This window comes from Rhinoderma darwinii, chromosome 8, assembly GCF_050947455.1.
Source record: "Rhinoderma darwinii isolate aRhiDar2 chromosome 8, aRhiDar2.hap1, whole genome shotgun sequence".
NCBI classification, from domain to species: Eukaryota; Metazoa; Chordata; class Amphibia; order Anura; family Rhinodermatidae; genus Rhinoderma; species Rhinoderma darwinii.
The window spans coordinates 104829011-104973189 of NC_134694.1; the positions used below are offsets into that span (position 1 = coordinate 104829011).

The 144179-nt window shown below is 43.7% G+C and overlaps 4 protein-coding genes across 10 annotated transcripts in view; 2 read left to right on the plus strand and 2 right to left on the minus strand.

The window, feature by feature from the left end:
• Positions 1–3429: 3429 nt before the first annotated feature.
• Positions 3430–36481, minus strand: COQ8B (coenzyme Q8B). Its single transcript, XM_075836104.1, has 15 exons — positions 36258–36481; positions 31528–31711; positions 28634–28906; positions 25580–25646; positions 25408–25485; positions 21533–21652; positions 20050–20135; positions 19805–19945; positions 18729–18810; positions 18218–18311; positions 17348–17489; positions 16285–16392; positions 14105–14170; positions 13434–13520; positions 3430–3764 (listed from the first exon to the last, which is right to left on the minus strand). Exons 2-15 carry the CDS (start codon positions 31702–31704, stop codon positions 3459–3461), a joined length of 1827 nt encoding a protein of 608 aa, XP_075692219.1. The 5' UTR covers positions 31705–31711; positions 36258–36481; the 3' UTR covers positions 3430–3458.
• A 4386-nt stretch (positions 36482–40867) lies between these two features.
• On the plus strand, positions 40868–103867 carry LOC142659707 (inositol-trisphosphate 3-kinase C-like). Its single transcript, XM_075836105.1, has 8 exons — positions 40868–41762; positions 64615–66629; positions 94464–94563; positions 94974–95187; positions 96778–96982; positions 97729–97830; positions 97934–98005; positions 100583–103867. The coding sequence occupies exons 2-8, from the start codon at positions 64815–64817 to the stop codon at positions 100784–100786; spliced, it is 2712 nt and encodes a 903-aa protein (XP_075692220.1). The 5' UTR covers positions 40868–41762; positions 64615–64814; the 3' UTR covers positions 100787–103867.
• Positions 103868–111429: 7562 nt separating this feature from the next.
• The window catches only part of ACTMAP (actin maturation protease), a 52892-nt gene continuing 20142 nt past the window's right edge, over positions 111430–144179 (minus strand). The window contains exons 1-7 of one of the 7 annotated variants that reach the window (XM_075836112.1): positions 134267–134409; positions 131763–131970; positions 129876–129944; positions 128039–128163; positions 115199–115328; positions 112477–112547; positions 111430–111889 (exon numbers count right to left, since the gene is read on the minus strand). In XM_075836112.1, coding sequence (XP_075692227.1) covers positions 111582–111889; positions 112477–112547; positions 115199–115328; positions 128039–128163; positions 129876–129944; positions 131763–131965 — 906 coding nt within the window. In that variant the 5' untranslated portion in view covers positions 131966–131970; positions 134267–134409 and the 3' untranslated portion in view covers positions 111430–111581. Of the gene's footprint in view, positions 111890–112476; positions 112548–115198; positions 115329–128038; positions 128164–129875; positions 129945–131762; positions 131971–132762; positions 132848–132867; positions 133092–133117; positions 133416–133619; positions 133715–134266; positions 134410–144179 lie in introns of those variants that run through there. The other 6 variants (XM_075836108.1, XM_075836109.1, XM_075836107.1 and 3 more) reach the window with 6 other exon arrangements.
• SNRPA (small nuclear ribonucleoprotein polypeptide A) overlaps positions 133261–144179 on the plus strand; it is a 14794-nt gene continuing 3875 nt past the window's right edge. The window contains exons 1-2 of the mRNA XM_075836114.1: positions 133261–133446; position 144179. The exon at position 144179 is cut by the window's right edge and continues 84 nt beyond it. The gene's annotated coding sequence lies outside the window, so the exon portion shown is untranslated. The remainder of the gene's footprint in view (positions 133447–144178) is intronic.

Sequence of the window (144179 nt, forward strand, 5' to 3'; positions counted from 1 at the left end):
AAAAAAAATGTTCGGGAACAAAAATGCGACAACTAGGCATGAAGCCAGTGGACCAACGCGACAGGATATAAGAATGACTAAAACAAGGATATATGTCCCCTCTGGTCTAGAGATTGACCGCTTCTTGTGCCGCATGATGCTCAACATGTCTGGTAATGCGAAATGCAACACTCATGATATGTACATTGCAAATATTGTTTCCCTCCTCCATATGATTCGAGACATGGAGGGAGAAAAGTTGCGGACCAAAGTACAGCGCTGCTAACATCAATTTCAAGTCCAGACGAATAGGTGATAAATGGGTTTTATTGGGTTTAAAACAATAAAGGCAGTTTGAGGCTACGCGTTTCAACGCTGGACTAGCGTCTTCATCAGGCCAAGCCTAAGGCTATATTTCTCGCTTTCTTTTTAGGTTCCATATGATTCGATGCCAATTCGTGTGAAAATGGTCATGTGGAGTTAAGATTGACGTCTATGGGCATGGGCCTTAAGGGGTTAAGAAATTAAACAGCACCGACTAGCGTTCAAGGGTAGACGTTCACCTAAAGGACATTAAATCAGAAGAATTGATGCAGCACTTACGAGGTTTTAGTGGAGAGTTGGTACCGCTTTGAACATCTGTATTCACTGTCTCGGAATGAAAAAAAATAATTAAGATACAGAATAGGACTAGTCGCAGAATTTATTTATTAAATGTACATTCACTGTAAAGAACACGTGGCTTTCTTCTTTGGTGACATAATAAATCTAAGTGAAGCAGTTCGTATACGGTCTATCAACCACAAAGGGCAGTAAGCCCAGCCAAAATACTTAAAATACAAGTAAAATCAACCTGAAGAGACATCCCACCAATATTCATGTATTTGTATACTAATGATAAACATAGGCACCCGGCAGTCTAAAATAACTGGAGCGTAGTCACTTGAGACATCAACAAGACTCTCCCCTCTTAAAGGGGTTGTATGAGAGCAGAAAAAAAAAATCTCTGCTTGACAGAGTATCTGGTCTTTGAATGGACCCAAGCTGCAATACCAGACACAGACCAGGGTACAGAGTGGCGCTGTTTCTGGAAGAAAAAAAAAAGTCAGAACTTTTTTTTTTTTTTTCGTCTTCAAATATGACCTCCTTTAAGAGAAGAAATAGCACAATGCCATCTGAAACACTGTGTACGATCTTTGAGTAAATCATAGTAGACAGCACGGTCAATATTATATATTATATATATATATATATATATGCTACACATAAAAACAATAAGTAATTGTTACCTGTGCAATGATTCACTGATGCTTACCCGCTGGAGGCAGCAGAATAAAAAAAAAATAGTTGATTGCATCAACCTGTATACTGTAAACGGAGCCTGCTGATAGTCTGTTGCAAACTAGAGTCTGGATTGTCTGAAGATACCTATAATGAAGCAGCAGTGAACCTGCAGAGGGAAGTACCTCGCGCCTTGTCACTTAATGGGGTTGTCTGCCAAGCTTGCCCTCGGGGTGTAGTTATTGCAGCTCAGACCCACATTTTTTTCTAATCCTGGACAACTTTTAAAAAAAAGGGTTTTTCCCACAATTGGCATTAATCACCTATCCACAGGATAGGTGATAAACGTCTGATCGCTAGGATCTCCATCGATCACTAGAACAGGTGTCCTGAGCCCCCCGTTTCCACCAAACTGCAGAGGAGCTCGAATGGAGCAGTGGTTAAAAGGGTTTTATCATCAGACATTTATGACATATCCACAGGATGTAATAATTGTCAGATAGATGCGGGTCCCACCTCTATCGCTAGAACGAGGCCCCTAAACCCCGTTCTACCACACTGTGTTGTGGCTGAAGCGTGTGATTTCCGACCATGAGTTACGCGGTTTCCGTAACAACCATTCAGTTCTATGGGACTTATGGAAACCGCTTAGCTCAGCGAGCCTCGCTATTACAGTAATTCATTTTCAGAAATCACACGCGTCAGCAGCAACACAGTGCGGTAGAACGGGATTTAGAGGGCCCCATTCTAGAGACCGGTGCGCATCGCGAAGGTGGAACCCGCATCGGACATTTATGATCTATCCTGTGGATAGGTCATAAACGTCTCTGACGGGAAAACTCCTTTAAGTACAAACCCTGCTGATCCATTCAATGCCAAGCGCCTTCACTTGGCTATTTCTAGCAGTCCCATACATTGAATGGATTGGCTGGGCGCATCCTCGTCCACCGCTCCATTCAAAATTCGTATTACTTCGATCATGCAGTGAGTAACAGACATCTCGGGAACTTTATTAAAGTGATCGATAGGTCCCCCAGCGATCAGACATTTATTACCCATCCTGTGGATAGGCGAAAATCCTTCACACAGGAACAGCTCATGGAGCCCTCAGTGCAAGGAAATTGTGTATATGTATATATTTTGCATTTAGAATAGACGGTCCCTCCATGATCACAGCTAGATCATAAATAGATTTAGTTCCGATAAGTTTGTCCATTTTGTAATCTATTTTTGTGAATGTCATTAGTATCCCTCTTCTAGAAAAGCAGCTAGGGATATGTGGTCCCTTGAAAGCACTAGAAGAAGCCTGCACAACATCAGCGACAAGAAACGTGGGCGATGAGAGGTCTGCAATGCTCTAGTTTGGCATAAATCTTACTGGGAGGCGCACTCCGCAATCCATTTACTTATTTAATCAGCATTGTATATTCTGGCTAAAGAAATATAAGCTCTGATCTGGTTTTCTGGAGACATATCAGTGCCTGGAACCCGGGTGACCTATTTTACATTGTTCCAAGGTCCTCCTGTCAACGGGAAAAATTTCACAGGGAATCCTATCTTCCTGAACAACGAGGCAGCTTCAAAGGACGCTGAATAGCGGATTAAGTGATTAATTAAAACATCGCAATGACAAGTCACTGAAAGTCAATCCACAATTTTGGGACAAGTCCGAGTTTTCGGAGAGAGAGAGAGAGGCTGCCGACATACATTATATAGGAATAAACCAATACGAAGCAAAAACTAATAAAAATATATAAAAAAAATAGTTTAGACTGAACAACTAATGCCTTCCGGCACGGCTGAGATACACATCGGGAAAAGCGTTTGATTCCCAGATGAGACGCTTGTCATTGAGATCGCCACCCTAAGCAGGCTGGACCTTTTCGGATGAAAGCTGAAAAAGGATGGGACCTTTAATCTCACCCATTTATTAGAGAAATTCCACTTTAGACCAAGGGTAGCTGAAAAGCACACACTTGGCATAAGAGTCAATGTCTTGGAAGTTCTTTGCAATTCATAAGCCGGCAGGCGGGTGGGTAACAAAACCATATATACTCGACCAGTGGAAAGACCTGGACTCACAGTACTAGGACTGTATTGAATATTCTCTCGATAGTAAAAAGAAAAGAAAAAAAAAGATTAAAAAACAAAAACTGTAACATTGTGTCATTCATTTCAAGTAAAAATGATGGATTGCTTTAATCAGTGGTTGACTGGTGCCCCTCTTGCCCTCGTTGTGCCCAGTACTGACGATATGTACTGTCAAAGAGCTCTTTACATGGGATGGTTGCCTTAAGCTTGGCACAGATGAGAAAAGAGCCTGCCATTTTCCGGTGCAGGGAGTAGGTTTCCTCAGGTGGAGGTGCAAGTCTGTGTTTTAGCATGACCGGGATTAGGTCATGGATTCTTTTGGTTGTGTTTTGGGTGCCAAAATTGAATGGCTCTTCTGAGGCAAAAGCCTCTCCTAGAATCATCACAGCATCCACGTGAGCCTCTTCAAACACCTGGGGATGGCAAAAAAACCAAAAACACCCATTAATAAAAAGAACAGTCTGGTTTCAAAGCCTAATAAAGCAGTGCAATTGACTAATGCCACAACTAAACAATATGCCAAGCTAAACCCCAGTGGTCCCCGTATATTTACATTTTTTACAGCTGCCAACACATTTAACCAAAACACTTTAAAGGTGGCCATACACATTAGATATATGCTGGCCGAACACGCCGATTTCGGCTGACTATTTAATAGGTGTCCCAACTATCCCCAGACGTCAGATGGCGGGGGAGAAAAGGGTCGGCATGTTGGATTCCAATATGCCCAATCTTCGAAAGGAGATAAGCCGCGGCAAGTTGTAGATAATCATCTACCAGTACATCTAAGAGCTAGAACCAGTGGATCTTGATGTTAGGCCACCAGGCTGTTCTCTGAAGTGGGAGAACTGCCTCCTACTAGGTTTGCGTTTTAGTGTGCCGAAAACCACCCCTTTTTCTAGTGACCTGCTCATTGGTGAAATGATTAGGGGCTTGTAAATTTTCAACCACAGCCATCAGCTGGTGTGGATCTCACATACTCCGATGGTTAATATCGACTGTCACAGATGTGGAAATCGGTCAATATCACTTTAGAACTAGATAATTTTTTTAATTATTATTAAATTATTTTTTTATTCTATTTCTTAAAATTGCATTCTTGTACCCAACAACTACAAGTGCAGTGACGTGAAGTTTGCCATACAGATAACTATGGAGACTTCTATGCCATTATGTGGAAAGCTGGACGACAAAACTTGGGCACCGGCTGCCATTGTAGTTCGCCACTCTGCATTTGCTACCTGTGTAGGTTAAACACCCCTCCAAAACAGCAGAATACATTCACACAAAAGAACTACATTTCAGGGAAAAGCTTAACACTTTATTTTCTTTTTAATTCAAGGAATACGGACTTTTACTATGTAATTCATAAGAATATTTCATGCTGCATAAATGATACGATCAGCCAATGAACGAGCGTTTGCTTGTTCATCGGCTGATCGTTGGTCTGTTCACACGGAGCAATGATCAGGAATGGCCGGTGTAAAAGGACCTTAAGAAGCAGCATTAGATATTTAACCGATAAAAGGCTGTACAATAATTCCTAAAAATTCTCCTCTAAAAACCACGAGAATCAATCTCATCAGCCCTCACAGGAATTATATAGTCAGCGCATAAGGTGGCGGGTCTGTTTAGGAACAATACTCTTTTCCAAGCCAAAAAGGTGAGGCATTCCGAAGCTCAGACATTGCCAAAAAGAAAAGATGGAAAATGCTGTTTATCTGGAATAAAGGAAGCCATTAAGCTGTAAAAAACAAAAACATGCATTGATTTGACTGAATCATTCTTAAAGGCTTCCTGTAATATAGGCCATTCCATGTATACAGTCTACACGGCTTCAATGCGTCTCATCTTTCTTACTGGAAAACAAGATCTTTACCACTATAGAACATGATTGAAAAATAAATAAATAAAATCACACACTGAAAAACCATATAAGGCTTCATTCATATCTGCGTTGGGACTCCGTTCATGGGTTACGTCGGTGCCATGAACTAAATCCACACTGAAACAAACGGAAACAATAGCTTTCCGTTTGCATCACCTGATCCGGTGCAAATGGTCACCACGTGCCATTGATTTGAGGGGTGAAGGTCATCTATGAAGGGGCGCGAGAGCCAAACGACACGCTACATTGGTTGTGCTCATCGCGAAAATTAACCAGGGGCCACAAGACGGGTGTCTAAAATAACATTTCAGAGAACCCTACTGCGTATGGGGCTCTGAAGCAGACGGATGGTCACTGCTCCTATGATAACAAAGGTCCATCAGAAAAAAAGGCTTCAATTTGCACGGCAATATCGGAATTGGACCACCGATGCTTGGCAAAGGGTTGCCTTCTCCGCTTCATCAAATGGATGGATGTTGGGGTGTCAGGCGAGAAACAGAGAACAAACACCCGGCAACCATTGCTGGAGGAACACAAGCTGGAGGCGGCAGCGTTATGGTCTGGGGAATATTTTCATGGCATTCTCTGGGCCACTCATCCATGTGGTAGGCCCTCGGAACCGATTTGGGTATGAAGCCATCGTTGCAGATCACGTCCACCCATACATGCTGTTTATGTTCCCTGCTGCCGATAGAATCTTCCAGCAAGACAATGCGACATGTCACACGGCTAGAAATGTCCGACAGTGGCTGGAAGAGCACGACCAAGACTTCCAAGTACTTCCCTGGCCCCCTAATTCACCAGACCTGAACCCAATTGAGCATCTGTGGGACCTCGATCGTCTTGTTCGCTCTATGGATCCTCCCCCACATGTGGGATGCTCTGCAGTCAGCACGGCTCCAGATACCGGAGACCACCTACCAGCACCTTATTGAGTCACTCCCAGCCCGTCCAGCTGCTGTCCGTGCTGCCCACGGCGGTTACTCTGGATATTAGCTGCTGGTCATAATAATGTGACTCCACTGTGTAGTCTGCTCATTGCAGGAGAGTGGGCGTGCTGAACATATCCAATATTATTGAGGAAAAAAAATCTAAATAGATGTAAGGGCAACTTTGGGAGTGTCTTTAAAGTACAATAATGACCCAAATATCCCTTTCCAGCCACATTATTTATTTCAGTTACTGCTATTTTGTTCGTGCCCCCCTTCCTCCATGTCACAGAAAGAGAAGGCACAGCCAAAACAGCTTTACAGTCGGAAGACCCTAAACAGTTTCATGCATCGCAGCATCCTGAACACCTCAGGAATAAGATATTAAGGCTGCACCTGATTCTTTCGTTTCAGACTGGGTCAGGACAAGCTGATGGTTTCAAAAGGAGTTCCCCACCTTACCTTGGGGGGTCCCTAAAGTTCTGCATAATAGTTGTCAGAGGGACAATCATTAATTCAATTGTCCTGTGTTGAACCTTTCCCCACCAATCGCCAGTGTTCTTATTCATACAGAGAACACCAACGGGGAATATAAGAACGGCTTTACGACAGTCTTCTGGCATTAAAAATGAGCAAAAAAAAAATAAGGATGGTAAAACTTACCAGGAGGGGCAGGATCACCCTCAGCCCGACATTTACTATAATGGTCGCCAGAGACTGCTGTTAATTATAGCAGAAATCTAGATTTCACATGTGCAGCGTTAAGTTTTCATTTTATTAATGGAATACTCGTCTTCATTCCTTTCCCTTCTTTTCCTTTCTTCTCCTACTGATGCTTATATGTGTAATGTATTACATGTATCGCTGTTTCATGCTATGTGATATTAGATTTCTAATTTATGGGCGAGAGACTTCTAGATTGTTCCCGGTTTGACCGGATGCTGAATCTTCCATTTCTTCCGTATTGATGTACGCACTGTATACCTACTTATGCAGCCCCCTGTATATTCATATTTATTATTACTAGTACAAACTTTGCTGAGGCTAGAGCAGGGGGTAAGGGTTTTTTTTTTTTTTTTAGAAGGAGAGGTGGCAAGAAATTACCAGGAAAAGGGTTATCCAAGATACAGATCAATAAACAGAATTAAAAAATCGGAGAAAGCTGGTGGAAAATGTCCAATGGAGGCTTCGAGGAGATGAGATATGTGAAGAATGAGATTTCTACTGCTGAATAAACAAAATTAATTGGATCTGAATGATTTGCTGATGATCTGCACCATTTATCACGATGACAATGAATCCAGCAGTACGTCGGTGCTCAGCTCTGATCATCTGTTGTGCGATAATCTTCATTGTACCGGATCATCATTTTAAAGAGATGTTCCAGCCCTTTCTTCCTACCAAATCCCCAAAACTCACAATGGTCCTCGGGAACGACACTGCCTTGAATTTTTTTATAGCTCGGAACATATAACAATGAAAACATAACACAGCAATGTCCCGCACAGTGTCTGAACACTCTGCTGCGTGGACAGGCTGTACCCAACAGCGCAAACATGAACCATTGTGGTAGTAAAAGCTGGGACTGTACCCCCCTCACACAGTCCATGGACAATACGTCTGACCATTCAGCATGGACAAGTGGTCATCCCACAGCCAGAACATGTTCTTTATTATATAGCCGAGGACTAACAAGCAAACACAAATCTCAAATACACACGGGCCGGATTTCAAGGGTCACAATGAACACGATGACCAGTCATTTTTTAGATTGGGGTCCCTATAACTGAACTTCTCTATTTATAGTCGAATAAAAATCCACTGCTCCTTGTGATCAGTCATTTTGGGCTCGGTAGGGGCGGACTGTGGCGTTCTTCAATAGTCTCCCTTTAAAATTCAGCTTCACAAACTAAAATCATAAATCCCTAAAAGAGTAGAAAAACATTCAGTAAAACATCCTTAAGCCCCAAACACAATAAATCCCTTTCTGTTGATCTGCCCTATGAGGGGCTGCCAGACACACTTGTGCTTCCACTTCTGAAACCGAGGAATCAGACAGGCCCGTGGGCATGTAACTTTCTAATATCCTGTGTGTGTCTAACCCTCTCCATGATCTCTGTTTTCTGTCAGTGAATAAAAACGTTGTCCATGTTTCCATTCACTGGCAAACAGGGATCTTAAACATGGTGAAGAATCCAAATAAAACTAGATGAGAGCTGCATAACGTTCATCGGACCAATAATACGGTGTTTTATTTACGTAAAACTAGAAAAACCCTTTAAATGAGCTGGATCATCTTTTCTTATAAATCTGCATTATGCGGTTCCTCTATTATCCCTCCTGGAAATGTATGAATAAACTGACATCTGGGTGATGGCATCCACCTTATCAATAGGGGGTGTCCTAACACAGTCAGACTGTCATCAACACCGATTAGATAGTGTCACAACCCAGTGACATGTGGTCCACCATTATTTTATGGGTAATACAAGTAGAGGAGAGCTGACCAGACCTCCAGAGGGCATGTACAGTAAACCCTAACCCCTGAAACCCTGTCCAGTATGGCTCTCATCAATGGAAGATCAGGGAGCCCGGGGGGGGGAAATAAAAGACCCGTTGAATTGAATGGGTGCCATGTAATGCTTCGTTCCTGCCGAAGTACATGGGAGTTTACATTGCAGAACCCCAGTAGAAAATAAATGATCGCTGAAGCCTCCGGCAGCCGTACCCGGAATCTGACCAGACAAACCCATTCACGTTGATCACTGATCTGAGCGTTACCCATTAAATAGAAAAGTGCTTTTTTAATACAGCGCCATGTCGAAGTCCATCCGAAATCCGTGCTACTGTAATAGAACGGTCATATCAACAGGATATGCCGGCCTCATCTCATTAATATTCTGGACAGATAATTACAGCGTAGCACAATAGGTATAAAAGAAATCAGTGAGAAACCGAGACAATATGAGAGAGTTTCTGTCTGGCTGGACATTACTGCTGGAGGCCATCATTGTATATTACTGTCCGTTTCGCAGATCCTACAACGCTAAAAGTATTTTCACACAACCCAAATCACAGCGCTAGCCTACGTCTGTTTAAATGGGAAAACTACAGGCAGTATAGTGTTAAATAGGGCAGAGGTTTGCTTCATACATGTAGCAAGGTTATCTTACAACATAGTCTGGCATCTTCTTGGGTAGCCAGTGCCAGCAGACTGGTTCCGATGTGGGATCTTGGAGTCGTTGCTATTTGTGAATAAAGCAACGTGAAAACAATTTGTTCTGCTGAGTTCAGACATCTTTATGACACCAGAATTATATAAAGGGGACACGATTTTAGGGTCATTGAGAACAAAGGAACAAATAAAGAGTAGAATGCCAATTCACAACACAGGGGATATCTGCGTGGGAAGACAAAACATCTCCTAAATGATAAATGAAGGGCTGTATAAATGTCCTGCTGGGTGAGCGACTTCTGTGTCCAACCAGCAGTATCCCGTGGTCTGCCATGACAACATCCTACCCATGCCTACGACATGCTGGAGCATTGTGCTGACCAAGCCGCACCATATCTACTAGTATCTAAAGGAAAACAAATATGCAAAGTATCAAATATGTATGACTAAAACAAATCCAGATTATTGAAATATTTCCTAAGCATTACTGTACTGATAGGTCATTAGAATAACATGGATTCTTTGGCCAGAGTTCACCCAAACAAGGTATATTCAGGGGTGGGATTGGCACTCAATTGTATCCACGCGGATACAATAGAGTTGACTAGCGCTGCCCTGGCGAGGCACATGATGCCTCGCCATTCGGAACTTTAGTGATTATGCAGTCAGCGCGATGGCGTTCCCTGTAGATAGAGACCCATCCACAGGGAACGCCACAGGGGGCCCCATCCACAGGGGGCCCCATCCACAGGGAACGCCACAGGGGGCCCCATCCACAGGGAACGCCACAGGGGGCCCCATCCACAGGGAACGCCACAGGGGGCCCCATCCACAGGGAACGCCACAGGGGGCCCCATCCACAGGGAACGCCACAGGGGGCCCCATCCACAGGGAACGCCACAGGGGACACTATCTACAGGGAACGCTACAACCTACAGAGGTCTCTATGGGGAGAACTATCTATAGAGGGCTCTACTGGGAGCACTATCTACAGAGGGCTCTATGAGGGGCATCATCTACAAGGGGCACTGTGTGTGGTGCATTACTTTACAGTGTTTGACAATTTTATTCAGGGGCACAGTGTATGTTACTATTATATTCAGGGGCACAGTGTGTCGCGCTATTATATTCGGGGACACAGTGTATGATACTATTATATTTGGGGGCATAGAGTGTGGTACCATAAGAATTTGCTCTTCGTTTATAGGTGCAGAAATTTTGAAAAAGTGAGCTTCTGAAGACATCAGAGCAGCAAATTTACCCATTTCCGCAGAAATGGGTCATGGCCAGGAGGCACCATAGAGTTCTGGACCAGATGGAAAAGTAAAGGGAACGATAGAATCTGAGAAGTCGTCACCGGTGAGTCACTAAATGTAAATTCTCCCTGTGACTGCTCAGTAATGTAGTCACTGTATGATCTGCAGCGAGATGATATGTGTATCGTTCTTTTTTGTGAAACAGCAACCCCCAGCATATCCTTACCATCGTTCTGGCTATACTGGGAGCTGTAGTTTTATGGCGTACAAGCTTTGTTCTGGTGTTGTATATATGTACTGAGCTTTGTTCTGGTGCTGTGTATATATGTACTGAGCTTTGTTCTGGTGCTGTGTATATATGTACTGAGCTTTGTTCTGGTGCTGTGTATATATGTACCAAGCTTGGTTCTGGTGCTGTGTATATATGTACCGAGCTTGGTTCTGGTGCGGTGTATATATGTACTGAGCTTTGTTCTGGTGTTGTATATATGTACTGAGCTTTGTTCTGGTGCTGTGTATATATATATACTGAGCTTTGTTCTGGTGTTGTATATATGTACTGAGCTTTGTTCTGGTGTTGTATATATGTACTGAGCTTTGTTCTGGTGTTGTATATATGTACTGAGCTTGGTTCTGGTGTTGTATATATGTACTGAGCTTGGTTCTGGTGTTGTATATATGTACTGAGCTTGGTTCTGGTGCTTTGTATATATGTACTGAGCTTGGTTCTGGTGTCGTATATATGTACTGAGCTTGGTTCTGGTGCTGTGTATATATGTACTGAGCTTTGTTCTGGTGCTGTGTATATATGTACTGAGCTTTGTTCTGGTGTTGTGTATATATGTACTGAGCTTTGTTCTGGTGTTGTATATATGTACTGAGCTTTGTTCTGGTGCTGTGTATATATGTACCGAGCTTGGTTCTGGTGCTGTGTATATATGTACCGAGCTTGGTTCTGGTGCTGTGTATATATGTACCGAGCTTGGTTCTGGTGCGGTGTATATATGTACTGAGCTTTGTTCTGGTGCTGTGTATATATGTACTGAGCTTTGTTCTGGTGCGGTGTATATATGTACTGAGCTTTGTTCTGGTGCGGTGTATATATGTACCGAGCTTGGTTCTGGTGCTGTGTATATATGTACTGAGCTTGGTTCTGGTGCTGTGTATATATGTACCGAGCTTGGTTCTGGTGCTGTGTATATATGTACTGAGCTTGGTTCTGGTGCTGTGTATATATGTACTGAGCTTGGTTCTGGTGCTGTGTATATATGTACTGAGCTTTGTTCTGGTGATGCATATATGTACTGAGGTTGCTGTCGCGGCTTACTGCACACACCGCACTGTCCTCCACCCTGATCATGTGCACAGCCTAACTAAATGGGCCAGGTCTTCAATGCTGGGAGAGCATGGTGTGTTGCGGTCTGGCATAGCAAGCAGGGCAGCCCGCTCTATGTACTATCATGGCGTTACAAATAGGCTGCTACCAGTCTATATAGGCTGTGCCTCATGATTTACGCATTAGCCCTCCATGTTTTACACACTGCACCCACGCTTCATGCATCACTCACGTTCCTGACCCTTTTAGTACTGCCCACTATATTTTACACTTTATTCACCACTCACTATACTCAGTACTGCCCCCTATATTTCACACATATTATTACTACTTGCACATTATACACTATTCATTTACTTTTTACTACATATCCCATGCACCACACGCCACTCCCCTCAAGGCTAGTGGGAGTGGCTATTATTATTTAAACGCACCTGTGCACCTTCCTTCAGCAGCATTTTTGACCTGGCTGCGTCCTATTGGGATTATACCTGCCCAATTTGTGAGTATGGCCATTTTTTGTGTTTTTACAGCCTAACTAAATGGGCTGAGCACGCTTAGGATATTGAATGTGCGCATATAGGCCTATACGTAATGGGTGAGTAATATAATGTGTGGGTAGGTCTGTACGCTTATGTAATTATATACATCGTGTGGCAATCCACAGAAACATTCTGGACAGGCAATTTCTTTATTTAGAGTCCACTTTAATGTAGGGGGTATTTGGAAGATCATAATTGTTTTTTTTTATTATTAGAATAATTTTCAATGACGCGATACACCGCAAAACACCGTGAACCCATCCCCCCCCCCCCCCCTGCATGTCTTCGCCCAAAAAACAGGGAACCTGTTAAAAATTTCAATCCCACCCGAGTATATTCACCAGAGGAGAGCTTAAAGGGGTTCTCAACTTTGGAAGTTTCTCTGACATACGGATCAAAGGGTGTCATGCTGCATATACAGCACCAACAGTGGGAAAATAAGGAATTACACAGGTTGCACTGAAGTCAATGAGCTGTCCGTGTAATGCACGGACGTGTTGGGACCTTTAGAGCCACTCTGGCCAATAGACGAGGGTCCGGAGTAAAGGAACTCCTCCCTATTAACTCAGATTTACTGTGGTCTCTTTGGCTTACTCCATGCACAACATTGCTCCTGGCCTCCCACCTTGCAGTGAACTGCAGCAGAGCTCCATTCATTCGGGAGCCTCAATGTACCGGCAAAAGCTGCAAAGGAGCAGCTACATTGAACTAGCACCTCGACCCATTCATTCTGAGGATTGCGGGAGTCAGACCCGCTGATAAGTGATGGCATATCCTAGAGATATGCCGTCACTTACCATCATGTGACTACAACTTCCAGCAGACAAACCCTTTAAAAAGTTATCGGACTGTAAGAGCATTACATTTTATGTCCTGGGTTTATTACATTTTAATGAGGAAGAAAACACATTTATTCACTTCCAAAGTAGAGTTCCTTTATGTGTTACAATTTTTACCTTGGTTTCAAATCCAGTCAGGAATTTCAGGTCTCTGGACTTTTCAATAACTCTAGCTCTGTCCCCTTCTGCTGCTGCTTTTACAACCTGCATTGGGTAGAGAAGGAGCAAAGTCACCAATACACCGAGAACGAAGGCTATGTTCAAATTACCTATGGAGCCTAGGTTTTGTGTTTACGCTGGGAAAAGCTCATGGTTTATATGCCAAAGGAATCCATAGGGCTCCATTTACCCGACAAAGGAAGAAAAAAAAAAAAGGGGTCCTTTTGGCCAGTATAGAAGAGTCTAACAATCCTACCAAGGAATGTCCCAGCACAAGACTAGATCAGCCTTGTGGAGTCACAACTGGTCCACATTTATAAGGAGAGTTATCTTTCCGATATTTCCAGCCCTCCTAATACAGTCACAGTGTCGAGATAATACGGTGACATAATGCCCATATAATTACTCCATACAGTGCCCAAATAATAAGCAAATGCTCAACACCACCCACATAAGTCCACAACTTAAGTTCCAAATCCACTGCTAAATAACAATGGGTGGTTTAAGATTACTTTTGGGTTTCCCATCCTTGGGGCCTCCTAAGAAACAGGAGCAATTGTCCAGTTTGCAACCAGCAAAAGGGTCTGATGGAGATTTACATTGAAGTCTGTGCTGCCAAATCAATTCACCTCAATATAATCATCAGTGAACTTCTCATCAAACCATCGACTAGCTCCAAAGTCCAACAGCATCACCTAAGGAGAAGTAGAAATAATTTATATTATTTCTACATGGTGGACATCTAAATTAAAGGCTAGGTCCACCTTCACAACTATTTATTTTGTTATTGTACCACTACATCACAAATTAAAAATGTCAATTTATAACTTAGGAAAAAACGGGAATAAGTGTGGCGCTGCTTCTCAAAGAAAGTACAAATGATGTAGAATGATGAAGTTTATTGAACAATCCAGGCTACGCGTTTCAATGCCGCACCGGCATCTTCCTCAGGCCATATAGATTACAGTACAAGCAACAGTGCTTTAAATAAACCACGCGGTGAGAAAAAAACGCCAATGTGATCAGGGTCAAAGTGCATCAATGACGTAATCACTAGCAAAACTTGTAAGTTAAAAGAATATTATCAATACAAAAGATAAAAAGGCATGTGTATGTAAATAAATAAATAGCAACATTCCTTAGAAAGGGGAAGAAAAGCAAGAAAAACATAAAACATCAAAAAGACAAGTCGTAGCGTTTAAAACATCCATTTGTATGCTAACCGGAAGGTGAAGCGCAAGTACGATCTTAAACATCCATTAGGATGTGCAAATATAGTTCTAAACATCCATTTGGATGTTTAAGGTGCTAGACATCCATTTGGATGGTCAAAAAGGAAGGGTGACGCACAGGCGATGTCTGTAACATCCATTTGTATGTTATGCTATAAGACATTCAAAAGGACGCTCAGCAAAATGACGCTTCCCATCAATTTGGATGCTAAGAATGAAAACATCCATTTGGATGCCCAGCAGAGAGTTGAAGTGCAAAAGGGATCTTAGACATCCAAATGGATGCGAACAAGACAATAAGCCTTATGTGCCTCTTACTGTCTTGTTAGCATCCATTTGGATGTCTAAGATCCCTTTTGCGATTCAACTCTGCTGGGCATCCAAATGGATGTTTTCATTCATAGCATCCAAATGGATGGGAAGCGTCATTTTGCTGAGCGTCCTTTTGAATGTCTTATAGCATAACATACAAATGGATGTTACAGACATCGCCTGTGCTTCACCCTTCCTTTTTGACCATCCAAATGGATGTCTAGCACCTTAAACATCCGAATGGATGTTTAGAACTATATTTGCACATCCTAATGGATGTTTAACATCGTACTTGCGCTTCACCTTCCAGTTAGCATACAAATGGATGTTTTAAACGCTACAACTTGTCTTTTTGATGTTTTATGTTTTTCTTGTTCTTCCCCTTTCTAATTATTTATTTACATACACATGCCTTTTTATCTTTTGTATTGATAATGTTCTTTTAACTTACAAGTTTTGCTAGTGATTACGTCATTGATGCACTTTGACCCTGATCACATTGGCGTTTTTTTTTCTCACCGCATGGTTTATTTAAAGCACTGTTGCTTGTACTGTAATCTATATGGCCTGAGGAAGATGATGGTGCGGCATTGAAACGCGTAGCCTGGATTGTTCAATAAACGTCATCATTCTACATCATTTGTACTTTCTTTGAGAAGCAGCGCCGCACTTATTCCCGTTTTTTCCTAAGTTATAAATTGTCTATATTGCGGTGGCCAATATGGCCTGACCGGTTGGGATCTCGGCAGCAGCACTCACTTCTACTAATAATTTCAACGCGATTGTTCTACGGTCCTGTGGTGAGCATTCATTTTTAGTTCACTAACTGCTACTTCTGGGCTTACTCACACTATGTGGCGCCATGCTTTTTCCTTTTATTTCTCCAAATTAAAAATGTGGCAACCTTGCAAATGGTCTTAATCCCTATGGTTTTGTATTTACAGCCTCCATGCAGATCAATGTATCTCCATGGTAACAGACTACAAATAATCCCTGCGTAGTCTGAACCTGCAGTCATATTGCCATTCATTTGTACTCTACTTCTTACTAAATTACCCAATGTACATTAATAAGAAGTAGGGAACAGATGGAAGGAAGTATGACGGCAAGATCAGACTGCACAATGTTTGAAGTCTGCAATGGTGGACAGAGTCTTTTCTAAGGTTGATATTAGCTTGTCCATCATCTATACACAATTTTTTTTTCTTATAATGATAATCTACTGTCATTTTTGAAACGCCACCAGAATGTGTTGTCACTCTCACCTTGTCTATATCAGCATCATAGAAAAAGTTGGACCAGTTTGGGTCAGTCTGCATGAAGCGGTACTGAAAGATCTCCTGCAGACAGAGTCTTAGGATATTGAAGGATACCTGAAAAGCAGAGAATGCTATAAACGTTAACACTATCCCCTACGAGTCAACATCGAAGACAAAACTAAAACGGGTAATAAATATACAAAAAAAAATTTTTTTTTAAAAATTGGGAATTTCTCTTGCCGTTAATTACCGGGGATTTTCCAGTAACCTCTACAACGGCACTGACAAGAGGGTTTCCCCATCTTTCTAGGGACAGGAAACAATGAAGCAGAAAATAAAGGTTTCCCCCCTTTTACCTTTTCGGTTTCCTATCCCTAGAGAGACAGTGAAAAGCCTCCTGTCAGTATCGATATAGAGGTGTTTGGGAAAATGAATGGACCCCTTGTCCTGTTTACATAAACAGCATAGCAAATAAGAAAAGCTGAATCAAACCAACAGGTCTTCTAAAATAGCACGAGCTACAATGCTACTAAAAATAAAGTGTTCATACAAACACGGCAACAAGTGACATACAATATGATGAAAGTAACTTGGGGTCTTTGAGCCATGGACATGAATCTGGGAGGATTTTTAGACTGAGTAGTTAAAGGGGTATCCCCATCATAGACATTTATGGCATATCCCCAGGACCCGCAAACCTTGTGCGCGGCTCTCTCTTTTTATTTCTATGGGTGTTACCAAAACAGCCGTGCAAACTATGCCATAAATATCTAAGCTGGGAAAACCCCTTTAATTAGTTCTCCAGGACTTTACATAGGTATCCATCCTTCGCTCCACAAAAACAAAGGCCAGTTTTACTCCACATACCAATACCGCTGTTGATGCTACATTAAAGAGGAGTTCTTAACTTGGTGAGTGCCCCATTAGTGTTCTTTTGGATATACTAGTCTTAGCATAGGCCATCAATGTTTGATGAGTGGGGTTTTGAGTATATGAGGCTCGTCTATTTACTCCCATTAGATTCCGAACGATCAGTGTCTGATCTATCCTCCCTATACGATTATCTGACCTGGTTGCGTGTTTCCTGGTCCATATCTGCGCATTGGTCAAGAGGAACGCCAGACACCAGTTCCATAGTCAACACTCTCTTGGTAGTGAGATCATCAATCACTTGTGGGACCCTCAAGAAAGGATCATCTTTGAGGAGATTCCTGTAGGTTATGAAGGAAACATTTAGACAAATCTTCAGTAGACCAGCAGACAGTCTCCTGAATAGAAGTCACAATCCTAATTACTCACAGATCCCGTAGGGGGAGCAAAACTCAAAAAGAAGCTGTGACCTTATATTTTTTTTTATATTAAACACTTACAGTGGCCTAATATTGATTTCCAAAATTTTCTTTAAATATTGATGCCCATTACAAATATCCAATGGTTATGCATGAATGGATTCGGAACGGGCTCTGTAGAAGTAGCCCTCATCTGCTCAGCTTCTTCTCTAGTGAACTCCTAGTCAGTACATACTGGGGTAAAAGAGGTCCCTCCACTAACATTTATAACACATCCACAAGATAGCTGACAAATGTTAAAGGGGTTGCCCCATGGCATCTTTTATAACTTGTCAATCAGAAAGATTATAAAAAGTAGGAATGATAAGGGTCAGACCTTTTGGGATCCCTACCGTTGTCGATCTGAGCGTACATGGTGGGGGGGGGGGGGGGTGGCGGGAGGAATAGATGTCGGCCGACATCTTTTAAATTTATTACCAGCTTAAGTATAGAGAAGATTCCTTACAACAGATTAAAATCACTCAACACAGTCCTCCGAAAGATTTTCTATACAAAATTCAAGATTTAGGTTTACGCTGAAGGATCCTATCCTCCCACCTTTGACATTGAGTATTAAGTACTTGCTTAAACCACACTGACTGCTGTGTTACCTGAATATTTTGGCGCAGTTGGCTTCACGTAAATAGTCACATTCCCACGCCAGTTCTTTTTGTAGGACTTGCACGCTGTTTTCAGGAAACAAACCTGTTAAGAAAATTGAAGGCAAATTGTGACATAATAGATATATTCTCTTACATTTTTTGTAACATGGCTTAGGATAGGCCACCAATAGGTGATCTGTGGGGCTACAATCCCCAGGACTCCCACTGATGAGCGGACTGAAGGGGCCACTCTATTGCAGTACCTAATACACGACCGTCCATGTGCATGCAGTGGTGTCTGGTACTGCAGACACAGCCGTGTAGGAGGGAGTGGTGCTGTGTCGGGTACTGAAGTGAAGGAGCTGTTGCCTTTTTCTTCTGCTGTTTAGTCATGGGTTGCTTGTCACGGATCACACATTGATAGGCCATCAATGTTGTTTTCCAGAAAGCCCCTTTAATATGGCATCTTCAAAGTAAAACATACTTCTAAAAGTAGGAATAAATGGCGCAGACTCCTTACCGTCCGGTAGAACTACGCTCATTTTCAGAATTGACAGTAGATTTTCCACATCACTCTTAATACTTTGAGCAATTCCAGGATACTGGATAAAGAAAGAAAGATGTAACACAAGCTGTAAAGTATACACCCCATATCAAAAACGTACAATTAACTAAAGTGATATGTACAGTTATACAGAACATGTAGCATTGTCATAGGTCTGTTCCCATACATGATCAAGGCGCAATGATGCCAAAGTGACAAAAGGGTTACTGGGACCAAATCATTTTCATTCTATCGTTATTGTGGTCATCGATGTCTGATCGGTGGGGGCCCCTTAAATGTTTTTCAATGCACAGAAAATGGTCTGTACGTGCAGCTGTGCCAAGTATTGCAGCTCAGCCTCATCCAAGTAAAAGGTCAGCCCTTCCATTATTTTAGGGCATTTTTTTAATGTCTGTCTCGGAGTATTTTAACTGGCTCCTAAAGTCCATAGTAATTTGTCCAACTCTGCCTCTGTAGTAGAGATCCTTAACATATTAAGAGTATCGGGTCTGTCACCATTTTCCTTTAACAACTAATCAACAAGCCAATTTCAACTAAAGAATTAAAGGGGTTTTCCCATATTCAATATTCATCACTCATCCACAGGATACAAGATAATTATGTGATCAGTGGGAGCCCAATAATTATGAGAACGGGCTTACCTTGTGATCCCTGTGAGCCCCATTGAATCGTGCAGGAGTGCGCATGCTCGGCCACCGCTCCATTCATTTTTATGGGGCTGCGGAAGATAGCGCTCGGCAGACCCTTAAAAATAAATGGAGCGGGGGCTGAGCATGAGCAGTACTGCTCAATTCATGGCATGCCCACCGATCCGATATATATATATATTACCTATCCTGTGGATAGGGGGAAGGATGTTAAAGGGGTTTTCCCATAATCCATATTTATCATACTCTCTACCCTCTATTCCCTCATAGACCAGTGAGCCCCCCACCACACAGTACAGTATTAAGGGGGATCTGTTGCGTAGTCCAGAGGTTGGGAACAGAATATTCAATACAGGGGGAAAAGTCAAGCAACAGTAAACTCACCTGGATCTTCATAGCTACTTCACGACCATCCGGCACCCTAGCAAGATGTACCTGGCCAATAGAGGCGGCTGCAAAAGGTTTATCTTCAAAATATGACAACTTCTCCCTCCAATCAGGGCCCAGCTCCTCCTCAAGCACTTTCTGTGGACAAATAAATAGAGTGGGGAACTGACAATATCTGTATTTTAATTGGTCCATTGCCAGATAATGGTAGAGGCAGGTAAGAAATGCATAGCCATACTTACGGTCATCTGCCAGGAAGGCATAAAATCTGCGCTCTGTCTCACCCGCTCAAAGATCTTTTGTAGCTGTGGACTAAGGAAGCTATTATCTGAAAATGACAACACAAAACTTCATCAATAAGAAAACAAATACTTAGCATTTCCAAAAAACTGAATAAGGCCCCATGCACACGACCGTAGTTTTGTAATTTTCATCCTCAATTACAGATCTGATAAAAATGCTCTGTATGTTAAACATTAAAGAAATACTGCAGTCAATTAATATTTTCATAATCTATAAATAAAGACGTCTAGTCATAAAATAAAATATTCAGCAACTTGGTACCTAGAAATTAATGATAAAAGTAGGTAGTAGATAAACTTGCTCACTGCGTTTATCAGTCTGCAAGACTTTCTGCATGTTTCTGGAACAAACAGTCCTGTAAAAGTCCAGCAGAGTATACAGGGGTTAAATTCCTGCTGATTTGTTACATTTTTATCTGGTGGACAAGGAAGGGCTTAGCAAAGGGGGTAGGGATTTAATGATCTGTGTGTCATACTGCAGACAGGGAAGAGGGAGGAGGCTCCTGCTGCAGCCAGTTGCATCACAACCAGACACCGTATTTGAGATATTTTAGCGTTCCTTTAAAACGTTCCGTGATCTGGGATTTGAATGGTGGCACGTATGCATTACATGTGTGAAATTTACTAGACAAACAAGATTTTGTTATATTTATATAAAACATACTACAATACATAAACTAGCCACGCTAACCAGAGTTAATACATCCATTATTTTGTAATGCGGTCTCCATTAACCGAACTGCTAAAGGACACACAATACAAAGATGATCTATATTACAAAGTGTCTGGATGTCATCTATAAAATGTTTAAAGCACCTTTAACCCTCCAACTTCAAAAGTAATTTTAATAAACCCTCCAGGCGAAACTGGTGCACTGAAGGGGCAGTACATAAGGGGATTCCCTCTTTGAATTTCTGTGTCATGCCCCGCCCCCTCAAGCCCTGCACTAGGCATAACAGTGTATATCAGTTTTACCCAGATTGTGCTTTGAATTTGGAGCAATGTATAGCACTGCTACAGCCGAGTTAGGACACAAAGGTCAAAGTGAACGGCTACTGATTTAACTTGGTTTTCTTAAATGCTAACTAAACTTTCCAAAAACTTCTGACATGTCCGAAGTCTTGATCGGTGGGGGTCGGAGACCCACACCAATCACTATAACAAAGCGGCAGAAGCACTCGGTTGAGCACTGTGCTACTTAGTCTCTGAGAAAAGCCGCTCAGAAACTAAGCAGCTCAGCTCTCACCCGAGCACTTCTGCATTTTAGCGATCAATGGGGGTCTCAGTGTTTGTACCCCCACCGATCAAAACTTCTGACATGTCAAAAGTTTTTTGAAAGTTTCGGTACCCTTTAACAACTCATATTAGAACAGGTAGGATCTCAGCTTTGTGCACTGTATTACAGACATCCTCACATAATCACCTTGAATACTCAGCATCTGCCCGATCTTCAGTGCTGCCCCTCGGACTTTACACAATGTGTCCACAATTCTCTCGGCATTGGCTTCACTCATGAAAGAGTTTGCTTCCAGGACAGTGAGATCTGAAATGATTAAATGAAAAACAAAAATGTCAGATTAAAATCTCAACTTCCACAATACACTGTCTGCAATATAGATGTATTCGATAAAAGTTTAGAGACAAATCTAATAAATATAAAACTTACAAATATATCATATGAGTTTGCCAGCCCTGTGGTTTTCAGAATAATAATGTCTGCACTCCCAAATGAGACGTGATACTAAAAACAAATATGCAGCCGACCTCCCTCTGAGGACACTAGCAGTCTTTTAGAAGGTGGCCTTACACAACAGACCAAACAAACAAACTTTGGGTATAATTCAGCCATGAGTGATTAGGGTATGTTCACACAGGGAAAATTCTGCCTCAAAATTTCGTTTGGAATGTTGAGGCAGATTTTGATCTGCCTGCAAGCCGTTTGCCACGTTTTTAGTGGTGTCTTTCGCTCGCGGCCGTTGAGTGCTGCGGGCAAAAAACGCAGCGAAATACGCTTTCTCTGCCTCCCATTGATGTCAATGGGAGGTCAGAGACGTAAACGCCCAAAGATAGGGCATGTCGCTTCTTTTTCCCGCGAGACTGAAAAAAACGCCTCTGCCTCCCATTGAAATCAGTGGGAGGCATTTTCGGCCATTTTTTGGCGCGTTTTCCGACGTCATTCCCGCGTCAAAAAACTCTGTGTGAACTGACCCTTTAAGCTGATTGATGACAGACCGTCATCTTCAGAAATCGGCCATATTTGAAATTTTCTTCCGATTGTCATTAGCAGTTGAATTAATCGGTCGATACACGCACGATTGTCCGTGAAAGACCAACCCACAGGTGAGTAGAGTAGGTGTGTGTAGAGGTCAGGTCTGCTAACCTATGGGTGCGCATTGAATTCCACTTCATCACGTCACTTTCGGCAATAAGTCAGCCGTTACTCATCTGATTACTCGAACATGTATGTTCATTTTGCACAACGGCCAAGAACATCTAAAAAGGTGTATGTCTGTCGTCGTAACGATCATTTACCAAATAAACGTTCGTTCAACCATAAACTAACTCTAATGTGTATGGCCACCTGTAATGATGGGGGTAGGGAAACAGACAAGTGAGCCCTAATCTACCCGCCACTCAGTCCCTGCCTACTTGCAACGACCCGCCCTAGGCGACGGGGTACAACTGGGCGACGGTCCTTACGCTCAATAAGTGCACGAAGACAAACAGACAAGGGTACACAGAAGCTAAGGGAAATGGGGCAGTTGCCCACGGCAACACCGTGAGCAACAAGAGAGGTGAACGAGCAGAGTCAAACCAGGAGTGTACGAGGTACCAAACGCAGAGCAGGAGAGTAGTGAACAAGCCGAGTCAAACCAGGAGTGTACGAGGTACCAAACGAGAGCAGGAGAGTAGTCAGTAAGCCAGGGTCAATATGAAGCAGGGTCAAATGGTTCAAGAAGCTGCAGCATGGCCAGGAAACAAAACGAGAAGAATCACAAGCAAGGAGGAACAGGAAAGGCAGGTATAAATAGACAGAGGGCGGGAGCTAGCTCCGTCTGGCCAGGCTGTGATAGGCTCTCCCACTCCTAAGCCTGCCATCCTGAGTGGTGGAAGATGGAGTCAGTCTCACAGACATAGAAGCAGGTGCAGACTGATTACCTATGGGCGTTGACACAGAAGCTGTGCCTGGCAGATCCTTTACACCACCTTTATTTTGCACATATTAATGTCAGAAGAGTACCCTGCTCAGGGGCCAGACAGTCTACCTACTTAACCAAAACACACTCCAGTCTCTGCCCAGACAGAGCGGAGCTCAATGCTGGGCTGGCTTTAGAATGGCAGGCTCTCAGAATTCCCACTCATGACAATGCAAGGAGGAAAAGAGGGGGTAGTTTTAGGTAGATGAAAGAAAAAAAAAAAAGGCCTGTGACATTATCGGGCATGCTCGTTTCACCTATGTAAAGCTATACAAGCCCCATTGTGTGTGTCATATTAGGCCCAGACTCTCCAGGTTGGCTGAGCCCAGAAGGTGCCTTAATCGTGATGTCATCCAGATATGGAATGGCCACAGCTCCCCAAGAGTGAAAAAGCAATCACAGAGAAGAACACCTTCATAATATGGGACTGTGGGACAAGGGCCACAAATGTAGAACAGCAAGCCTGAATTGCAAAGTGTGAAGGTACCCATCTTTGATGTCCACTGACAGAAATTCGCTTTGTGCCATGTATGCGATCACGGAGCAAAGGAATCCATTCAGAAGCAGCGGACCTTGATGTACCATTTGAGGTACTTTAAATCTAGGATAGGGTGCACCTTTCTGTCATTCTTGGGAATGACAAACAGGTAAAATCTCTGAAAACACTACTGTGGAGGCACTGGAACAATCACTCCCTGGGAGAGGAGAAACTGAATAGCAAGAAAAAGGCGGAACCCTGGAAGGTAGGATTGGGAATATTGATGGAAAAAAGCGATCTGGGGCATAGAAAGAATTCTTATTATGTATTCTGTAGAAATTACCTCATGTAGCCGGGCGTCTGAAATGTGGATTGTCAGCCCCACCCGCCCTCTCGAGCAGACTCAAGCAAGGGCTGTCTTCATGTAAAATGGTTCTGCTGGGAGAGCGCTTGGCAGGCCGGATGCAGTGGAACCAGAAGGGACACTGATCGACGAAAGTAGTCTTTTTCTGGACCGGAGGGTTTGACTTCCTGGAGAAACTCCAAAAGTACTAAACCCGAGCAACACTCTTCCTGGATTAGCACGGATGAAGAGACTTTGGAGAAGATGGGAACTTTTACAACCCATGGCCTCAAATTATATTGTTTAGGCAGGTGCCAAAGAAAAAAATAAATTAAAAAAAAGAGCTGGAAATGCAGTTATGGATCTTTAGATTCCGTGTCGGTGCATCAGAATTTAAGACAGATGGCACTGTGAAGAGTACGGAGGTATAGGCCAGCAACCTAGCCGCATCAAGTGCGGCCTAACAGAGGTTTCCTGCATGAGAGCTTGTGGGCCAGTTCCCTGTTATTATGTGAGGCTAAGGGTATGTTCACACACATGGCTGAAAAAACGGAAGCTTAACGCCTCCAAACATCTTCCCATTGATTTCAATGGGAAAAAAAGGCGCTTCGGTCCGATGGGCCGTTTGTTTAAGCCTCCAAAAACATTTGTATTTTCAAAAATGGCTGAAAATCAGAGGCTGTTTTCCCTTGAAAACAGCTCCGTATTCTACAACCATTTTTACTTTAGTGCGTGAACATACCCAAAGAGTCGTAGGGACCGCTTACCTAAAAATTGTGGCCAAGAGCTGCAGAAGCGCTAGAGTGGAGACCGGGGACAGAGCCTACCCAGAGCTGGAAACAGGAGAGATACTGTACTCAGGATTCGCTCCTCCTCTTTTAGTAAGCCCTCATATTCGGCTCCCAAGAATCCAGCAGGGTCACCCAAGCGTGCGTCCCCTTGTAGAGGGAGAGACGATGGAAGGAAGCAAAGCAAAAATATGGGTGTCGGGTAGTTGGACCTGCCAAGCAGGCGGGTCTGCTTCCTACGGACACTAAACCAATGCTGGACAGCTCAGCATCTGCAGGAGGGATATAGCCTGGTAGAAGGAGGTAATTATTCAAGGTCACCTGTCACCCCCCTAATGGATGACATGGAAGTGAAAGATTTTATATTTGGGTGGAGAAATGAAATACTAATGTAATGGTTAGAATAATTTGTGGCTATAGCAAGTACAACACAGAAGAGAACTGCTGGCCTTGACACATCAGCAGCCATACAGTCGTCCGCTAGTCACTCACCTCCAGACTTCTTTTCTCTGCCCAGAGTCTGTTTCGCTACTTCTGTCAGTGCCCCAATTCCAAGACCAACAGCCAAGCCTGAAGGAGTGGTAGGGTTTAGGATGAAATGATTAGTCAACATTATGAAACCATAAAAAAAAAAAAGTAGGCAACATTTATTTTAAAACATTACCCCCAAAATTTGCCATGCGACTGATACGAGATGCGGGCACCTTCCTCTCTCTAGCCCGGTCACTGAGCTGTGAATAAACAAGAAGTATTAATGTAAGGATCCATATTCTTCCCATGTGCAGTACAATGCTCCACCCAGAGGAATCTTCAGGTCGGCTCCCAGATAATAGGAGAAGCAGCAGATAACAAAAAACGATACCCCCATCATATAGCAGTCGTATTGTAGCACCGGAATGCCCCACAGACGTGATGCCGTTTCACCACATAGCGATGTTGTCAGCAGGACCGCAGGTATTTATTATCTATAGCCTTAGAGCAAAGGAAAAATCCCCAGGGACAAAGTAGTCAATGTATCTAAAAATATTGCTTTTTTTGGAGTGATCCCTCCTCTGGCTCCTAAAGTGAAGTAATTTTCCCACCACTGCCTCTATTTTAGATATAGTCCTTTTAAAGTGAATCCTATATCAGAATTTGCAAATGTTTAAACCTATTTTTTCTTAGTAAATGTAATTTTTTTTTATTGCTCGCTCCCCCAAGTGATTATCTATTACTAAACCCTTAATAAAGCAGGACAGCAACATGATAATTATATTTTCCCTCGTGCGAGGCACAATACGTTTAAAGGGGTATTCAATCTTTGAGAGAAAGCCACCACCTAGGAGTCAGACCAGAGCTGTGACAAATGAATAGTTGTCATGTAATACTACAGCTCCCATGTACCAGCCGCTGCAGGGAAGATGCGTCACCAGCTGCAACTTCAAGAACCAGGATTCAAGAGCTGGCCAGACCCGTGAAGATCTGATCGGGGAGGGGGTGGAGGTTTAATTAAGGGAATGGGTTATCCCAATGAGAGAAAAGTAGCTTTAAAGCCGCTCTGTAACCGAATACAACAGTGACGCAAAGTTCACACATAGCATAAAATAAACACTGTGGAACTAGCCTGAAAATCTACACCAAAAAACACAACAAAATCTACTTATGATGTATGAAGATTTATTCACATATTTTACCCATCGCGGCAAAAATCCACAAAAGGGGTATGCAGCAGATGTTTTTTATGGTTTGTTGAAAGAGTTCACTTACATTGTACTGAATTTTATAGCAGAATTTCAATGCAGATTCAGCAAAAAATACAATATGATATGGAGTTCAACCTTAAAGTTGTCTACAGAAGCATCAACACGTAAGTAAATCTTCGTTGTTTGCTACCTGCACTGGTACATCCAACCCTTTATGGGAATATAGCCACGCTACATCATCGATGTACCTGCACAGGACACATCCACGGAAGACCAGCTGACCATGTAAAACCCTTGGACCTCATGCACACGACCGTGCTCAGTTTGATATACGGGACCGTATGTCGGTCATATTTCCAGGACTGACCACAGATCAGGGAGCCAGGCCACAGAGTTACGCATGATGCTAGGAGTCCCTGTCTCCCCGCGTAAATACTGCCATTACATTACGGGACAGTGTTTCCGCAGAGAGGCAGTAACGGTTAGCATCATATATAACTGACGCTAGGAGCACCGGCTTCCTGAACTGTGGTCGGTTCGGGAAATACGTCCGACATACGGTCTGTATATCAAGAAACAAACACAGTCGTGTGCATGAGGCCTTAAACGGTAAATCTATAATGATGTTGATAGTATATCAGATATTTCTTAGTGATAACCACTATAGCCATGTAGGTTGTTATATATTCATTACGAATGAGACTCAGACAGTTCATGTCACAATTATTTTATTTTTACTTTAGCCTGTCATTGGTAACAATAATGGCTCCTTCCTACAAGAATTTAATGAACTAAAATTCCAAAGGACAAAAAAAAACATGCACACACATTAAACACTCAACGCAAGTACAATTTGCTTAAATGTTATATTAAATGATCTGCATACAGGTTTTATCGTAGATAACACCACACTATTTTCCAAGCGCAACCTCCCTGCCCCGTTGAGCTTACACTCTAAACTTTTGATGGATTGTTTCTATGGATAAACGTCCGTTGTATACACAGTGGCAGTACATTGGTTTTGTGAAGGTGCCTCACAACACACGGGTCATTTTTTTTATTCAGACCAGGGCAACATCTCAGAAGGTAGCACTAACAGGTTTTTAGTAAATACATTTCAATGACGAGGATCAACGCATGGGTGCCCACTGCTCTGTTGAAAAGAGGGGCCAGGACCCCATTCATAACAACTGCAGGGGGTCCAAGTTCCCAGATCCTTCCCATTGTGACATATTAAAGTGACAGATCATAAATGGGATTATTCCAAAAACTCTTGTAAAACTGAATGGCCACCATTGAACACCATTTTGCATGTGTTTTTTTTTATTTTCCAAATTTTTGTGCTGAATAATATCTTAATATTTCTTTATAGCGGTCAGTAGAGCCCCAAATCACCTGCCAAGACGAAGTCTAATAATAGAATTCTGGCTGCCTGCAGTCACCACTAGGGGGAGCATAGGATAGAGTGTTTATATATTGAACTCAAGAGCATAATAGTATTTAGTAAGCTCCCCCTAGTAGTGGTTGCAGGCAGCCATATTTTTATCATTTAACCCTATGGGGGAGATTTCTTAAACCTGCGCCAGTCTTAAAAATAAAAAAAAGCTGGAGTAAGATGAGAAATTTATTAAGAGGTACACCTCTAAATTTGTCAATCTCCGGCTGAGCGTGGCCACTAAACGGAATCTTCGCCAAAGAGGAGCGGTCATAGATTTCTGCTGTCATTTCTGCCAGTTACGAGAGCCGTTAAAAAAAGTCCTAAAGTTAAAAATTTTTGCAACTTATGGACCGTTTGTCACATTTTTACACCAGAAAACTGGCATAGAAATAGTTAACCCCCCTATGACTATTGAAGAGATTTGGCGCTCTGAACTAGAAAGATAGAGGTCCGACCAATGTAAAGACATAAGAAGAAATAAATGAATACACTGTTGGACCTAAAAGATAAGAGAAAACGTTGTAAATGTGAAGCCCTTGACGACCAGTGTGTTAAGTGTACAGATTTTGGCAACTTGATATTAAAAGTGGTCCCCCACCTTCTGCCGCTTGGGTTTCCCATGATCCTCTGCTCCACTTTGTAGTTTAGCCTCCCTTGCTCTCTGAATCTCATCAGCCGTTAACCCTCTAATGGTGCTGTATGTTCTGACTTGCCCCATGCCAGTCATGCTTGGGCCCTTCTTTGGCCATTCTCCAGGTTTTGCCCTTGTGGATGCGACCTCTTCATCTGGGGGTAACTCTGACCTCACACTCCAAGAATCAGCATTGAAATCAGGAGATGGCGGGCGCTCTCTGGAATCGCTCTTATTGACCTAAACAGAAATGGCAACAGCAGGTGAATGCAGCAGATAAAATGTAACATTTCTGGCATCCTTACCAAACCCCTAAATGAAAAAAACCCGAATAGTTTAAGCATAACTAGGAGGTTCTGCTATCCAGACACCAGAAAAACTGGATGAAACTACTGAGTAAACTTTCCTAGAAACACTAAGGGTCAGTTCACAGAGTTTTTTTTGACACGGAAAACGCGCCAAAAAACGTCCGAAAATGCCTCCCATTGATCGTATTGAGACGCAGAATAAAGATTACGTTTTCTTTTTACCACACGGTGAAAACCTTAAAAACAATTCAAATTCCACCCCACAAATATTTTTTTTTGCCGTTACCCAGTACATTATATGGTACTTTACACGGTGCCAATAGAAGCTACAACTCCTCCCGCAAAATATAAGCCCTCACACCGCTCTACTGAAGGGAAAATAAAAACATTATGGCTCCTGGAAGGCGGGGAGTGAAAAACTAAAAATGGCTGGGTCGTTAAAGGGGTTTTCCAGACAGTAAACAGCGATGGCCTATCCTCGGAATAGGCTATCAATAGCTGATGGGTCGGGGTCTGACTCCTGGGACCCTGACTCCTGGGACCCTCACGATTCAGTGAGCAAAAAGAAATGAAGGGGAAGCAGAGCTCGTACCAGCGCTGAAGCCCCTTTAAAACAGCTGAAAAACGGGGTCCCGGGAGTTAGACCCCGACCCATCAACTATTGATGGCCTATCCGGAGGATAGGCCAAGAATTTTCATTGGCTGGGAAACCCCTTTAACTAGCGAGTCTGTTCTTTAAAAAAAAAAGTAATACTTCTTTTTGCATCGCCGCATTCCAAGAGCAGTAACTTTTTTTTCTTTTTCCGTCGGTGTAGCCATAAAAGGGACTTGTTTTTTTGCGGGACAAGGTGCAGTTTTCATTGGTACTATTTCGTGGTACAATGGCCTTCTTTATTAACTTCCATTTTATTTTTTTGTGGGGTGAAATGAAAAAAAGAAAAGACAAAAAAACAAACACATTCATTTTTCCGTTATTCTTGAGGGTTTTTTTGGACGCCATTCACCCAGCGTTTTAATGAACTAGTTAAAATTGTTAAAGTCGTCACGACCTCGGCAATACAATGTATGTGTTATTTTATTTTTTATAGGATATATTCACCTGGCTTATTTTCAGCCGTTTTTCGGGCCGCGGTTTCCACGTAAAAAAACTCGTCAAAAAACTCAGTGTGAACAGGGCCATATACTTTAAATAAATTCACTTAAAAAAAAAGTGGTTATATTATTTTTTTCTGTAATCTTTTTATTTGTTTTCATAAACGGTTTTACATTTTTTTTTGTCCCACTAGGAGACTCCACTTTGCGAGCTTTTGATCGCAGATATAATGCTTTGGTATACTTCGTATACCAAAGCGTTATTGCCTGTCGGTGTAAGGGTATGTTCACACGCTCAGCAAAAAACTTCTGAAAATACGGAGCTGTTTTCAAGGGAAAACAGCTCCTGATTTTCAGTCGTTTTTGTATTCAATCTCACATTTTTTACGCCCGTTTTTGGAGCGGTTTTTCTATAGTGTCTGTGAAAAAAAGACTCCAAAAAAAAGCTCCAAAAATGACATGCACTTTTTCGCAGGCGTTCTTTAATGTGGTCGTTTTTCAAAACGGCCGCTTAAAAAAAAATTCCCATCGGAACAGAACGCGGTTTTTCCCATTGAAATAAATGGGCAGATGTTTGGAGGCGTTCTGCTTCCGACTTTTTGGCCGTTTACGTTTAGCCGTGTGAACATACCCTAAATCTGACAGGCAACCTATTAGGCAGTTGCTAAATGGCAGACCTGGGGACCTTTGTTAGGCCCCCCCTCCCGCTGCCATGGAAACCCATCAGCACACCAAGATCGCGTCGTGGCGGAGCCAATGAGGTGACAAAGGGAGCGCGCCCCCTCTATCAAACACATTAGATTCCTGCGGTGAATAGCTATCGACCACAGCATCGAAGCGGTTAAACTGCTGCAATCGGAGTGCTCCCCAATTCGGTCAGTTGAGGCCGGAACAGTATACAACAGCTGTGCTCCTGCCACTGATCTCGTGGGCACAGTGGCAGTATCCATGAGATCAGAGTGACGGATAAATTAGTCACGCGGAGTTAAGGGGTTAATCAATTATAATGTTGTGCAGTTATTACAATACATGTCCGCGATTCATTCTAAGTTGTGGCCGGCACACAGGATTTGTTTTGCAGTTATCACCGGTTCAAAGGGGATTAACAAGCACTAAAAAGAAGGTTAAAAGCAAAAGACTCCAAAATACAGCTCAATAAACATGGCAGCCTCATGTGTACATGACAAATACACTTTAGAATTTATTGCACACCAGTAGTCCTTAAGTGGGCACCATGACACCCCTCAGACTGCTGACCTGCTTTGCTGTCCATAGCAACCAATCCCAGTGCAGCTTTCATTTTTCCAGAGCCATCTAAGAAGTGAAAGCTAAACTCTGATTGGTTGCTATGGACAACAAGGCCAGTTTTCCTGTTAGACAGTTTTGACTAATGGGGCCCATGTCTGCCACCTCTCGAAAGGGGAAAAATAAAGCATTTGGTTACACAATTAATTCCCTTACCTGTAGATTTGTGAACGCTGTGCTCACACACCGCTCAGCTGATGACTGCAATGACTTAATGCCACTTCCTAATGTGGAGGTAGTGGTTGCCATACGTAGCTCTTCACAGCCCATCTTCACCACCGCCTGCACCACGCGGGACGCTCCCTGACACACCAAGACCACCTCGCTCCACATCCTAGGTCTAAAACATAAAGTTACGTTTCAGGGCAAGGTCAAAGAAATTCACGGACTACGGCTGTCCATATCTGTGTCAGAGGCCTCATTAGGATCCTCCATTGCGGATTCTGTCATGCAAAATAGCGCTGCATGCTGTGCTACGTTTCCCACTGAAAACGACAGAGCCCTGTCTGACCTCGTTACAACCAATGAGGTCAGCCGGGTGCTACTGGTGACAGATCAATCTCAGTTGCGGCTTCCGTTTGTAAAGGAAGCCACAACGTAGGTGTAAACATTGCCTTACACACAGATATCTATAACGTAGCACCAGCCCAAAAAAAAAAACTGTTTGACTGTGTAAAGTGTGAGCAAATGTTTTTCATAAGTAACGTGTGAGATAACAGACCCTTCACCCAAATATATGGCCTATAAGGAGACCAGATAATCCTAGGGAGCGTAGTTTAATGAAGACATCAGTGAGGGAGGAAGTAGCTAGCTTCTCCTCCTACTTGGGTATTATTAGAAATTAACACAGCTGGCAGCCTTGAACAAGCATGAAAAGAACGGTACGACATAGGATTTCTAAAACACCAGGCGAGATGAATATTACGTTTGTTACTTTATCCTTTTGCTGCTCGAAAACCAAATTCATTTCATACAGAATAAGGTCCTGACGTTTGACTTACTTTGTATGTTTGTCAAATTTCCCACCCTTATTTCTTCAAAGTTTGCAACTTCCTTCTATTCAAAGTAACTCTGGTTTGAGGGGGGTATTAAAAAATATATATAATTACTACATCAGTTATATCACGTGCTATCTGCATGCCACTGTGTCCTTCTCATTTGGAATAAGGACAATAGAAGATGCCCTGCAGTTCTAGCGCAGCTTTTTATAAACCCCAAAAAAAAAATTAAGCTACTAAGTGAAGCGTAAAGGGGGGGGGGGGGGGGGCAGAGTACATAGGAAAGATTATTTTTTTAAATCCCCACCTGGTTGTGACTTCAAAAGCCGCACACAAAAAAACAAGAATAAAAAACAAGTGGGCGTTGTACAGAGGAGTGTATGACGCTGACCAATCAGCGTCATACACTTCTCTCCATTCATTTACACAGCAGATAGTGTTCTTACTAGTGTGCAGTCACATACTCACACACTAAAGTTACTGAAGAGTCTTGAGAGTTAATAGACATCACGTCCAACCAGGACTGGATGTCTATTCATCACTGCCGACACTTCTCTAACGTTTAGTGTGGGAGTTAATGACAGCAAGCGTGATTTACAGCGTGATCTCGCAAGATTACGATGTAAACTGTCATTTCAAACGAGATTACGCTTGCCTTGCTGTAAATATCAGATGCTACAGAAGTGACTGGATTCTGAATAGACATCACGTCCCGGCTGGAGGTAATGTATATTCATTGTCAGGACACTGCAGTAATGTTACAGTGTGTTTATGTGGCTGCACATAGCGATATAGCTATATCGCTATATGCTGCATAAATGAATGGGGAGAAGTGTATGACGCTGATTGGTCACTGATTGGTCAGCGTCATACACTCCTCTGTACAACGCCCACTTGGTCATTTAGTACAACACGCCCAGTTGTCCATTGAGAAACTCAGTAGCATAAAGCTAATATAGGTCATAACTCCGTCAAAAATGATTGTTTTTCTAAATAAAAAAATCACTGCTGTAATCTACATTACAGCGCCGATCACATCATGTACAATATAGGGCACTTATAATGTGGTGACAGAGACTCATTAACGCATGACTAGACATCAATGACGAACTTGCAAATATAAAGCGGATGTTAAAGAGTGGCCATAACTAAATGTGTTCAGATTGTACAATAGAAGCGGTCAAGTCCCATCATATCACCCCTCATTCCTAATATAAATGCAAGAAAATCTAAGAAAAAGTTCAAGCCGTAGAATACAAAGTAGATAATGAAAAGTATTTCTTTATTCATGTAGACCACGCGTTTCTGGATCGAATCTGTCCCTTTGTCAGGTCGGATACCAGACCGGATGAAGGAATTGGTTCGGTCCAGAAACGCGTGGTCTACATGAAGAAATACTTTCATTATCTACTTCTTACTAATACTTCGTGATACTGGTTGAACTTTTTCTTCCATTTTCTGGCCTTCATTCCCAGATTAATTCTTCTAGGGATCGCAGTGGGTGGCAGCCGGCAAACAGTAACAACGCACGGACGCACAAGTTTTCTCTTGGTTGTGTGCCCACTACTGAAGAAAAGCATTTAAGGGGTTTTCCCATGAAGGACATTTATGACATATCCACAAGATATGTCAAACGTCAGATAGCTGCGGGCTCCACCTCTATCTCTAGAACAGGGCCCCCTAATCACCGTTCTAGCTTTTTGTGCTCACGCTGCCTCCCGGCCACTTACTGATTACATGGTCGGGAGTTACGGAAACCGCGTAACTGCGTTGTTTACGTAAGTCCCATAGTAGTGAATGGAAGTTACGGAAGCAGCATAGCATGCGAGCGACTATTCAGATCCCCATATATCTGGTTGCAGGGTCCCTTCCTTAGGACCGGTTCATATCTGCATCGGAAGTTCTGTTTAGGGGCCTCAGTAACAGATTAACCCGAAAATACCCAGCATGCTGTGATTATTTCCAGTAAAAATCAGATACCCTGACATAAACACAACAAAACCCATGGGTTCCGTCAGGCGCCGACGGTGTCCGCCATACAATGGAACAGGTGCTGCCAGTATTTTCGTTGTAACCTTCTCATGGAGCAGAACAAAAGAAACACCAATGCAGGTGTGAACCCGGCCATAGCCACATTTGCTACTATTGTATCCAGTCTTACCTGATACAATATATCAGTGTTGGTAAAATGTAGCAAAATGTCTGAACAAGAGAGAAATTTGTGCTGCTTTGCTCAGAGGATTATCTACGCTGGACACAATTGTAACAAAGCTGTGATAGGTATCAGATCTGGGTGTAAATGGTCCCATTCACTGACAGTAATCAGAGATCTTAAAAACAGCAAGGAACTAGAAGTATATTAGAAAGTTTCAGAACTTGTTTTTATTATACAATGATTAGCTTTACTTACATAAAAACAGGAAGGTATATTAGAGTTATATATGTGGCTATGGAAAAATTTATATAATACAGGTTTATAATATTCTTTACATTACGCCTATAAGAATGGCAGGGAACGTCTTGTATACACCCCTCCCTCATTTGGGACATTAGGTAACACATCACACCTACAGTTTTATAACACAAGCGATCACATATGCCAAAGGAAACTAAACCCTACCAGAGCTGCATTATTTATACACACAGTCGAGTCCCATTATTATGACCATCCAGAGTAACCGCCATGTGCAGCACGGACAGCAGCTAGACGGGCTGGGAGTGACTCAATAAGGTGCTGGTAGGTGGTCTCGGGTATCTGGAGCCATGCTGACTGCAGAGCATCCCACATTTGCGGGAGGGTGCGTGGGGGAGGATCCATAGAGCGCACAAGACGATAGACATGGTCCCACAGATGCTCAATTGGGTTCAGGTCTGGTGAATTAGGGGGCCAGGGAAGTACTTGGAAGTCTTGGTCGTGCTCTTCCAACCACTGTCGGACATTTCTAGCCGTGTGACATGTCGCGTTGTCTTGCTGGAAGATTCCATCTGCCCCAGGGAAGACAATCAACATGTATGGGTGGACGTGATCGGCAACGACGGATTCATACCCAACTGGATTCAGAGGGTCGTCCACATGGATGAGCGGGCCCAGAGAATGCCATGAAAATATTCCCCATACCATAACGCTGCCGCCACCAGCTTGTGTTCTTCCAGCAATGGTTGCGGGGTGTTTGTCCTCTAAAGTTTCTCGCCTGACATGCCAACGTCCATCCGTTTGATGAAGCAGAAAACGGGACTCATCGGAGAAGGCAACCCTTTGCCAATCATTGGTGGTCCAATTCCGATACTGCCGTGCAAACTGAAGCCTTTTTTTCTGATGCACCTTGGTTAGCAAAGGAGAAGTGACCTCCGGTCTGCCGCGGAGCCCCATACGCAGTAGGGTTCGCTGAACCGTTGTCTTAGACACACGTCTGGTCGCCCCCTGGTTGATTTTCATGGTGAGCTGCTCCACTGTAGCGTGTCTTTCAGCTGTCGCAAACCTTAGTAGCCGACTTTCACCTCCCACATCAATGGCGCGTGGCGCTCCGCAGTTTCCACGTCGGTTATTCCCAATGGTGCCATTTCTCCACTCACGACACACTTTCACCACAGCAGCACGCGAACAGTTCACAAACTGCGCTGTTTGAGAAATACTGCCACCCTTGGCCCGAAAACTAATAATCGTCCCTTTTTGCAACTCTGATAAATCGCCCCTTTTACCCATGACAACGAGTGATATGTGAGCAGACAGCGTATCCCACACCTTATACACCCACCAAGCCAGCCCATGACACATCACTTCCTTCATGGGCTACGTGCTGCCCATGTCGAAAGTAGGAAGTGGTCATAATTATGTGACTCGACTGTGTATCTGCTGCTAAATACAATGGAAGAACATGAGTAACTAACCTCTGTCTGTTATGCACTCACTGAGAATCATTTGCCGCCATCTTTATTAAGGGCAACACCCGCGCTCCATAAACCTCCGCAGTACCGGAGACGCTTCTATGTTTGCACGTATTCGAGAACGTACGGTACACTCCACCTGAGCGCCGGCTGTGCTTCAGACTACTGGAAATTACAACGCAGGGCACTTTCCTCTCACAGCCAATCAGCGCCCTATGTAGAACTGAGCAATCACAGCGCGGGTCTAATCTGCTTACGACTTGGTGGCAAATGAGAAAAGAAATGTGATTGGCTGCCAGCCGGTGACAATTTGAAGGTTATGAACTCCGAGGTATGGGTGCGGGAGGAGTCTCACGTGATGCAGTTATGAAAAGTTGAATTTATTTATGGCAGAACGTTCGTTCTTAAAGGAGAAATTACACCAAATGTATGTTTTCTTCAGTCACGTGGCCAGGTGTGAAAGTAACATAGGTAGAAGAGAGGACCGTTACCTAAACCCCTTCTGCAATGATTTCCAGTACTCTTATTGGTCTAGCACTAGTCCTCCAAAATAAATCTATATTAACTTTCAGAAATAAAAAATAGTTCCAAATTCTCTTCCCCTGCCCCTAAAACAGTGTGTATATAGTTTCAACCACATTACTCATGTAAATTTGCCAGTAAGGCCGGGTTCACATGAGCATGTTTGGTCCGTGATATACGGACCGTATCTCGACCGTATTTTTTGGACCGAACGCACTGCAGGGAACCGGGCTCCTAGCTTCATAGTTATCTATGACGCTAGGACTCCCTTCCTCGCTGTGAGAAGACTGTCCTGCACTGAAAATACGATTAGATTACGGGACAGTTTTCCCGCAGCGAGGCAGGGACTCAGCGTCATAGATAACTATAACGCTAGGAGCTCGCTCCCTGCAGTGTGTTCGGTCCGGGAAATGCGGCCGACATACAGACCGTATATCACGGACCAAACATACTCGTGTCAACCCGGCCTTAGGCCCTGTTCACACGGAAACCGCTCTGCAAAACTCGGCAAAAACCGGCCGAAAATGCCTCCCATTGATTTCAATGGGTGGCGGGGGCGGTTTTCTCTCGCGAGCGGTAAAACCGCCCCGCGGGAGAAAGAAGGGACATGCCCTATCTTCGCGCGGTTATGCCTCTGACCTCCCATTGACATCAATGGGAGGCAGAGAAAGCGTATTTTGCAGAGTTTTTTGCCTGTAGCACTCAATGGGCACGAGCGAAAAACGCACCGAAAATCGCGGCAAACACAGTGCAGGAAGGATAAAATCTGCCTCAAAATCCCAAACGGAATTTTGAGCCAGAATTTTCCTCCTGCAAAAAACTCAGCCTTAAAGAGGTTTTCCCACAATCATAAATTGTCACCAATCCACAAAAATACGTGACAATTTTCTGATCGCTAGGGGTCCCACTGCTGGGCCTTAATGGGTTGTATGGTTTAGGCCTCATTTACACGAGCGTGTGCGTTTTGCGCAGGCAAAAAAACGCAGCGTTTGGCGTGCGCAAAAGGCACTTGACAGCTCCGTGTGTCATCAGTGTATGATGCGCGGCTGCGTGATTTTCGCGCAGCCGCCATCATAGAGATGAGGCTAGTCGACGTCAGTCACTGTCCAGGGTGTTGAAAGAGTTAACTGATCGGCAGTAACTCTTTCAGCACCCTCGACAGTGAATTCCGATCACCATATGGAGTAACCTGTTTAAAAAAAAAGAGGTTCGTACTTACCGAGAACTTCCCGGCCGTTGCCTTGGTGACGCGTCCTTGGTGACGCGTCCTTGGTGACGCGCCTCTCTTGACATCTGGCCCCACCTCCCTGGATGACGCGGCAGTCCATGTGACCGCTGCAGCCTGTACTTGGCTTGTGATTGGCTGCAGCTGTCACTTGGACTGAATTGTCATCCCGGGAGGTCAGACTGGAGGAAGAAGCCGGGAGTTATCGGTAAGTCAGAACCTTTTTTTTTTTTTTACACGTTCACGTATATTGGGATCGGAAGTCACTGTCCAGGGTGCTGAACCAGTTTAACTCTTTCAGCACCCTGGACAGTGACTGTCTCCTGCCATGTTCGGTCAAAACGAGTTCGGGCCGAACCCGGTGAAGTTCGGTTCGCTCATCTCTAAGACACTCCGTTCGGATGTTTGTAAACAGAAAAGCACGTGGTGCTTTTCTGTTTACATTCAGTTTGACAGCTCTTGCGCGAATCACGCAATTCGCACGGAAGTGCTTCCGTGCGGCATGCGTGGTTTTCACGCACCCATTGACTTCAATGGGTGCGTGATGCGCAAAATTCACGCATTGTCTGCACTGCCCCATAGAGTAATATAGGTGCGTACGACACGCGTGAAAAGCACGCGCGTCGCACGCGCGTATATTACGCTTGTGTAAATGAGGCCTTAAAGAAATATATATAATTTCCAAATACTCTTAGTACATTTGGAGTCAATCATTTGTCACCGCCATCAGATGGGCAGAGTGGAAAGTGGCAACAAACAGCATCAATCCCCCTAAGTATCTGCCTGGGGAGTAACTATGCCCCCTTGCACCCAGGACAGAAATGTTGCAGATATTCCCTACAGATTTGTGCACGGAAAATCTGTAGTGCGTTACAGTACCAGCCACATGCTGCTGAGCATTTTCCGCCCGGAAATCAGAGTGTGCTGCAGATTGTTCATTCTGTTGTGGATGTTCAGAGCTGATTTCACCCTTTTCAATGTAGAAGTGGTGAAATCCACTGCAAATCCACACCAAAATTTGCATGTAAAACATTTGGATTTTGCTGCAAAATTTGCTGTGGAAAATCTGCACCAAATCCGCTATGTGTGTGGGTAACCTAAGGCTGGTGCTTTTTTTGCCTGACACCATTACGAGGATGTGGCCTGTTCTTATGACACATACAGCACTGTTATTGATATAGTATTATTGATGAATATAGAAAATGTTGTAGTAGATCTTATTAGGGTTAAAGGGGTTGTCCACTACCGGACAACTGATGACCTATCCACCAGATAGGTCATCAGTATATGATCGGTGGGGGTCCGACACCCGGACCCCGCACCGATCAGCTGCTTCGGCTGCCTCCGGGCTCCGGATATTATTGCACAGTATGCAATGTACGTTGTCGGAAGCAGTTGGCTCTGTACATTGCATAGTGGCCGTGCTGCAGAACCCACTTGAATAGGAGCAGAGCTGTAGTACTGCAGCTCGGCCGATATTCCGTGACCGGAGCCATCTGTTTCCAGCATGGACATCCGGTGCCCGGAGGCCACCGGAGCAGCTGATCGGTGTGGGGTCCGGTTGTTGGACCCCCACCGATCATATACTGATGACCTATCCTGTGGATAGGTCATCAGTTGTCCGGTAGTGGACAACCCCTTTAAGTCACCTTCCAGCAGACCGTAGTTCTACTTTCAATGCCTGCAGCCTCTCCCTAAATGTTCAGGAACCTCTTTAGTCAAAATCTATCTAATATAAAACAGTAAATACTAGATAGGGGGAGGATAGGGATCATAGTTACATCATGGGTTTGGCTCATAACGGAAGGCGTGACGCTGTGCTGCTTTTGTCTTATGACAGATCCAAATGGAGTCTGACAGGCCCCATTGACTTATGACGAAGTCAGTCAGGGTTATGTCAAGGTTTCCAAAATATTGGCGGCAAGAACAGTGCGGCAGCGTCAGCCTGTGTGTGAGAGGGGAATGGGGAGCATAAGGGCCGAATTTTACGACTAAAGTTGCTGCATACCCTTGGTCAAAGCCTGACCCACAGCCATTATTATGGCCCCACAGAGGGTAATTCCCAATTAGGCCCAGCTACGCAACATCTGAATAAAGCGCCTGAGCTGAGACCTGATTTCCACAGTATTTCACGTTATGTAAAATTAACAGATTGCGTATTTTAACAATATACATTTTAAAATGGAAAAGAGGTAGCATGCCCCCCTCCCCATACCTGGAGAGAAAGGTGAAGCTATTATGGTGTGTAAGGTAAGAAAATAAGGATTCCCTGTGGCCAGATTCACACGAACATGGGGAAACTCAGACGTAAAAGATGTGACTTTCTCATGTCCGTGGTGCCCCAGTGCAGGTTCCGTTTTCACGGATCCCCATAGACTTGAGTCTAAGGAGGGATCTGTGAAAATGGAACAAAATAGGACATTATCTATTTTTCAACGGACCCTTCACACGGTCCATTGAAACAACGGCCGTGTAAACGGCCCTATTGAAATACATGCGTCCGTGTAACGGCAGTTGTTTGCCGCCACACAGACATACTCTACGATTGTCTAAATTCGGCCTTAGGGCTTATTCAGATGAACGCTGAATACGTTCGTGTGACGGCCGTCACACGGACGCATGTATTTCAATAGGGCCGGTCACACGGCCGTTGTTTCAATGGACCGTGTGAGTGGTCCCTTGAAAACTAGAACATGTCCTGTTTTCTTCCGTTTTCACGGATCCCTCCATAGACTCAAGTCCGAGCTTCCCCACATTTGTTTGAATAAGCTCTTACAGTGAGTCCCATAACAGGGACCCCCAGCAGTGCCTCAGCTTAAAATTTTACATCTGCCTCCTGCGTTGGATTTTTCTCTTCGGTCTCATGCACACGAGCATGCGCATTTTAACTTGTAATACAGCTCGCAAAAAAGCATAATGTGCACCATATCGCCGCCACTTGGTCCTGAGGGAGGTCTAGTTTCATGGATCAGGTTTTTCTGGGGAGAACTCTGACCGATATGCGGCTTCTGATGGAGCAGGCTGTGATTTTTTTTAATGCAGGCTCCACATACGTTTACCACTATGGCCCCATTGAAATGCAGTTGCTACAAATTTATGACCAGGGTGATCCCAATTACGCTTGTAGGCATGAGGCCGTAGTCTGAGGTGCAGAGCTGATGCCCATATGTTAAACGCAGTGTCTGACTTTTGCTCCAACATTAATTACAGTGAAGGAGCCATGACCAGTACGTTGCAGCTGGTTCCGTAAATTTTCTTTAATTTTGCCGTTTGAATTGGCTGAATTGAAGAAAATCATAAAAAGTAGTATTAGGGCTGATCAAGTCATAGCCATCTTACAGACACACCAAAGCTCTGGAGCCTGAGAGGGCCAAAAAAGGTCTCCCTCGGAGTGTAGTTATAGAGGGTGCAGAGGTAGAAGTCGCACCTAGGCCCTGGTGCCTGAGGGAGCCCTAGGCGTTTTGCAACATAAGAAGACCCCAGTATAATAAATGGCACATACTAGGTTGGGGCCCTATTACAACTTTTGCATTGGGGCCCAGGATCTTGATGTTACACCTCTGGTGTAGAGGATTGAGTATTATGATATGTCTGATTTATATAGTTGTTTCTATTGTATCCTGTAATTGGCTAACACTTCCCTTTTGCTGTCTCTTGTGTCACCCGTATTGTGAGCAAAAGGAAGTGTCAGCTGGCAGCTTGGCAGACCGTGTCAACGGTGAGCTGCAGATCTGAAGGAAGATGACTATTTACATGAACAGGTATGTACGACTCAGACGCCTCATTTGCCTCCACACTGATATGAATCATAGTGATCACGCTGCTACAAATATATATTTTTCCTGGTACAGAAAAGTGTGTTGTGACATCTCAGGGACAGGGAACTTCCTGCATCTGTGGACGAGAGGATCTAGAAGGAAAATAGAGACTCCGATGAAAATATCTGATGATAAAGACTTCTCCTTCTGGTTATTTGTGCTTATTTCTAAAAAAAAATAATTCCTGTTTCGAATAATGTAGGACAGAGTTAGGTCAGTAGTTAAAGGGCACAGTTTGTTTTTTACACAAATTGTAAAAATTTTTTATAGAGACATTGAGATTTACAGTGTTACAAAATATAAAGGATAAATCTTCCCACAAGTCTTTCAAATGGCAACATCTTGTGTTATTTCCTTATCTGCACTGACTGGGAAGGGCACTAGAGAAGAAGCTGGACATGACAGGTTTTGCTTCTACAGAGCCAGCTTAGTGTTAAATGGGTTCTCCCATCAGGACAACCCGTGTTTGTATGCCCTACTAGTGAATATGGGTGTCACCCCCTCTATGTGCTGGAGCAGAAAGCCACTGTAATACTACATTGCGGTCGCCGTCTAATCTCCCCCAGCAAAAGCACCTGTTTGCTGAGGGACTTGAATATTAAAGGGGTTGTCCAGGTTGGGTGCTGTTTTTTATACTGATGACCTATCCACAGGATAGGTCATCAGTATATGGTCCGTGGGCATCCGACACCCAGACCCTGCACCGATCAGCTGTTCCGGCTGCATCTGGGCGCCAGAAGATATGCAGGGATTGGTGCCGGAAGGTGATGGCTCCATACACTGTATAGCAGCCGTGATACAGTACTGCAGATCTGCTCCTTCTCAAGTGAATAGGAGCAGAGCTGCAATAACCCAGCACGGCCGCTATATAGTGGTCGTAGCCTTCTGCTTCCGGCACCAACCCCTGCAAGGCTCCCGGTGCCCGGTGGCAGCCGGAAAAGCTGATCGGTGCAGATCATATACTGATCACCTATCCTGTGGATAGGTCATCATTATAAAACACAGCCCCCAACCTGGACAACCCCTTTAAATGTAATACAGCCAGAAATGTGTAACCTGCATAGACTTTTAAATGTACAATTCTCTCACTGTGTGGGCAGGAATTTAATGGTGTTATGTAAGAGCTACTCTGTGTGCTCTGAGCCAATCAGATGACTGTGTGCATACTACTACCATACAAATTTTGGCTAGGGTGGATTACCATATCACGGGTGAAATAACTTAAACAAAGCTTTAGTTAAGTTTATAGCGTGGGTTGACACGAGGGTCGGCCACAGCTTTATTATATATATTTATTTAATTTTTTTTCTTGTTTTTCAATAATAAACAATTGCAAGATATAAACCCTATATACACATAACGATTTTGTTACCCGAATGGCAGCACGCCTATGGAAGGGCATGTAGGTCAGACCTTTCTCCAAACACCGCCTGCTGTGACATAGATATTGCAATACAGAAGAATGTAAAGCAGACAAGAAACAGTAAATAAATAGACCAATTCGTCCAAATACAAATATAATAAAACAGGATGTACAGATATACCATTTGTCTATATATTATATTTCTGATCTCTCTTTATTTTTTTGGTATTTCGTACATATATATATATATTGCTTTCTTAATGTTTCTTATATTTTGTTATTTTTTTTTATTATTCCTGTTTTTGTTGTTGTTTTTTTAAAATTAAAACATAGAGATAAACAGTAAATAGGGAGGGAGGGTGGGACAAGTGACGGCCAAAAAAGGGAGATGTCTTCCTGTCCTTGCCTTATAAATGAATGCAGGGAGGAGGGGGGTAAACCCGCACATGCCACCCTAAGAACGCCCTGTAGGAGGGGACCCTATGGTCCTATAGGCTACCCTGCTAAAGGGAAAAGGGGGAGGGTAAATAAGACATGCCCTAGCCCTACTGGAGCTAAATTAACCCCTTCCATGCCCCACAGTCATAGGCCCAGCGGCTAATACGCCTGAGGGTCTGAAAGTCTCCACTTCTGCTGCAACCCCTCCCCTCTCCTCCTCTCATATTGTGTCACTTAAACACTGAGTGAGAAATTGCAGCTGCATCCCCCTCCTCTCCAGCTTCTATTTAAGGTTTTACACTAGATTGATTTTTTTGGGTGATTGTGGAGGTTTTTGAACATTTACAGAATCTGCCATCAGGGAAAGGGGATCTGGAAGGTGAGGTAGATGCCACTTTCCTTTATTAAGATGTATTACAAATATTGATATAGTCACAGGTACTATTGATTTCTTCAAAAAAAAAAAATAAATAAAACAAATTGTTAGGACAGGTGCTGGCTAAGTAATTGGTTTATTATAAAGAAATAGAAGGTGATTTATTTTATGTTTAAATTTAGCATACCCTGGCCGAATCTATGTACATGCAGGTAACACCTTATCAAGATTTTGTCAGCTTTATAACAAATAAGGAAATTATTAGACAGTGGAAACTGAGGCAGTGACAGGAAGAGTAATCATCTAAGATTTGTTGGTTTGTCACGCACACGTTTTGGGGTTTGCTTCATATAAAGCCCAAATATAGCCAATAAATCAGACCACAGTTTCCTTTCCAGCTGGCTCGGGTCGGGAAATTAAAACTTAATTATAATTATGACAGAATTGGCAAATTCTTACAATTCTCAGGAAGAAAAAGTATTCACAACAGGAGGTTTGATTGTCAGGCAGACAAGACATTGGGCACAATTATGTGTGTAGTGTTTAGCCTAGGGGAAACAGGAATCGTCCAAGTGGCGATGTCATATATGGCAATGCACTTATTGACTGAACTAGATACTTCACAACATTTCAGATGGTCAGAAAGACACTTAAAGGGGCTGTCAAGTTTGGACAATCCTTTATTGTTAGAAGAGTCCCCAGACAATAGGCTGAACACATAGTATACTGCTGCTGTGACCCCCACTAATCTGCTGTGATCTGTGGGGTAACCTGGCAGCACGTGTTAAATTTCCCTGCAGCGCTACCACAGGTGAAATGATGTATTACATTGTTTGCATTTAAATCAATGAGCTATGTGTGTAATGCACGGACATGCCAGGTCCTCCAGAGGAAGAAACGCTCTTTGACACTGCTCTCTTCTCTGTCTAAAAGATGAGGGTCCAAAAAAAGAGAGCCCCCTCTTTTATCTAATTTATTAACTTATTTCATTGAATGTTCATCAATTTTCCCAGCATCAAAGCTATTAGGAAACCAGGTGCATAAGGCAATGGCGATCCATTTCTTTAGTACCAAATACTATTAGGGCTTATTCAGACGAACGGGATATACGTCCGTGCAACGCGCATGATTTTCGCGCGCGTCGCACGGACCTATATTAGTCTATGGGGCAGTGCAGACAGTTCCGGGATTTTTACGCAGCGTAAGTCCGCTGCGAAAAAGTCACGACATGTCCTTTCTTTGGGCGTATTTCGCACATCACGCACCCATTGAAGTCAATGGGTGTGTGAAAATCACGCATGCCACACGGAAGCACTTCCGTGGGACGCGCGTGATTTGCGCAACAGCTGTGAAAAGGATGAATGAAAACATCCAAACATCCAAACAGAGTGTCATAATGATGGCGGCTGCGCGAAAAGCACGCAGCCGCGCATCATACGGGGCTGACACACGGAGCTGTCAAGTGCCTTTTGCACGCGCAAAATGCCACCTTTTTTGCGCGCGCAAAATGCACACGCTTGTGTGAATCCGGCCTTACTCTGTTTCCCCTGAATACCTGCAGTGGTGATTCTAGCCATTTTGCTTCCTGAGGTAAAAAATTAGGTGGTGCCCTCTTCCCTAAATTGGAGATGGGGAAAGTGCAGTGAGGGACTGCATAACTACCAAAATGCTGCCGCTGCAGTCAGAGAAGAGTCAAGCAAAGATCTCGCTTTGCCTCATGTATGGTACACGCCTGCATAGCTGTAAAAATCTTGACTGCCTGTTGTCACCACTAGGGGACCATCTCAGATTGACTGATTTACAGAAATAAATATCCAGGACACTGGGAGCTCCCTTCTTCCAGCGTTCAGGTAGCTTCAATGACAGTAACATCGGGATATCCAGTGTGGGGGCATTTTATGGGGTCATCTCTGTAAATAGAAGGTGTGGAAATGTTGTACCTATTTTTTGTACTTATTTCAGATTTTTGAATGTTGGAGATCATGATTTTTTACCACACGATGGAATTGTGTTCCATGGTGACAAACTCTGTTGGCAGTGTATGGATCTGTGAGCGCTGGACCCGATCTCCTTCCCAGTAGACGCCAGCGCTCACTTCCGCTCCGGTCCGCTGTGTCCCGTAGGGTGCGCGCGCTCGTGCCCACTCTTAAAGGGCCAGCGCGCACATGTAGGAAATCATCATCATCAACACACATGATTTCTTAGACTATAAGAAGGCCCCAGCCCATCTGATCCTTGCCTGAGCATTGTTAGTATACCCCAAGTCTGTCTTGCAAATGGTCCCTTAGTGTTTCCCGTTCCAGTTGTTACCCGTGCCCTGTTACCCGTTCCTGTATCCTGTGCTGTGTTCTTGTTCCTGTGCCTACTAGTTGGAGTCGTGTCTACTGCACCTGAGTCATCCGCCACGTCCTGCATTATCACTGCCAATCCTTTGCAGGTTAGAGACATCCCTCCGGGGAGGACTTTTGTTCATTTAGAAGACAGGAGAAGAATTCTCCGATGGGGACACAGTTCTAAACTGGCTGGGCAACCTGGTGTTCGTAAAACCAGAGACCTGATTGCTCGTCACTTCTGGTGGCCCACGCTGCCCAAGGATGTCGTGGAATTTGTCTCTTCTTGCACGGTGTGTGCTTCTAACAAGGTTACTCACTCCAAGCCTGCCGGCCTCCTTCAACCTCTGCCTGTACCCAATGCCCCCTGGCAGCACATTGCGATGGACTTTGTCACTGACCTTCCTCCCTCAGCAGGATGCAACACTGTCTGGGTGGTGGTGGACCGGTTGTTGAAGATGGCACATTTTATCCCGCTGACCGGCCTACCTTCTGCTCCCCGACTGGCGAGTCTCTTCATTCAGCACATCTTCCACTTGCATGGCTTGCCCCTTCACGTTGTGTCCGATTGGGGGGTTCAGTTTACCACGAAGTTCTGGAGGGCTCTCTGTAAACTCCTGGATGTGAGATTGGACTTTTCCTCAGCCTATCACCCCCAGTCCAATGGGCAAGTCGAGAGGATCAACCAGATCTTGGAGAATTATCTCCGTCACTTCATCTCCTTACAGCATGATAACATAACAGCTTCTTCCATGGGCCGAGTTCTCGTACAACAACCACACAAGCGAGTCCACTACTTCCACTCCGTTTCACATTGTATACGGTCAACATCCTAGAGTCCCTCTTCCAGTGTCTACTACTTCTCAGGTACCCGCTGCTGACTCTGCATTTGGGGACTTCCTGCAAATCTGGCAACCGACCCGGTCCTCTATTTGGCTGGCTGTCAATCGCATGAAGCGATACAAGAAGAAGAGAGCCGCTGCAGTATCTTCCAGGTACCAAGGTCTGGCTGTCCTCACGGAACATTAGTTTGAAGGTGCCTTCATACAAGTTTGCTCCCAGGTTCCTTGGTCCTTTTGAGATTCTGCAACAGATTAACCCTATCTCCTATAAACTGCGGCTGCCTCCTACCCTCAGAATCCCCAACTCCTTTCATGTGTCCCTCCTGAAACCCGTGGTCCTGAACCGCTACAGCAAGACTTCCAGTTCCACAATTGCTCCCAGCGGTTCTTCTGATGTGTTCGAGGTAAGGGAGATCCTGGACTGCAAGACGGTAGGAGGAAGGACTTTCTATTTGGTTGAGTGGAGAGGGTTTAGTCCTGAGGAGAGGTCCTGGGAGCCGGAGGAGAACCTCGATGCCCCTGCTCTCGTTAAGTTCCTCTCTCGCTGTAGTCCCAAGAAGAGAGGGCGTAAGAAGGGGGATACAGTAGCGTCCATGGCCGCGGGCCGTCGGGTCCACTCACTTCCTGACGCCCGGAGGATTTTCCCAGGAGACGCCAGCGATCACTTCTGTTCCGGTCCGCTGTGTCCTGTAGGGTGTGCGCGCGCACGCTTGTGCCCGCTCTTAAAGGGCCAGCGCGCGCATATGTAGGAAATCATCACCATGAACACACATGATTTCCTTGACTATAAGAAGGCCCCAGGCCGTCTGATCCTTGCCTGAGCGTTGTTAGTATACCCCAAGTTTGTCTTGCAAATGGTCCCTTAGTGTTTCCCGTTCCAGTTGTTACCCGTGCCCTGTTACCCGTTCCTGTATCCCGTGCTGTGTTCTTGTTCCTGTGCCTACTAGTTGGAGTCGTGTCTACTGCACCTGAGTCATCCGCCACGTCCTGTGTCATATGCCACGTCCAGAGGGATTCGCCACGTCTGGCGCAACCTGCGGCATCTGTGTCATCCGCCACGTCTGGCACAACCTGCGGCACCTGCTGACATCCGCCACATCTGGCGTTAACTGCTGCACCCACCTCCATCTGTGCCAGAGCTGCGGCCACTGTCGCGACTATCCAGGTACCCTTGTGCGGGACTTTGTATTTCTGGGGTTCCGTGATGTTTGGCCAGATGCCTCCCTGCTACGGCGGTGCGGCCTTATGGGTCCACATACCCACAAACCGTGACAGGCAGCAATTACCGAGCCCATGCCCATATCTTTCAGTTTTCCATGGATTCAGAATCACATAGAAATCTTCATGGAAACATTCACCCGCTACTTGTTATTTCTTATTGTTCTAGCTGTCACAGTAGTTCTGTCATTTCTTCCATTGTATTTATGAACGAGGAGGCTCAGGATGAACGTGAGTGCTGTTTAAAACAGAAAACAATTGTAGCACACAATATTGTGTGAGAAAGTAAACCTTAGGCTTCGTTCACATTTGCGTCAGGGCTCTATTCTGACTTTCCGTCTGAGCTTTCCGTCAGAATGGAGCCCTGACTGACACAAACAGAAACCATAGGTTTCCGATTCCATCGCCATTGATTTCAATGGTGATGGATCCCGTGCCAATGGTTTCCGTTTGTCTCAGTTGTGCAGGGGTTCCGGCGTTTTGGTGGAATCAATACCGTAGTCGACAGTTCCCTTTAGTTATGAGAATCACAGACAGATATTTTAGAAGGCTCATTTACATGGAACAATTATTGTCACACAGAACATGATAATCAGTCGGGAGTCTGAGATAAAAATGAGATAATAGTGTCAATTTATTATACATGCAAAAAATTTATATAATCACTGGTTATGAGAACACTTTGGAATCACTTCGATATGTGAAAACGGGAAGTATTGCAATTGCAAGTTTGCATGCGTGGGTGGCAATTTCCACACGTTTTTGCCGCTGCAGCAATTTGCCGTTAGATGTTACAGTATTATGAATCGGATTTTAGGAAACTTTTATATTTTTTATACTTTATGGCCCTTTTAAAAATGTTGCTCTCTGCCATAGGAAACAGACAGGAGATGACCTCAAATCCATTGTCAGATGTGGCAGCTAACTGTGTAATGGCGTGTAATGACGAGTGTTGGTATGAACGCTCCTTCCCGATCATTGCCCTATGTAAATACGGCAGCGATCATCCAACAAATAAGCCAACGCTTGTTTGTCAACTGATCACATCTTTTATGCGGCCCAAATTTTTTTTCGATTGTCGGCAGCACATCTCCCCGTATAAACCAGGGTGTGAGGTCGATAAGCTCTATGGGGACGAACAATCGCATTAATGATCGTTGGTCCCCATACTCATGATCATATTTGATGCATATAAATGGAGCAAATAAATGCCGGCCGGCATGTTGTTATCGTCTATCGGCGCTCATTACCAGTCAGGAAATCTGTCCGTGTAATAGGGCCTTTACTGTAATCTCAAATCCCAATATGCAACGCTCATTTTGTATTCGAAAACAGAATTCCAAGAAATGGAGAAGAGAATATCATCAACACAAAATCAGTTCAAGATAAAGTAAGAAAAGTATTTACACAGTTGCTCATCACTAGATCTTAAAAGGGTTGTCCCATATGGCTGAAACCCCCTGTGATCAGCTGTTATAGTCGGGATGAAGCTCCAGGTGCCTGCATATAGTGGCCACTGCTGGAGAAATGGGGCATTACATGGTGCCTATTCAAATAAATGGGTGACCTTGTAATACATGGTTATGCTGAGTCCTCCAGGGTGGGAGAAACTCTTTGCGATGGCTCTCTACAATGGCTGATTGAGGGGTCCTGAGCAGGGGAACCCTCTCTATGACGTCCATATGCCCAATTAGAGCTTATGGAAAGGGGTGGTCCAAATGGGACAACCCAACTAACTTGAAGATGTTGCAAAAGATTGTTCAGAAGTGGAGTTTTCCTTTAAAGATGACTCTAAAATATATGGATAGCCTGGATTTGTAGAAATGCAACATAAGCCTGAGCCACCCTGCAGTCGGAAATATAATTTTAGGATTCTGAAGTTCTAAAATTTCCCATTTTCTGTCATTACTTTGGTATTTCTATATTACATTGCCCAGAGGGGTTAGTAGTTATTAGATTGTATTAATAGCTGTGGGCATGGCTTCTACCTTGGCTTCTTTCCTATTGGCTGTGCTAAATATTCGGGGTGGGTAAATTATACCAGACTTAGCCGCCTGATCACTGACAATGCCACCATGCCAGGACAACGATTTTGGGATTCACAGCTCCATCATCAGCGGCCACGTAGGTATCACTTCCAGCACAATATTATAATAGAACTTCATTATGTGATAAATTACACATGTAGCGATTTTCAATCCAGTGATTTAATTACCAGTAATCTCCACGGCTTGCAAATTTGTTGTAATTCAAGGGTTAATAGCACCCCTGAGTGAAAAGACTCAGCGAATTCATTAATTAAGGGTTAATTGGCATAATCGACAGTGGGGTGTCCCTATGGTATATACCGTATGAGGATTAAGGCGATTATGGGCGTGAGAATTTATATTTCCAGTCTGGGCATCGCTTTGGTAAAGTTTTGTGTTTATTTTTATATATGACTAACTATGAAAGCAATGCAAGTTATTTTGTTCTTTTTTATGTCCTGCCCTAAATTTCGGATAAACTTAATTACAATGGAGTTTATTCTTGGTTTAATTCTGTATAATCCACTCAGGCATTTGTGTAGCAAACTCCAGAAGGAATGAATGTTGTGCTGTAAATATTTAAAGGGATTGACCAGTTTCATCAAATTAATGTTATTTTTGTATAATTAAATGTTATACACTTTTCCAATATACTTTTTGTATTGATTCCTATAGTTTTTTTTTTTTTTTTTTAACAGCTCTGCTTGTTGTAATTCGGTAGAAACCTCTATTGTTTAATTCAAGTGGATAAAATTCTGTCCATGGTCATGTGATGGACACACAGGTGCACGGCTCGTTACAGGGTCATGTGATGGACACAGGTTCTGGGATCGTTAGAAGACACAACTTTGATACACATACTGTAACGAGCCGTGCACCTGTGTGTCCATCACATGACCATGGACAGAACTTTATCTACTGGAGGTAAATAACAAATTTTCCTACTGAATAATAACAAGCAGAGGACTTGAAAACCGAGAGGAAAGTATATTGGAAAATTGTATAACATTTAATTATACAAAAAATAACATAAATTTGCGGAAACTGGACAATCCCTTTAAGTCATTATTGTTATACAGAACAGTGTGATTATTATTAGTGATTGGTATAAATAGTTAGTGCCCCTCTACATATGTATGACATTCTCATGTATACTAATAGAGAGGGGAACAAAGGGTACAAAATCAACCCTCTCAGTGCTTATTGATACCATCAAATCCCCATCCTGGGACAGGAGGGTTCAGTACTTATTTACCCCACTTCCCTTTCATTGTAGATCAGTCACAACCAGGCCCCTACCCCTTAGGGCTCATTCAGACGAGCGTTAATCTCGTTGGTGTGTTGTGCGTTAAAACAATGCACAGCACACGCACCCATTGATTTCAATGGGGCTACTTACACATGCGTGAGTTCATACGCAACGTGTGTCCGTTGCGTGATACTCCCTGCATGTCCTATATTGGTGAGTTTTCACGCACCTAGTCGCCCATTGAAGTCAATGCGTGCGTGAAAACCACGGACAGCACACGGACGCACATCTGCGTGCTGTCTGTGTATTACGCATAAAATACATTGAAAAAAAAAAGTGCTTGCGAGTGCGTGAAAATCACAGACCACACGCAAAGCACACTGATGCAAAACGCAACGCACACGGACAGATTTACGCACGTTCACACAGCGGATTTTGTGCTCTACTATTTATTAGAGAGAACATTTAGGGTGCAAATATACAATACGATCCTTTGTGTGCTTTTGGCTCTGTTCACACTTGTGTCATGGTTTCCATTTAAAATGGAAATGAAAATGAATAGCAGGATCTGTAATGCGACGGATACCACTGCTTCCCGACAGATACCGTTGACTTACAATGGGTCCGTCTGGTCCTGCCAAGGAGGCGCCAACGCAGATGTGAATAAAGCCTCAATTGCTTAGATGTCGCAATACTGTATGTTGTAATTCAGTTATAGCAATATTGTGTGGCCTTATTTGTTGCTTCACCTTATTTATTCCTGCATCACATAGGGCTCTGCTGGTCAACTCTTTATTATAATATATATTTATTTAATGCTGATATTTGGCCGCATGTAATTCTACACTTCCCCTGCAGTGGCCGCTACTGATTGTTGGGTGTGAAAGAACTTGGACTCGCGTCGATCAGCTGATCGGCACTGCCAGATTTATTTTCATTTTATTTTTGTAAATGGGATTGTCTCATGAAGGGACTTTTTAGATTGTATAGATCCAAATGTATACTAGGCTAATGTATGAAGACATTGTAAATATATGAGATAGCAAGTTGCGTACGTTTTCTTACAGTGCCTGCTATGCTATCTGGAACCTTAAAAAATTTAGCATTCAGAACTTTACTAGGCCATATTTACAAGTCTCCAAAAGCTAGAATTTACACAACAGGTTTCCTGTCCCAGCCCTTTCGTTTATATAAAGGTACAAGACAGGGCTGCCCTCTGTCCCCTCTACTGTTTAACCTGGCATTGGAACCTCTGGCTCGTTACCTGGTCTCGTCCGACTTGTTTAGAGGCATCTTGGTGGGGAAAACAGAGGTCAAGGAAGCGTTATTTGCGGATATTATTCCTTGCGAATCCCTCACAAGATGTCCCAATCATTTTCCAGTCACTATATGAATTTGGGACTTACCGTATTTTTCGGACTAGAAGACTCAGAGTTTAGCAAGAATAAATCTTGGTAAAAAGTCCCTGCGTCTTATAGTCGGCGGTCAAAGGGACACGGCAGCGCCACAGATATGTAACATGGTTTCTGGGCCTGCCCAAACATTAAAATATTTTGGAGAGGGATCGCTTCCTTATTACAACAAGTGAGTAGCTTTAGGGGGGTCCTGGGCCCAATGGAAGTTCTTTGTCATCTGAAACATGATGGAGAACTTGATGATGTGGAGGTGACACACCTTCCTCCCATAGCACACGCCAAGCTTATAGTAGCAAAGCATCGTGGCCTTCAAAATCCCGGACCACAATTTAGTAATTCAAGGGATGAGGAAATTGTTCTATCTGGATAGAGCCGGCATCTTAAATTACAAAGATACACAAGGCAAGAAATTTTATTGGAAATGGAAGCTGTTTCTCGCATACGGGGCCGGCCCTAGGATAGATGGCGCCCTGTGCGAAATGATCTTTCGGCACCCCACCCCATCATTAAAAAAAAAATGCCCCATAAAAAAAATTATAATGCCCCTTTAGTGCCCCCATACAGTATAATAATAATATTTAATAATATATATTACAACCCTTTCAAGGACAAAGTATTTTGTCCTCTAATTGTGCCCACAGTATTATGCCACCTGTAGAACCCCTACACAGTATAATGTCCGCTTAGTGGCCCCCACACAGTATAGTGCCCCCCTGTAGATTCTGCTATATAGCCTCCCTTTAGACAGTGCCATAATCCCCCACCTCCTTTTTGTAGATCGTGCCATACAGCCCCCATACCTCCCCCTTGTAGACAGTGCCATACAGTCCCCCACCTCCCCCTTGTAGACAGTGCCCCCAAACAAAAACAAAAATTGTACTCACCTAGGCCCCGTTCCCATGACGAACTGAGTTGTTCCATGACGGGATCCTGTAGCCTAGTACAGAGTTTCCCTACCTTTTTGGACTTGAGGCAGCACTGGAAACATAACATTTCCTCACGGCCCCCCTACCAAAAATTGTTTTGAGAAAGACAGAAAACGGCTAAGAACAAGCACTACACTTGTAGGGTACGTTCACACACATTTTTTTGTAAGGCAAAATAAATCTGCCTCAAAATTCCTTCAGCAACTGACAGCGTTGTGTGACCTTTTTTTGGTGTTTTTTCTTAAGCTGTTGAAGCGAATGCAAAAGACACAGGAAAAAAAGCTCCAAAGGGGCGCCGCATGTATTTTCTGCCTCCTATTAATTTCAATTGGAGGTCAGAAGCGGAAACCACTTGAAGACCATCAGCCCCCCTCTCACAGTAAAATGACCATCAGCCCCCCTCTCACAGTAAAATGACCATCAGCCCCCCACTCACAGTAAAATGACCATCAGCTCACCACTCACAGTAAAATGACCATCAGCCCTGTAGGTAGCGCCACACAGCCTCTTTTAGGTAGTGCCACACAGCCCCTTGTGGGTAGCACCACACAGCCCCTTGTAGGTAGCACCACTCAGCCCCCTTGTAGGTAGCGCCAGACAGCCCCCTTGTAGGTAGCGCCAGACAGCCCACTTGTAGGTAGCGCCAGACAGCCCACTTGTAGATAGCACCACACAACCCCCTGGTACATAGCGCCACACAGCCCCCTGTAAAGAGCGCCACACAGCCCCCTGTAGAGTGCGCCACACAGCCCCCTGTAGGGAGTGCCACACAGCCCCCTCTAGGGAGTGCCACACAGCCACCTGTAAGGAGTGCCACACAGCCACCTGTAGGGAGTGCCACACAGCTCCCTGTAGGGAGTGCCACACAGCCCCCTGGTAGGAAGTGCCGCACAGCCCCCTGCTATGGAGTGCCGCACAGCCCCCTGGTAGGGGGTGCTGCACAGCCCCCTGGTAGGGGGTGCCGCACAGCCCCCTGCTAGGGAGTGCCGCACAGCCCCGCGGTAGGGAGTGCCGCACAGCCCCCTGGAAGGGAGTGCAGCACAGCCCCCTGGTAGGGAGTGCCACATAGCCCACAGCCCCCTGGTAGGGAGTGCCACACAGCCCCCTGGTTGGTAGTGCCCCACTTCCCCCTGGTTGGTTGTGCCCCACAACCCCCTGGTTGGTAGTGCCCCACAGCCCCCTGGTTGGTAGTGCCACACAGCCCACAGCCCCCTGTTTGGTAGTGCCACACAGCCCACAGCCCCCTGGTTGGTAGTGCCACACAGCCAACAGCCCCCCTGGTTGGTAATGCCACACAGCCAGCAGCCCCCCTGGTTGGTAGTGCCACACAGCCAACAGCCCCCCTGGTTGGTAGTGCCACACAGCCCACAGCCCCCTTGTAGGTAGTGGAAGGACTACAAAATGACCCTGTCGGACAATAGACAATAGACATTCAAAAAAGGACAACTGTGCACACAAAATACCCAGCTTTTCCGGCTATCAAATAAATGTGTGGAAATAAACTAAGATATAACTTTTATTTAGTCTAGCTAAAGGATTATCTTCGTTTATTTCCACACATTTATTTGATAGCCGGGAAAGCTGGGTATTTTGTGTGCTCCTGCACAGTTGTCCTTTTTTGTAGGTAGTGGCAAACAGCCCACAGCCCCCCTGTAGATAGCAAACCCCCTTCTTTCAGTATAGATAGCGCCACTGTAGCTCCCTGCTATGACCGTCGATTCCACTCCAGGAGAAGCTCCTGTCATCTGTATCTATGACGTCATTGGCTTCTCCTGTAGTGGAATCCCCGATCATAGCGTCTGCAACGCCGTGACCCGGGATTCCGCTTCAGGAGTTTTCCCTGATGTCACTGTCCATATATGGACGGAAACATCAAGCAGCGCTCCAGAAGCAGAATCCCCGGCCACACGGGGATTCCGCTCCTTCAGGGAGCTACAGTAGCGCTACAGTGGCGCTAGTAGATAGCAGAGCAGGGAGATAGCTCCCTGCTCTGCTATAGTGCCGTCGCTACCGCTATAGCAGCCGCAGCAGCTGCTAACCGCGCCACCGCACTGATGCCTGGTGCCACCGCTAGCAGCCGCTATGGCTGCTACAGTGGTAGTGACGGCCACTAAGTGAAGAAGCGCCCGGGTGGAAAGGCGACTGCAGTTAGTGTGTGTATCCCCGCTGGTAGTTGCAACGGCGTGGGGACACACACACCCGCTGGCGCCCCTCTTGCAGTCTGGCGGCTGGCGCCCTGTGCGACCGCACTGGTCGAACGTATCTAAGGCCGGCCATGCTCACATATCACTTCTCTACATCGGAATTACTAAATATAACTGCTCCATTCACTGGTTCATCTTGGAATCTTCTAGAAGACCTCAAGGGCACATTAGGGGTATTGAAACCTCCTCAAACATAGCAACAATATAGCACCCTTCTTTTCCATTTTACATATATGACATCATTAACATACTTTCTTTTGTATGTATATAGCTCCAAAAAGCTCCAGTTTCACCTCCCATACATGTGCAGCTGATTGCAGCATGTAATGGGCAGGGCTGCACAAATCCTGGGGCACTTTATATTTAGATATCGGTGCCGTTATATTTGTCGGCCGATATTTAAATAACCCCTTGAACTGTCAATGGGGCGTGTAACTGGCAAGGGGGCGTGTTACTGTGGCTGTGACACTGTCCAATCAGATACGGACAGTGTTACAGCAAGAGCGAGGATAGAGGAGAGAGTGAGCGCGCACGCTCTCCCTCTTCAGCTTTCAAGATCAGTCTTCTGCTGAACTGGCAAGGGGGCGTGTCTCTCATCTCTTCAGCTCTTGCGACAGATCAATCTTGTACTTTGTCTGCCGAACTGGCAAGGGGGCGTGTCACTGCTACGGACAGTGGAAGAGCTGAAGATAGGAGAGCGCACATACGCGCTCTCCTCTCCCCTTAGTGATGCGATCGTTAACAGCTCAATCATGCGTGACAGCGACACGCTGACACTGAACCTGTCAGTCCCGATAACCTGACGGATTCAGGCCTCAGTGCAAGATACAGCTGCTTAGTATACAGGATACAAAGCAGCTGTATCTCAAAAGTAAAAATATTTTTTAATAAAATGTATTTAGGAAATTGTACCAATCACACTGATGCACAATTTTATTTAAAAAACAAAAAACGATGTCAAAAAGTGTACATAGCCTTTGAAGAAATATTCCTCCCTGTGCTGTAGTTTAATTGTAGTTCCACTAGAGGGCACCACTAGTCCTTACTCTAGTCGGACTGTATTGAATACCTGATATATTTTTCTATACTGTTTTTTGTTTTTTTGCTATATAATGATATGAACGAAGCATAAAATAACGTCTTCATTATAACTGACCAGTACTGTTTCATTATCGTTAACGTGCATCTACGGTGACAAAACTGTTTGTTTCCAATGAATAGAAATCTCCTCCATTGGTTATTAAATGTATTGACCACGCTTCTTAATATTTATCCTTGATAACCATCATCAGTACCATCATAGCATCTCATAGTAACTGCCAAAGACTTACCTATGTGGGGTAATACTGGGAAAACTGGGTAACATCCCCCATTGAAGATGTATTGGCTACCATATTATCCACCCAGCTTTCTCAGAAACAGATAAAATTAAGGACAGTTATGCATCAGTGAGAACTGACACCTCTCGCCATCTGGAATGGTACCTGCAACATGAGACGGGGGGTTATTAATATTACACAATCCCTGTAATGATATGACAGGAATGTGTATTGTGTCAGATATCACTATACGGCCTGCTGCTAGGTGTCATACTGGGTCACTGTAAATCCCCGTGTCCGGTTTCAGGTACAGTCGGAGGTGCTATAAGCTGTGCCTACTTATGGAGAAGATGCCAATATAGGACTTGTGCCCACATGCACATTATTTTTTACTCCCCCTTTATTTCCTGTGAGTGGGTGTTAAAGGGCACAGGCACAAGGACATAATACTGCACTGTTTACATAGATGACCCCTTATTACTAGGGGTATAATTGCCCCTGACTCCTATAAACTTGTTATGGAGCCCCCTCCTCACTGTCATCCCCACTCAACCCCCCAAAAATGATTGCGCCTCTCCCACGTGTACCTATTTACTATATCTGTAGGAACATTTATGTTGATGATTGCTCAACAGGATTAATGACAAATTCTAGACATGATTCTTGAGTCATCGTACCCAAAAACAGCGCGAGCTTGTGACTGACCCTTATCTGACAGCACTCAGCAGATCTCACATCTGGCTCAGCATTGAGGTGTTGTACTGCAGTTCTCCGTGTCTGGCAGAAATATTATCTGAGCGTTTCCACAGAAGATGAAAAACATCACCAGTAAATATAAATTCTTGCATTTTTTAAGTTTATTGATTGCCATTATACCTCCCATAGGGATTGTCACCCAGCTTTTCCAGACTCCAGAATGGCAAATCAGCCTAGCACTAACTCTTTGCATATTGCTATTATTAATACAGAACTCTACAGAGGATTAATAGTATCAGCGTATAGATATTCAGTATTTGTGTACAGTGCCGGATAACCATCAGTGCATTGATTGCCAGGCGGAGTGCCAGGTTTGCCCAGGCACACCCTAATATTACATATCAGAAGTGATGGCCAAGTATGGATTTTTTTTTGCCATTGTGCCCATACATGTGCCGCTCATAGTGCCCTGATAAGACAATTTAAAGGGAGTCTATCACCAGGGTGTTTGTTAGGGCAAAAACATTACTAGACAGGTTCTACTGGAATGACTTATCCAGAAAATCAGCGAATCTGAGCAGTATTAAATGTAGATGCCCTATTTCCTGTGGCATACCTAGCATAGAGTCAGGGTACGCAACTGCTATGGAACCCAGGGTGAGGGAGGGGGAGCTGCAAACAGATCCATACAGTTCCCATTGAGTTCAATACTAGCTTTATAAATAATATATAGATTGCTCCCCCTAGTGGTTGCTTCATGCAGACAGAATTACATAATTTATCAAGTCAGAAAAACAGTCATCTATATAGCTATCTTATGAAATTAATCAGGACAGAACTTTAAACCTAAAATCAGAATCGTAGACATTACAGTTATTTCAGTGTACGTCCTGATTATAGCTGAGCCATTATCTGTAAAATATTGCTCATCATAAATAATATAGCGGAGCTGTCATCTGGACAAACACCCTCAACATTAACAGTAACAACTCCTCTAACCACCTGTTTTGATGAATGATTCCTTGTACAGGGACACTAAAACCTAAAGTCTATATTATCTTAATTTGTTGTGCAGGTGAGTGCTATCTATTGTTCACTGTCATCTGCCATTTCTGGGAAGTTACTGACTGTAGTGTTCTTCAGTGGGATTACTGAAAGTCCAGATAATTGTTCACAAATGCATCTTGGCCTCCGTTCATACCAACAGTGGGAACATAGCCTTATGAACACATATCCCCAGTTCTGGGACCACCATGCACTATGGTGGCATTATACTGAGTGTGTGGGGGCACTATGGGGGTATTATGCTGTGTGAGGAGGCCAATGGGGGCATTATACTGTGTGTGTGGGGCACTATAGGTGCTTTATACTGTGTGTGGGGTACAATAAGGGCATTATACTGTGTGTAGGGGCACTATGGGGGCATTATACTGTATGGAGGGCAATATGGGGGCATTATACCGTGTGTGGGGCACTATAGGGGCATTATACTGTATGTGGGGCACTATAGGGGCATTATACTGTGAGGGGATTACTTTTAGGACATTATACTGTGGGGGCACTATGGAGCATTATACTATGTCGGGAGGCACTATGGGGACATTATACTGTGTGTGGGCACTATGGGGCAGTATACTGTGGGGAAGCACTAGGGAGGAATTATAGAGAGTGTGGAGGGGCACTATGGGGGAATTATACTGTTGTCTGGCACTATAACGGAATTATACTGTGGTTAGGCGCTATGGGGGCATTATACTGAGTGTGGGGGTCACTATTGGGGGCATAGTACTGTTTGTATGGGGCACTATAGGGGCATTATACTGCGTGTAGGTAGGGGGCACTATTGGGATAATTATACTGTGTGTAAGGCACTATGAGGGAATTATACAGTGGGGGACACTTTGGGGGCATTATACTGTGTGGGGGTCTCTTTGGGGACATTAGACTGTGCACAAATGGGACTGGGTATGTATGGACAGGGATTGGTCGGAGTTAGAAACGCGGGTTAATGTTAAAAAAGTTGTCCCTCTTTACAATCGTTGAAAGTCGGAGTTATGTTGTTGTTTGGCATCTTCAATGGGCCGCTTATTCAGTTTAATGCCCCTTTCTTACACATGCGAGATGCAGTGAAATAATTGTTGCTTCCTGGGCGTTTACTGGAATAGTTGTGATGTAGATGGAGTAGTGCGGACGCTCAGAATGATTGGAAACACTCGTAATTGAACATTGTTATGCAATATTTCAGATTGAGAATTGTTAGAGTACACTGTGTTTTTATTGTGTTTATCTGTCAGATCACACTTCCTTCCTGACGGAGACAAACGTAAGAGTCCTGCTTAATTCATGTTACGTGTTTGTGTAACATCTGATCTCACTCCACGGTATCAGGAAGTCTTGTATGTAATAGAGAGTTCTCTCTGCTCTCAGATGTGCCCTGTGTAAGTGTTTATTCAAATCTCATCATCTTCTTCTCATGTTTTCCATGGACTGTTCAGAATCGATTGCTTATAATGCAGTGAAGTGGTGTTTGCATGTTTCCTATAACTATAAAATCATTGGGCTCATGTTAGAATGAACAGACCCTCTACAATCTGCCGTATGGGAGTTTTTGGGGTGAGAGGTCCCTTGCAGAAAGCAATGTATAGAAAGTGTGTGTTCACTCTACTTATTATTGCCTGTATAGCAACTCCATAATAAACTGTAAGGTAATAGAGCAGGATGGGGATAACCAATCCTAACCTCATACGTGACAACTCTCCCGGATAAAGGGTCGATCTCTCCAACTCCCAAAAGAGCAGGTAAATCTCCCGGGTGCCCACGTACTGACAAAATACTCACCTTTCCTCTTTTCCTCACTCCCTGGCGCCGCTTCAGATGTCATGGCCGGCGTCTGGACGTTATATACAGCAGTGCCTGGGAGTGAAGAGGACTGCAGGAACAGGGGGAGGGGATATTTGGGGGGTCTGTATTTAGGAGGTCTGGTCTAAGGTCTATATTAGTTTAAAGGTGTATGGGGTGTGAATTTATTTAGGGGTGTCTATGGATTGTGTTTAGGGGGTCTGGTCTGGGGCCTTGTCTATGTGTTTAAGGGGTCTGGTCTGAGGTATGTATTAGTTTAAGGCAGTGGTCCACAACGACCGGGCCGGAAACCAATATCGAGCCATGAATCATTTGGTACCGGGCGCGGTATCCGATATCCAGTATCCGCCCCGGTGGCCGCAGGGAATTCCAAGAGAAAAACCGCACCAAACTGTGGTGCAGTTTTTTGCCCGGAATGTCCGTTGCAGAAAACGGCAGCATTTAGCTGGCCTGGAAGCACGTTTCATTCCAGGAGACCGAGACCGCTGCACCCTGTAATTGGCTGCTGCGGTGGTCACATGGGTTGAAGCGTCATCCCAGAAGGACGGCCTCCTGGGATGTTGTTTCATACCATGTGACCGCCGCTACAGAATGTGATTGGCTGCAGAGGTTGATGAAATGTCACCCCAGGAGGCCGGCCTGGAGGAAGAAACACAGACTTCTGGGTAAACATAAGATTTCTTTATGCAATAAACGCAGCAACTGCTATTTGTTGTCGGTTTTACCTCCCATTGAAATAGATGGGGAAAACCTGCAACAAATAAGCAAATAGAATTGACATGCTGCGGAATAAAATTCCGCATCGCATGTCAATTTCTGAGCGTTTTTTCCGCTCGGCATTTACGCAGCGTGTGGATGACATCTGCTCTATCTCATCCACTTTGCTGTTACTGTATTATGCTGCAGACTTTCCAGAACTAATTCAGTTGCGGAAAATCTGCAGTATTTACGCAACGTGTGAACTGACCCTAAAATAGTTTTACTTTTTATTTCCATTTAATTGCAGTCTGCAGGGTGTTCTGTAATACGCGTGATAACACCCAGCCCCCCCCCCCCCCCTGGTCCATGGAAAAATTGTCTTGCATAAAAGTAGTCCTTGGTGCAAAAAAGGTTGGGGACCGCTGGTTGTTTAAGGGATCTGGGTTTGTATTTATTAAGGAGGTCTGCATTTAGTTAGGGGGTTTATAACGAGGTGGTCTGCGGTTTGTATTTGTTTAGGGTTTAGTGATGAAGGATATGCACTTTTTTCCGCTTTATATGGCGTAGTATGGGGTCTTGTCTTGTATAAATGAACTTATGTATGAAAATTATAGAAGCACTTTTTAGATTTTTGCTCAATTAAACCTAATATGGTATTGTTATCGTCACGGCGTTATTTGCATTTTTTTGTTCGGTTGCCATCTTTGGACCATTGTCTACTTCTCCTGGTCTCAGAAGAAGTGCTTCCTTTTATGTACCCATGCAACGACATGATGTCAAGGTAGGGGAGGAGGCGTTCAGCGAGGAGATCGGTGTACATTGACTAAAGGCCCTTTTATACTGGCCAATTATCGGGCAAACGAGCATTCATAGAACGTTTGTTGCCGATAATTGCCTTGTGTGAACAGGGCAGCGATCAGCAGACGAACGAGCAAACGCTCCTTCATCTGCTGATCGTATAGTTTAAAAAAAGTAAAATAATATCGCATCTCCGACATGATAATGTATGGGGACGTAGTGAGCGCTCGTCCCCATACTAGCTCCTTGTGACAGGGGCAAATGAGCGTCGATCAATGAGCTATCTCGTTGATCGGCGCTCGTTTCACCGGCCAAATTTGAACAATCAAAGTAACAATCGCTCGTCCCCATACATAACCGATCATTTCTCCTTGTGAAAGGAGCAAACGAGCGCCGATCAATGACCTGTCTCGTCGATCGGCACTCGTTTTCACGGCCCATATGGCGCATAAACCTGTATCAGGATTTGGACCCTATTCTGATGTCACTTCCCCTGTGGATGATTCTTTATGGGTATATATTATTTATGTAGACATCGGACAGACGTAAGCATGGAGAATTATAAAATATCTTGAAGTATATTGGAAGGATGTCGGCGATTAGGAAATTATTTAAAGAAAGAGTCCTTAATAGTATGCTAATGATATAGTAATTGCAGCCCGTTTCCCAGCACTTTCTATTGGGGTTTGGACATCCTGTAGTATAGTGTTTAGGTATCAGTGGTGTCATGATTTGTGTTTTAGTATCTGCCCCAGGGCCCGCAGTGATACAATGCATCAGTCAGGCCTATTCCTGGCAGCCGCACGTTTTTGTGAGTCACAAAGCAGCTGCTGACAAGCATGAAATTCATGCCGGCGTCACCCATCAGTCACATCAGTGCGGCCACAATAAGTCCCCAGCTGAGATTGTGTCACTAGGACAAGTTTGTACATAGTATTGTATTAGTGTATGAAACTCAGGAGTCACGGATGTGTTTTATTGTGTGCGCTCGGTCAGGCTGCCATCATCCACTGCTGGGTCTGCATTCCCCAACCAGTCCCCACTCCCAGCACCCCCGCCGATCAGATATTTTGAAGGGGCCCCTTCGTTATACGAGTCGGACCCCCACCGATCAGATATTGATGGCCTATCCTGAGGATAGGCCATCAATTTCTTATAACTGGACAACCCCTTTAATTATTGCTCTGTGTCAATGTCCCTCTAGGCACATCCTCCTCTTTGAAGGATTAGAAAAACATGGCTGCTTCCTTCCAAAAACAGCTCCACAACTGTCCACGGGTGGTGTCTGGTATTGCAGCTCAGCTCTATTGAAGTGAATAGGGCTAAGCTGCAATACCACAAACAATCTGTGGACCGGTGTGGCGCTGTTTTTGCAAGAAAGCAGCCATGTTTTCTAATCGTGGACAATACCATTAAATTGAACATAGACATTGGATGATTGTTGGCCGATCATGCCAAATTTGACAGGATCCGTTCACAAAATTATGTTGATATCCTGGTGGACTCTCAAACAAGGGTTTTCCCCTAAAGATAAGCAGCGCCAAAGGTTTCAAGCAATAGCTTATCTTCCGAAGCTTCATTGGGCATTGTGGACGCAACTAGGAATACCAAGACGGTGTCGGGGGAACCCCCAGGACAGGAAGACTAGAACAGGCAGGCGTAAAAACTTGTTGTCATTTCTACAATTGTCGGAGCCACGTAGTGGCGGATGCATTTTCCGATTAAAAAAACTGCATATTTTCCGTAAAATCCTAAACAATATAGGGTCGATTTATAGGGGTGGAAATCTGCATACAAAAAAAATGCAACCATTTTGCAGTGTGTGAACAAAACTGCAGTGTAAATTTGGCGCCATGGCGAAATTAATGGCGTGTCATTTGCGTGAAACGTTGACATGAATGTTGTGCTGTGCAGGTCAGCAAAACAGGTGAAGGGTGTCTAAAAAAAAGAGAACTGGAGTATTCTGTTTGTAAATAACTTCGCTATATACTAGTTGACAAAGGTTTACACACGGTGTTATTTTTGTATCTCCACAGATAAAACGCTTGGACGTGTATAGAGATAACACTCCCTGAAGTGAGGAAGTAGTCACTGGAAAATAGAAGTGAGACTGATGTGACATTATTATTATTGAAGCCTCCCGAACTATATCTTTAAATGGAACTATGATGCGGAGGAATACTTTTTTTTAACTTGGATTCTAAATTTCTCGATGCGCAGTGATCCGCAGCACTGAATGCGTTGCCTGGAGCCGGACAGCGCCCACTGTTCTTTGATTGGAAGGTTATCGAGTGACGTTTCCAACAGGAGGTGGGAATCTCTGGGAACGGTGGCTGGAATGGGACAAAACTATTCTGATCGCGCAGCCGACGCTGCTGTAGGCTTCTCCACTGCCGGAGAGTGGAAGAAGCGTCTCAGAGTCCGGAGGAGGCGGAGAAGGGAAGACAAAAGCCCGGCTGAGGACCCCACTTCTTCGCATAAGACGGAAAGGGGCAGAGGGCAGCCTCCTACTAGAAACAACCTCGGATTAAGTACAGTGCAGGGTATACAGCAGCCTGAATCAGAAAGCAGACAATCAACGAGTCTCATACAGGGAAGAGGACGCAGTGAACAGAGGTCTGATGAGAGTTGTAGTACTGTACCCAGTACAGTGCAGAGTATACAGCAGCCATATACTAGTCATAGCCTGACGTCAAGTACAGTGCAGAGTATACAGCAGCCATATACTAGTCATAGCCTGACGTCAAGTACAGTGCAGAGTATACAGCAGCCATATACTAGTCATAGCCTGACGTCAAGTACAGTGCAGAGTATACAGCAGCCATATACTAGTCATAGCCTGACGTCCAGTACAGTGCAGAGTATACAGCAGCCATATACTAGTCATAGCCTGACATCAAGTATAGAGCAGCCATATATTAGTCATAGCCTGACGTCAAGTACAGTGCAGAGTATACAGCAGATTGCTATAAATGTAGGTTCAGTGCAGAATTCACCTGGCCTCAGCACAGCGCAACGTATACCAGAAGATCCAAGACGTAGACAAGATTCTGGACTGGACTCGGGTGGGGAAGAAAGCCCATCATCCACTTGCCGGGCTACAGCACTAAGTACACAAACTGTTGCGGCTCCTGTCATGAGACTGGATGGGCAGGGTGGGCGGCTCAGAAGGGATATGTCCAAGTGTGATGCCGCCAATCCTGGAATGACCACAGGAAAAGAAAGAGTTTGGCTGGAAGACAGCGGGAAGAAAATCCTGGGGTCACCGAGTGACAGTCTGAGGAAAATTTTGGGTGACCCAGAGCACGCAGTTGAGGTGGTCAGCAGGAAGGGGGATACTTTGGACAATGTGGGTGATAACTGGAGAAGACTTCATCATCCAATGAACCACCATGCTATGATTGGAGACCAAATTTCTAAAAGACCCCCGTGTGACGTGAAAACGACCGAGAGGTGCAAAGACTTATCTGATTCACCTTGTGGTGGAGTTTTATCTCACGTGACCATCTCTGTAGCCCCCCAGTCTGGGACCGATCAGAAAATGGGATCAAACAGTCAACCTCATCCTTGCCCAGTTGAGGAACTGTGGACGAGTGACTCCGGAATTGGTGGCCTTAAATTAACCATTGCTCAACCGGATACAAACTGTGCCCCCAAAACCTCGCAAAGTGGTGATCACACCAGAGACTCGCTATTAAACCGCAGAGGACCCCCTTTCCTTATGAACTCCGATACCCACACCTATGCCATACCCCGACTTATTGTCACCCGAGATGTCAGTCCTAAGCGCTGTGTCCCACCTTCCTTGTCGCCCCAGTTCCATGAATCGGGCTTCAGCCTTGATGTTCCCTTCTCAGGTGAGGCAGAGTCGCCCTGCTCGGATAGCGGCTGTGGCGGATCCCCAGTGCCTTCTCTCTTTCTCCGCAAGTTGTCCAGTTCTTCTGGTCTCTCATCTGCTTCATCCTTTGAGGAATCTGAAGATGACTTCATTAGCAGCGATTTGGAGCCCAGTGGGTTAATGCTCTGCAGTCCTGATGAACAAGGAGCATCTGTAAGTATAGAATAAAGGTGGTCTATTGTGGACTGGGATGTTTTAGGAAGACTTTGTCACCTTTGGTCAAGTTTTCCGATATGAATTGATTCCATTCATTCTGTTAAACAGTAGTCTGTAAGCTGTGGCGGCTCACCAGTTACGGGGAAACTACAACTCCCAGCATGCCCTGACAGTCTGTGTCTGTAGTTTCCAACAGCTGTAAAGCCACAAGTTGCTGACCACTCCTGTGAGGTCTGAACAGATATTTTACGATATTACGCTATGCTTGGAATGATCTTCCCATTGGGCATAATTAGGGTGAAGTATCCACGGCGACTGCCAAGAAATCTCAATGTTTCTCTATAGGGGAAAATTTGTGGGCAACTTATGATGATCTTATAAATTCAGACCATGTTGGAATTCCTGCAATTTGTCCTGCGACTTTTTCCCAATTGGGAATCATGGCGAATAAGTCATCGTGGAGCCATAGCCTTATAGATATATGTAGCCACCTTGTTTCTGTTTTTCATATACCAAAGTATTCTGCAAATCGGTCCCTAATTTCCATATCTCAAGCACAATCGCTTCAAGGGACTTGTCAGAAGATAATATTGGTCTGATACTGCTAGTATGGCGCTCTTCTGCGTAGTTCCCACTTGAAATTGATGCTATTGCAAGCCATAGCATAAACAAGGGGCTACAGATTGCTTTCTATTTGTAGCGATCACTGGGTGTCCTCAGACCACCAGTGATCCCCATTAACCATAGGTGTGTTCCCATAATAGACTGTGGGGACGGAGTTAATCTGTAGATATTTCAAGTGAACAGAGGATCAGCATTCCAGAAGGTTACTCCATTGTATAACTTTTACAGTTTTCTTTATTTCTACAATACATCTAAAATAAAAAAATTAAGCAACTTTTTAATTGAGAATATCCTGTTTAGTGTATGCAGCTTCTATGCCGTTCTATGTGTCTCCATGGTTACAGACTACAAAAAGGATTATAATGTGCGTAGTCTAGTCCTGCAGTCGGTTAATCCACTCGCTCTTCCTCCTCTTCATGGGAGCAAGAAGCACTAGGCGGATGGACCCCTTTCCATAACACCGCAGTCAACGGTGGTCTGATGCTGAAGGGGAAATGCATTGGGCCATGGCTGGATGGCGAATTTGGCCGTAGCACAGGTCGCGCGTCTAAAGATTGTCTCTTTGCGACCCACAAGTTACCATGACCTCATAGTCTCGTGAAGTCCAGTGGATGTGGATTTCTTACGATTATGGAATCACGGCAACTTGCGGGTCGCCGAGCGATCACGTTAACTTTCATTGTGTGCGGTGCAGGCAGGATGAGGCAGCCATCTTTTTGGCAATGCGGCCAAAGACGCTGTGTAGCCCTAGACTTACTTGGTGTTCAAATAAAACCAATGGGTGACCATAGGCCTAAATGTATTAAAGGCCATACAAGTCTCGCCCAACATCTATCTAATTTTAATGGCAGCCCAGAGGTCTAGAAGGCCTCCATAAGTTATGAGACCCATGTGCGGGCAGCACCCTCTTTTCGTCTGTGCTGTGGATGTGTTCGGTCAGTTTGCATGTGGCATTGGGCTGAGTACAGCGTGTTTTGCTTGATAAGAATAGATATCCGTGGCTGGGTTTTATTGTCTGCTCAAGTTATTTACATGCTTCTAAAAATAAGCTCCGGAAATGTACCCATCCCTCACCTTGGACGCTATTTTCAGAGTTACTTGGAAAAACCTGTTCTTAAAACGTTGGGTGAGGATGTGTGAATCAGTTAATCCCTTTCAGTGGCACCCTAATCCAATGACACTTCTTGCTTACACGGGAGTAATGCCACCCACTCTGTAGTTAGGATGCGGTCAACACCTGTGTCTAAAAATGGCTTTCGGAATTCTCCACCTTTTTGTGATTTTAAAATCTTTTGGAAGCCTGTTAGTAAGTTGCATAAAGGCAATATTGATCTCTATGGTAAAGCTCATCAACAACCGTGTATCAATGGCAGCAACACTGGGAATTTTTTTATGTGAACCTTTCCTGATGAGTTTGCTACAATGTATCAGAGTAGGTGGGGAAAAAAAAAATTAGGTCAGGATGTAAACAAAAATCTTTCCATTCACTGACAACAACCAGAGATCTCAAATCAGTATTTTTTTGTTGTAGTTCCTCAACGTTTATCAGCTTTCTGCCATAACCCCTTCCTGTACAAAACACCAAATGTATGTAGTTTTAATAGGTTGCAACAAATTAAGACCCTGTTCATATCTGCGCCAGACTCCGCATGCAGCGCTATTTTGTCTAGAAAACAACAGATACCCGATTGAACCCATTAAAAGTCAGTGGGTAAAATACATCAAAACTGGTGCAAAGGAAAAGTAGAGTAGTTACCCATGACAACCAATCAGGTTGCTGCTTTCATTTTCCAAAAGGCCTCTGAAAAATGAGAGGTGGAATCTCATTGGTTGCCATGGGCAGCCTCTCCACTTTTCCTTTGCACCACTTTTGATATAACTCCTACAATGGGTTCTGTCGGGTGCCATTGGTTTCCGTCATTTGACGGATCTGGCGCTTTTGTTATTTTTCGTTATTCTATTCACATGACGGGACCGAAGAACAGAAATACAAACGCTGTGACTAGGCCAAAATCTCCTATATTACCAATATGATCTTCTCACGTGTATCTATAACATATCAGGAGATAATTTTCTTTGGATTTCCCCTTTGAGTAAATTGGTCTAACACGTAGTATTGTGAAGATCATTCATTCTGGATTGTCTTTTAGAGATATTGGAGGAAAACTGTTTAACAGTAAAATAATCTTAGTTGCCTATAGCAACCAATCACAGCCTAGCCTTCGTTTTTTTAACGTTCTCCTAAAAATGAAAGCTATGCTCTAATTGGTTGCTAATTTTCCTAAATCTCATTGGAGGAGATATATCAGCACTGGTGCAAAGGCAACCAATCAGATATCGCCTCTTATTTTTCATAGGCCTTTTGGAAAATGAAAGCAGCAACCTGATTGGTTGCCATGGACAACTACTCCACTTTTCCTTGGCTGCGGTTTTGATTACTAATCGTGTTAGGCCTTATGCACATGAACGTGTTTTTGCTGTCGCGATTCACTCGCAAATCTGCGGGTGAATTGCGGACCCATTCATTGCAATGGCACCATGCGCACGACCGTGGTTTTCACGGTTCTTTACAGAACCGCAAATATGAGCGGCAGAAACTCAGGACATGTCTTATTACGGCCCGAAAATTTGCTACGGGCTTGCCCGTAGAAATCAATGGGCCTGTGGAAACTGCGGATACACCTTGTGGAAGATATATTGTCGCTCCATTTTTTATATAACTTTTTTTTTTTTTACCCACAGTTTCCAGAATTTTAAGCAGTAAACTCTGCGTCAGGTGACTTAGGCTTCGTTCACCTCTGTGTCAGGGCTCCGTTCATGGGTTCCGTCAGACCTTTCCGTCAGGTGAAACCATGAACTGAACCCAAACGGAAACCAGAGCTTTCCGTTTGCATTACATTGCAAATGCTTTCCGTTTCTCACGTTCTGTAAGGTTTCCATTGTTTTGACGGAATCACCGGAAGCCTTACAGAACGGTGAAAAACGGAAACCATTTGCAACAGATGCGTTACCATTGAAATCAATGGTAATGCAAACGGAAAGCTATGGGTTCCTTTTGTTTCAGTTTTGGGTTCCGTTCATGGGTTCCCCTGACTGCAAGCTCAGACGGAACCCATGAATAGAGCCCCGACGCAGATGTGAAAGAAGCCTTACTCTGTTCTTTCTACCGCTGAATTCGTATCATTGTCACTTTCTCCTGTTTCCTGTCAGCTTCTGCTCTCATTTATTTTTTCGGCTTGTGGTATAATCGTGTTATTTTGTTACTGCGCTAGGAAGTCTCCGCTGATAATCCTGGGCAGCCCCCCTAACATAGCTCGCCATATACTAGGTAACATAGGTTTTGAGTTTTAGCTGCTCATTTTAATTTATTTTCGTTAAAGTATATTTCTCTGAAGTTGGGCCCATAGAAATGTATGCAATGGTACATTGTCCCCACAGGGGCGTAAGCCTTGTCCTTATGCTCTACTGGACTTCATAAAGGCGGGTCCCCCACTCGGGACCCAGCCCTCTATGAGCCAAAGTGGCGGGCTGCTGACAAGCAATGGCTCCGGTGGATTAGGGCAACTCAACTGAATGGCCGCCATGTAATATTACATTTTCTCTGCAGCGCCGCTGCAGGGGAAATGTCTTGCTGGCTGCGTTCTTGGGGGTCAGACCTGCGGTAATCAGATGTATGCTGCGGAGGCTTCCATATTAAAGGAATACTGCTGTATATATGGTGCGTTCTGATGAATAAATTAGAGATTTACCCCAGAGAAATCCAATCCCATCTTGTAAAAAAAATAAAAAACAAGTTGTGTAATGGTTTAGTAAAACCCTGCACGGTGCTGGTGCCCGTGACGTTTCCAGAGCCCGCCTGGACCCTGAACAGGTTTGCAGTTTCGTAATCTGGTTGACCACAATGTTTTCCATGCCGGGCTCGGGGCAGGGAGTTTTGTCTTTTTGAGTATTTGTTTTGTCTTTTTCTCTCCGTGCGCAATGTGTTACGTTAGAAGAATGCGTCCCGTCCATGAATACACCGTCATTTTACTGATAGCCTGTCTACGGGCCTAATGGTAGTTGTTTTGTCTGGATCTGCCCTTGAATTTAGACATTTGTCCTCAACGTTTCTCAGACAACTTCATTTTACTGCTTTTTTTTCTTTTCTTTTTTAGATGGAAATGCTGTAAGTTTGTTGTGGTGTTTGGCATTAGAAATAAAGGTTGTCTTATTTCTTCAGAAACCGCGTCACTCTTGTCCATAGCCTGCGTCTGATATTCTAGCTCAGGCCATTGCTATACCAGCCGAAGCCCATGGACAGGATTGGCGCTGTATGGGTGGGTTTATTTGTGGCGTAATTTTACAACATGGATTTGTCCGTAGCGAACATGCAGATTCTTTTGCAAATTTGCCACGGCATCTCTGCGGATTTCCCCCTGCATGCAGATTTTGCAATGGATTTTCTGCGAAATTACTCTTTCTGGGAAAAAATATGACATATAAAAAAATATAAATATATATAATTATTATAATTTTTTTTCCTTCAATGAGTCATTCAGTTATCTTTCTCTGCCAGGTTATTGCTTGTTCTATTCAGGTATTTTTTAGTTCTATCCACTCCTAGGATAGCTGGGTGACAGCCAATATGGCTACTATTAAACATCATGCAGGTGCAGTCAGCCAGCTTTCCTAAACGTCTGCTTTATTTTGCCATCTACCATTTGAAACCCTGGGAAAGCTGGGTAACCACCCTTGTTGAAAAAGTAGTGATCTTAAATTGTCACCCAGTTCTCCCAAAAAACAATGTCACTAAGGCTGGGTTCACACACACTATTTACGGACGTAATTCGGGCGTTTTAGCCCCGAATTACGTCCGAAAATGCGGCTCAAAAGCGTCGGCTAACATCTGCCCATTCATTTGAATGGGTCTTACGATGTTCTGTTCCGACGGTCATTTTTTTTATGCGCCGCTGTCAAAAGGCGGCGCGTAAAAAAGACGCCCGCGTCAAAGAAGTGCTTGTCACTTCTTCAGACGTAAATGGAGCCGTTTTCCATTGACTCCATGGAAAAACAGCTCCAATTACGTCCGTAATGGACGCAGCGAAAGACGCCTGCACATGCCATTACGGCTGAAATTACGGTGCTGTTTTCTCCTGAAAACGGCACCGTAATTTCAGCCGTAACGGACGCTGCCGTGTGAACATACCCGAACGCTCTGTTCACATTAACGTCCCATTATCAGTCAGATGCAGCGACGTTAATGACGGTCACCACGACGAGACTCGAAGGACCCCATTGTAAGTGAGTAGGATGCGTCGGGCGCTGGTGTTATCCATAGTACAACGGATCTAAATTCTTCTAACAGTCGTGGATTCTGTTCAAGTGTGAACATAGCCTAAGGGTGGCTTCAAATGCTACGATAATGTGTGCGATTGTTTGTTCCATGATTCCCGGCCAATAGTGAAGGAGGTTCGAGGCGAGTATTTACATGTAGCTATTATTCGATATTTTCGATCACCACTGCACCGTGGTCACGTGGCTCAGTAGGCGTGGGGAAATAGACCAGGGTATAGACCCCGATACAAGGAGGTCATGTATTGATATGGGCTATTTCGGTCTCCACTCTATTGAATGGAGTCGGCATGAATTCCTTAGTTCTGTGTCAGAAATTCCTGTCTCCCTGAACAAACAGCAGGGTGTGATCTCCCCACCTTCAGGGGAAGCGACTGATACGCCAACATCTGGTTCGCCAGGTCTAGGAGACCAATGCGTCCATGTTAACCCTTTACCGGCTAGTGTATAGAGTTGGTCTTTGGGCAACATCTAGTTAAATTCATGTACCAATTCTTACCCTAAGCCTATGCTCCACAACCCAACCAGAGATCAGATTGGAAAAAAAAAAAAAAGTTACATTTTTCTGTTTCTTTCCCCCATTAATACCATCCTACCAGTTATGTCCCCAGTGGGCACTCCCGAAAGCCACTGCACATGGTGCAGAGTAAAATGTTTGGGCGCTATATAGGCTCCGTTACTTGGCCACTGTGTATATCGTATAAAATATTTACCTTTTTTATTTGCTGTTTTAGAGTTTATATGTAGCTATGATTTTATGGTCCAAAACTGCATTCACAATTCTTATGGTACCCATTGGAAACCATCAACAAGCTAGACCACATTCTAACGGAGCTCCAACAGAATGCAGAGATTTCAGCTCTGAAGCCTTTCAAATTGTGAATCCAGCTTTGGACTTTGCACACAAACTGTAACTCCGTAACATTGCAAGATAAATATTGCGTTGTATTTACAAAGTTTCTTGACTTTTTATGTCGATTAAATCTTTATGTAACCCGTACAATGATGGTCATATCGGTAGATTAGATTTATGGTATTCCCTTGATACTAGTGAATTATCTGTGTATTGGAGCATTAGCTGCAACTTCCGAGTCTCCAGCTGATGGTCAACCACCACTCCCAGCATGTTTTACCAGCCAGGTCTTGCTGGGAGTTGTGGTTCTTCACCAGCTAAAGAGCAGCGGGTTGCGGACCTCTGTGGGTTTTGTCTGCAGACCTAAGTTGTTAATTGAGTGTGGAAATATCAGTGGCTTAGATTCCTCGCACATCCAGAATAAAGATGTGCTGTATACTGAGTGTCTGTAGACGCCGGTCTGGTCTCATAATCCAGTTGTCCCCGGATGCCTCTGAGAGCAGCGGTGCACATGTTAAGCTGCCTTATGCAAAGCGTTATCTGTCTCCCTGCGAGGAGTTAATCTTTTAGTTCTCATGTACGTGGACTGCGAGCACTGCGGACTTACCGCTTCCAGGTGACACCATTTATTTCTTTATATTTGGCAGCCAGTGAGAATTTACTGCAGTAAAATGTTCTATGCCACATATAAAGGGGCTCTCTAGCGTTATATTACCATGGCTGAAATAAGAACACGCCAATTATTCTAACTCCGTAAAATTTTATCCGCAGGGTTGAGTCACGGAAGCAGTTTTTTTTTAGAGATCTACTATAGGTAGCTGTCCCTTTTTTTTGTCTATCTGTATATCCAAGGGCTCTTAGCCTGAGCCAAATTTTATTTTCTCAGAACCGTCTAGGGCCTCATGCACACGACCATAGTGGTGTGCACGGGCCGTGGTTTGCGGCTCGGATGGCCGTGGATTGTGACCCGCGACCACCCGCAAATCACGGGCCGTGCACATTGTTGTGTGCATTAATTTTGACGAGCCTGTACTGCAAAATTAGACATAACGAGACATGTTCTATCTTTTTGCGGTTCAGGCTCCAGGGCAATTCACGGACTGTGGAAACCATGGTCGTGTGCATGGGCCCGTTAGCGGGGGAATTGCGGCTGCAAAAATAAGTTTGTGTGCATGGGGCCGAAGGCTTTGTTCACACTTGTTGATGGTGGCCCGTTGGGGTTTCCAGTCTTTTTGTAGTATGCAACACTATTCTTGCCGTCTTGAATACTGGAAACCTGACAGACCCCATTACATCAATGGGGTCCATCAAGATTTGCTGGTTGAAAACCGATCCAGCACAGTTGTTAGGGCTCCGTTATAAACAGAAGCTCTGAAGCTAGGGGAACCGAGCCTGAATGATCAACAACGGTCTGGAAAAATCCAAATCTATTTTGTCAGCAAAGTGGAAAGATTGAAAGGCCCTATATATAGGCTTGAAGCGGGGCCTTAGAGATTCTGAAAAAAGGTATCCAATAAAGAGTACCTCTCTCGTTCTAAGGGTATGTTCACACGGCCTATTTACGGACGTAAATAGCGCCTCAATAGCGCTGACAAACATCTGCCCATTGAAAGCAATGGGCAGACGTTTGTCTGTTCACACGAGGCGTAAATTTACGCGCCGCTGTCAAATAACGGCGCGTAAATAGACGCCCGCGTCAAAGAAGTGACCTGTCACTTCTTTGGCCGTAATTAGAGCCGTTATTCATTGACTCCAATGAATAGCAGCGCTAATTACGGCCGTAATTGACGCGGCGTTCAAGCGCCTGCACATGCCGGTACGGCTGAAATTACGGGGATGTTTTCAGGCTGAAACATCCCCGTAATTTCAGCCGTAACGGACGCCCTCGTGTGAACATACCCTAAGGGGCTAAGCTGCAGTACCCAACACAGTCCGTGGACAAGAGTGGCGCTGTGTCTTGGGAAAAGGTCCCTTGTATGTGGTCCTAGCAAAACCCTTTATACAATCCCATTTACGTCTTTTCCATTCCTACTCGGGGCTACACAGCGACTTTGAGAGCCGCGTGTCAACATGGTTTCTAAGTTGTTCATTTGTCACTGTTGTATGTAAAAAAATGTCCTGCAAAAGTTGTCCGATGCAATGCGCAGGTTGTTTTTTTTTGTTTTGAGACATACTTTTCCTTTTGAGTGTGTGATCTTTCCTTGTATACCTTTTACATCTGGTTCCTTTTATACAAATGACAGGAAGGAGAAGATCCACACCATGGTCTTCTTATGGCAGAAGATATTAACATGCTCATCTCCACCAAGAGACCGGTGTTAGGGCCTGTCCACATGTAACGGAATTGCTGCAGAAACTTTCTGCAGCAATTCCGCAGAAACTGGCAGTAATTCCTCTGCGGAAAAACCGCACCATTTCCTGTGTTTCTTTTCTGCAGAAAATGGTGCGTATTCTGCGGCATTTTTTTCAATGTTGTGACATGGTGATCTCTCCCCTGAAAAACGCAGCTATTGGGTCCACGTTCCGCAGCGGGTATTGACATGCTGCGATACGACATATACGCACAGCAGGTTAATTTTTGGTCGGATTTTCTATGCAGCGTGTGGATGAGATTTGTTCAATCTCGCCCACTTTACTGCTACTGTATTCTGTGTATATTCCGTCCGCGATTCCGAATGGAAAATACGCAGAAATTCCGCTACGTGTGGACAAGCCCTAAGGTGTAACCTTGCAATTTTTGGATGTGGTCCCTTTGAGGTCCCTACATTCAGCTTCTCCATTTAACCCCCCCCCCCCTTCTCTCTCCAACCTCTGACCTGTGTTGGCTCTCTCCCCTGGTCACCTCTCTCCTTGCCCTGTGCTGGCAGGTCCACAGGTCATTTACCTGAACTGGCAGCTCTGCAGGAGGTCAGGGGTTAACCAGTTACACCGACACACTATTTTTTTTTCTCTGCTGTCATGGAAAAATTCTCCTGGGGGTTGCAGTTACTGAGCAACTTTCCAACGTCAGCACCAACCCCTCCCCTCTGCCAGCGATGATTGTGTTTTCAGAGAGCACGCTGTAGCGGAGACCGGTGTAAGCGCGGGGTATGTCCTGGTAACGTAGACTCTCTACATCTTTCACAAGCGGAATAAGTCCTCGGACCAGTCCTTTATAGTGAGTCATACCTTTATAGTTGTGGTCTGCAACCTGTGAGTCTCCAGCTGTTGTAAAACCACAACTCCCAGCATGCTCTCAATGCCACAGGCTGGGAGTTGTCACCTTACAACAGCTGGAGAGCCACAGATTGCAGAATGTTGCTTTTAAAGCGTCTCGCGATATTACTACTAATACCAATGTGTTGGTTACTAATGGGTACTTTTACCTGTTTGTGTGCTGGTAATGGGGCAGAGGACTTTGTACTTCTTTGTAGTGTTTGGTTTTAATACACCCCAGTGCTTCTCGGTCTGTCCAGAAGATTTTGTGTGCCCATGACATGCTACCTACTATGTACCTACCTACATGGACGGGGCTCCGGTTCTGTATATAGCAGTGCATTTTGTACCAACGTGCCCGCCACCCGTGTATTTCACGCAGGTTATCCTGTACCTGGCCGTCGTGTGACTGTGATTAGTACAGTTCTGCTTATAGAAAGTTCTATATACTTATAGAGAAGTCTTGGATAGAACATGTGCCGTACTATAAATTATAAAGTCACTCTCCCCTTATGCAGGTTTGAAGCCAGATTACGATGCTATCAGACAAGTAGTAAAGGGTGATCCAAATTATGTGAACCCCTGTGGTCCCACTCTAATAAGCGTGAACGACAAAAGTGTAGCGTCATCCACTTCTAAAAGAGTGCGGCTAATCTGGCTCGCACATTCTTTTTATAGTGGCGGTCACAAGAAGGTTGCTGGGAAAAAATCAAAAACTCTATTTTTTTTTTTTGGGTGGGGGATTTAAAACTTGTAGCCGGATTCCTTTTTATGACCAGTATCCATTCCAACGTGGGCTGGCAGAACTCAAAACGAGTGGAGAAGTTCTCAAAGTTACTCTCTCTTACTCTCTCTCACTCTCTCTCACTCTCTCTCACTCTCTCTCACTCTCTCTCACTCTCTCTCACTCTCTCTCACTCTCTCTTACTCTCTCTTACTCTCTCTTACTCTCTCTTACTCTCTCTTACTCTCTCTTACTCTCTCTTACTCTCTCTTACTCTCTCTTACTCTCTCTTACTCTCTCTTACTCTATTACTCTAGCATCTGTGGTGTTATTGGTCTCCTTCAGTAGACAGGGGTATTGGCTCTTCTATCCGGCATATGAGTAGACCTTCAGCTGCTAGAACTCATACTGAACTCATTTTAACCTATCAGGCCCTTTAAACAATAAACCCAATGACTTTTTTTTTGCACAGATTTAATGCCACGTCTCTGGTGCCAGCAGTGGGAAGCACCATCTGAATGACATGAGCTCTGGGTGTGTGAATTTTCATTATGCACTCATTGCCCTCATTATTAAAATCCGGTCTGTTACTGATTCTGGGAACAGATTGCAGGAGAGGTCGTGGGGCTGTCTCCTGTCTACTTTGTGTTGTCCCCCCGACAGTACATTGTGTTTGAAAATGCTTCATGGGTGGTCCTAGGAAAACGGCTCAATAATAATTTGGGTCCAAGATATGAAAAACGTGAGTTTATTTAGTAGATTCTATTAACTGTTTATCAGATTTTGATGATTATCACTACCAGCGATCAATGATTGGTATCAATCTTCGTGATCACCTGTCACATGACATTAAGGGTCATGCCCGGTTATAAATAGAAGAACTTGAAGTCAAAGCAGAAAGTATAGGCTCTTGCATATGACTGAGTGCCACTCGGGCCGTTTTTCGCAGCATCCGAGTGGCCCCCGATAGTTTTCACGGACCCATCCACTTCATCCATGGATCACGGACGGTACTTGGGCAGCACAAACGGTCGTATACGGCAGACATACGTTTTCTAGATTACTTAGTTTTAACTAGGGAACTCAAAAAGACCTAGTCTAGTTCACACGTCATATGGCCATAGACCTATAGGATAACAGTCTGACAACGGTTCTTCCCAGTACCACCGTTTACATGCAAAGTCAGCTCATGTATGTTCTACTTAAGGGCTCGTCCACACGTAGCTGAATTGTGGATGGAAAATACGCAGCGGAATACAGTAGCAGCTAAGTGGGTGAGATATAACAAATCTCATCCACATGCTGCATAAAATTTCCTTGCTGCAGAAAGTGGACTGAATTGCTGCGTTTTTCAGGGGAGATCTCCCAGCGTTGAAAAAAAACGCAGAAAATTCAGCACCATTTTCTGCAGTAAAAAACGCAGGAAATGGTGCGGAATTAGGGCTTGTCCACATAAAACAGAATTGCTGCAGGAAATTTCTGCAGCAATTCCGTCGAAAGTTGCAGACTTTCCGCTGCTGCAAAAAACGCACCATTACTTGCGGTTTTTACGGCAGAAAATGGTGCGTATTTTGCTGCGTGTTTCACAATGCTGGGAGATGGTGACCTCTCCTGAAAACCCCAGCAATTCTGGCCACTTTCCGCAGCAGGAATTGATATTACTCACCGCAGGTCAATTTCTGCACAGAATATTTACGTAGCGTGTGGATGAGAGTTGTTAAAATATAGCTAAACGTTTGACAAACTTCTGTCATGTCATAGTAAGCACTGAGATCCCACCAATCGCTAGAACGAAGCAGCTGAAGTGCTCGTGTGAGTGCTCAGCCGCTTCGTGTCCGGCTTTTTCCGGAAAACTGATGTATCGGAGTACGGGCTCATAGACTTTCTATTGAGTCCGTACACGATACATTTATTTCCGTAAAAAGCCGAACAGACAGGAAGCGACTGAGACGTCACACGAGCGCTTCAGCTGCTTCATTCTACGATTGGTGGGGGTCTCAGTGCTCGGACCCCCACCAATCCAAACTTCTGACATGTCACTATGACATGTCTGAAGTTTGTCAAACGTTTCGCTACACTTTAAATCTCATCCACTTTGCTGCTACTGTATTCTGCTGCATATTTTCTGTCCGCAATTCCGCTGCGTGTGGACGAGCCCTTACTGCTAGTTTCTGTGGAATTGCTGCAGAAATTTCCTGCGGCAATTCTCTTTTGTGTAGACAAGCCATAATAGAGCATGGGGAGATAAGCGGCGCCAGACATCCTCCCAACAGTAGTGCTTCGCATATATGGTTCGCTTCATTTTATTCCTGACCTATAATAAGCACGTAGAAATACCTAATACAATAAACCGGCTTCCCATAGTTTTTACGCTGTGCCTCTTTATTCCATACGCCGTACATACTAAACTGATGAATGGGTAGATCTGCTCAGGGAACCATTGCATGTACATATAACTTGTACTTGGCTCGTTGAAGCGTAACATGCAAAGAGCAGGTTTTCTCTATATGGTAACCACAGGACCCTGGGGACCTTACAGAGGTAAATGTCATTATATCGGGCGCGTATGAATGGTACAGATGTGCATTAGCGGGCACGTTGTATATTGAAGGCCCTGGCACGTTAGATCACCTGACGGTCTTACATGAAGGATGTGGCATGTCTCTGCAGCTCTGCCATGTTGTTCTGTAGAGGTGTGCAGCGATCCTGTGTACATCATGTTACATCTCTGATCATCTCGCTAACCTCTAACCACAGGCAGGCCGCAGTGGAAACAATCTGTCATAATATGGAAGTGATGTTCAGTAGGAAGGAGGCGCTGAATCACCCGTCTTTGCAGTTTATTGGCTTCTTTATGAACGGTTTGTGTGCCCTGAACTTGCTCGTCGTGTTATATTGGTGGAGGTTATGTCTGACGTTCAATACAAAAAATTGCAAAATCTGTGACTAACCCTTGTGCAAGCCGAAACTTGAAGTTGTGCTTCTGTATGGCGTCGGCATCCCATAAATAATATGCTATGTACAGAACGTCTCTTTTTGAGGTCCGTGGAAAGAAATCTCTCCTTGGTACTTGGGCTCCCAGCTAAAGCTTAGGTGCCAAGAATCTAGATGGCCATGAGGGGGTTGTAAAGCTCTGACACAGAAGATGGGTGGGGACCGGGTGGCACGGAGGTTTGCAACAAGTCTGTGCACCTCCGTGCATCGAGATGTAATCCTCTATATTAGACATGTAGGAATCTGTATACACCCATATAAAGGTTCACATGAGTGGGGGTGGAGGTTGATTTTCCTCAGGCTACATGTTTTTTTTACAGGTACAAAACCGAGATGAAATTGTTAGCGTGTTAGTGCAACACTAAAGTGCATAACCGATGTATATATCCACTATACAACTATTTGGTAGAAGTCCATGCCAACTATCAGAGAATGTCACATCTAGGCTTTTGGGACATTCAGTTGGTCTGCACAAAGCCCAGGATCCACATGGCCAGTGAAAGGCCAGATTGGCTACTGGAACGGTCCTACTGGCTCCTTATAGAGGACCTGTCACTAGGACATATAAGTTGATCTGGTCAACTGACCTGAATAACGCTTTATCCCTTTTTTTTTTTTTCTGGGCCCCCCTGTTCTAGAGATATGGCCCACTGTTGTGTTGGCTCCCTATAGGCTAATTTGCGGTAGCTAGCCAATGGGGTGGAGCTAGCTTCTCTGCGCCTGATGCTGACCAATCAGCGTGAAGCAGCTTGAGGGTAGTTCATGCCCTGTTGGCTAACTACAGCAAAGTGGCATATAGGAAACCAACACAACAGTGGGCCATATCTCTGGAACGAGCGGGTCCAGAAAAAAAACAAAAACCGTGCTGGAATCGGAGAGACAGCACTTGTCAGGTCTGTAAACCAATTCAGCTGCTATAATTTAGTGACCGGTCCTCTTTAAGTCTATAGTACTTGTTCCTTCCATGATGGAGAGCCATGCTGACTAGCTGTATTCCATCCTCTTACGTTTGGGTGTCTTACCCTCCTGAAATTTCCTGCTCTGCATTATATACTCTAGACAAGCTCCAGTTTTGGACTTTCTGATTTAAAGAGGCTCTGTCACCAGATTTTGCAACCCCTATCTGCTGTTGCAGCAGATCGGCGCTGCAATGTAGATTACAGTAACGTTTTTATTTTTAAAAAACGAGCATTTTTGGCCAAGTTATGACCATTTTGTATTTATGCAAATGAGGCTTGCAAAAGTACAACTGGGTGTGTGTAAAAGTACAACTGGGCGTGTATTATGTGCGTACATCGGGGCGTGTTTACTACTTTTACTAGCTGGGCGTTCTGACGAGAAGTATCATCCACTTCTCTTCAGAACGCCCAGCTTCTGACAGTGCAGATCTGTGACGTCACTCACAGGTCCTGCATCGTGTCAGACGAGCGAGGACACATCGGCACCAGAGGCTACAGTTGATTCTGCAGCAGCATCGGCGTTTGCAGGTAAGTCGATGTAGCTACTTACCTGCTAACGCCGATGCTGCTGCAGAATCAACTGTAGCCTCTGGTGCCGATGTGGCCGACACGATGCAGGAAGTGAGTGATGTCACAGATCTGCACTGTCAGAAGCTGGGCGTTCTGAAGAGAAGTGGATGATACTTCTCGTCAGAACGCCCAGCTAGTAAAAGTATTAAAAACGCCCCGATGTACGCACATAATACACGCCCACTTGGACTTTTACTTTTAAACACACCCACTTGGACTTTTGCAAGCCTCATTTGCATAACTACAAAAATGGTCATAACTTGGCCAAAAATAAAACCGTTACTGTAATCTACATTGCAGCGCCGATCTGCTGCAATAGCAGATAGGGGTTGCAAAATCTGGTGACAGAGCTTCTTTAAGTGAAGCAGACCTGTGAATCCATATTCTAAACGGTGTATAGAAATTTGTTTGTATTAATTTTTTTTTTTTTGTGGTTTCCCGTTCTTGGGCTTGGTAGACAAGAAGGTGACGGCGAATATATTTCGGTTTCTATGGTTAAACTATCAGCAAGTGTATTAGTAGAAAGTGCAGAAGACCGAAAGCAGTAAACCATGTCGAGATCTCAATATTTGTAACGGTGAGATTGGCCAACTGCTTAGCTCCACTTCTGCAGAGCAAAGACCCCCGGCCCCTCCACACTACCTGTCTATACCATCCGTCCCGATCTTCACCGTCACTTCTAATCTTCATAACCTGCAAATATTGAATTTGTATCCAAACAATCATTTAAACTTTGGCGTCAGATTTCTCTTTTTATTTCTATCAGTCAGCAAACACAGCCGTCTCTTTGTCAACATTTGCTAAACGATGCGTGCGGTAAGATAAGAAGTGACATTGTATTATATAATGTGGATCTGCTGCGCACACACTCTCTCTCCAGTCCCTCTCCGGTGACAGATCTTTGCCCATGAATCAAGTGAATATTGTTGGTAAATGCAGTCCTCTCTAGTTTTTAATTTTGGTGCTCATGCCAACTACTTGTCTGTCCAGATGCGAGTCGGGACAAGCGTCCGAGAGACATTACGGTGCGGCGTGCGGGCCGTCTGATTTGAGATTTAAAAAAAAAAAGTTACGTATAATTTATTTCGGCTTATTCCTGTTGATCCCCCAGCACCAGAATGATTTTGCCCGCTACTTAACCATCCAATCTCGGATACCAACCAGTTGAATTCTTTGGATGTGTTTTTAAAAAAAAATCCTTGATCGTAATCATAACCTGTATTTGTCAATCTTCCTTGGGATAATTGACATTGTGTTCATGGTTACATACCCTTGATAATGTTACGGTGACCGTGGCACCACAGTTAACAGAAGTCCAGCTGGTTTCGATTCCTTGTGACTACGGTGTAACGTTTGAGGCAACTTGTGGGAAGCAAAGCGACTACATTCGCGTTCATTTTCTGCCACGCCCGCAGCATGACGCAGCAATCTTTGGCTGCGCGAACTTTGTCTCTCTCTGAAGATTTGGAGCTCTGTATCAGAAAAATGGCCCACCTATAAAAATATATTCTATAATCGTCACATAATGTTGGTCCTGAAAATCACACGGTGTTAGAAGTGGGCATTTACTTTAAAGGGTAACTAAACGTTAAAAAACTTTTTGATCGGTGAGGGTCCGAGCAGTGAAACCAATCACTAAAACGAAGTGGCAGAAGCGCTCTGGTGAGCATTGTGTCGCTTAGTTTCTGATCGGCTTTCATCGGAGCGGTGTACGGGCTCAACAGAGAGTCTATGAGCCCGTTCACCAACTGCTTGCCTTTTCCGAGAAAAGCCGTTAAGAAACGAAGAGGCACAGTTCTCACCAGAGTGCTTCTGCCACTTCGTTTTAGCGCTCGGTGGGGGTCTCCGTGCTCGGACCCCCACTGATCAAAACTTCAGACATGTCAAAAGTGTTTAGTTACTCTTTAAAGTTGTCCAAATCCCAGGAGTCGGGTAGCCAGTGCACCTAGAAATTGACTACTGGCACATAACTTTTTTAACTTGTTTCCTTTGGTTTGTCGTGTAAACATGAAGTTGAAACCTACACTGAATGTCTGCTCTTTGGTGAGACGGGTTTGGCTTCAGTTACAATGCAGGGTGGCAGGCTGCCCATCAGGGAGTGCTCCGTGATACAAACTGAGGTGTGGTTGTGTCCTTTTTTTTTTCTTCTTTCTATTCTACAGGGTGTTTTATCCCTAATTGGACTAACGTGAACTTTTCTTCCCTATCAGTATTATTTGAGTTTGTCATAAGCGTAATGTGACCTGATTTATTGCAGTCTTCGTACATGCACCATAAAAATTTTTTCCTTATCCGCGGATTTCTGTGCCATTACAACCAATAAAAACCCTTGAGTCAGAAAGTTCCAGTGTCCTATTTGTCATCTCTGAGGATCTCTGCTCCGGGACACTCACTGCTGTCATTTTGTTGTGTGTCTTCTGGAGAGTTTGAAACTGGGCAACCCCTTCTTAAAATTGCTCCTTAAAGAGGCTCTGTCACCAGATTTTGCAACCCCTATCTGCTATTTCAGCAGATCGGCGCTGCAATGTAGATTACAGTAACGTTTTTATTTTTAAAAAACGAGCATTTTTGGCCAAGTTATGACCATTTTTGTATTTATGCAAATGAGGCTTGCAAAAGTCCAAGTGGGCGTGTTTACAGTAAAAGTCCAACTGGGCGTGTATTATGTGCGTACATCGGGGCGTTTTTACTTCTTTTACTAGCTGGGCGTTCTGACGAGAAGTATCATCCACTTCTCTTCACAACGCCCAGCTTCTGGCAGTGCAGACAAACAGCGTGTTCTCGAGAGATCACGCTGTGACATCACTCACTTCCTGCATCGTGTCGGCCACATCGGCACCAGAGGCTACAGTTGATTCTGCAGCAGCATCAGTGTTTGCAGGTAAGTAGCTACATCGACTTACCTGCAAACGCCGATGCTGCTGCAGAATCAACTGTAGCCTCTGGTGCCGATGTGTCCTCGCTCGTCTGACACGATGCAGGACCTGTGAGTGACGACACAGCGTGATCTCTCGAGAACACGCTGTGTCTGCACTGCCAGAAGCTGGGTGTTGTGAAGAGAAGTGGATGACACTTCTCATCAGAACGCCCAGCTAGTAAAAGTATTAAAAACGCCCCGATGTACGCACATAATACACGCCCACTTGGACTTTTACTTTAAACACGCCCACTTGGACTTTCGCAAGCCTCATTTGCATAAATACAAAAATGGTCATAACTTGGCCAAAAATGCTCGTTTTTTAAAAATAAAAACGTTACTGTAATCTACATTGCAGCGCCTATCTGCTGAAATAGCAGATAGGGGTTGCAAAATCTGGTGACAGAGCCTCTTTAAAGACCTGTCACCTCTGCTGACATGTCTGGTTTATTAAATACTTTTATTCCCCATGAAACATTAATTCTGGAGCATCTTCTCTATACGGTGTGCCATTCCTCTGTTATTCCTACTGGCAATGTATGAATAAATTGACAACTGGGTGTTACCATTCCACTTCTCAATCGGGTATAAAACGGTCAGCGCTGATTTTGGACACTCGTAGGTATGAACATGCCCCATTGACCACGCAATTTTTGAAAACATATGGCACGTCAGAGATTTGCAGCAGTGGGTGGTCTGAGCTGGTGCTCCCACAATCCCTAGAAGGATGCGGACCCATATCAATCCTCTCTGAGATTCCCCCCACCAATTGGTCCCCAAGGTGTCTGATTCTTCGCTTTCCTATGAAAAAAGGAGAGATCAGTCATGTTGGAAACCCTCTTGGATATTGAGGGCTTGTTTTCGATCATCGCCCTACGTATGGACACGTTTCCACTAAGCAGTATGGCTGCCATGAAGCAAACGTTCTTGATAGGCTTTTCAACGGGACATTTTCTAAATTGCCTGCGTATCTGGATAATCTAGTCAAAGAAGACAAAGGCATAAACCCCCAGGCCCGAACAATACACCCTTTATTTGTGAGAAAATGAGGCTGCGGAGAGCCTGTTTGTTTAGTCTTAGCATCAATTAAACCCATTAACCAGCAGCTATAAATAGTGTGTGGAAGTTCAGACTTGCTGGTTAATGAGTCCGTGTGCGAGCGCCTAAATCAATGTGACACTTGATAATTCATGAAATTAACAGATACGCATTTTTGGAGGCGGTCGTCTTTTACTCTACAAGTCGAGGCAAAGTGTCACTAATGGATTTGTGTTCAATTCTACATTAAGTGAGGAATGTTCCTTGTCTTTTCCGCTAAACAACCAGTAAACCGAGGAAATGCTTTCTCCTCTCCCTGTTTTATTTCTTTGGCCAAGTTTCTTTACGAAGTCTTGAATTAAAGATGAATTCTAAAAAGTAGAAAGTGAGCTCTACGTGGGCAGATGTATTCATCTTGTCCTACCCCTGCTGCCACAGGGTCCAGTCACATGCTTATCACCCCCTATGGGGCACGATTTGTGGGCTGGGAAATCCTAAGGTCACGTTGACATCTGATTTTGATGGGTCAGACTGGAATATTTGGTCAATTGCTTGCTAGAGCCAACAAAAAATTAGGCAACCTATTCAAGAGAATCTGGCCAGAGTCAGGACCTCTGGATCGTTTTTCTCAAGGTATATGAATCTTGTCTGATTCAAATTTCGTGTTGTGACCAAGCACCCAACAGCCAACTTGCCCTACAATGCCCACCTTTTTTTTAAAAATTGTTTCGTATGGAGAAATACAACTTGTGCAGATGGACAAAGATGAAGGCTGAGGTGTAAACCATGTAGTGTAGAGACTGCCCATTGATTTAAGTGGGCACCATGTAATGCTTCATTTCAACTGCGGAGGTGCTGCAGGAAAATTGAACACTTGCTGTTGGGTTCTCCCACAGATTACAGCTAAATGCTTGGGGTTCCAGCAGTGGAATGCCCTTTGATTTGCTTAACGTTTGGGTAGCCTTCTAACAAATAGTCATTGTCCAAAGCGGACAACCCTGTCTACAACATTGTCACACAATGACATCATACATATTAATAGACTAAAGGGGGTTTTACATTGGGCGATTATCGAGCAGACGAGTGTTCATATAACGCTCGTTGCCAATAATTGTCCTGTGTAAACAGGGCAGCGATCAGCAGATGAACGAGCAAACGCTTGATCATCTGCTGGTTGTATCGTTTTACAAAAGTAAAATATTGTTGTCGGCAGCACATCTCCTGTGTAAACAGGGAGACGCGCTGCCGATATGATGATGATGGTATATGGGGATGAGCGATCAGAGTAACGACCGCTCGTCCCCATCCATAGCTCCGCGTGACAGGAGCAAACAAGCGCCCATCAATGATGTCTCATTGATCGGCGCTCGCTGCGCCGGCCCATTATCGGCCGGTGTAAAAGGGCCTTAAGTTACCATGTTTTAATTTTCAGAGGGTTATTACACTTATTTAGAGGATAGCTCTGGAGATAAAGGACCACTTTGGAAAGGAAAAATAATCAATGAACGTTTACAGAATTAAATTGAAAAGTCGGTGTTTGGATCCCTGTAGAAAGTTGACACCGATGATTGCTTTGTCATAGTAGTCCATACATATATGAGAAGCGTGACTACTTCCTGCCGAGATCGGATTGAAATGGTGCTGAAAATGGCGTTGGCGAATTGTCTAGGAGCCGTTATATGGAACATCGCGGCCTTGCTGACAGATGGTCTCCTTTGACCGTTGTCTTTAACTTCGACCAACAGCCGCTCCTCTTTGTATCAAGTTCTTGGTAAACACTTCTAAAGAACAAATATGGAGCGTCGCGGCGGTCTGGCTATTTCTGTAGCCTTGTTTACTCATGGATTTTTTTATAACCATACTTTTGTGTATTTTTCCTCTCCAACAATGTTCACGCTTGTGTGACTGCGTGATAGCCGAGAGCCGACCTGAGCAGAACAAAGAAATCCCTGTGTTTGGACAGAGTCATGGCTGGGTGGACTAAGTTAAGGAGTCCAATTCTTGATAAAATTGGGTATAGTTTCCTAAAAGTTCCCTCTGGGGAGTTTATAGATTTAATGGGTTATCTCCGGTCAAGAAAAAATGCCCTCTGTCCTCTCTACTTTACCGGATGCATAATAACCAAGACATTCATGAACGGAGATGGAAATTTGCGAGGGCATCCTCTCTGACAAGTTATCTACGTCTGAAAGGGGTTGAATGTCCTCTATTGGTCCCTGTTATCAGCCGTTTAAAGCTAGGAAGAGGCTGACTGTAGTGTTCTTAGTTGGATTACGGGCAAATGTCTGCCCGCGTGATTCCATATATCTCCGGTTCTGACGCGCTTCTAGGAACCCTACAAACATAAGTGAAAGATATTAGCAGTTCCTATAAGATAACTACTTTAGATGTAGTGGTCCTGAACATGTCTTTGTTACCCATAGCAACCAATCATAGCGCAGCTTTCATTTCTCATAGCGCTCATGAAAAAGAAAAGCTGTGCTTTGACTGGTTGCTACAGGCAACAGACATTTTGTGTTTTAGACCATTTAATAAATCTGCCCCATTTATGTTATTGAAGTGAGACTCCAAAATGTGAAGGGCAAAATGGTTGAGGTGTTGCCCGTAGCAACCTATTTAGTTTCGACTCTCTCATTTTTGTTGGTCCTTTGGAAAATGAGCGCATTGTCCTCATTGGATCCATTCTTGTTTTTTGTAATGAATTATATGTATATAATCTGGACATAGAATACAGCTATGTTAATGCACTCTTTGGGTATGTTCACACAGGGCGGATACGCTGTCTAAAAGCCCGCAGTGTATCCTCCCTGGGCGCTGCAGGGAATTCCGGCCAAAAAAAAAAATGCACCAAATTGTGGTGCAGTTTTTGGGCTGGAATTTCCGCTGCAGAAAAATGCACATAGAAGAGAAAAAAAAAAACGTTTCATACTTGCGTAGTCATGGCGACACGTCTCTCTGCCGTCATGCAGGCCGGCATTCTGGGATGACGTTTCGTCACATGGGATGAAACGTCATCCCAAGAGGCCGGCCTGGATTAAGAAGCACAGAATTCTTGGAGGGGGGGGGGGGGGTGTGTGTTTTCTGAGCTGCTCATTATTTACGCAGCATGTGGGTGAGATTTGTTCAAATCTCATCCACTTTGCTGCTACTGTCCAGTATTATGTTGCGGATTTTCCGCAACGGGTTCTGCAGTGTTTATACTACGTGTGACCTGTCCCTTTGGAGAGTAATATATTGAACATTTATGAAACCAGCTGGTGCTAGCAAAAAGTGAAGCACTTGCCTGTAGCAACCAATGGGGTCATTGCTTTGCTTTTATTTTCAAACCAGCGATTAAAAAAAAAAAGCGCTGCAATCTCATTGGTTGCTACCATAAACCAGTCCTTGGGTTTTTATTGCTGCTCCTATAGTCGCCGCCCTATATATGACTACTTGCCATTATTTTTATTTTTTTGTGGTGTACCCAATGAACCCATTTGAATTAGTTTGAATCATTATACATGTGCTCGGCCTTCACGACACCACACACACTCCCTCATTGTCATTAGTCATGTCCTCAAATCATTTCCTTATAAATTACGCTTATGGAAAATGCTGCTATTTGCCAGCAAGGGCTCTTATAAACGCATGATTAATGGAATAATATAATTTGGGCGTTCGTAGACAATCCCATGATCCGCATAGAGACAAAAATAACCGCATTGTATTGTGCTTGGTGAATCGGTTTGTGCCCTGCGAGATCAACAGACCTTGCGGGGCATTTTATGGTGGAGTTTTCTGGTAACAGAAGACTCTTTCATACATTGGGAAAGTACGGCTTATGGATCCTATGGGGACGACGTTCTGAAATTCCACAGCTTTACACGTATTGCAGCTGGTTTTCCCCAGTATTAAAAATAAATGCGACAAACATCTTGTCTCGTACGTATGCACAGGTACTTGCTTGCGGGAAACAAGTATCAGCTGACTGTGCTGAAAAGAATTTCTGATTTTGTGACTCTTCAGCTCTCAAATTTCCACATAGTTTTGGAATAGAGTCAGAACGCAGTAGGGTCACCACAATCTGGCTCACCATTTTATGGGTGACATGGTGTCTGAGCTGCAGATCACTCGGTCGCCCCTTTTGACTAAATTTCGCTGTAGTTTAAGTCAAGGATTTGTTAATTTTACCTCAGGCTTTTATTGTAAGTTATGTCATCTCCTCCATGGTTCCGTTTTACAGGTTTTTTTTTTTTTTCTACATTTGCCTTACAGATGGTCGGGAATTTACATTTTACAATTTCTCGTTTCCACTGTTTGTGTAAATAATGCTTTATTCCGACAGCTGCAACCTCTACAGAATGGAGTTCATGTAAACAGTGGTGTCGAAACGCAACGTCTATATCGTTTTTTTGTTGTGTTTTTTTGTTTTTTTTTTAATATACAAGTTTAGTCATCCTGACAGGAAAAGTACAATTATTAAACTCCAAAGCATTCTGTAAGCAGACATTTGTCACGGCATTGGCCTCTGGACTCCGGATACACTCAGGAAGTCAGAAATGGACTTGGCTGGAGCCACTCCACATGCGATTGTCCACAAAATGATATACAAGTTTAATTCCAAGATTCCTGGAGTGATGTGTTCTTGCACACGGTGGTGTAATAAGCAAGATTCTCTAACATAGCCCCTGAGATGGTACAAATTCCTTGATGGAACTTTTCTGCATAGAGAGGTGAATTAGGGCTCCATAGAGCAGTTTGGGAGCCATATTAAAAGGGTTGTCCAGTCCCAAAAAGTTTGATGGACTCTCTTCAGGATAATCCATCAATATGTGATCGGTCTAGGTCCGACTCCCGGTATCCCCGACGATCACTGCCCACAATGGAAAAACAATCGTATGCCTTGATGGCATCTTTGACGAGTTAAGGCCCTTTTTTCACTGGGCAATCATCGGGCACACCAGCGTTCATAGACATAGCAAACGCTTGTTCAACTGCTGAGTTTATCGTTTTAGACAACTGAAATATTATCGTTGTCGGCAGCACATCGCCCTGTGTAAACAGGGAGACGCGCTGCCGACATGATGATGATGTATGGGGACGAGTGATCGGAGCACTCATCCTCATGCATAGCTCCTTGTAAGGGTAAGGCCACACGATGCGTCGTTGACGCGGTTTTGTTGCGTTTGAAAACCACATACAGTCAACTGCATGCATTTTTTGTCTCTGTAATGCTGCAGTTGTGTTGCGTTTTTAAAGTAAATTATTGATGGACATTGTTTTCACCCTTGTTAAAGTTTGTTATGTGCTTCCTGTATATAGTTCATTACAATGCATTGAAGAACTGTTAGCCCTTATGCACACGACAGGGTTTCCTGGCCGTGCGACGGCCGTTCAAAAAACGGCCGTCACACGGCTGCAGTAGGAACAATAGACCCCTAATGGGGCTAGTCACACGACTGATTTTTTTTGACGGCCCGGGAAACCCAGCCGTTGAAAAATGGGACATGCCCCATTTTCGGCCCATTTCTCCCGGCCCCCATAGAAGTCTATGGGGCTGGGTAATATACGGCCATCACTTGAATGTGCTCCAAGTGACGGCCTTGTCTTCCGTCGCTCGCTCTCTCCTTCTTCTCACAGTGCGAAGTGCATGTGAGGAGGAGGAGGGTATGTTTTTTGCTCCCTGTAGGAGCTTCGGCAACGCTGTGGCCGAGGATTGGGGATTCTGCTGTGTGCCACTACCTACAGGGGGGCTGTGTGCCACCACCTACATGGGGGCTGTGTGCCACCACCTACAGGGGGGCTGTGTGCCACCACCTACAGGGGGGCTGTGTGCCACCACCTACAGGGGGGCTGTGTGCCACCACCTACAGGGGGGCTGTGTGCCACCACCTACAGGGGGGCTGTGTGCCACCACCTACAGGGGGGCTGTGTGCCACCACCTACAGGGGGGCTGTGGCAGTATCTACAGAGGGCAGTGTATGGAAAAAATTGACTAATTAAATTCATCCGATTTTAAAACGGACAGGGGAAAAAAACTGATGCAAAACGGGTCAAAATCAGCTGTTAAAAACGGCAACACGGAACGAAATCGGAACGGATGCAAAATGGATGCAAACCGGCCAGGAAAAACTGCTCAAAACGGCCGATTTTATCGGCCGACACTCAGACCCTGTCGTGTGAATAAGGCATTAGCAAAAACGCAAGCAGTTCAGCAACAACATTGACAGCGCGGTCATTAACTGCATGCGGTCGGACATTCTGAAGATGCATTAACTGCACAAAAAACACATTGTAATATAATAGCAGCAATCTGTCCATAACAAACATTTCACCATTGACTTCTATTGAAAAATGATTTGCTGCGGTTTAAAAACGCAACATAAACGCACCGTGTGGCCGCACCTTAACAGGAGCAAACGAGTGCCGATCAAGGAGCTGTCTCGTTGATCAGTGCTCGTTGCATCGGTGTAATAGGCCTTAACTATCTGTTGGAGTACATTTCCAACAGATCTTTGCTTTGTTGATTTGGTTAAATTAATTTCCCAACAATTTCCAGTTGTTGTTTTCATCGAAACGTCCAACAGTCTTATAAAATTGACTTCACCAAGGTCCATATACATAATGCTATGCGACTAGAGTGTAAACCCATCTGATGCGCAGGTGAATGCTATACATTGTTTACCATTGCGGGCTGGGGAGGAGATAACACTCAATGAGATTTCCCTCCCCCCCCACCAGCAGAAACATTAACATACAGTGTGAATTATAGCAGGAGCTCTTATATACCTCCACTTTTGTAAGCGAAGTCAATAGGTTTAGTGCTCCTTTAACCAGGGGTGTAGCTATAGGGGGCGCAGAGGTAGCAGTCACACCTGAGGGGGCCCAAAGGGCATGTAAGTGCACACTAGTATTATAAATGGCACATGGTAGGTGGGGGCCGGGACCCAGGAGCTTCATGTTATGCCTCCTCCGTTACCTCTATAGCAGTGGACGAGGAAGGGCTTGATTTCCGATCTGTTTTACAACAGGAGTGTTCAGGTTTGGACTTCGTACAGTCACTTGACTGTCTATGGTAGAGACGGCGTGTAATCACATGATTAATCTCGAGGTATTTATACCTGTTAACACCCCAGATTTATATTTACTTTGCTTTTAAGAAAATACATTGTTTTGTTTTTTTTGTACAGTTTTATGTTTCTTTTTATACGTATTCTCTCAAGTGGCTTGTATATGTGATCTGATCTATGGCTGGGGATCTGCCCCTTGCACATCCAGCAGACCCATTACTGGAGTTAGGACTTTGCCCCGTGCTGTGTAACACTTGAAGAATCCATGCTTTCAGTATAGTTTACACACACACACATATATATATATATATACACACCTGACGTGGCTGCAGCTCCCGGACTCCCCGTCTTCTGGACTTATGTGGGTATCCTGCTGATGGATGTGTCCAGTGATGAGGTAACACGATCTCCTATACGGTTGGTTTCCCAGGTTGTCTTTTGGAGTGGTTTATCTCGTGAGAAGAAAATAATAATACGGATACGCCATGTTCCATAATCGTGTGCCTCTCATTGGGCAGATTTATTACTACTGTCTTAAAGGGGTTATCTGATATGTAAATTTTTTTTAAAGGGGCTATAAACCAGAAAAAGCTATGCTTACCCATCCTTGCCCTCGGTGATCCAGCACTGAACCTCTGGCGGCACTTCCGGTGGTTTACATGCATGGAACAGCTGCAGCCTATCAGAGGGTTCAACGGGGCTCACTGGTGGCCAACCGTAATAGATTCGGAACACGGTTTCAGTGTCCAAATCCGCGCCAGAAAACTCTGTGTGAACTGACCCTAAGATGATGTCTGTTCCGTAACATTTCGATTAGGCATGGGATGATACCACAGACTTGTTAAGATTCAGTTAGAAAACTCATCCCTGGACCACCTTGGATTATTGGTTGTGGTGAAGCCTCGTGCACCCGTTTTCTTTTCTGGTTTGAGATGTTTTGCGGTCTTTGTGGTTGCAGGCGTCTTGTGACATGCAGTGAATATTGACTGCTCGCTTTGCTTTAAGTGTCAACAAGCCGCAGATGCCTGGCCCAGCGCGTTCGCACCTCCGGCGAGGGCTTGAGGATCGGCCAAACACACTATATTGTTTCTATTCACCTTGGAGTCTGTCCAGCGGTTTAATATATTTGCAGATATGTATAATATCAGCTCGCAACCATTTCCTCTCCTGCCAAACATTGCAAAGCCGCAGGTCACAAACTAATTATATGACATCTAGGTTGTTGGCTGCAACACCATCCAAAACCGAGGTCTAGTCGTATGTGAGGAAGAGGAGGTCGCTTGCTACTCTTTGTTGTTGTACTAAGTTCACGATGGAGTTCGTAGCATTTTAAATAAGGTCATAAATGTTTCTCTACAAACTTTTTTTTTTTTTTTTTTTCATTGCTAATCTAGAATCTCCCACAGGTGTCAGGTTGACCGTTCCGGAACTGTAACCAGATTGCTGGGTGGTGGCTTCACAAAAATCCTCTGAATGTTTTTTTTAGTTTCTAAGATAAACCTGTGGTTACTTATGACGGTTCCTTCAAGAACGTCTTGTGCTTACGGCTCACTGTCTTTATGGTGCTTTCTTTGCAGAGGACATCCTGGAGGAAGCTGAAGAACATGGTCCATTGGTCACCGTTCGTGGTGTCCTTCAAAAAGCACTACCCATGGGTCCAACTGGCGGGACATGCAGGTAACAGAACATGGACCTTGAGATCTTGAACGCTTCCATTTCTTGAAGAATTTTGCTGTATGTAAACAATGTTCCTCAGGAAGTGAAGTTTATAATGGCGCAATTCTGTGTCTTGTGTATTTATACCGTAGAGTTATTTCATCTCTATTTTTGTAATGTTTTATTATAAAAGTGTTTGTTTATTTTGCCCAGATTTTTCTCTGTAACTTATAAAGAAGTTGATCTTCACCGTTGATTAGCTGTGGCTATACAAACACACCTGGTGGGCAATAAATGAAGATTTGTACATAGTCCTCTGCCTGTAATAAATCTCATGACGAAACCTTTCCTAAGAAGCGTTGAGAAATGTACTCCCCCCCCCCCCCCCCCCCCTCCCTATTAAATAATGATTCACGGTTTCTTTCCTGTAGGAAACTTCAAGGCTGGAGAATACGGGAAAATCCTGAAGAAGTTCTGTCAGTGCGAGCAGCAGTGTTTAGAGTGGTTGAATAGAGACTCTCTGCGGCCATTTGTACCTGGATATTTCGGCGTGGTTGAAAAGGACGGAGAGACTTACAACCAAATGGAGGACCTACTGTCTGAGTTTGATTCTCCTTCCATCATGGACTGTAAAATGGGAGTTCGGTGAGTGATGTGACGTTTGGGTAGTATTCCCTTCTTGTGCACCATCTCTTGTAGAAATAGTGGAACTGTCCTTAAAGAGGCTCTGTCACCACATTATAAGTGCCCTATCTCCTACATAGTCTGATCGGCGCTGTAATGTAGATAACAGCAGTGACCAATCAGTGACCAATCAGCATCATACACTTCTCATTGTTCCAGCCCCGCTTCTTTCACTGCACAATCACACTGTGCTGTGGATCATGCTGGGCTGGAACAATGAGAAGTGTATGATGCTGATTGGTCACTGATTGGTCAGCCTCATACACTTCTTTACAACACACACTTGGTCAAAAGTAAAAACACGGCCAGTTGGTCTTTAAGAAACAAAATCTAAAATTGCTCATAACTTGCTCAAAAATGATCGTTTTTCAAAATAAAAACCACTGCTGTTATCTACATTCCAGCGCCGATCAGATTATGTAGGAGACAGGGCACTTATAATCTGGTGACAGAGCCTCTTTAAAGAGTAACTACACTTACATCAAACTTTTGATATGTCTTAGAGACCTATCAAAAGTTTGGATCGGTGGGGGTCCGGGTGCTAAAACCCCCACCGTTGATGAAACCAAGGTGTAGAAGCGCTCATCGTCAGGCTGAAGATGGCTCCCAAAGATGTTCTATGTAATCCGTCTTCAGCTTGACAATGAGCACTGATCACAGCCGAAGGAGCAAAGCTCTCAGCTGAGCGCTTTTGCACCTGCGTTTCAGCAACGGTGGGGGTCTCAGTACCTGGACCATCGATCCAAAATTTTGATATGCCTCTATGACCTATCAAAAGTTAAGGTAGTTCTTATTTAATCTTTCCATGGGAATGTTTTTGTGGGATATTTAACTTTTCTGGAATATAAACAAAAGGAGGATCAGTCACCTAAGACCAAAGTCTTAAGGCATTCATACATTGTTGATAGGTGAACCGCTGATCAATCTGACATTTGGAACTGCTTATCTCCAGAGGAAACCTGAATGGTCAGGTAATGTCCTACTAGTTTCCCCCTGTCATGAGATGTCGGGGACTGCCCAGCATCTCCCACTGAGATTACAGTGTTGGTCGATCATTCAGACGAGCGTGATTTTCATCCGTGTGCTGTATAGTGAAACAACGCGCAGCACACGGACCTATTGATTTAGGGCCGTTCACACATGCAGGAGTTTTAACGTAGCAAGAGTCCGTTGCGTGAAACTTACTGCGTGTCCTATATTGGTGCGCTATCACGCACCAATGCGCCCATTAAAATCAATGGGTGCATGAAAACCACGCACCGCACATGGATGCACATCCAGGTGCGGTGCGTGATTTGCGCATCAATTCAATTGAAAATATATATTTTTTGAAATGTGCTTTGCGAGTGCGTGAATAACGCATGCCACTGGCAAAGCACACTGATGCATAACGCCACACACACGGACCAGATTCACGCGTGTTTTTCACCCACATGAATCTTATACGCTCGTGTGAATGAGGCCTTAAGAGACATTTAGTGATTATGTTCATCTGTAGTGCTTTGGGCAGATATGATGACCCCATGTAACTAAAATGTTTTCCTTCTTCAGGACATATCTAGAGGATGAACTGGTCAAGGCTCGAGAGAAACCCAAGCTCCGAAAGGACATGTACGATAAAATGGTCACTGTAGACCCTGATGCCCCTACAGAAGAGGAGCACAGACAAGGGGCAGTCCTGAAGCCCAGATACATGCAATGGCGGGAGACGCTTAGTTCAACCGCGACCTTGGGCTTTAGAATAGAGGGAATCAAGGTAAGCAAAACAAACCCGTCTTGTTCAGAATTTCCGACTTATCTAGAGGTTGTTTTGTCTCCGTCAAACTTTGGAGATAGGCTTTTCCGGGTTAAACAAACATTCTTGAAATTGCCTCTTACCGCCTTGCAAGTTATAATTGTATCAGTCATTGTGAATGTTAGTCCGAGGCTGCCCTGGTAACGAAACAAACTGTGGGTCGTAGTCTGAGTACTAGCTCCCACTACACAATGGCTGTCTAGGCTATTACTAATGGGGTCACGTTAATCATAGACTAAGTAATGTACCTATTTTTCCTTTATTGCGTGACATCATCATCGTTGTGCCTGGAGCCAGGCTGGATCAGCTACTGCTTGAGGCCTGTAAACTGAAAGCTAGCGCAGATGGAGGGGATTCTACAGTATAAGGCCATGATCACACTCATGCAGGTTTTGGATCCGGTTTTTTTTTTGTGTTTTTTTTCTACCCAAAGCCAGAAGTGGATCCAAAAGATAAAGGTATAAAGAAAAGACTGACGCCTCTCCTTTTTTTGGTTTCCACTCCTGTGTTTGGCTTAAAAAACGGAGTAAAAAACGTGATTAAAAACTGCGCGTGTGATCCTGGTCTAAAACGGTTAGTGGGATGGAAGCATCCAAGATTATGAAGTCCAGACTGTACTATTGACCGAAACATGTTTGTTAGGTATAATGTGTTAGAACGATTATTTTTAATGTCAACCATTTTTTATTTATTTTTGGTTAATCCAGCGAGCTGATGGGACATGTGACACAAACTTCAAGAAGACCAAACATCGGGAGCAGGTGATGAGAGCAATGGAAGACTTTGTTGATGGCAAAAAAAACATTTTGGTGAGTATCTGAAAACCGAGTGAGACGTGTGGTCACATTTACAATAACATGATGGTCAGAAGAGAGATTTCACCATATTGTATTTTCTCATTTTTAATGGCAGAGAAACTACTTAACAAGATTGAAAGAACTTCGCATTGAACTGGAAAAGTCAGAGTTTTTTAAGCAACATGAGGTATCTATCTCTATCTATCCAATCTATCGGATCGCACTAATCGATCGGATCGCACTAATCGATCGGATCGCACTAATCGATCGGATCGCACTAATCGATCGGATCGCACTAATCGATCGGATCGCACTAATCGATCGGATCGATCTAATCGATCGCATGTACCCACATGAAAGTTAATCCTGGACAGGGGTCTGGAGTCCTTCCAAAGTCTCTACTGCAGCTACCAGCCATTCTCATGTTTTACTACATACGTCTACTCAGAGGGACAAGGGATAGACATGATATTAATTGAAATGGGAATTTCTGACCAGATCAGATCAATAAAGGGATTTTTTCCGTTTCAGCCGTTTCCGTTTCAGCCAATAAACACATTTTCTGTATAATTTCCTCACGGTTTTCAAAATATCTGCTTGCTGTCATTTAATTGGAACCTTCATTCGTTACTTGCAGGGGATTTAAATCTGTGCCAGTCATGTGATGGACACTGGTGTGTGGATCATTGGAAGACCTAGCTCTGATGGCTGTACTGTAACGAGCCGTGCACCTGTGTGCCCACCTCATGACCAGGACAGATTTTTATCCACTGGAAGTAAACACTGAAGGTTCAAGAATACAAGCAGAGATTTAAAAAAAACGTGACGTCCTTCTCATTTTCTAATTCCAATCAATTGCATTGCTGCAGACTCCATTGCAAGTCCTTTCTTTAGCCTCTAGGCACTCCGTGTGCGCCACTGTATGGCGCCTGCGTGAAGCAATAATTGTATTGGAGAATACCCCTGTAATACGGCCTGTTCACCGCATACCTCAATTATTTTTTTTCTCTCACACATGTAAGGAAAAAAACCTATGTGTGCCTTCGTATAAAATCAGGGGCACACAGAGGTAAAGCATTAGACCATAGAAATCTATAGGTGCCAAAATATGGATCAGTACCACATAGATCCATAATACAGTTATATGCACGATGCCTGAAGTGTCGTTGGGCATCTTCTGACTACCTACTAGTCTTTTAATAATCCTTATCACTTTCAAGAGGCTCTGTCACCAGATTATAAGTGCCCTATCTCCTACATAAGGAGACGGGCGCTATAATGTAGGTGACAGCAGTGCTTTTTATTTAATAACACGATCTATTTTCACCACTTTATTAGCGATTTTAGATTTATGCTAATGAGTTGCTTAATGCCCAAGTGGGCGTATTTTTACTTTAGACCAAGTGGGCGTTGTACAGGGGAGTGTATGACGCTGACCAATCAGTGACCAATCAGCATCATGCACTCCTCTCCATTTATTTAGGCAGCGCATAGGGATCCTGCTAGATCCTTATGTGCTGTCTTATACTAACACATTAACAATACTGAAGTGTTTAGACAGTGAATAGACATTCCACGGGATGTCTATTCACAATCTCTGCACTTCGTTACTCTGTCTGTGGTAGTTTCAGCAGAGGAAGTGTGATCTCGCGAGATCAAGCTGTAAATGACAGGTTACAACGAGATTACGCGTCCTCTGCTGTAACTACCACAGAAACCGTAACGAAGTGCAGAGATTGTGAATAGACATCCCGTGGAATGTCTATTCACTGTCTAAACACTTCAGTATTGTTAATGTGTTAGTATTAGACAGCACATAAGGATCTAGCAGGATCCCTATGCGCTGCCTAAATAAATGGAGAGGAGTGCATGATGCTGATTGGTCAGCGTCATACACTCCTCTGTACAACGCCCACTTGGTCTAAAGTAAAAACACGCCCACTTGGGCATTAAGCAACTCATTAGCATAAATATAAAATCGCTAATAAAGTGGTGAAAACAGATCGTTTTATTAAATAAAAAGCATTTCTGTCACCTACATTATAGCGCCGATCTCCTTATGTAGGATATAGGGCACTTATAATGTGGTGACAGAGCCTCTTTCACTCGTTACAAAATGTGATACCTGGCCAGGTACCGGGTTGTGTACATTTTATGATCTCCTGGGCACAGACCAGTCAAGATTTCTTGCAAGAGGTGACTTCAAAGTACCTCCAGAGGTCTTCTGAGCAGCTTCCATACCTACCAGTCCTTATAGCTTAGTCTGATTTCTGTAAGCTGCATGTTTCACGTGTAAGGCTTCATTCACACTAGCGCTAGTATACGTTTACCTCTCCTCCGTCAGAGGACGCGAGGATCGGAAGATTAAACGGAAAGCAATGGTTCTGTTAGAATTACTATTGATTTCAATGGTAATTCTTTGGTTTCAGTTGCTTTCCGTTTGTTTCCGTTCACTACGGTCCCGTTTTTTTTAAATGTAAACAGAAGTTCTGCAGACTGCACTTTTGCTTCCATAAAAAAAAACCGGAAACCTAGCGAATGGCGATAAACGGAAAGCAACTTGAAACAAAAGAATTACCATTGAAAGAAATAGTTATTCTAACAGAACCGTTCCTTTCCGTTTAATCTTTCGTTCCTAGCGTCCTCTGACGGAAGAGAGGTATACGTATACTAACGGCAGTGTGAACGTAGCCTTATATATATAATGTACATGAACCTATACGTGTGCCCGGACCCTGATCTAACTCCTGCATGTTTACCTCAGGTGGTTGGCAGCTCCCTGCTCTTCGTCCACGACGCTTCAGAACTGGCCAAGGTTTGGATGATTGACTTTGGAAAAACTGTTCGGCTGCCGAGCAAGCAGACACTAAATCACCGGGCGCCTTGGGTGGAGGGCAACCGGGAAGATGGCTACTTGTGGGGGCTCGACCACCTCATAAACATTTTCTCTGACATGGTGCAGGACTAGGACTGGAGATTGGCACAAGAAAATAAGCTGCAACATTCTGGACTCTTACAGTGGAATGAACTGAGAAAAAAAAACTGAGAAATCTTGGATTCCCAACCTCATCTCTAAACAGCTGTATCTACTTCAGCCTATTGTATTATAACTATTTTATTTATGCTTTTTGTAGACTCCTAGAAACAGAACACTGGAAACGATGTACAGTTTAAAGCTGGGAGAAGCGTTGAGCTCCGTTCTTTTATAATTTGTACATATATATTTTATTCTTTTCAAACTGATTTTATTATATATTTTATTATTTTTTTTTAAGCTGTTCACTTTAATTAGAGGAAGCATAACCGCTTCCGATACAGGTTGGCAATATTGTGCTGAAGCAATAGTTACTATACACAGGCCACAATCCTTATAACCAGCATTGGGTGAGCATTGTGATTTGTCCCGTGTTGTAGTCTCTTCCAGATTCGGCTGAGCTGCAATACCAGACACAACCTATGGACTAGAGTGGCGCCATTTCTGGAACAAAACAAAAAAAAAGCAGAATCTTTTTTTCCTAATTTTAGGCAACCCCTTCAAGGTCCATGCAACTGTTTTTTTTATATTTTTTTTAGCTGCTTGGAAATTTAACATAACGTTCCTATTAACGTTAATGGAGGAACCTATTTAAAAAGTTGTAGTATCTGGAAAATAAAAAAGTTTGCATGGAGAGAGCCCTTATTATATTGGGGAGATCATTACATGTGCCAGTATCCGTACTTCGTCACTAGTAAGTGCAGAGCTGGCGTAGTACCTGCAAGCTTGACCTTAGCCTTGCCATAGACATAACGATTATGTCTATGGTACCAATACCAATCCGTTCCAGCTAATGGAAATCCGTGACGCTTGGGGTGTATTCACACATCGCATAATTGTTGCGGAATCCGCACTAAAACTCAACCGCAGCATAAAAAAAAAATCTACCGCGGATTCTAGGCATGTTGCGGGTTTTTGCAATCTTCAGCATGCCCTATCTTTGACGTAAATGCAGCGGATTTTCATAACTGATTTCAATAATTGCAATGAGTGAAATCCGCAGCTAAATTCTGCATCGAAATAAAGCACAAAATCTGCATCGATCACATGCAGATTTTGGTATGGATTTCGGTTCCACAGCGTAATATTTATGTCATGTGTGAACCCGGCCTTATTGTTCATGCTTCAAGATTCTGGCTCATTAGTCTGAGAAAAGTGCATGTGGGGCAGCGTAAAGCCAATCCCACCGTACCAATGGCTTTCCATGAGAACTATCTTTCATGTAGTGGGAAATATTCTGAGGTGGGATTGGAATATTACAGCAAAAAATTTACAAACATAGCAAATATTGAACAGCTCTTGAAACTGGGGCTGAGCCATTCATGTATGTCCTTTATTACATACAGAGGGAGTCATTTTATGGGTAGTGGTGCCTCTACTGGGTCCCATGGAGGTTTCCCAGAAGACCATAATAGTAAGAGATTTTACCTTGATAGAAGGTAGATGTAGGGATTCCCCAAGAGGGGAACATTTTTATTAGGGGTCCTGAAAAGGTTGGGAATGACTGACTTAAATGGGTTTCCCATAATCCTTATTTATCCCCTATCCACACGATCCAGCGATCACGAGAAGGGGCCTACCTTACCGTTCCTGGGAGCTCCATAGGCATGGAGTAGTAGTTCACATGCTCGACCACCGCTCCATTCATTTCTATGGGGCGCCGCTATCTTCATCAGCTCGTGATCGGTGGGGGTCTCAGCAGTTGGGCCTCTACCGGTCAGATATTTAGCACCTATCCTGTGGATAGGTGATAAATATTGATTATCGGAAAACCCTTTTAAGTGAATGGATAGGCCGAATATACAAAATTTCAGACAAATTGTGTGCAGATAATGCCACACAACTGCCTCCTACCGAACAACTATTTTGTTTGTTAGGACTGTAATCCTTTGTTTTACTCATGTTTGTGATCTATGTGCCCCTTGCGGCTTTTGGGATGTTTGTTTGTCTTTCGGTTGCACTTTAGTGTCACTTTGTTCTAGATTAGTAGCTGTTGTCTAGGACAATATATAAGCCAGAAACTACTGCCCCGAATTTGACATCTTCCTCTTCAGATGTGTGGAGATTGTCATAGTCTAATGCTGTATAGAAAATCCAATCGTGTGAATTTTGTTTTCATACAAGGACGGGAATTTTATCTTTTCCGGCATAACCAAGGGGTCGTTGTATTTTGTTTGTAGGTCTAAACCAGATTCCCCCAACCTGTGGCTCTCTAGCTGTTGCAAAACTACAACTCTGATAGTTGCAGGCTGTCAGGGTATGATTGGAATTGTAGTTTTACTACCGCTAGAGCCATAGGTTGGGGGAACTCATCCAAGCTTGTAATAGTGTGAACGCGTTGGGCTGTATTCTCTTGGTTGGATTCTTGGTCGGTGTAGGATCTATATATTGTTTTGCCAAATTTGAAGGGTTTTCCTTCTCTCTGTTGGAATCTGTTCCTACTTTTAATATACAGATCACGCACAAACCAAAAATTAGGACAATATGAATGAAGTCCTTGGCTGGGTATACTAGTCCAAATTCTGCCTGGGCCAAAATTGGGCCATTCATTGAGTGAGACATATTCCGATCTATTGACCATTTACGTTTTGCTAAAAAATTCCAATAGTTTAGTTGAAAAGGAAAACTGTGGCCCAGATATTTATTACGTACCAGCTCATGCAACCTGTCCCGTCCCGTCTCCCCCCCCCCCCCCATACCCACCACCACCGGCTTGTTCAGGACTACAAGTCCATGAATGCCCGGCAGGACTCGTAGCAGCTGAAGCCACCAGTTGTCTACTTCTTTGGCAGCTTTAGAAGTATTACTTACCTGGAACAAGGAGTTGCAATATTTGTAGTGTCATACAAAGCAATAACATTGATGCAGAGTGAAATGTAACAATCGGCCTCCTGGGTTGACTAGTAGAATTTTTTTATTTTTTTTGTTCCTTTTTAGCCAAAATGACTTATTTTTACACTATTTCTGTACAACATTTGGAATATGTTTTTTTATAATAAACAAGACCTTTAAAAAGGAAGTGGATCTGGTTTACTGATGATGTGTGTGATAAATGTTCTATTCTACAAAGCTGGAGCTCTAAGCATCAGAAGAAACCAAGGAAGTGGGGGGGCGCTCTGTACACAGTGGAACAATCCGGAAACTAAACAGGAAGTGAAAAGTACAGTCCAAAATAGCTTCCCCTGCTGCTAAATATCTCCCTCAGATACACAGCATACTTCTAGCGTTTGGAAACTGAAATGTAAAGTGTGGCTTATAGGTGACCTTTGCATAATTCCACAATTAAACGACCCCTTGAAATAACACCGTTTACTGTAATTTGTCTTTGGGAAGAATGGGGATATTTTTCCAGCTGTAAAAACTACTTTAATTTAGTTATTATTGGTAAGCCCTAGGCTACATTCACACGAGCGTATCAGATTCACGCGTGTGACAAAGGCGAGTGAATCTGGTCAGTGTGCTTTGAGTGGCATGCGTTATTCACGCACTCGCAAAGCACATTTTTTTCAATCAAATTGGTGTGAATCAAACGGATGAACGGTGCGTGGTTTTCACACATCCATTGACGTCAATGGGCGAGTAGGTGCATGAAAACGCACCAATATAGGACATGCTGTGAGTTTCACGCAGCGGACTCTCGCTGCGTGAAAACTCAAACGTGTGACAGGCCCCCCTGAAATAAATGAGTCCGTGTGCTGCGCGTGATTTCCATGTGCAGCACACGGACGTTATTCACATTTGTGTGAATGGGCCCTTTAGCTACAAACACACGAGCTTTGAAATCGTCACACGGCCGCATGTATTTCTATGGGGCTGTTCACATGGCCGTTGTTTTAACGAACCGTGTGAACGGCCCGTGAAAAAATAGGACATCCTATTTTCATCAGTTTTCACGGATTCCTTATTCAGACTGAAAGAACAGTTTTTCATGCATGGCAGTTCCTTCCGAGTGGCATCAGTTTTTTATGTTCGTGTTGGTGCACATTTTTTATTTTTTCCCTCAGCCTTTCTTTAGCAACTGTTGCGTGAAACAGAGCGCACACTGATGATGTCCGTGTGCTGTCCGTGATTTTCACACACCCGTAGAACTCAATGGGCGCATGGTCCGCAAAAACGGACTAGAATAGGACATGCTGTGAGTTTCATGCAGCGGAATTACACTGCGTGAAAAATCATGCATGTCTGAATAGCCCCATTGTATTGCATAGGTCCGTGCATTGTCCGTTGTTTTAACGGACTGCACACGGACGTATACGTTTCATCTGAATGAGGCCTAAGTCTGAGTGGTCTGTGAAAATGAGACCTCCACAAGTGCAAATCGGCAGTGAAAAACGGCCGTTTTTCACACGTTCATCTTAACAGGCTGTACTGATAGGGCTCACACAACTGCACATGTCAATGCCTGATAAACAAATCTGTCCAACCCTTTAGAGTAGCTCGTTTGTAAAAGCTAAACTAGTGGGCTCAATTGCATGCGCTTATCTCCTCCAGGACTGACCCATTTACCCAAGGACATTCATAAGGCTTCGTTCACATCTGCGTTGGGGTCCCGTTCTGACGTTCCGTCTGAGCTTTCCGTCAGAACGGGACCCTGACTGACCCAAACGGAAACTAGAGGTTTCAGTTTCCATCACCATTGATTTCAATGGTGATGGATCCGGTGCCCGTGGTTTTCGTTTGTCTCTGTTGTGCACCGGACCCGTCGTTTTGCCGGAAGCAATAGCGTAGTTGACTACACTATTGCTTCCGACAAAACTACGGAACCCTTGCACAACGGAGACCAACGGAAACCATGGGCACCGGATCCATCACCATTGAAATCAATGGTGATGGAAACTGAAACCTCTAGTTTCCGTTTGGGTCAGTCAGGGTCCCGTTCTGACGGAAAGCTCAGACGGAACGTCAGAACGGGACCCCAACGCAGATGTGAACGAAGCCTTAATGTAGAGAAGTCCTTTAATGCATTTGAACTGATGAAGTAATTGCTGAGACTACAATGTCTGACTATCTGGCCTGGGCAGTGATAAAACTAGTCATACAGGACCCCATCCCGACAGCTGCACTTATCTGGACACTCAGACCTGTGCACTATACAGCCAGGCGGTTATTAAGTCTAATGGCGGCAGCTCCATCTTGGGAATCCCTCTTTCTGTCCCAGAGAGAATAATTACAACTGTGTAGAAATCATCTAGACGGCCGGTGATTTAAGAGAGAACACAGAGGGGCAGATTTGACTAATTCTGTCCTAACTTTAGAACTGGAAAAACTACACGCCAGTAATAAATCCGGCACATTGTCTAACTCCTCCGTCATGCTCTTTATTCTAGACATTTTTTATAAACTGTTGACGGTGCAAAAAGTGTCTAAAACGCATCATAAATTTGGCGCATGCGATGTACGCTGGTTTTTTGCCGGTGTTTATGCCAGAATTCTGAGCACGTTGCTTACTAAATCTCAATATTCAAAGTGCAAATTATCTGAAACCACAACTCGCATTTTGTTACTTCATGTGATCGTGTGAAGAATATATAAAATTCCTGCAATGTTTGTAGTGTGTGTGGCTTCACAGCTCCCTCATGCTCATATGGGTGTGTAATCCTTTACAACCACTTTTATTGCTCCAACGCATCTAGAATAAAATAAATAAAGGGTAACTAAACTTTTAAAAATCTTTTGACATGTCAAATGTGATAGGTGGGGGGTCCGAGCACTGAGACCCCCACCGATTGCTAAAACTAATTGGCGTGAGCGCTGTGCTGCTTAGTTTTTGATAGGCTTTCCTCGGAAAGCTAAGCGGGCAGTGTAAGGACTCGTAGACTTTCTATTGAGCTCGTACACCGCTCCGAGGAAAGCCGATCAGAAACTAAGAGGCACAGCGCTCACCCGAGAGCTTCTGCCGCTTAGTTTTAGTAATCGCTGGGGGTCTCAGTGCTCAGACCCCCACCGATTAAAACTTCTGTAATGTCGATACAAGGGCTTGTCCACACGAAACAGATTTGATGCAGGTTTTCTGTATGGAATTGAGGACTGAAAATATGCAGTGGAAAACAGCAGCAAAGCTGGCGTAATTGAAAAAAGGTTATCCACACGCTGCAGAAAAATTCAGTCCAGAAATTCACCCGCGGTGCGTAATTTTAATTACGTTTATGTTAAATTACTGCTGCGGAATGTTGACTGATTCCCTGCAATTTTCTGAAGAAATATCACCATCACGCAGCCTTGAAAAAAACCGCAGCAAAATGCGCACTATTTTTCGCAGTAAAAAACGCATGATGTGGTGCGGATGGTCTGCTAGTTTATGCGAAAATACTGCAGAAATTTTCAGCAGCAAATCTGTCATATGTGGACAACACGCCAAAAGCTTTTTAAAAGTTTAGTTACCCTTTAAGCAAGCTAGCAAATAGTCTTAATTAAAAATATCCTTTCTTTCTGTGTTTACAGCTTCTTTTCAGACCTGTGTATCTCCATGGTTACAGACTACAAACAAACCCAGTGTAGTCTGATGCTGCAATGATGTTTCCTTTGATCTGTCCTGTTTCTTGCTAACCTACTGAATGTATGTTACTCAGAGCGCCGCACTTCCTCTCTTCTCATCAGTTGATGGAGTAAGGCTACATTCACACGAGCGTATCCGATTCACGCTCGTGAAAAACGTGCGTGAATCTGGTCCGTGTGTCTTGCATTATGCATCAGTGTACTTTCCGAGTGGCATGTGTTATTCACGCACTTGCAAAGCACATCTATTTTTTTTGTTTTTATTTTCAATTGATGCGCAAATCACGCACTGCACACGGATCCGTGTGCGTGCGTAGTTTTCACTTCAATGGGCACGTAGGTGCATAAAAACGCACCAATATAGGACATGCCGTGAGTTTCACGCAACGGACTCTCGCTGCGTGAAAACTCCTGCATGTGTGAACGGCCCCATTGAAATTAATGGGTCCGTGTGATTGCCATGCACAGCACACGGACGTTAGGCTGGATGAACACGAGCACATTACGTCCGTAATGGACGGAACGTATTTCGGCTGCAAGTCCCGGACCGAACACAGTGCAGGGAGCCGGGCTCCTAGCATAATAGTTATGTACGACGCTAGGAGTCCCTGCCTCGCTGCGGGACAACTGTCCCGTACTGTAATCATGTTTTCAGTACGGGACAGCAGTTCCACGGAGAGGCAGGGAGTCCTAGCGTCGTACATAAGTATGATGCTAGGAGCCCGGCTCCCTGCACTGTGTTCGGTCCAGGATTAGCGGCCGAAATACGTGCAGTCCATTACGGACGTAATGTGCTCGTGTGAATCCAGCCTTATTCCGTTCGTCTGGATGAGCCCTACGGGTATGTTCACATACAGTGTTTTCAGGCAATTTTCATAGCATAAATGCCATGAAAAACACATGAAAAAAAACTGAAGCTGAACGCCTACAAACGTCTGCCCATTGATTTCAATGGGAAAAACTGCGTTTCGGTCAGACCGGGTAATATCTTACGCTGCCGTTTGAAAAAACAGCACGTAAAAAAAACAGCGTAAACAGAGGTAGCATGTCACTTCTTGAGCCGTTTTTGAAGCTGCTTTTCATTGTCAACAGAAAAAAAGCTCAAAAAAAAGCATAAAAAAAACCCAACGTTTGATGCTTTAAAAATGGCTGAAAATCAGAGGCTGTTTTCCCTTGAAAACAGCTCCGTATTTTATAGTCGCTTTTACTTTAGCGTGTGAACATAGCCTTATAGGTCATGTGTGCATCACATTACTATGACAAGACGTTCCTCTCTTCACCACTAGATCTAAAATAAGTTTTAAATGGAAAAGTAGGAAACACAAATATCCATTTTGCCCAGAGAACCGGATATGGAGAAGAGTCAGTAATAGCGGGAATATTCCATAACTCCCCAGCACTGAACATTGCTGGAAACGAAGTGCTGCCGCCTCCAGTGTTGGGGGTATTCAGACAAAAGTAATATATGTGTCTATTATAAAGCCTGATTTAAAATGATAAGGCCTCATGCACACGACCGTAGCCGTGTGCACGGCCGTTATTTTCGGGTCGGCCAGCTGCGGACTGTCGGCCGCAGGCCGCCCGCAAATCGCGGGACATGCACATGGCCGCCGCCATTGTTTTCAATGAGCCCGGACCGCAGAACCGGGCCGTAATAAGACATGCCCGTTCTTTCTGCGGTCCGGGCTCCCGGGCCGTGCAAGGACCGCAAAAACTACGGTCGTGTGCATGGCCCCATAGAAAAGAATGGGGCCGCAATTCTCCCGTGGATTTTCGGCCGCAAAAACACGGTCGTGTGCATGGGGCCTTAAACAGCGGATCAGGCCCTCAGGGCCCACACAGCAGTCCGTTCTGACCCGCTGCCAATGTATCACTTCAGAGTTGGCTCTGAGGTAACTTTCAAGGTAAATCAGCAGTAAACCAGTTGTAGTCTGTATTACCAGGATCTCCAGACAATCAAGTGCCAGATTAACAGACTTTTACTGTACTTTGTTTCAGTTCCTCATCTTTTGCTGTTAGTGAATGGAAACATGCTGACATCCAGCTGGTAAAAACTCTTAGGATAAGGCCCCACGGAGATGCAGATAACGGCCGTATCGGCACCCCCGTTTGAATCGGCTGTCAAATTGCTTGTTAATGGTTGCGGGTAAGGCCGGATTCAGAAGAGCGTTGCACATCTTGGAGGTGAAAAACTGAAGTTTTTCACGGCCGAGTGCATCCGTGCTCTGCGGGATGCGTTATCACGCATCCCCCATAGACTAGTATCTATGGAGGGATGCATGAAAAAATAGAACACGTCCAATTTTCTCACGGACCCTTCACACAGCCCCATAGAATTACATAGGTCCGTGTGACGACCGTTGTTTTAACGGCCGCCACACGGATGTATAACTCGTTCGTGTGAATAAGGCCTCAAACAGCTGTTTACCTGCAACATCGTGCGGCCATAAAGATTTCATTCATTAATGGCCGCAATATTTTGCAGGTAAACAGCCGTTGTACCCGCGACAATACACGGCCGTTAACAAGCAATATGAAAGCTGCACCAAACAGGGTGCCAGCGCAGTTGTTGGCCACACCTGTGCCCCATCATGCGGCTTTACCCTCACAGACCTAGGCCTGTTCATAGCTGGGTAGTGGATTCAGCTATATACGGTCTAAGAAATCCTCTAAAAGGCTCTGTTCACACTGGCCCTATTCGTTAGGTTTCCGGTGCTTTTTGGCGGCATGAATAATGTAGTCTATGTGGATATTATTGAAACTTCATGAACCTCAAGTGTATTTGAAAATGGATCCATTAGAATTGGAATTGTAGCCATTACCCTAATGTGAACAGAGCTTCAGTCTGGCCATACACATTAAACAACTCCACCATAAAAAAAAAACACGCACACACTTTGGCATATTGTTATCTTATATATATATATGGTGACCTTAAATACACAAGCAAATTTTTTAGGACAAGGAAGGGATTTGTGATGCTGATATATTAAAGAGGCTCTGTCACCAGATTCTCAAATCCCTATCTCCTATTGCATGTGATCGGCGCTGCAATGTAGATAACAGTAACGGGTTTTTTGTTTTTTTAAAACGTTCATTTTTGGCCAAGTTATGAGCTATTTTCTATATATATGCAAATGAGCTTTGAAATGGACAACTGGGCGTGTTTTTTTCGTTATGTCCAACTGGGCGTGTATTGTGTTTTTAACTGGGCGTGTTTACTTGTATGATGCTGACCAATCAGTGACCAGTCAGCATCATACACTCCTCTACATTCATTTACACAGCAGCGATGAGCAGCCGAATACACAGAGATTAACGTTAATCAAGTGTCCTGATAATGAATACACATGATCATCCAGCCTGGACGTCATGTGTACTCAGAATCCTGACACTTCTGAATCTTTTCTGTGAGATTTCCAGCAAGGGAAACGAAATCTCGTTTACCTCGTAATCTCGCGAGATTACGCGTGGCTTGCTGTAATCTCACAGAAAAGATTCAGAAGTGTCAGGATTCTGAATACACATGACGTCCAGGCTGGATGGTCATGTGTATTCATTATCAGGACACTGCAGTAACGTTAATCTCTGTGTATGTGGCTGCAGATCGCTGCTGTGTAAATGAATGGAGATGAGTGTATGACGCTGACTGGTCACTGATTGGTCAGCGGCATACACGTAAACACGCCCATTTAAAAACACAATACACGCCCAGTTGGACATAACGAAAAAAAACGCCCAATTGTCCATTTCAAAGCTCATTTGCATATATATAAAATTGCTCATAACTTGGCCAAAAATGAAAGTTTTTTAATAAAACAAAATGTTGCTGTTCTCTACATTGCAGCGCCGATCACATGCAATAGGAGATAGGGATTTGAGAATCTTGTGACAGAGCCTCTTTAAGGTCACACAGGATTGCCTAGACTAGATATGCATTTGGATGTAAACAAGAATGTTTTAATCCATTGACATCAAGCAGAGATCCTGAAAATGGTAACAAACACAAAGTATATTAGGAAGTTGTAAAACTTTTCATATTACTATGATTAAGAAAACCTCATTTGGCTGGGAGAAAGGAATATTTTGGAGGCTTTTATTATGACTCCATGCCGAACACCGGATTCGGTCCAGAGCTGGGAATGCAGGAAAACCTTCCGCCCATTTGAATAAATGTAATGGCCTTTTATAATAAATAACTTGTCACTGTTGCGCTTTCAGTCTCTTTGTGCTTTTAATGCACAGAGTATTTCAGCAGCAAAATTTTGCCACACAGCCCAGCTTGTACGCCGCCTTCAGGTACCACATAGACATTGCCATCACAGCTTCTCTTGGGGTCCAGGTGAAGTAGTTGACTATTACTGCGGCTCAAAGACCCGTATTCCCACAACTGGTATCGGAGGCTCTTGCCCTGCTTGGCGACGAGGTAGAGTTGTTCAATGTCATCTGTGTTGAGGGTTGAGGGACAGGGTGGTGGGTGAAATAGCCTAGGGACTTGGGGATCAGGTTCAAATGAGCCATTCTGCATCCCAAGAAGACCCCCTAAGAATAAAAAAATTAACACTGCCATTGAGCATTAGACAAGTATTATATATATTAAAAAAAAAATATATATATATAGATTGTGGGGTCCCACCTCTAGCACCCAAATTCCCTAAAATGAGGATGAAGAGGAGTCGAGCAGACAACTTTAACTCTGTCTCATACAAGTAAAGGGGACACTGTGCTTTACTAACGATCATGGGGAGTCCCAGTGGACGAACCCCCACAATAAGCAACTTGTGGCACATCCTAAGGCCTTATTTACATGAACATGTGCGTTTTGCGCTTTACAAAATTAAATGAAGGAGGTGGTTTTTGTTTTCCCATCATTTCTTGAGCAACTGTTGCGCGAATCACGCACAGCAATGATTCCATGTGCTGTGCGTGATTTGTGCACTAATTTTATTTAAAAAAAATAAAAAATAATGTGCATTGCGAGTGCGTGAAAACAACAGGCCACTCGCAAGCACAGATGCAATAACGCAAAGTACGCGGACCAGATTTAACTGCGTTTTTTACACGTGTAAACCTGTCACGCTCATGTGAATGTAACATTACAGAACTTTACAGTCTATGTATGTACTTACCTGAAATAACTGCCCAGTGTGCCCGGTGTCCATCTCTCTGGCAAGGCTCGTGATTGAAGTCCTCATCGTATCTGTATAAGCTGTTAAATACTTAGATACACAAATGCTTCTGATAAAATTCAATATCAAATGCAAATTAATGTAAATATGTGATTATTGCCTCTGCACTCCGTACCAGTCCAGTTGATGTCAATTTGACTTTATGCACTGTTGCTGCCACCTGGTGGTCATCAAGCAGAAAGCACTCTATAGTATACAGTCCTCAAAGGTCCTGACCTATGTAGACATTTTGTGGCACTACAAGACGTGTCATACTTCTATTGTGGGATAAACCAAGGAATTGAATCTTATTTTCATACATAAGTAGATTTTTTTAATTTATTTTTTTTGTCAGTCTTTAAGCAGTTTAAGTAGATTGGTTATTTTATAATTACCTTTAGTACACAGCAGCGCTCCTCATTATTACAATCATTCCCGCAGTCTGTGCCCCATACAGCCAAAGAGATTGGGCCCCCCCCCTCAGTTACCAGGGGTGGGCAACAGAAAGTGTGGCGCTCACGTTTGTACGCACAAGTAACTGATTTTGTTACTGACGTCAAGTTACAGTGAACGAAACCATGAAGCAGTCAGTGACCAGTTGATAACTTGGATTTTATTGAATTCAGCTAAAACGTTTCCCACTGCATGGCATATAATAGGATACGTCGCATGAGGAATGGCCCTGGGGGAACTCCTGAAGTCTCTGTCCATAAATGGACAGAGACGTCAGGAGCTTTCCCTGTTCCAAAGTCCACGGGCAAAGTGCTTGTGATGCTCTGCCTGGGGACTCCGGCATTGGCAAGCTCCTGACATTACTGTCCATATAGTGTTGTCAGGAGCGGTATACGTTTTTTTGTGGGATTTATCAGGATGGAATAGCAGAGTCTACTACGTTATTCCATCCTTCAAAAAAAAAAAAAAAAAAAAAAGAAGTATGGAGACCAAAATGACATAATGGAGCCCTATGAACACATTTATCGTGTACGTTGGGAGCTTTTCCGACGTACAAGATAAACGTAGGGCGATGAGGGCTCGTTAAGAGAAGGTGAAGCACTTGCGAGGATGTAAGGGGCGTATATCTCGTCCGTGTGACACACAGATTCATGTATTTCCATGGGGCCATTCACACAACCGTTGTTTCAATGGAGTGTGTGAATTGTCAGTGAAAAAATAGGACATGTCCTATTTTCCTGCAGTCGCGCATCCCTCAATAGTCTCTACTCTATGGGTGATCCGAGATAACTCGTCCAGCAGTTTTTCCATCTGAGGTTAGCTACGCTCGTCTGAATAAAGCCTGCGGCAGGTAAAAGAAAGTGCCTATACTTACCATGCCACGCGTCCCTCTGACATCCTGCAGCCCGGCCTCCTGGCATAACGTTTCCTCCCATGTGACTGTGCCCGAGATCGGCGGCAGCGGTCACATGGGATAAAACGTCATTCCCGGAGGCCGGGCTGGACGCTGAAGCACAGAGTTCCCGGTAAGTATACGTTTTTTGTTTTTTTCTGAGTTGCAAGTTTTTTGTGACAGAATTGCAGCTTTTCTGCTGCAAAAATAGCAACATCTGCTATTTGTTGTGGGTTTTACCTCCCCATTGAATTCAATGGTGAAAACCCACAACAGAAAGAAGCAATTCTGCAACATAAATTGACATGCTGTGGATTAAAAAGCCGCACCGCAGGCCAATTTATAAACGTTTTAAAAGCGCAGTTTTTACGTGTTTCCGTATGTACTGACACTTACAGATTTTGCTAAAGTTTGGCAGCAAATTGACCCTTTGCATTGTAAAGGGTGAAATGCGTGGCAATTTTGCAACACAATGGGCATGCTGCTGATTTAACAATCAGCGGAAAACCCTAAAGCCCATGCAGATTTTTTTCTGTTGCATGTGAATGGGGTTTTGAAAACCCCATTCACATGAGTTGTACAGTAATTTCTAGTGGATTTTCAGTGCGCAATCCGCACCGAAAATAGGAGACAAATCCACCACGTCCACTTAGGGTCTTATTCACACAGCGCAGTCAAATCTCATTTTTTGCTACGATTTTTGCAAAATCGCAGCAAAAACGTGATTTCACTGCACTGTGGGAATATAGCCTAAAAGCACTGGTTTGTTTTATATGTTTTGTACCATTTTTTTTTTATACCATTTTTGTAATCAACGCACAAATGAGGCAGCTGTGCTGCGATTTTTAAAATTGCGGCAAAACGTTGCCATTTTTGCTGCGATTACCAATATTGCGGCAAAAATATGTGAAGTAAACTAAAGAAAAACCCACTTTATTTTTTGTGGTCAAGGGGCATGGGAAGGAGGATGGGGCACTCACCAGTCTTGCAGGATCCAGTCGGCTGTGTAGACAAGGAGCTGTCTGGTGGGCGGCTCTCTCCACACGGAGCTTCTGCTTTCTTGCTGCTCATGCAGCATCTTCCGCTCCTGTAAGTCCTGTCAGGGTCTCAGCGTTAGTTATTTCGGAAGAAAGAAACGGGCCCTAGCTGAAGGGTCCGTTCTTTTCTCCAAGTCACTAACGCTGGGGCCCTGATAGAAATGTTTAAAGTTTACTAAGAAGCGGGCGATCCCCTTTCTTTCTTCATTGTGGCTGGGCCCCTGACTGCAGTACCAGCTGTACTGCCCTGATGGCGGCCCTTCCAGCACTGACACTGGGAAGACCTTATAGTAAAGGATACGGGATAAGAACAGGACGCCCGGCTGTCAGGTGACACAGGATTGTCTCTCTGTTCTCGCCTTCCATTCCTCCTGTTAGTAGTTCACAGTGACAGCCAAAAATTTCCTCTGCCAGGCAGGACATGTGATCCGCTAGGAAAGAAGGATTTTATCCACTATTGTCACATCTGCCAACACAGTGATATGTGAGCACCCACCACTTCATCACCCAGTAGGTGGCGGCGGCAGGGAATGATGTCCTCTTATTTTCACCCATTCATGAATTTGGAGTTTTTGTTTTTCACTCCCCGCCTTCCAAAAGCCATAACTTTTTTTATTTTTCTGTCAGTGGAGCAGTGTGAAGGCATATTTTTTTGCAGGAGGAGTTGTAGTTTTTATTGGCACCATTTAAAGTACCATACAATGTACTGGGAAACGGAAAAAAACATTCTTTTTGGGGTAGAACTGGAAAAAACTGCGATTCCTCCATGGTTTTTTGGGTTTTGTTTTTACGGCTTTCACCGTCCGGGAAAAACATCCGCTTAACTTTAATCTGGTCAATACGATTACGGCGATACCAAATTTATATATACGTTTTTTTTATTGTTTACAAAGAGAAATGCATTTGTTTAAAAAAAAAAAAAGTTTTGTGTCATATTCTTTATTAATTTCGGTGTGAGGTCTTTTTTGGTACGTATGACTTTTTGATCACTTTTTATTAAATTTTTTTGAGCAATAAGAGCGTAAAACTCGTCCGTGTGCTGTGCGTGGAAATGACGCACAGCACACTGACCCATTGATTTCAATGGGGCCATTAACACATGCAGGAGTTTTCACGCAGCGGCAGTCTGTTGCATGAAACACACTGCCTGTCCTTTATTGGTGCGTTATTCACGCACCTACGTGCCCATTGAAGTCAATGGGTGCGTGAAAATCCCGTACAGCACACGGACGCACATGCGTGTGTTGTGCGTGATTTGCTTTGCGAGTGCGTGAATAATGCATGCCACTCGGCAAGCACACTGATATGCTCGTGTGAATGTAGCCTAAGGTGACCAAAAAACAGCGACGCTGGTGTTTAAATTATTCTTTTTTTTACGACGTTCACCGTGCGGATTAAATAACGTTATATTGTAATAGTTTGGACTTTTACGAAAGCGTGGATAGTCATTTTATTTTTTACAATTCATTAGAGGAAAAATGTTTTTTTGTTTATTTTTAATTATTTTTTACTACTGAAAACTTTGTTTAACTTTTTTGTACACTTTTGCAGTGGATTGTTATTGTTATAGGCTCCTGTTAAAGAAGAATAGCAGACCTGGGGGCCTTCATTAGGCCTCTGGGCTGCCATGACAACCATCAGCACCCTGCGATCGCATCGTGGGGAGGCCGATGGGCCGCCTCTGATCTCCGCCATTAGAGCGGGTTGCGGCTTTGGATCACAGCCGTTGCCTTACTCCTGCTTGCTGTTCCCACGCGATCAGCATGATGAGTAAGCTTGTCCTGATGTGGCGATGTCCTGCCATGTGACGAGAAAATGAATAACTAAAAAGTTTAGGTGACACCATCATTAACTCTAAGAGTATGTGCACACGGTAGCAGGCATTTACGTCTGAAAAGACAGACTGTTTTCAGGAGAAAACAGCTGCCTCGTTTCACACGTAAATGCTCCTCCTCACATTTTGCGAGGCTTCTCTGACAGCCGTAAATTTTGAGCTGCTCTTCATTGAGTTCAATGAAGAACGGCTCAAATTATGTCTGAAAGAAGTGCCCTGCATATAATGTATATAAGTGTCCTGCATATAATGTATATAAGTGTCCTGCATATAATGTATATAAGTGCCCTGCATATAATGTATATAAGTGCCCTGCATATAATGTATATAAGTGTCCCGCATATAATGTATATAAGTGTCCCGCATATAATGTATATAAGTGTCCTGCATATAATGTATATAAGTGCCCTGCATATAATGTATATAAGTGTCCCGCATATAATGTATAGAAGTGCCCTGCATATAATGTATAGAAGTGTCCTGCATATAATGTATATAAGTGTCCTGCATATAATGTATATAAGTGTCCTGCATATAATGTATATAAGTGTCCTGCATATAATGTATATAAGTGTCCCGCATATAATGTATAAGTGTCCCGCATATAATGTATAGAAGTGTCCTGCATATAATGTATAGAAGTGTCCCGCATATAATGTATATAAGTGTCCCGCATATAATGTATATAAGTGTCCCGCATATAATGTATATAAGTGTCCCGCATATAATGTATATAAGTGTCCTGCATATAATGTATATAAGTGTCCCGCATATAATGTATATAAGTGTCCTGCATATAATGTATATAAGTGTCCTGCATATAATGTATATATATGTGTCCTGCATATAATGTATATAAGTGTCCCGCATATAATGTATAAGTGTCCTGCATATAATGTATAGAAGTGTCCTGCATATAATGTATATAAGGGTCCCGCATATAATGTATAGAAGTGTCCTGCATATAATGTATATAAGGGTCCCGCATATAATGTATATAAGTGTCCCGCATATAATGTATATAAGTGTCCCGCATATAATGTATATAAGTGTCCCGCATATAATGTATATAAGTGTCCCGCATATAATGTATATGTGTCCTGCATATAATGTATATAAGTGTCCTGCATATAATGTATATAAGTGTCCCGCATATAATGTATATAAGTGTCCTGCATATAATGTATATAAGTGTCCTGCATATAATGTATATAAGTGTCCTGCATATAATGTATATAAGTGTCCTGCTATAATATATATAAGTGTCCCGCATATAATGTATATAAGTGTCCTGCATATAATGTATATAAGTGTCCCGCATATAATGTATATAAGTGTCCCGCACATAATGTATATAAGTGTCCTGCATATAATGTATATAAGTGTCCTGCATATAATGTATATAAGTGTCCTGCATATAATGTATATAAGTGTCCCGCATATAATGTATATAAGTGTCCTGCATATAATGTATATAAGTGTCCTGCATATAATGTATATAAGTGTCCTGCATATAATGTATATAAGTGTCCTGCATATAATGTATATAAGTGTCCCGCATATAATGTATATAAGTGTCCTGCATATAATGTATATAAGTGTCCTGCATATAATGTATATAAGTGTCCTGCATATAATGTATATAAGTGTCCCGCATATAATGTATATAAGTGTCTTGCATATAATGTATATAAGTGTCCCGCATATAATGTATATAAGTGTCCTGCATATAATGTATATAAGTGTCCCGCATATAATGTATATAAGTGTCCCGCATATAATGTATATAAGTGTCCCGCATATAATGTATATAAGTGTCCCGCATATAATGTATATAAGTGTCCCGCATATAATGTATAGAAGTGTCCCGCATATAATGTATATAAGTGTCCTGCATATAATGTATATAAGTGTCCCGCATATAATGTATATAAGTGTCCCGCATATAATGTATATAAGTGTCCTGCATATAATGTATATAAGTGTCCCGCATATAATGTATATAAGTGTCCCGCATATAATGTATATAAGTGTCCCGCATATAATGTATATAAGTGTCCTGCATATAATGTATATAAGTGTCCTGCATATAATGTATATAAGTGCCCTGCATATAATGTATATAAGTGTCCTGCATATAATGTATATAAGTGTCCCGCATATAATGTATATAAGTGTCCCGCATATAATGTATATAAGTGTCCTGCATATAATGTATATAAGTGTCCTGCATATAATGTATATAAGTGTCCTGCATATAATGTATAAAAGTGTCCTGCATATAATGTATGTGTCCTGCATATAATGTATATAAGTGTCCTGCATATAATGTATATAAGTGTCCTGCATATAATGTATATAAGTGTCCTGCATATAATGTATATAAGTGTCTTGCATATAATGTATATAAGTGCCCCGCATATAATGTATATAAGTGTCCCGCATATAATGTATATAAGTGTCCCGCATATAATGTATATAAGTGCCCTGCATATAATGTATATAAGTGTCCCGCATATAATGTATATAAGTGCCCTGCATATAATGTATATAAGTGTCCTGCATATAATGTATGTGTCCTGCATATAATGTATATAAGTGTCCTGCATATAATGTATATAAGTGTCCTGCATATAATGTATATAAGTGTCCTGCATATAATGTATATAAGTGTCTTGCATATAATGTATATAAGTGCCCCGCATATAATGTATATAAGTGTCCCGCATATAATGTATATAAGTGTCCCGCATATAATGTATATAAGTGTCCCGCATATAATGTATATAAGTGTCCTGCATATAATGTATATAAGTGTCCCGCATATAATGTATATAAGTGTCCCGCATATAATGTATATAAGTGTCCTGCATATAATGTATATAAGTGCCCTGCATATAATGTATATAAGTGTCCCGCATATAATGTATATAAGTGTCCCGCATATAATGTATATAAGTGTCCCGCATATAATGTATATAAGTGCCCTGCATATAATGTATATAAGTGTCCCGCATATAATGTATATAAGTGTCCTGCATATAATGTATATAAGTGTCCTGCATATAATGTATATAAGTGCCCTGCATATAATGTATATAAGTGTCCCGCATATAATGTATAGAAGTGTCCTGCATATAATGTATAGAAGTGTCCTGCATATAATGTATATAAGTGTCCTGCATATAATGTATATAAGTGTCCTGCATATAATGTATATAAGTGTCCTGCATATAATGTATATAAGTGTCCCGCATATAATGTATATAAGTGTCCCGCACATAATGTATATAAGTGTCCTGCATATAATGTATATAAGTGTCCTGCATATAATGTATATAAGTGTCCTGCATATAATGTATATAAGTGTCCCGCATATAATGTATATAAGTGTCCCGCATATAATGTATATAAGTGTCCTGCATATAATGTATATAAGTGTCCCGCATATAATGTATATAAGTGTCTTGCATATAATGTATATAAGTGTCCCGCATATAATGTATATAAGTGTCCTGCATATAATGTATATAAGTGTCCCGCATATAATGTATATAAGTGTCCCGCATATAATGTATATAAGTGTCCCGCATATAATGTATATAAGTGTCCCGCATATAATGTATATAAGTGTCCCGCATATAATGTATATAAGTGTCCCGCATATAATGTATATAAGTGTCCCGCATATAATGTATATAAGTGTCCCGCATATAATGTATATAAGTGTCCTGCATATAATGTATATAAGTGTCCCGCATATAATGTATAAGTGTCCCGCATATAATGTATAGAAGTGTCCTGCATATAATGTATAGAAGTGTCCCGCATATAATGTATATAAGTGTCCTGCATATAATGTATATATGTGTCCTGCATATAATGTATATAAGTGTCCTGCATATAATGTATATAAGTGTCCTACATATAATGTAAATAAGTGTCCGGCATATAATGTATATAAGTGTCCCGCATATAATGTATATAAGTGTCCCGCATATAATGTATATAAGTGTCCCGCATATAATGTATATAAGTGTCCCGCATATAATGTATATAAGTGTCCCGCATATAATGTATATAAGTGTCCTGCATATAATGTATATAAGTGTCCTGCATATAATGTATATATATGTGTCCTGCATATAATGTATATAAGTGTCCCGCATATAATGTATAAGTGTCCCGCATATAATGTATAGAAGTGTCCCGCATATAATGTATATAAGTGTCCTGCATATAATGTATATAAGTGTCCCGCATATAATGTATATAAGTGTCCTGCATATAATGTATATAAGTGTCCTGCATATAATGTATATAAGTGTCCCGCATATAATGTATATAAGTGTCCCGCATATAATGTATATAAGTGTCCTGCATATAATGTATATAAGTGTCCTGCATATAATGTATATAAGTGTCCTGCATATAATGTATATAAGTGCCCTGCATATAATGTATATAAGTGTCCTGCATATAATGTATATAAGTGTCCTGCATATAATGTATATAAGTGTCCTGCATATAATGTATGTGTCCTGCATATAATGTATATAAGTGTCCTGCATATAATGTATATAAGTGTCCTGCATATAATGTATATAAGTGTCCTGCATATAATGTATATAAGTGTCTTGCATATAATGTATATAAGTGCCCCGCATATAATGTATATAAGTGTCCCGCATATAATGTATATAAGTGTCCCGCATATAATGTATATAAGTGCCCCGCATATAATGTATATAAGTGTCCCGCATATAATGTATATGTGTCCCGCATATAATGTATATAAGTGTCCCGCATATAATGTATATAAGTGCCCTGCATATAATGTATATAAGTGTCCCGCATATAATGTATATAAGTGTCCCGCATATAATGTATATAAGTGTCCTGCATATAATGTATATAAGTGCCCTGCATATAATGTATATAAGTGTCCCGCATATAATGTATATAAGTGTCCTGCATATAATGAGCTTGGTGGTTTAAGTGGCTTGTGAACTAAGTGGAGTTCTAAAACCGGAGTTGAAAAGAGGAGTTGAAGCCCCAGTAAGTACTCTTCTTTTTCTTTGACAATTGTTCGCTGTTTTGGTGTAACTTGGATAATGGATAGCAAGATTGGAGGTTTTCTTCAGTGCACAGTTTGTCATATGTATACACGACTGGAGCCGGAGTTCCAGGGTGAATATCTCTGTGGCAGATGTGAGCATGTTGTTCACCTGGAAGCTCGTATTAGAGATCTGGAGGAGCAGAATGCAACACTGAGGAGGATAGACAATTTTGAGCGGAGCTTGCTGCTCACAGAGCATGCAGTTAGTGGGTTAGAACTGGAGGGTGAAGACATGGGTGAGCAGGATCAGGTAAGTAGCTGGGTTAATGTAGTTAGGGGCAGTAGAAAGGGGTCAAAGACAAGGAAGGCCGATCCGGTTTCTGGTATTCCAAGCAAAATTGCCAGGTTGGGTGATGATGCGAGGGTGTCAGTCTCAGAAAAGGCAGCCCTAGTGGATACTGATCTCCCTAACAGCCGGGAGAACAGCCCAGCTAGTAGTCGGCGGGATGGTAATGCAGGCAAGCCAAGACAATTGATAGTCGTAGGGGATTCTATAATCAGGAAGACGGATAGAATAATTTGTCGCCAAGACCGCCTCAACCGAATGGTTTGCTGTCTCCCTGGTGCCAGGGTTCGGCATGTGGTGGAACGGGTGGACAAATTGCTGGGAGGGGCTGGTGATGATCCAGCTGTCGTGGTCCATGTCGGTACCAACGACAGAATAAATGGTAGGTGGAGGAGCCTTAAGAATAATTTTAAAGAACTAGGCTACAAGCTGAAGGGAAGGACCTCCAAGGTTGTATTCTCAGGAATACTGCCTGTGCCATGCGCATCACAGGAAAGACAGCGGGAGCTTAGGGAGTTAAATGCATGGCTGAAGTCTTGGTGTAGAGGAGAAGGATTTGGGTTCCTAGAGCACTGGGCTGACTTTTCATTGGGGTACAAACTGTATTCTGCAGATGATTTGCACCTAAATGGAAGGGGGTCCGCTGTGCTGGGGGAGAGAATTCTAGCTGGGGTGGCGGAGTTTTTAAACTAGGGCTGAGGAGGGAGGTCAATGTAGAAAAAAAAGGGGTAGCCAGGTTAGAGAGGGGTCAGACTATATTGGTGGGGGGAGAAACAGAATGTGGGGAGAGGACTAGACAACAAGATAAGGAGATCCTTTCGTTACAAAACATCAGTGTAAATAAAAAGGACCGATTAATGTCAAATCACATTTCTGATAATAAAAGTGAAAAACTGACAGGCAAGTTAAAGTGTATGTTCACAAATGCCAGAAGTCTAGCAAGCAAAATGGGGGAGCTGGAGGCCTTGATACTGGAAGAAAATATAGATATAGTTGGTGTTGCTGAAACATGGCTGGACTCTTCACATGACTGGGCTGTAAATCTACAGGGTTTTACACTTTTTCGTAAAGACAGGACAAATAGGAAAGGTGGTGGTGTATGTCTGTATGTGAGAAGTGATATGAAGGCGAGTGTGAAAGAGACAATAGTGGGTGAAGACTGTGAGGAGGTTGAAACCTTGTGGGTGGAACTAGAAAGGGAGGTGATCACTGAAAAAATTACTTTTGGTGTAATCTATAGACCCCCCAATATAACTGAGGAGATGGAAGGTCAGATATATAAACAGATGGAGCGGGCTGCACAGGCGGGTACTGTAGTGATAATGGGAGATTTTAATTTCCGGGATATTAATTGGTGTCATGGTTCGGCTTCAACTGCAAAGGGGAGACATTTCCTCAACCTGTTGCAGGAAAATTTTATGGGCCAGTTTGTGGAAGACCCGACTAGAGGTGAAGCTCTGTTGGATCTGGTCATTTCTAATAATGCAGATCTTGTTGGGAATGTCAATGTTCGTGAAAACCTCGGTAACAGTGATCATAATATAGTTACATTTTACCTATACTGTAAAAAACAAACGCAGGCTGGGAGGGCAAAAACATTTAATTTTAAGAAAGCCAATTTCCCCAGGATGAGGGCTGCAATTCAGGATATAGACTGGGAAGAACAAATGTCAAATAATGGAACAAATGATAAATGGGAGATTTTCAAATCTACTTTGAGTTATTATAGTGCAAAATTTATTCCTACAGGTAATAAGTATAAACGACTCAAATTAAACCCCACATGGCTTACACCTTCTGTGAAAGGGGCAATACATGACAAAAAAAGGGCATTTAAAAAATACAAATCTGAGGGTACAGCTGTAGCCTTTGTAAAATATAAAGAGCTTAATAAAATCTGTAAAAATGTAATAAAATTAGCAAAAATACAAAATGAAAGGCAGGTGGCCAAGGATAGTAAAACAAATCCTAAAAAATTCTTCAAGCATATAAATGCAAAAAAGCCAAGGTCTGAACATGTAGGACCCCTAGATAATGGTAATGGGGAGTTGATCACAGGGGATCAAGAGAAGGCAGAGTTACTAAATGGGTTCTTCCGCTCTGTATATACAACAGAAGAAAGAGCAGCTGATGTAGCCGGTGCCAGTGCTGTTAATATATCAGTTGATATACTGAATTGGATGAATGTAGAGATGGTCCAAGCTAAATTAAATAAAATAAATGTGCACAAGGCTCCGGGACCAGATGGGTTACACCCTAGAATTCTTAAAGAGCTTAGTTCAGTTATTTCTGTCCCCCTTTTCATAATATTCAGAGAATCTCTAGTGACTGGTATAGTGCCAAGGGACTGGCGCAGGGCAAATGTGGTGCCTATTTTCAAAAAGGGCTCTAGGTCTTCCCCGGGTAATTATAGACCAGTAAGCTTAACATCCATCGTGGGGAAAATGTTTGAGGGGCTATTGAGGGACTATATACAGGATTATGTGACAATAAATAGCATTATAAGTGACAGCCAGCACGGTTTTACTAAGGACAGAAGTTGTCAAACTAACCTAATCTGTTTTTATGAAGAGGTGAGCAGAAGTCTAGACAGAGGGGCCGCTGTGGATTTAGTGTTTTTAGACTTTGCAAAGGCATTTGACACTGTCCCCCATAGACGCCTAATGGGTAAATTAAGGACTATAGGTTTAGAAAATATAGTTTGTAATTGGATTGAGAATTGGCTCAAGGACCGTATCCAGAGGGTTGTGGTCAATGATTCCTTCTCTGAATGGTCCCCGGTTATAAGTGGTGTACCCCAGGGTTCAGTGCTGGGACCACTATTATTCAACTTATTTATTAATGATATAGAAGATGGGATTAATAGCACTATTTCTATTTTTGCAGATGACACCAAGCTATGTAATATAGTTCAGACTATGGAAGATGTTCATGAATTACAGGCAGATTTAAACAAACTAAGTGTTTGGGCGTCCACTTGGCAAATGAAGTTTAATGTAGATAAATGTAAAGTTATGCATCTTGGTACCAACAACCTGCATGCATCATATGTCCTAGGGGGCGCTACACTGGCGGATTCACTTGTTGAGAAGGATCTGGGTGTACTTGTAAATCATAAACTCAATAACAGCATGCAGTGTCAATCAGCTGCTTCAAAGGCCAGCAGGATATTGTCGTGTATTAAAAGAGGCATGGACTCGCGGGACAGGGATGTAATAATGCCACTTTACAAAGCATTAGTGAGGCCTCATCTAGAATATGCAGTTCAGTTCTGGGCTCCAGTTCATAGAAAGGATGCCCTGGAGTTGGAAAAAATACAAAGAAGAGCAACGAAGCTAATAAGGGGCATGGAGAATTTAAATTATGAGGAAAGATTGAAAGAATTAAACCTATTTAGCCTTGAAAAAAGAAGACTAAGGGGGGACATGATTAACTTATATAAATATATTAATGGCACATACAAAAAATATGGTGAAATCCTGTTCCTTGTAAAACCCCCTCAAAAAACAAGGGGGCACTCCCTCCGTCTGGAGAAAAAAAGGTTCAAGCTGCAGAGGCGACAAGGCTTCTTTACAGTGAGAACTGTGAATTTATGGAATAGCCTACCGCAGGAGCTGGTCACAGCAGGGACAGTAGATGGCTTTAAAAAAGGGTTAGATAATTTCCTAGAACAAAAAAATATTAGCTCCTATGTGTAGAAATTTTTCCTTCCCTTTTCCCTTCCCTTGGTTGAACTTGATGGACATGTGTCTTTTTTCAGCCGTACTAACTATGTAACTATGTAACTATGTAACTATGTAACTATGTAACTATGTAACTATGTAATGTATATAAGTGTCCCGCATATAATGTATATAAGTGTCCTGCATATAATGTATATAAGTGTCCTGCATATAATGTATATAAGTGTCCTGCATATAATGTATATAAGTGTCCTGCTATAATATATATAAGTGTCCCGCATATAATGTATATAAGTGTCCTGCATATAATGTATATAAGTGTCCTGCATATAATGTATATAAGTGTCCCGCACATAATGTATATAAGTGTCCTGCATATAATGTATATAAGTGTCCTGCATATAATGTATATAAGTGTCCTGCATATAATGTATATAAGTGTCCCGCATATAATGTATATAAGTGTCCTGCATATAATGTATATAAGTGTCCCGCATATAATGTATATAAGTGTCCCGCATATAATGTATATAAGTGTCTTGCATATAATGTATATAAGTGTCCCGCATATAATGTATATAAGTGTCCTGCATATAATGTATATAAGTGTCCCGCATATAATGTATATAAGTGTCCCGCATATAATGTATATAAGTGTCCCGCATATAATGTATATAAGTGTCCCGCATATAATGTATATAAGTGTCCTGCATATAATGTATATAAGTGTCCCGCATATAATGTATAAGTGTCCTGCATATAATGTATATAAGTGTCCTGCATATAATGTATATAAGTGTCCCGCATATAATGTATATAAGTGTCCCGCATATAATGTATATAAGTGTCCTGCATATAATGTATATAAGTGTCCTGCATATAATGTATATAAGTGTCCTGCATATAATGTATATAAGTGCCCTGCATATAATGTATATAAGTGTCCCGCATATAATGTATATAAGTATCCCGCATATAATGTATATAAGTGTCCCGCATATAATGTATATAAGTGTCCCGCATATAATGTATATAAGTGCCCCGCATATAATGTATATAAGTGTCCTGCATATAATGTATATAAGTGTCCCGCATATAATGTATATAAGTGTCCCGCATATAATGTATATAAGTGTCCCGCATATAATGTATATAAGTGTCCCGCATATAATGTATATAAGTGTCCCGCATATAATGTATATAAGTGTCCCGCATATAATGTATATAAGTGTCCTGCATATAATGTATATAAGTGTCCTGCATATAATGTATATAAGTGTCCTGCATATAATGTATATAAGTGTCCCGTATATAATGTATATAAGTGCCCTGCATATAATGTATATAAGTGTCCTGCATATAATGTATATAAGTGTCCTGCATATAATGTATATAAGTGTCCTGCATATAATGTATATAAGTGTCCTGCATATAATGTATATAAGTGCCCTGCATATAATGTATATAAGTGTCCTGCATATAATGTATATAAGTATCCCGCATATAATGTATATAAGTGTCCCGCATATAATGTATATAAGTGTCCTGCATATAATTGTCCTGCACTTCTTTGCCGAGGCTGTATTTTTAGGCGTCGTCGTTTGACAGCTGTCAAACGACGATGCGTAAATGACAGGTCGTCTGCACAGTACGTCGGCAAACCCATTCAAATGAATGGGCAGATGTTTGCCGACGTATTGTAGCCCTATTTTCAGGCGTAAAACGAGGCATAATACGCCTCGTTTACATCTGAAAATAGGTCGTGTGAACCCAGCCTGAGCTGCATCTCCTGTCCAAATTTACAATCGACGGTGGGAGCTGCAGCCTCGGCTTTGAACATGCCGAATATAAGATAAACGCCGCCGGAGGGGTCTGGAGGGAACCCAGGTGTCTGACAGCTGCTCATACCGTCCCTCATCGAAATAAATAAGCATACTTGGCATCCATTGTTTATGGAGGAGTTCAGGAGAGATAGCCGTACATTGTTGGAGGATCCTAGTGAAATTGACAGGATCCACTAGCAATGATCTAATGTCTATGGCCGGCAGACAGATTGCCAGGGCAGCTGTGGAGAACATGAAAATCCCTGCAGCCCTCTATGAACGCTGAATATATTCCAATAATATCATAATACGAGAGAATTGTTATTCCCTAATAGATAATTTAAAGGGACCCCAAAAGGCATAAACTGCATGACCATATACTCAGACCGCACTCACCTGAGAACATTTCCCCATTGATGGTGTATCCTTTTGTAGTTGCCACTTGTACAATATGGTCAAGTGTTACCTCATGTTTCTTGCTTAGTATTCCCCCCGCCATCCACAAGGCCACAAGGCCGCACCTGCGAGGACATTATATGAATTAAATATGTATTTTGGGGTGTGTTTTGTGTCCATCTATAAAAATCTCAATAACAATATAAAATACTGTGTATAAATCTACACAAACCCCTAGTATTGTACACACAAACTGTATTCATGTGCAAATTCTGCTGCCAAAGAGTCTACAGCATTTATCAATCGAAAATATGAAGCCGGTGTCCAGAGATGTCACGTCCAATGCAAATTAGGCTCAAATAGGTTGTAAAGATAGTAAACAAATATTTATAGAAGGCGGGAAATATCTTGTTGCTGTTGGCACAGACCCGATTTGCTGCTGTGAATTAAAGGGGGTTGTCCAGTCATAAGAATTTGATAGCCTATCCTCAGGATAGGCAATCGATACTTGAGTGTATGGGACTGAGCTGCAATCCCAGGCATAGCCGCTATGGATGTGTACAGACATACGCTGCGGCCTCTTCAGTCGGCCGATCGGCGGGGGTGCCGGGAGTCGGACCCCCACCAATCTGATAATGATGGCTTACCATGAGGATAGGCCTTCAATAAAAAAAAATGCCAGAAGAACCTCTTTAATGTCAGTGAATGGAAACATTATTGTTTACAACCTATCCTGATCATGTCCGACTAAGATGGTTGCATGGCTTATTGCAAGAGAGAGCTCTAACATATAGTAATTAGCCATTCCACTGTGCCAATTGGACATGCCTCTGGATGTAAACAAGAATGGTTCCATTCACTGACCGCAAACAGAGATTTAAAAAATAGTGAGGAATTGATATACAAAGTATAGAAACTTATACGATGATTAAGCTTTCTGCACATAAAACCAGAAACCCCTTTGCTAAATGTGATCCATTGGTTACATATGACTTCTATTGGTTACATATGACTTCTATTGGTTACATATGACTTCTATTGGTTACATATGACTTCTATTGGTTACATGTGACTTCTATTGGTTACATGTGACTTCTATTGGTTACATGTGACTTCTATTGGTTACATGTGACTTCTATTGGTTACATGTGACTTCTATTGGTTACATATGACTTCTATTGGTTACCTATGACTTCTATTGGTTACATATGACTTCTATTGGTTACATATGACTTCTATTGGTTACATGTGACTTCTATTGGTTACATGTGACTTCTATTGGTTACATGTGACTTCTATTGGTTACATGTGACTTCTATTGGTTACATATGACTTCTATTGGTTACATGTGACTTCTATTGGTTACATGTGACTTCTATTGGTTACATGTGACTTCTATTGGTTACATATGACTTCTATTGGTTACATATGACTTCTATTGGTTACATATTACTTCTATTGGTTACATGTGACTTCTATTGGTTACATGTGACTTCTATTGGTTACATGTGACTTCTATTGGTTACATGTGACTTCTATTGGTTACATGTGACTTCTATTGGTTACATGTGACTTCTATTGGTTACATGTGACTTCTATTGGTTACATGTGACTTCTATTGGTTACATGTGACTTCTATTGGTTACATATGACTTCTATTGGTTACATATGACTTCTATTGGTTACATGTGACTTCTATTGGTTACATGTGACTTCTATTGGTTACATGTGACTTCTATTGGTTACATGTGACTTCTATTGGTTACATGTGACTTATATTGGTTACATATGACTTCTATTGGTTACATATGACTTCTATTGGTTACATATGACTTACTGCGGACCCTCCTGTATAAGAGATGGGATATGCTGGTTATACAGAAGCCATTTTAAGTGTCCACCGAATCTGAAATAGAAAAAGAACAATATCAGTAACACAATTCACAAACTAAAGCTACTCATACATCATATCATCGACCCCCTCTGGGCACACTCTGTGCGGTACCACGTATGCCCACGTTAGCAGACGGAATTCCTTCATATGTTACGACCAGAAATCTAAGGCTGGGTTCACACGAGCATGTTCGGTCCGTAAAGGACGGAACGTATTTCGGCCGAAAGTCCCGGGCCGAACGCACTGCAGGGAGCCGGGCTCCTAGCATCATAGTTATGTATGACGCTAGGAGTCCCTGCCTCGCTGCGGGACAACTGTCCCATACTGTAATCATGTTTTCAGTACGGGACAGTAGTTCCGCAGAGAGGCAGGGACTCCTAGCGTCATACATAACTATGATGCTAGGAGCCCGGCTCCCTGCAGTGTGTTCGGTCCGGAACTTGCGGCCGAAATACGTTCCATCCTTTACGGACCGAACATGCTCGTGTGAATCCAGCCTAACACTGCAACAGCTGTGAAAAGGATGAATGAAAACAGAAAAGCACCACATGCTTTTCTGTTTACAAACATCCAAACGGAGTGTCATAATGATGGGGGCTGCGCGAAAATCACGCAGCCGCGCATCATATGCTGCTGCCACACGGAGCTGTTAAGTGCCTTTTGCGCAGGCAAAACACCACGTTTTTGTGTGCGCAAAAACGCCACGCTCGTGTGAATCCAGCCTAAGAGCCATAACTTTTTTATTTTTCCCCTGACGTAGCCGTGCGAGGGCTTGTTATTGTGGGACGATTTGTCATTTTTATTGGCACCATTTTGGTTGCACATAGGACTTCTTGAATAAACTTTTATTCATTCATTTTTTTTTAAAAACAAAAACTTTTTCACCGTGTGGTATAAATAACATGTTCATTTTATTGTATGGGTTGTTTTAATTGCGATACCATTTAGATATATTTTTTATACTTTTTTCCAGAATAAAATATTTTTTGGAGGAAAAAGATTTGTTTGTTTGTCCTCAATACACTTTATGGAACTTTATTTAAATAATGTTAGTCCCACTAGGGGACTTAAACTTGTGACTCTTTGATCGCTTTTAGAATACATTGAGGGCTCATTCAGACGAGTGTATAAGTCGTCCGTGTGACGGCCGTTAAAACAACGGCCGTCACACTGACCCATGTATTTCAATGGGGCCGTTCACACGACCGTTGCTCCAACGGAGTATGTAAAGGGACCGTGAAAAAATAGGACATGTTCTTATTTTACTGCGTGTCACGCATCCCTCTATATACTCTTGTCTAAGGGGATCTGTGATAACGTGTCCCGCACGGGTGCACCTCGGATGTGAAAAACGGCAGTTTTCCACATCCAAGGTTGTTCACGTTCGTGTAAATGTAGCCTTAGGCAGGGCCTAAATAGAGTCACATATACGGCAGACCTTGGACACTTTGGGCTTACAGAAGAAGCCCCTCCCTCTGCAAAAACCAGAGGTGCCGCAGTCGCTATTGACCGTGGCATCTAACGGGTAAACTTGGATCCTGCACGTTACAGCGGGTGGTCACTTTGCACCTGCTGCACACCCCCACAACGCATTAGTACAGTGTAATGTGGGATGTACCCACTCCCCATGCCATACTATTGTGGGATGTGGTTAAAGACGTGTTCTCATCTTAAAGCGTAACTAAACTTTTAAAACATTTTTGACCTCTAGTGACATGTCAGAATGTTTGATAGGTGGTGGTCCGAGCACCGAGACCCCACTGAAATGAAGCGGCAGAAGTCCTTGGAAATCCGAGCCAGCGGTATACGGGCCCGACCTATAAACCTCACCGTTCCTGTTGATTCTTGATCAGCCGCTTTAACTCGTCACATCCTCCAACAGACGGGTCACTGTTCTCTGCCACCTTCTTAAAGAACTTGCTTTTCACCTGAGATGGAGGAGGGGGGCAGAGGACTGGTGGTGGCGGCGGCGGCAATGGTGGTGGTGGTACATGATTAGTGTTTGCAGTGTTTGCTTCTTTCTCCTCCGGCATGAGTGCTAAAAAGATACCAGGAATAGAATATGAGATTATTATGGAAATGACTTGTGTTCAGTTTCGGTGCATATCCCTACAGGCCTAGAAAACCCAACGCCAGCCATACACTATGATAATTGTGTTGTACAGATATATAATACAACCCTCATAGCCCAAAATATGGCACAATCCAATCCCTTCACAAAAATTGGCAAGTATGACCTGATTGGTTCCTTTGCAACAGTTTGGTACATTTTCCCCAATGACTAGTGACTGGAAATAATTGGTTCGGCTATCAATATATCTATGGCCAGTGTAGGCCAGGTCTACACGGCGACTTTGACCGCATGACCAAAGATGGCCGTCACACTGGCTGCATCGCAGGTAATGAAGTTAATGTGGGCAGCGTTGCGACCCGCGTCTTGCCGCGACATGACAGTAGCGAAGAATTTAGCAGGTTCGGATTTCTTGCGACTGTAGTAACGCGGTCCCAGCAACCAACCGGTCGCCACATTGACTTTCTTTACCTGCAAAGGCAGGCAGGGCAACAGCGATATTTGGTTGTATGGCCTGTGTCACCATCAGTCGCTGTGCAGCCCCAGCCTCAGGCCTTATTCACCAGAGCGTTGAAACAACGGCCGTCACACAGACCTATGTAATTGCATGGGGCCGTTCATACGACCGTTTCAACGGAGCGTGTGAAGGGACGGTGAGAAAATAGCACATGTCCTATTTTTTGGCGCTTCGCGCATCACTCCATAGACTCTACGGAGGACGTGTGATAACGCTTCCCACAGGGTACAGCACGGATGCACCTCGGACGTGAATAGCTGCGTTCTTTCACGTCCGAGGTTTGCAAAGCTTGTGTGAATCCGGCCTTAATCAATAAAAGGTATAAAAAATAAAAAAAAAGAGTTTACACTTCAGGGGTTAACACCGGAGCCCGCTAAAAAGGAACAGTTGCTAATAGCAACCAATCACATCTTTGGGTGGGTTGCAAAATGAAAGCTGAAATCTGATAGGTTGCTATAGGCAACTGCAGCCCTTTGCACGAATCTCCCCCATAGTGCTAGTACACGTAAACCCCGATGCGCCATCTTTATACGGTTCAAAAACCGGTAAACCGCAAACACAGGAAACAATGAAAGAAATAAATGAAATAATAGTCACGTTTTAGCCGTCTGGTTCTGACTACGACATGTGATTGGCAGTTCGCTCTTCGTAGCGTTTTATTGGCTTAGTTCTATCATGTGATGTACGTAGGAGACGAGGACACGTAAGAGGCGTGATGTTTTGACCAATGGGAAGCTCCGTAGTGTAATACTGGAGGTGTGGCTACGTGGGGCTATTTTCCCTGTTACTATAGCAGTGCGGCCTGTCTACTATAGCAAAGCGGACTGTCCTGCGGCCTAGTTGTGGTGTGCGAGTTGTCCGCGTGTTTCCTATCGCTGGTGTTTGCGGTCGCCAGGCCCGAATCTTACGAGCTCGTTTATATACAGGTAAGCGCGGGCGGCCATATTGGACGGAGAAAGGGAATATTGTGGCGGGCTATTGCTGTGCGATCAGAGCTGGAGAGCAGTGTGCGGGCAGCCATGTATATATCTCTTTCCCTCCATTATGCGATCGATCACAATCACATCATTGTCTTGTATGGGGGTCGTATGATAGTTACATAGAGAGAGAGCGCAGACCTCCTGAACGTCTCCGGTTATGGCCGCCCGTGACTACTTCGTCGGGAAGCTGCAGCGACAACTGTCCGTATATAACTACGTCACTGGAGCTTCTGGACGCATATATTTTAAGGGCCTGTTCACACCTCTGTTGGAAGCTCCTTTAGGGCACATTCAGAGGTGGTGGAATTGCTGTTAAATGGACAGTCCGCAGTGGAATTCGGCATTAGCTGTTTTTTCATTTCTTTCTATACATTTTTAGGTAACTTAGTTCAGACTTTGTGGAAAATAACAGTGCGGGATTTAGGCTGCGGTTTAGAATTTTCCCTCCGCAGCATGCACATTACATTGTGGAATTTCACTGCGGATTTCAGCCTTTGCAATGCAAAAACTGAAATCTGGCAAGTCCGCTGTGATATCCGCAACGTCTGAACTACCTGTCAAATATGCAAATGTTGCTGAAGATTCGTTGCGTAATTGCCCCGAATCTGCACCAACATTTGCAGCGTAAAAATTCTGCCACGTGTGAACATGGCCTGTCGCAGATCCGGCAGAAAATACCAGTAACTATAGCGCAGTATGCTGCGCTACTGTTTATCTTAGAACCACGGATCCCCCCCCCCCCCCCCCCCCCGACAGAACCCCTTACCATCTGCCGCCGGTGTTGTCCAGGGTACAATGGAGGCAACACTTCTAGTATTTTTTTTGTTCTGCTCCGAATGGGAAAACCGACAGAGGTGTGAACCTGCCGTAATGGAGCCTGTGAACGGAGCGATGCAGTGTCGTCCATAGGCTCCCACGTTAGAGCCATATACCGAGTGGTGGGTGTATTCACTTTTTGGGTTTTATCCCGCCTCCTAAAAACAAAAAGCGATTAAATTGTTCCCCAAATTGTTACCAATGAAAACATCAACTCGTCCTGCGGGGAAAGAAGTTAGGGAGGAGGATCGCACATACTGGCTTCCTACAGGCGATGAGCTGCTGCTAGAGGGGTCTGAGAGCAGATTATTCCCCACTTTTGTCCAACAGCTATCAAAGCGTTATTCCCATCAGAGGCTTCGTTCACATCTGCGTCAGGACTCGGTTCATGGGTCGTCGGAGCTTCCCGTCAGGGGAACGGGACCCAAACTGAAACAAACGGAGACCATAGGTTTCCGTTTGAATCACTATTGGTTTCAATGGTGACGGACCCGGTGCAAATGGTTTCAGTTTGTCTCTGTTGTGCAAGGGTTCCGAGTAGTCGACGGCGCTATTCATTCCATCAAAACAACGGAACCCTTGCACAACGGAGACAAACGGAAACCATTTGCACCGGATCCGTCACCATTGGTCTCCGTTTGTTTCAGTTTGGGTCCCGTTCACGTGTTAGCCTGACGGGAAGCTCCGACGACCCATGAACCTAGTCCGGACGCAGATGTGAACGAAGCCTTAAAGGACGGGTGTTGCGATTTTTTTTTTTTTTTTTATTTCATATCAATTTGCTTTGTGTTTTTATTTAAAGAGGCTCTGTCACCAGATTTTGCAACCCCTATCTGCTATTGCAGCAGATCGGCGCTGCAATGTAGATTACAGTAACGTTTTTATTTTTAAAAAACGAGCATTTTTGGCCAAGTTATGACCATTTTCGTATTTATGCAAATGAGGCTTGCAAAAGTACAACTGGGCGTGTTGAAAAGTAAAAGTACAACTGGGCGTGTATTATGTGCGTACATCGGGGCGTGTTTACTACTTTTACTAGCTGGGCGTTGTGTATAGAAGTGTCATCCACTTCTCTTCACAACGCCCAGCTTCTGGCAGTGCAGCACTGTGACGTCACTCACAGGTCCTGCATCGTGTCGGCACCAGAGGCTACAGATGATTCTGCAGCAGCATCGGCGTTTGCAGGTAAGTCGATGTAGCTACTTACCTGCAAATGCTGATGCTGCTGCAGAATCAACTGTAGCCTCTGGTGCCGACACGATGCAGGACCTGTGAGTGACGTCACAGTGCTGCACTGCCAGAAGCTGGGCGTTGTGAAGAGAAGTGGATGATACTTCTATACACAACGCCCAGCTAGTAATAGTAGTAAACACGCCCCGATGTACGCACACAATACACGCCCAGTTGTACTTTAACTTTTCAACACGCCCAGTTGTACTTTTGCAAGCCTCATTTGCATAAATACGAAAATGGTCATAACTTGGCCAAAAATGCTCGTTTTTTAAAAATAAAAACGTTACTGTAATCTACATTGCAGCGCCTATCTGCTGCAATAGCAGATAGGGGCTGCAAAATCTGGTGACAGAGCCTCTTTAAAACATTTTTATTTATTTGTGTGTTTGTGTCTTACTTTTTATTTTTGCACTTTTTCTTCACTATGGGGGCTGCCATTTTTTTTCCCATCTCTGTATGTGTCGATTAACGACACACACAGACATGGAATACGGCACATACAGCCCCATAGTGAATGCGAACGGGACCCGTTCCATTCACTATGGTGTACGCCGTCTGTGTGGGAAAGGCGCATCACACAGTAAAACACGTACATACACAGACCTAACTTACCTGCTCCTGCCGCCGCTGCTCCCTCCGCTCCTAGTCCTTGCTTCAGAACACATGTCCGCAAGCTGCGACCGGAAGTAGTCATCTTACTGTCCGGCCACGGCTTCCGGTCCACAAGAAAATGGCGCCGGATGTCGCTCGGCCGAAGACCTTCCTTTTGGACTGTGTAGGAGTGGCGCATGCGCCGTTCCCACACAGACGGCGTACAGCATAGTGAATGGAACGTGTCCCGTTTGCATTCTCTATGGGGTTGTATGTGCCGTATTCCATGTCTCTATGTGTCGTTAATTGACACAGAGATGAAGAAAAAAATGGCAGCCCCCATGGACAAGAAAAAGTTTAAAAAAAAAAAGTAAAATACAAACACATAAATAAAAAATTTTTTACAAATAAAACACTAAGGGCTTATTCACACGACAGGGTCCCGCCCGAGTTACGGCCAATAAAATCGAACATTTTTCCCGGCCGGTTTGCATAAGGTTTTGCATCCGGGCGGGCAGATCTGGACAGTGACATCAGGGGCAACTCCTGAAGGAGAATCCCCATGTGTTCGGGGATTCCGCTTCAGGAGTTTCCCCTGATGTCACTGCCCAGATATGGACAGAGACATCAAGCGCTCTGTCCAGGAGCGGAATCCCTGAACACACGGGGATTCCGCTCCTTCAGGGAGCTAAAGTGCGGCTAGCACATAGCAGAGCGGGGAGATACCTCCCTGCTCTGCTATAGTGGCGTCGCTACAGCAGCAGCTGCTAGCGGCGCCATCGAAGGTGTAGCTGGGCCAGGGCACTTTTAAAACAAGCAGGGGAAGGGAGCCAGCGCAGTGTTTCTCCAGCGTACAGCCATTCGTCCGAATGGCATCAACTCCTCCTCCTCACATGCACTCTGCGCTGTGAGGAGGGAGCGAGCGACGGAATACATGGCCATCACTCGGGACACATTCCGGTGATGGCCGTGTATTACCCGGCCCCATAGACTTCTATGGGGGCCGGGTAAACGGCCGAAAATAGGACATGTCCCATTTTTTGACGGCCAGGTTTCCCGGGCCATCAAAAAATCGGTCGTGTGAATAGCCCCATTAGGGGTCTATTGTTCCTAATGCAGCCGGGTGACGGCCGATTTATGAACGGCCGGGAAACCCTGTTGTGTGAAGAAGGGCTAAAAGCAAATTTATCTAAAAATAAATAAATTCCGCGACACCCGTCCTTTAAACGTTTATAGCCTTTGCACAAGATATGCCATAAACATCTTAAAAATTTGGGTGCCATCACACACATCCTACTCAGCTGTTTCCCGTGGCGATGCCCTAAATGTGTAAGAACACCCCTTTAAGTGTATGGCCACCTTAAATGCCACATTCAAACAAGCGTGTCCAATTTGCACGCGTAAAAATATAGTTTTTCCTGCGTTTCTTGTTAATATGTGTTGCATATTGACATCAGTGTGGCATGCGTTTTTCACGTCCGTGCGAGCACTTAATAAAAAAAAAATGGATTTCTCCGCTTTGGGGCTCAATCACACGAGTATGATTCTCATCTGCATTGAAGCAATGCACATAGGGCTTATGCCAGGGCTAAGGCGACTAATAGACAAAATCTTCTTCAAGACAAAGATATTAAATCCATCAAGTGTGAATCACCCAGTACCATTCGTTGCGTCGGTACTTATGATGTCTGTTCCTCTCAGGTTATTGACATTCTAGATAGGCATTGGTCAATACTTTTTGCCGATCCAGATCTTAAAGATGTAATCTCAGCGGGGCCAAGTGTCGCATATCGTAGAGGTAAAAATCTACGTGACCTCTTGGTACATAGTCATTACTCTACACCCAATCCTTCACAACAGACTTGGTTAAAATCTCCAGTCAGGGGTGCCCATCCATGTGGCCGTTTGTTCTTTTTGCCCCCTCATGCCTGTGACAAAAAATTTTACTAATCCATCTGACGGTAAATCTTACGTCATCAAGCAATTTATTAACGGTCACAGTAGTGGGGTGAGATATATATATATATATCTCTAAATGCCCCTGTCCTAAATTGTACGTGGGCAAGACCATACAAGAGTTCAGACGGAGAATCTCCAAGCACCTCCGCACTATCAATCCTAAAGAAGACACTACTTTATCCAGACATCTGCACCAGGTACACGGAGGCAACGCTAAGCTACTCCAGTTCTGGGAAGTTGCCCAGGTCAAACTGGGCCCCAGGGCTGGAGATTTAGACCGTAAACTGCTACAGGAGGAAGCGCGATGGATTCGTCGTCTCTGCTCTGAGCCCCTCGTCGCCTCTGCTCTCTGAGCCCCTCGTCGCCTCTGCTCTCTGAGCCCCTCGTCGCCTCTGCTCTCTGAGCCCCTCGTCGCCTCTGCTCTCTGAGCCCCTCGTCGCCTCTGCTCTCTGAGCCCCTCGTCGCCTCTGCTCTCTGAGCCCCTCGTCGCCTCTGCTCTCTGAGCCCCTCGTCGCCTCTGCTCTCTGAGCCCCTCGTCGCCTCTGCTCTCTGAGCCCCTCGTCGCCTCTGCTCTCTGAGCCCCTCGTCGCCTCTGCTCTCTGAGCCCCTCGTCGCCTCTGCTCTCTGAGCCCCTCGTCGCCTCTGCTCTCTGAGCCCCTCGTCGCCTCTGCTCTCTGAGCCCCTCGTCGCCTCTGCTCTCTGAGCCCCTCGTCGCCTCTGCTCTCTGAGCCCCTCGTCGCCTCTGCTCTCTGAGCCCCTCGTCGCCTCTGCTCTCTGAGCCCCTCGTCGCCTCTGCTCTCTGAGCCCCTCAATAACTGTCAGTTATTACTATATTTATCAGCCTTTCCATTATGCTTAGACTGGTTCATAACCTATTCTTACTCGTATTCTAATTATTCTGACCAGATTGGTCTGCAGACATAATCATTCATATGTGACGGCCCCAATCATTCTCTCTCTCACCAATGTTCTTTTCATTCATAACAATATTCTGTATCAAGACGTTCCGGTAGAGGCAGGTGACCTCCCGTTCTATATATATTTTTTTAGGTCAAATGGACACATGAACATGTCACTATTTATATCCCCACAGGAGTTTCCTAATTCTAGTGGCGTTTGGGTTCCTATTGAGAAACCACAAACCCCCCCCCCCACTTTTCTTTATGACTTGACATAGTGGTCACACAGTCTTTATATTATATTTTTTCGACCTCATTCAGCACATCATTTATATATCAAACCATATTATGTTTGGCTGGTTTTATTAAACATCATTAAGCCCTCCGATGTACACAACCGTACGTTAAGTTTTCCTGTCACACAAGCGTCACATTATATTTATCTATTCTTCCCTTATAGATTAGTTATCGCTCAATATGTATCTATTAGGCATATTACCCTCTAGATTTCTATGGGACCTATGGCATCTGCTTATATATTTTTATTTTCTATCTGCCATTGTTTGTATACTGATACGATTGTTCTATTTTAGACCGAGTTCCTGCACGGGTGTATTACTTACCTGATTGTGGATTCCTGTGACCTGGGCTATTTTTCTCTATGCTGATGAATACACAATGCGCATGCGCAAATTCTCATTTCAAGACGGCCGACCCTTTCGCCACCTCATTGGTAGACTTCTCTGTCTTTCTAGTGAGGAGGGACGGGTTCGGCCTGGTCCCGATTCTGATTGGTACAGAGCAGAGGCATTTCCTCTGCCACGTCATTGGAGTTTCCCATAATAGAGAGGATTTTCTGGCGCGCCGTCATTAGCCCCGATAACCCCCGAGGACGCTACATCAGTGGCGAAACATGTCGGGGGGGGGGGGGGGGGGTCTACTCCTACAATTTTAAATACATGCTTGGACATTAGGGCATAATACTAATCTAACTAGTGACTGTTGCGAACCCCAACGGTCCTTGAGCTTAGGTCGCACGTCTCGTTTCACAGGCGTCGCATACACGTGCACGCTGCAATGATCACTGCACTCTGTTGGCCCGCTCCAAGCATTGGAAATTTTACCTCTTTATGTTTTGGTTTGTCTGTTGGGAATGGTTGGTGATATTAACTTCCTGTTTGTGGCACATTAGTATATGGGAGGGGGGAAACTTTTCAAGCTGGGTGTTGACCATGGCGGCCATTTTGAAGTCGGCCATTTTGTATCCAACTTTAGTTTTTTCAATGGGAAGAGGGTCATGTGACACATCAAACTTATCGAGAATTTCACAAGAAAAACAATGGTGTGCTTGGTTTTAGCGTTATTTTACAAGCTTCTCTTTGTTTACAGCCATTGACATGTCGCAGAGGTTAACACGTGAGGAGCGGATAGAAATTGTGTGGATGTCTGGTGAACGCAGTACCCGGGTCATTGCAGCAGATTTCAATGCAAGACACCCTACGAGACCACCCATCTCCCATGCTACAGTTGGCAAACTGCTTGCCAAGTTTCGTAAAACTGGTTCAGTGTTGGATTTGCCCAAATGTGGACGCATGAAAACTGTCACTAATGAAGAAACATCAGTGGCTGTCCTAGCTTCATTCAGCAAGAGCCCACAGCGTAGCACTCGCCGCATGTCACTGGAGAGTGGCATCAGTCGAACATCCCTTCGGCGGATATTAGCTACTCACAAATGGCCCCCTTACAAACTCCAGCTGCTGCAGCATCTCAACGAGGATGACCCTGATCGGCGCACTGAATTTGCAGAATTGGCAAAACAAAAATTGGAACAATACCCTCAGTTTACACAGAACAGCAACTGAAACTACGGATACTGGAAGCCTGTGCTAGCATTTCTTCTGCGGTGTTGCTATCAGTGTGTGAAGACTGGGAGAAGAGGGTTGCATTGACAATCCAACACAATGGGCAGCACTTTGAACACATTTTATAAGTGGTCAGAAACTTGTAAATAACTCATGAAAGAATAAAGTAACGTTAAAACCAAGCACACCATTGTTTTTCTTGTGAAATTCTCGATAAGTTTGATGTGTCACATGACCCTCTTCCCATTGAAAAAACTAAAGTTGGATACAAAATGGCCGACTTCAAAATGGCCGCCATGGTCAACACCCAGCTTGAAAAGTTTCCCCCCTCCCATATACTAATGTGCCACAAACAGGAAGTTAATATCACCAACCATTCCCATTTTATTTAGGTATATCCATATAAATGGCCCACCCTGTATTTGAAGCGTGAAACACGGACAGCACTAGGGTTGCACGATGCATTGGAACTTCGATACTGTTTCGATAACGTGCACCCTCAAATGGTCCGATACCATTATTTCGATACTAAGCTGTGCGGTCGTACATCTTAGTATAGTAACGCATGAATGCAGTCAGAGTGGGTCTGCGAATGTGTGATTAGTCACTGACAAGTGCGCACGGGGTCAGCTTGATGTGATGCGACCGGCGCTGCCCTAATGAGTGCCGGCAATAAAGATAGAGCATGGCAGGCGCGCTGCAAAACCCCCGCATGTTCTGACTTCAGTGCCTGCGCCGCCGCTAATTAGTGCAGCGCCGGCCGCATTCTCGTGCTGACCGCTTGCGTTCACTTAGGGTATGTTCACACGCAGTGGTTTCTGACGTAATTCGGGCGGTTTACGCCTGAAAAAAATGCCCCTAATACGCCTACAAACATCTGCCCATTGCTTACAATCGGAATTACGATGTTCTGTTCCCACGAGCCTTTATTTTACGCGTCGCTGTCAAAAGACGCCCACGAAAAAAGTGCATGACACTTCTAGGGACGTTTTTGGAGGCATTTTTCATTGACTCCATTGAAAAACGCCACGAAAAACGCGAGTTGCTACAAAAATATCTGAAAATCAGGAGCTGTTTTCGCCTGAAAACAGCTCCGTATTTTCAGACATTTTTGGTCACTACGTGTGAACATACCCTTATTGTCAGCATCAGGGCAATGGCTGTATTACACAGCCTCAGCCCCGCTCTAACGGCGGAGATAAGAGAAATCTCTCATCTCCGCCGCTATTCCCCTGAATGCTGCAATCAAAGCTTACCGCAGCATTCAAGGGGTAAATGAGAAGGGGGATGCCCTTTGGATCGAGTCACAGGGAATCCCTGTGACGAGATGGAGGGACATGCCATATATGGGCAGGCAGCCCAGGGTCCGTATTTCCTGTTGGGGCATACTTCGTACACAGGCAGTTGTTAAGACCTACCTATCAGTATAGACATTTATGCCAGTACATTAAAGTTTAAAAATAAAGTAATGTTAAACTTAAAAAAAAAAACACACCCATTTTTTACAATAAACAGTCTCCATACATAAAATATACACATTTGGTATCGTCGCAACCGTAATAACACATTTTATAGCGTCATTTATGATGTTTGCGCTGTTCTACCATAAAAAACGTCTTTCACTTATTAATGTGAGGCACGAGGTGTGATGAATTTTGAACCTCCATTTGCCTCACATTAATAGTAGTTGACCCCATCATGTACCTCACACGTTAACCCAATGTTGTCCATTACGACTGAGGAACATGATGGGGTTAATTACTATTAATGTGAGGCACGTGGAGGTTCAAAATTCATCATCACACCTCGCGCCTCACATCAGAAAACGGAAGAACTTATATTATTTTTTTTTATTTTTGGCAAAGTCTCGTTTTTGATATCGAGTATCGCAATACTACACAAAGTATCGGTATCGAAGTCTAAATTCTGGTATCGTGACAACCATAGACAGAACACAGATGTCATACTTGGGCTGTCAGTGGTTTTCACACACCCATAGATTTCAATGGGCGATTTGTAGGCTGGGCAATTAATCGAAAAACTAACAAATTCAACGCGATTAATCAACATGTGTATTTTGTCGTTTTTTTTAAATTTTCTTTTTCCTGGGCATTATACTGTGTGGGGGGCCGTTATGGGGGCATTATACTGTGTGGGGGGCCGTTATGGGGGCATTATACTGTGTGGGGGGCCGTTATGGGGGCATTATACTGTGTGGGGGGCCGTTATGGGGGCATTATACTGTGTGGGGGGGCAGTTATCTGGGGGCATTATACTGTGTGGGGGGGCAGTTATCTGGGGGCATTATACTGTGTGGGGGGGCAGTTATCTGGGGGCATTATACTGTGTGGGGGGCAGCTATCTGGGGGCATTATACTGTGTGGGGGGCCGTTATGGGGGCATTATACTGTGTGGGGGGGCAGTTATCTGGGGGCATTATACTGTGTGGGGGGCAGTTATCGGGGCATTATACTGTGTGGAGGGCAGTTATAGGGGCATTATACTGTGTGGGGGGCAGCTATCTGGGGGCATTATACTGTGTGGGGGGCAGCTATCTGGGGGCATTATACTGTGTGGGGGGCAGCTATCTGGGGGCATTATACTGTGTGGGGGGCAGCTATCTGGGGGCATTATACTGTGTGGGGGGCAGCTATCTGGGTGCATTATACTGTGTGGAGGGCAGTTATAGGGGCATTATACTGTGGGGGGCAGCTATCTGGGGGCATTATACTTTGGGGGGCAGCTATCTGGGGGCATTATACTGTGCGTAGAGTAGTTGTCTTGTATATCGTATAGTATATGGGGGCAGTGTCAGGGGGTATATTATATATACATCAGGCTCAGGCGATAAATACTAATTTAATGGTGTAACATGTAGAATGAGCCCTTAGGTGTATACTATGTTAGGCCTCATGCACACGGCCTTGCCCGTAATCACAGCCCGCACGCCCCATTTTCGTGCCATGCGTATGGGAATACTGCCCATAAAATCCAAAAAGTAGGACATGCTCCATATTTCCCCGCACAGTTCTACGGCACGGACACCTTTGCGTAGCGCTACGGAAAGGTCTCCGTGGCCAATAGAACCGGGCGGGTCCGTAATTGCAGAGTTTTTTCAAGGTTGTGTCAATGAGGCCTTACCACTGACTTCAGTATATAACAGTATACGCCCCCTAGTGGTGGTTGCAGACAGCATTGTATCTCTTACATCTATGTGTCTGACTGCTATAATTCTGTGTGTTTTTTAATGATAAAAGGAGGATATTGACTTTATTAGTCATTGTCTTCTGTCTGACTTCATATTTTGTTTCATTCAAGC

Coding starts and splice junctions, on each gene's coding strand:
- COQ8B (XM_075836104.1), bottom strand. CDS start 31,704: ATGTGGAGCGAGGTGGTCTTGGTGTGTCAGGGAGCGTCCCGCGTGGTG. Junction 18,811..19,804: donor AAGTAGCTATGAAGATCCAG/GTGAGTTTACTG, acceptor TTCTTTATCCAG/TATCCTGGAATTGCTCAAAG. Junction 13,521..14,104: donor TCACTGATGATTATATTGAG/GTGAATTGATTT, acceptor TACCCAATGCAG/GTTGTAAAAGCAGCAGCAGA.
- LOC142659707 (XM_075836105.1), top strand. CDS start 64,815: ATGCGTTGCCTGGAGCCGGACAGCGCCCACTGTTCTTTGATTGGAAGG. Junction 66,630..94,463: donor CTGATGAACAAGGAGCATCT/GTAAGTATAGAA, acceptor CTTTCTTTGCAG/AGGACATCCTGGAGGAAGCT. Junction 98,006..100,582: donor AGTTTTTTAAGCAACATGAG/GTATCTATCTCT, acceptor TGTTTACCTCAG/GTGGTTGGCAGCTCCCTGCT.